Here is a 144179-nt window from a genome sequence, read left to right on the forward strand (position 1 = left end):
TCATAATATTTATAAATCTATGTATTGATTTTAGTACTTTAAAGTTTCTCTGTCCCTGTAAAATATCTATACCCAACTAAACTTCAAAATGTCAGCATAAGTGTTTTATCAAAATGCACCAGCATTTCAAACGAACGTTTCTAAAATAGGTCAAATCCAACAAATTATCATAATGCTTTGATTGATATTTCCTGATTATTTCTGATAAAGTTGTTTCCAGCATTCGCGATGCATAGCGTGAATACCTGCATAAGTTTAATGTATTGCGTTTTTTAAATCTTTTCATGAACAGAATAACAATACAAACATTATTTTGAAGACATAAATAAAATTACTTTGTTATATTAACCACTTTTTAATTGTCACAACCGACTAGTTTCGACGACCCACGTTGCCCTCTTCAGGGTTATACAGGATGTTCTTTAAATCCTGTCACATCCGAAACTACGATTATCAGTATGGGCAAGAAGACATATTAGCATATTTAAATAAATATTTAGAACAAAGAAAATTTTTGAAAATAAAATATTAAAAAAAATAGAGAAGTGAGGGGAGCGCGGGGCAGTATCAGACTGCCCCCTTCCCCCTCCTCGTTTCACCCCCGAAGAAGTAAGCAACCATTTGCTCTTTTTATGTTTTATTTTTTTTAATTTTTTTCTTCTAAAAAAATATTTTAATGTGCCAATATGAACTCTTGCTCATACTAATCATAGTGGTTTCGGATGTGACAGGGTTTAAAAAACACCCTGTATAATAACTAAATAAACATACGTAAAAGAAACAGTGAACAGTGGGTGTCGATGTCGATAAGAACAGAAGAGGGGGTAATTGTGTTTAATGTAGGGTTAGACTTAACAAGGAAAATATTTAAAAAAGGGCTTTGACTTAAGTTTAATTGATTATTTTTGTAATATTTAAATTTTGTTTGAGAGCTTTTTTTATTTGAAGAATTTCCAAAATCTTTAATTGGTGAGTTTTATTAGTTAAATGTAATATTTCTATTCCATCTTCAAAACTAAATGAATGGTTATTTGTTAAAATATGTTCAGCAAATTCTAAAAAAATGTTATTGTTGAGACATCTCATGTGTTCCCTTATTCTAATTTCAAATGACCGGGATGATTTTCCTATTTAAAATGCTCTACAATCGTGTCAAGTAAGTTTGTGCACCATCATTAGTATTTTTAATAAAATATCCTATATTATTATTTGTGGAGAATAAAACAAGGTAATTTTATTTATACCTTTAAAATATGACAACGAACTACAAAGTTAGTGCTACAAACATCCAAAATACAAACATTATTGGTATTATGTATTATAAAACATATGGATAATAGAGTAGGCGGTTTGTGACAGTGGCAGTGGCGTGTGGCCTTGTGAGTGTACCCTTACTCCTGCATTGTTAGGAGTTATTAGGTTCTGCTATCAAAGGAGGCAGGAAGCGTTTTGCAGTTATTGTGAAAGCAATTATGTTTTAGCGAAATAATCATCAAATCCGTTTGTCATTGTTCCCTAGTAGAGATGGCCTTGCGAGTAGCTAAAGGTTATTTCAGCACTAAATAGTCATTAAATATTTGTTTATACAGGGTGTTCTTTAACCCTTTCACATCCGAAACCACGATGATCAGTATAAGCAAAAAGACATATTGGTACATTAAAATATTTTTTAAAACAAATAAAATTTAAAAAAATAAAATATAAAAAAAGCCAATGGTTGCTTACTTCTGCAGGGGTGAAACGAGGAGGGGGAAGGGGGGAGTCTGATGCTGCGCCGCGCTCCCCTCATTTCTCCCTTGCAGAAGTAAGCAACCAATTATTTTTTTAAATATTTTATTTTCAAAAATTTTCTTTGTTTTAAATATTTTTTTAAATATGCTAATATGCCTTCTTGCCCATACTGATCATCGTGGTTTCAGATGTGACCGGGTTTAAAGAACACCTGTATATTCCCACGTATCTTCTTATTTTTGTGTCTTGCTCAAAATCAGGAGTCGATGACCACCAATCCAACCAGCTTCCGGTACCGCTCCTGCTACTCTACTCAGACATGTTAATATTTTTCGACCGATACCCCATTTCCCTTCGATTTTTTAAACATTATTAAGCGAAAAAATATTATAATATACATATTTACACCATTTCTATAACTGCCCTTTTTGTCCAAGGTATTTTCAATATGCGTGTGTAGGCTAAAATCTCGTCAAAGCATTGAATTAAAATTTAACGAATTGGCTTCAAATCCTGCAGGTGTAAGTTAGTTTTATCGCGACATCAAAGCAGGTGCGGCTAAGAATATAATATTATAATAATCCAAACGACTAAAATATGTTTTTTCATCTCGTGCATCAATGACTGATTTTTATCGTAACTTCTGTTGACTGCTGTTCATATAACGTGATCTGCCATCAATTAAACAATCAGCGATAAATTCATGTCGATCATTTTAAATTGGATGCCTGCAGTTTCCATGCATTAGAAATATATAAGAAAACAAGAAGTGCATTGATTAAATCGATAATTCATCGTGGTCACACCCCTGATCGCATAGAACACTGCATTGGCACACCAAATGCAGCGTGTATCAATCATATGTTACATGAAGGTAAGGTGATGAAAATTAAAATTGAATCATTGAACCACTTTTTAAAAAATATTTCATGTCAACCTCACCAAGAATCGAACCCGAGACCTCGAGCATGGTAGGCGAATGTGCCGACCACTACACCCCGAGGCGGACTTATCTCCATTTGAACTCCTCATTCATAATTTCCTTATTTAGGCCATCGAGTAGAAAGCATTCTTCCAGGATTCTGGTTCTATTTTTAAAAAACGAATTTTCGGGAAAATGTATGAAAAAAAATCATAAAAATGATTTTGATAAAAATAATAAATGACAAATTTTTCCGAATCAACCAATGAAAAGAGAGTCGTGATAGATTTCCGGCTTATGGTAAGTCAACTGACGAATCGGCAGAACTCATCGAGAAGAAGGGGAAGAGAACTTGAGACGTCACACGCGATTACGCGAAGTAATTACAAAAATACAAAACTTTAAAAAATCATAGCGCTGATAATACTACTGAACTTCTTCATTGAACCCACGTAGAAGGGCATATGGTATGTACCATACAAACTAAAAAAAAGTGTTATTGAACGTAAAATGCAATTCTAGCTCGTTAGTTAAAGCTCTTAGCTCTTTTGTTAAAAGAAGATGAAAAGACTCGGAAAGCTAAAAAAAATATTTGCTAAAAGAAATATTAGAAGGATGACTCTGCAACTCTGGAACGAACGTTATTTGAATGAAATCACAGGACAGATAACTAAAATGTTTTTTCCTTCTATTTTTGATGTCTCTGATTTCAGGAAAAAGCAACATATGAGCTTTGAACTCACACAAATTTTCATGGGTAATGGCGGGTTTATGAGCTACTTGCACCGTTTTAAACTTTCCGAGATCAAATGCTGTCCATGCGATGATGAAACCTCTCAAGATGTTCCCCACTTGTTGATGCATTGCCCTCTTTTCAGCGTCGAAAAACGTAACCAGGAGGCGCGATGCAGAAGCCTTAGGGAGGATCTAAGGCACCTCCATTCAATAATAAGTCACAATGATTTATTACAAGAGGTAGTATCTTTAGTAGACGGTAAATGATAACAGGACACAAAATGCAGTGATCTCTTCAAGTGTAACGGATCAATAGTCCGGCTACTCTTGAATGAGTTTTCTGTGGTTTTCTTTTTATCAAGGAAATGCAGAGAAGTTCCTATAAAGGTCCACAGCCGAAGTTCCGATGGTCAGGAAACAAAATCCACTTGTAAATTATAAACAAGATCGATAATACTCCAACAACAAAAAAAAAGTTTGTATCTTGCCCTTAATTACGTACGTTTTTTATGAATATATTGGTAATTTATTTAATTATCTTTTATTTATGGGTAGGCACTACATCCTGTTTTTTCCTCGCAGCTATGGTTTGTCTATGTTTAGCTTAAGTCAACTGTAGCTTAACGTAGAAGTCGTAGTTCTTGATTAGAATCGTTATGATTAATGATATCGAGTGATTGTATAAATCAGAATTCATCACATCAATTAATCAATTTCATGGTCGTAATTATGGCCTACTCAAAAAAGTTCCAGCCATCTACAGACAAAGCGACATCAGAATGCTTCGAAAGGTTATTCACGAAAAAAAGGGCAGTGTGCGAAAAACCATAATTACTTTTGAACAAATCGTATTGATATTGAAGTATGTGTAGTGCTTTTTTTAAATTTTAATTCGGGTAGTTTTATTAGAACATTTCTTTATTTTCTCTCCGTGAATGGGCGGATGAAAAATACAGTTCTTTTTTGAAATAGAACCATAACCCTGAGTGTTTTTTACTCAATTGCTACTTGCTCAGGTAATGACCCCGAAAAGAAAACCTAATAAATATTAATCCACCTCGTAGTGTTGTGGTTGGTGCGTTTGCCTACCATTCTTAAAGTCCCGGGTTCGATTCCTGGCATTAGAGATGTGTGATATTGGTTTAAAAGGTCGTTCCACTCTGCAATATTTCATTGTCATTGTCTTGAAGTGCAAGACAGATCAACTTACCTTTCATGCAATAAAATTGATCCAGAGCTGCAATTAAAGTACAAATACGGTTGATTTATTTTGACATAAACCGCATAAATTGACTTTGACTTATAATAAATATAAAATAGAAAAAAATGATAATTTAAATGATATTATTTTGCAATTAAGTTATAGGAATCCGCGTTCGGGTAGGTTAAATATACAGTTTTGTGAGTGAAAAAAAAACAGTATTCTGGACGAGTATTTTCGACTCTATGACAATGGCTCAAAACTCCCAGCTGAAAATCATGAAAAAGGAAATCGATGGAGATAAGTTCGCTATTTGGTGTATCATTTACCAATATTTCATGTGGACCATTAAAGGCGGATTGGGGTACGATTATGATAATTATTTTTCAATAAGTATATTTTCAGGATCTGACACCATAATCAAAAGTGGCGTCGCGTCGCACGTTGCCGTCGGCGTAGGCTACTGTTAGCGTCGTTCGGTCACTAAGGGCCGAGAGCTTTGTAGTCGTATCAAGGTCTTTATGAGCAATATACGTCGTACTATAAAAGGTGCATGCATTTAAAAATCTGCATGCAAATACGCGATGTAGATTGATTGATTCAATGAGTAGGTACCAGGTACTGGTCAACGAAGCAATTTAGAGTAAGCAACATGCAATTTACAAATCGATCAAGTGTAAAATGTTACCACCGGACGCTGTTTTTCAACGCTATCGTTTAATTTATAACGAAGTAGTTAAACGCCAAGATTTAATGAATTTAGAAAGGGAATTTCATGTGATAATTTTGCACCTCTATTATTTTGCCTTTATACGTGGATAACCATTGAAATATGATTTACTATTTATTATACAATCTAATCCGGATATTATAGTTACCGTTAATTTATGATGGTTAATAAAACAGGATGATGGAATTAAGTTTGTTTTAACTTGTCATTCGACCAAAAACAACTTATCTAAACTATGTTGTTATCCAAAATGGCCCGGTTCGTTTTAGCAAAAAAACACCTAAATCATTCTAATATCCAGGCCAATTATTTTGATATCAAGCATTGAAGAAATACTTGACATAAAGTGCCATAAATATTTAGTTCGTTATGTTTTCTTGATTGGTTAAACGACTTTTTTGTCGCATCCTGGATAAATTTTAGGAAGTACCTCTTGACAAAAGAGTAGCATGTTTTATGGATAAAATAATATGTTTAATACATTATTATTAATATTAATACAATGAGTTTACGACAGGATTATCATTTAAAAATTATAAATTACACGTTTCGAAAATCTATTGGTTAATCAGGCTGTGGTTTTAAAAAAAATATTTGTTATTTGACGCTTCTTGTTTTATCTCAACGCAATTAAATAGAATGCTTGTATAAATGAAAATTTAAAAGAAACTACTATAAAATGTGTCGAGAAGATACATAAAATAATTGAAAATCGGAAAAAAGGACAATAACCACGAAAAAAAATATTTACACGATTAAGTTATACTATATTATTTAATACATATGAAAATATAAGCAGAAAGTCATGAATAAAAGTTTTAAAAAAAATGAACAAATGATTTATTCATTTTATGAATATTTAAAGTTTAACTTTGTGCTCAATTTTTTTTATTGAATGTTACTAAATTGTTGTATATTTCTACCTACCGACTTCTCTTTGTCTACCGGTTTCGGTTTTTAGTTTTGTTATTTTGAAATTACTGTGTATGTGACATCACAAGTTCTCTTCGGTGAGTTCTGCTGATTGGTGAATTGGTTTCCCGCAAACCGGAAATCTATCACAACACTCTATCATTAGTTGATTCGAAAAAACTAATGAGGTTGCTCAAAGTAGCCCAATTTATTTAAACCATATTATTTTATATTTCATATATTTTGAAGAACATTCGCCGTTCAATATTTGATGCTCTAATTTTTACCACGCGTAAGAAAACAGTTTTTATATCTAATTTCCCGTAGCACTTCACTTTCTCATTGATGTTCTGTTCCAGTCCATATATAAAAAACATCATCAACGAATGTTTTCCATAGGAAGAATATTTTTAATTAAAATATTGTTGAAGTTGAAAATTTTCCTCTTAGTTATTCAAAAATATATCTGTAAATAAGGGGTTATCGGACTTTCCATCGCGAGTCCTGAAGTTTGGTGGGAATATTTTTTTGATTTACATTTATATTTAATTTATCAATATTTATTTTTTACAAATTAATATTTGTAGATCAACGAATATTTTTTAATAAAACCTACACATTATTTCAACAAACATAACATATATTTTCGAATCGATAACTTTTCTTTCATTCTTTATACTTTCAGGCATCTCGTCATATAATTTTAACCTTTTATGCATTAAACTATTTATATTATTTTTCTCTTAATTGACAGCGTTTTTATATACCTACTTCTGGTTTTACAGTTATGTAGATACATTTGAAAAAATGAATAAAACTACACTGATAGTAAAATATTTAGGAATAAGGTTATTAAAAACTTTACATATATGCATTATGCAATTGTTTTTTTTCAATTTCCGTCCAATTCAAATTTCTTATTTTTTGTTCAACTTTATTATATTTTTCGTCATACGATTACCAAAAAATCTGAAATAATATTTTGTGCGCAATACATGTAGGTTGTTTTAATAAATATTAAATTCATATTTTACATGAAGTTTAGTGTTACGGGTATTTGGATATGAAAAATGATTTCTTACGCGTAGTAAAAATTAAATCATTTAATTGTACAGCTAAGTTTCTCGAAAACGTATTTAAAATTAGTAGAAATGATTATAATAAAATTGAACGACTTTTAGAGACGTCACTAGTTCTCTCAAATCAATCAATGCTCGAGTGTTGTGATAGATTTTCGGTTTCCGGGAAGTTGCCACAGGTGGAGTAATTTTAAAATCACAAACCTTCAAAACATCATAGCGCTGATTATACGATACATAAAAATAATTTATACAAAATTTGAATAAGCCTAACTAACTTACTATTAACAAATTTAAAAAAAGAAAAAAAACCACGGTCCTTTTTATTCGTATGTTGTAAACACGACATTTTGTAGGCACAAATTTGAATAAAAAACTCAGGGTTGTATTTTTCCACGTTAGGGGTCACGCCGTGTTTGACCTAGGTACGTTTACTGCATTGCTCAACTGCAGCGGATTTTCAATCCAGAAACTTAACAAATACCATATAGAGTAATTATTATCAACAATGAGGAGTAAGAAAGAAAATTGAGCTTTGAAATGAAAGAATTTAAAAGAGCGTGTCCCGTTACTAAGTGAATTTATTTTACTCGATGCAGACTGCGAAGTTAGAAAACATGGTTTGAAGCATAGTCGTTGTATAGTTCGCGATTCAGTCAGTCGGGGGGCGTCGGCGTACAAACTGCCCGCTCCGACGTCATCACAATTGGCGGGAAAACTCACCTTAAACATCACAATTATTTTGAATTACCCGCGAAATAATTCAAATTATTGCCGGAATGTAAATTATAACGCCGGGACGAGCGCTTACGACTGCAATTCGTAATTATAAGCTTTTTTCAAAGGATAAGGAACTAAGTGATTTTGTGACTAAACTTGTTTCATGTTTCTGTATTTATTTGTACCCTAAACAATGACCTGGAGGGTGCATCAAGGGTGAAAGTGAAGTACAATACTTTTGATTTACGGTTGGTAAAACAATATTTTTTGATTATTAATATTGATTTTATATCACACCATTTATAATAAAAATATATCAAACCATTTATAATAAAAATATATCACACCATTTATAATAAAAATATATCACACCATTTATAATAATTTAATGGGACACCATTTAGAGTGTTTTTTATATTATTATTTGTACGAAAATAATCAAAGTCCGATGTAAATTTTGCGGAAAATCACAATATTTTTAGCGCAATAAATTATATAAAAAACAAACGAACATTTACGCCGCTAAGCCGTAAGGGTAGGCAGATGGGATAGAACGCCACATCACTCTGTTCAAGCATAAATAGCGGGGAAAATACATTTTAATCCGAAATGAAAAGTGAGAAAGCACATTTTAAAATGTTTTATTGATCAATCCAATCGACGTATGTAAACTAAAAATAATTTTATTAAAATGTTGAAACTCATTTCAACTCACACTATTTAAAAGATAAAATTATTATTTTTAGTCTATGAAGTAATACGGATTTTAACATAAAATTTTAACATAGAATAAGGAACAAAAATGAAAAAAAAAAAATGCCAGATTAAAATCTAATTTAAGTCACTTTGGAGTCAACCCGTGTCTACAAAAGTATAAATACGAGTAGATTTATTTTTTACAAATATTTATAGACGAGAATGGGATTCAAGCTTCTGAGAAGTTAATCTAGATATTAAATAAAGAGTAAGAAACGTTTTACTTCATAAAAAACAAACAGATTGAAAAATTGCAGGCATGTGGAAGATATTTACGGAAAATATTCTATGCGTTCAGGTGTATAAGGAGAGCCTCCCATCGGACCGTATAGCGGGAATATTACGAACAGGATGCCTCGCTCTACAGATAATAAAAACTAATACGGTCAAATATCACTGTACGTATATTGGAAATAATCTTTTCAATGATTTACCAGAAAATCTACGAGAAGATATAAATTACGAAAAATTTAAGAATAAATTAAAGAAAAGATTCCTTTTATAGCTAACATTGACTGTGTTTTTATAGTAAAATGTGTGTAAGTATATATGTAATGTATGTTTTGTGTAAATAGGTATATTTGCATATTATGTACGATTACGAAAAGGCGTTCGAGGGTAAAACATTCTAATTTGATGGAAAAGTTGAGGGAGGGAAATATAGAAACCAAAGATCAAATGATTATCCAAAACCTATACTGATACCAAACAGCTGAAATCAGACGCGGAAACGAAATACCAGATGCAATACCCATTCAACAGGGAGTGCGACAAGGTTGTTTCTTGTCCCCCCTACTTTTCAACTTGTATTCTGACTATGTTTTTAAGAAAGCGCTGAACAACAATGAAAGAGGCCTGAAGATCAACGGAGTTGTAATCAACAATATTAAGTACGCCGACGACACTATTTTGCTGGCCGATACAATTACCGATCTTCAGGAGCTGTTAAATCGTGTGGGTGCATTTGGCAAACAGATAGGTCCAACAAATAATGCTGGTAAAACAATATGGATAACATTTGGCTGACTCGATTACTCCGCATTTTTTCTCAAATTAAAGGGTAGTGACATTGAAAAGGTGGACAAGTTTAAGTACCTAGGCAGCATTCTAACAGAGATCCTCGACACAAATGTAGATATTAAATGTAGAATTAAAAATAAGGAAAATATTGGTAATGTATGGTCTGTATTGTTGTGTGCCTGTGAGACTCGGACTCATAAGGTGAACACTATGAAAAGGCTGGAAGCTTTTGAGATGTGGTTGCGTCGCAGAATTCTTAAGATATCTTGGACAGACCTAATAACGAACTCAGAAGCGTTTTTTATTTTTTATATATATATTTTTTTATTTAAGAGTTGCTTCATTATTTACCTTGCTTATGATAAACAAGATTTATATTTCAAATAGGTGGATTTTTCTGCAATTTTTTTACTTTAAATTTAGCTAACTGTTGGAGATCGGGAAGGATATACTAAAGATGTGGAGAGGAAACCACTTTAAACTCTTCAGGAATACCCAGCCTATTTACAGTAGTCAATAGGCTTTCCGTTCCACTAGACGAGTGTTCGGCATTTTTTTCTCTACTTTGGTTTATTTTACCAATTGCCTGCACTATTTTGACCATGTACGATACTACCTCTCGTGTGAGTTCTTTATTACCTATCACCGATGGGATGTTGCACAGTTCTTCACCCAGGCGTCTGCAACGCGCCTCCAGCTGTTGTCTCTGAAAGCTGAAAAAGGGGCAATGCATCAACAGGTGAGGGATATCTTGAGGAGTTTCATCGTTGCATAGGCAGCTGTCGATCTCAGAGAGCTTAAAGCGATGCAGATAACTCATGAACCGACCGTGACCCGTAAGAATCTGGTTGAGTTCGTAGCCAGCTTTCTGTATTCTCCTGAACTTATAGGCTGGGAAAATGGTAGGGAAAAAACATTTAAGTTATATGTCCGGTAGTTTCACTCAAATAACGATCGTTCTAGAGTTGAAGGGTCCTACTTCCAATTTTCAAAAACTCAGCAAAACTCAGAAGTGTTAAGTCTAGAACAAGCAGAGAACTATTAAACACCATAAAAACTCGTAAAATTTCTTATCTGGGGCATATAATGCTTGGAAAAAAGTACCTCTTGCTCCATTTAATTTTGAAGGGCAAGATTGAGGGTCACCGAAGGGCTGGAAGAAGACATATGTCCTGGCTGCGTAATATACGAGACTGGACTTGCTTTAGGACTGTGGAGCAGATTTTCCGGGCAGCACGGGACAGACAGACTTTAGCCAGAGTGATTGCCAACATTGAGGATACCTGGCAGGGCACTTAGAGAAGAATTACAAATATATATTTAGGTATATAATATATGAATGTCTGTGTATATATATATTTTTAAGTGTTACACTTTTTCAATTTTCACTTGTTAATTTATTTAAAATTTATATTTTATGCATTTTTGTTTCTATTTTATATTATTTTGAACACTTGCAGTACATTGCTCTATTTTTTATTTCTTTACATATTATTTTTAATTTTCAATAAAGGTTTACTAATAAAAAAATAAAAAAATGGTTTATGGATGTTTAAACATGAGAAGTGTAAATGTTACGAATAGGTAGATATCAAATTGAAATAAAAATTTGATAGGGTCGCTTTTGTAAAGAACACTTTATGTTTTATATTGTGAAAATGATCCTATTAAGTTTTCCATTCAAATAATACTAATTAATAGTTGATCAAATATAAATTAACGAAGCACGGGAGCAGGCACGTTTAGCGGTGACGCTGTAAACATTTGGACAATACCTAAAACTCGGGATGTTCTAATAACACGCTATTTATTAGAGTCGTTTATTTTTTGCATTACGCAAGTTGGATGCTTTTATTTCTGTGAGTCTCGTAGAACAATACGTCAACGTTCTCAACTTTATTGCGCGTGCGCGGAAATTGTAACATTTGTAATAAGACTGGACTCAAAATGAAGAGTGGTATCTAGATTCCAGCGTATCAAACGAATATTATCAACTATCAAGGCCTAAGTACCTCGATATAGAAAATACGCATACGTATTTAGGTATGTATACTGAAAATATTGTTTTGTAAATTGTGTGCGCTCGAACATTTTCTGCTATAATTTTAGGAATATTTTTAGATTTTTTCCATATTTATAATATTTTAAAGTAAAATACATATTCTTATTTTCAAATATTTAAGGGATGCGCCGCATACACAGTATGTAAGGACGGAACACGCTTGATATCTATGTATTTGGCATCACAGTAGTTTAAATAGCCCAGTTGCACTTATTAATCAGAGCATAGAAACCTCATGCATTAAAAATAAAAACACGTAATTAGTGTGATTTTACCAGAAATCCAACGTAAATCAAGTAATCGTAAGGCAAGTGTTTTGGTTATTAAAGCATGGGATCAGCTATAAATTCATTTTTATTTCTGTTTTGTTTTGTATAACTTACGTATATCCTATTTGAACGAATGTGACTAATTTGGTCAGATAATATATTTAACGTGTTGTATCCGTTTATTGAAAAAAATAACTAATGGAAAAGACCAAAAAAAATCCTTTTCGTTAGGCTTTGAAAGAATTTTCAACTTGCACCCGGATAACCGAATATTCATGTAAAAAAGTAGAAAATAATTATTTGTGTTATGATATCCTAACACGCCACCACCAAAATGTCGCAATGAGATCATTGCGTGATGAATTATAAATAAATGTCATGGTTTCATATTTCGTACTTCGCTCGAGCTTAAAGCTTACGAGACCTAACTTTCATCCAGCTTAAATCAAGCTACAAAAGAACATAACCAAATTGTCATTGAAATATTCCACAGCGACACGCCATATTTAAGGTTAAAAAAATTGTTTAGAATTTTCGGCATTACATTAAAAAGTTTTAATAGTTGTAAAATATGGATGACAAGAATTAACGACACTTGTATAAAAATTCTCACGTAAGAAACTCTATGCAGTAAATTAATGATTCGCAACATAATATAATATTTTGTAAATGTTAGATTTCTTAGAAAAATTCAGGGTTATGAACTTTAAAAAAAAAAAAATTAATGTAATAAACGATAAACGGGCATCCTATTATAGAAACGTGTATCAACAGCTATTAATGTTTTATACATACTATAGTGGTACAAAGATGTTTCAAGACAGTGAGGTCCCTTCTACTTTCCCGAAATGTCGAGCCCGTAGGTTTCAGGCGCGAGTCTGAAAAACAAGGAGCTATCTTATTTCTGTGGGTCAACCATAGCCTAACTTGCCAGTAAAACTAAAATGGTTATAACGACCAGCTCAGACTCCCTTAAACAACTTCTTGTGCACAAACCTCAAAACATAATATATATGGGTAAGCCTTGTTATATTTTTACATTTTTACGAACATTTGTAGAGCTCTGATAATATGGAAAGAATTGAATTGCACTCCCTAATTTACCTTTTGAATAAACTTATTATTATAAAGTTTATATTTGAAGCACTAACTTTGTGGTTATTCATTATAATAAAATAAAGAAAACAACTTTGTTTTTAACCACTAATTAAAAAAAATAAAATTTACACCTACCGGTTTCAAATCAAACAAGCTTCTTCGTCAAGGTTTACGTAACTAATGAATTAAGTATTTTTTTCCCTTACAAGGGTAGTAATTTGAAATCGATATTTTCGAAACTAGACAGGAGAGGACTAAAAGAAATATTGTTTATTTGGTTATTAATTTTTTTTTATTATGAATCACTTTTTTAATTTCTAAGTTGCCAAATTTTAATATTTTATTTTCAACATGAAGTAATTTTAATTCAGTGTCTTTATCGAAGTTATGATTATTTTCTATCAGATGATTTGCAAATTCAGAAAAATTACTATTATTTAAGCATTTTAGGTGTTCTTTTACTTGAAATTTTTTCATTAAAGTTTCTTTTAGTTTTTCCAAATAGGTTCATGAACAAGTGTAAACAATGCGCTGTAATTCATTATTAATTTGTTTTTAAAGCACGTAACTTATATTGTATTACTTTGCTTGTAAGTAGCTGTGATTGTTTTAATTTTAAATTGTCAACGGAATGAATGTTAAATGAAAGTTGGTCAAAATGGAAACAGGAATACGTAATTAAGATTGTATTATTTTGTACTAGCTTTTATCAGTGGTTTCGCTCGCGTGGTATTAAAAAGAAATGAGTAAATGAATTAGTTTAGTTGTTTGGCAATAAGAATTTTATGGATAGAATAATCGAGACAAAACATAGCCTATGTCAATTGCCGGTTGTCCAACTATCGCTTTGCAAAAAATACGACGATTCGGAAGTCTAAGCCAGTCTTTATCGAGGTACACAAGGTTTTACACCAAACATTTTCCCGAAGGAATGAATTTTTTTGAGATAAAAAGTAACCCATGACACTTGTCAGCTCTTCGGCTATCCCTATGCAAAAAAACACGTCACGATAGGAACACAAACAGACAAACACACTTTCGGATGATTGATTACTTCGAAAATGTACGATATTCAAATAACAGTATTTAATATGATTTTTATTGGATGTTTGAATTAAGCACAATTTAATTGATTTTGTTTTCAGGTGTGCAATTTATTCATTTGTTTATAACATGGATCCTATGTTAAAATTATGAAATTTTATACAGTATTTCAGAAAAGTATCCACAAGAAAAAGTTAACACAGTGAAATATTGATTTACGCGAATCCCGTAAATATATTCTATGAAAACTATGATGACATCATTTTACTGAATCACTATTGAAATCAAGATATGATTCTCGGTATCTGGATCGATTTATTATTATTTAATTTGCTGGGAAATATTTTCCGATGTTTTTATTGGGTGAATTTACATTTTTTTTTAAAAATACACACACTATATTATTATTGCGAGAAATGAATGAATCATTGTTTTTCTCTAAACAAAGTCGCTTATAAGGTTTGTTATTGCTTTCTGTAAACCGAACTGATGATGATGATGATGATGATGATGATGATGATGATGATGATGATGACAATGGTGAATTTCAGGGCTAGGGAACAGACCGCGGCGCGCGGAAGCGGTCATGTGCCGTCCCCCGCGCGCCCGCTTCGCCCGACAGTTGGCCCTGCTATTACTGTGGTAAGTCCTTTTTTGCAGTCCTTTCTCGAGTGAGTTTTACACCTGTCTGTTGGATTTCACACATAATTCGAATGTTTTTTCAAATAATAAAAAATGCATAATTAATCAATTCTGATTATTATAAGGTCTAACTTAAAAAAAACATTGTAATTGAAATATAGTGAGCTGTTCAATCGTGTGGGTAGATAATATTGAATTCAGACGTTGGGCGTCTAAATTTCTGCAGAGGTTTTTTTAAATTGTAAAATATTACACCAAGGCACGGAAAAAACCTACAAGAAAGACCATTAACTAGGTTACACATACAAAAGTAGGTTGATTCTTTTAAGGAAAATATATGTACCATCTAAAAATATGTAATTTCAACGGTGTCATTTAATTGACTTAAAAAAATGTTATTAAAGTTATAAATTTATTAAGTTTATTAAATCAAAAGGTTTAAATATGGAATAAGGCTTTTCCAGTATCTATAGACAACACGTTTATTTATTTTAATATTTTGTACAAAGTACTTAACGGGTTTATTTATATATAATAGCGCATTGGGCAATGCATACAATATTTAATTGCAGTTTTGTCATGCAGGTGATCATTTATTAATTGAAGGTAAGATGATCAGGTTAACTAAGTTTACGAAATTAAATGATCAAATATTATGCTTAAATATGACTTCAAATATATTTTGAAAGACATTTAGAAATATGCGCAGGGGACCTATTAATAAAAAAAAGTATTATCTTGAGCATTATTGTATCAATTTGGAATTCTGATCCGTTGAATTGTAAAATAGAGATTTTATTTATTTATTTTATTTTATCAATATAAACGGCAAAATTGGCTTTTGTAAAACTTACAATATGAATTTATTTGGTTTAATTATTTAATTTTTACTATTTAAAATATAATAAAACATGAAAATGCACAACGTAAAATATCATGTTTCGATCATTCTAGCTAAAAGTGATAAAACTATTTTCACTGGTATTATTACACATGCATGTTGCCTTTACAAATAACATGTAACTTTTCATTTGCCCTTATAATATTCAAGGTTATTGAAAAATAACAGAACAACATGAAGAATGAGCATTTTTATAATTTGTACCTGAAAGTATGATATTTAAGAGTTTAACTGAAATTTCGAAACGATCGCGAAAAGTGAATTAAATGGATCGAAATATTGAAATTGATCAATTTAAAATCCTCTGCGTAGCCGAAAATAGAAAAGAATAATACATTCAGATTCAAAACGCAATAACAAAACCAAACTTTGTTTTAAAATGTTTTTTAAGTGTTAATTTAGAAGAGAAATCCTTTGCAGTGAACTCGCCTAACTACCGCGTTATTTTTGTAACGCGGTTTCCATTTAACGTAAAGCGAAAATTATGAACAACCCTCCAATAATGCATTTTCATACTAAACATTCCAACAACGAAAACTTTATCTTTTGCGGTTCATCGGCACGTTGTTCGATTGGGATTTAAAAAAAGTAATTTATTTACAATCAGGGAATGAGGAAGTTCAGCCCTACGGGCAATTGGTTATAAAAACATTTTCTTTCTCGCGGTAAAAATTAGGGTATTAAATTTTACTACAAAGTTTCTTGAAAATGTATTAAAAAAATAATCAAAAATATTTTAACAAAAACGAACTACTTTGACAAGTTTACAAGTTTTTACAAGTTCATATGAATCAACCAATGATAAGACAGTTGTGAAAGATTTCAGGTTTACGGTACGTCAACGGACCAATTGGCAGAACTGACCGGAAAGAAGCGGAAGAGAACTTGAGACGTCACACGCGGAGTAGTTTTAGAAATACGAGTACAAAACTTAAAAAAATCCTAGCGCTTATAATACGATGCATAAATTTGATATAAATTAAAAAATTGCTTAAGTTAAATGGTATATTAATTAATAATAAAAAAACCACCGAACTTTCTCATTCTCCTAAATTTGATCAAATTAGAAAAACAGACTTTCGGCCCATTAGAAAAAAGGGTTAAGCCAATAATATGTATAAAACATATTACTGGCCCAACTTAAGAAACGTCAGCAGATTGAAGAATTAAAGGAATAAAGATGTTCAAATAAAGGCAGAATGGTGAATGTTACTCAGTGTTTAAAGTGGCCACTTAAATCAGTCAATCCCTATGGATGCCTAGACTTTTATATTACCTTCTCTAAAATGTTCTTACTCTGTTGTAATACGTTCATATTAAAGGTATATTATAATATTTTCATTATTTCACTACCAAATGTAGATATTTTTTTTTTGAAAAAGAAATTAAATAAATATCCACACTATATTATGAAGAGAGAAGGGGATACAGAGGGAATGGAAACGGGGAGGAGAAAGGAAAAATGTAAATATTCAGATAAAGACATTTCAGTCGTGATTTAAATGTGAGTAAAAAGGGGCGGGGCGGGGCGTCTCTGACATTAGTAGGTAGATTATTGCACAATCGATCAGCTACTACTTTAAAAGTGGAGGCAAAAATATTAGAGCGGTGAATGGGTATTAAAAGGGTTCCATGGTTACTAGAACGAAGAGATAGCCCATGCTGTGATAGAAGTTGGAAAAACTCTCTCAGATAAAGAGGGGAAGTGAGATTATTCAAAGTATTGTGAAAAAGTGACAGAATGTGAATATTTCTTCTATGTCTGATTCCGAGCCAGTGTGGTCGCGTGCGATATTCAGTCGAATTGCGAAGGTTATAAATATACATAACTAAGTGATCTGTGATATTTTTAAGTGATCAAATATGACAAAATATTCAGACGTTTCTTGAAAAAGTAACTTGATTCTCAACTCTTCTAGCACAATCTTTTGAAGTGTTTATATAAATTTTGAATAACGTGTTGGCGATAAACTGGATTCATGGTAAAAAAATAGCGAAATTATTGTTTTATTTTTAAACAATATAGCGTATAAACTTTTTTTAAATTGATAAATGAATACTGGTAATTAACGACCTACAAATGAGTTACCAGTCGATTGCAAAAAGTAAAATGATTTTATTTTTGTCTATCATATGAAATGATTATGATATCAGGGTTTACGTCGAGTCTGGCTAGCATAAAAAGTTTTTATCAGAGCTTTTTTTGGAACATTTTATAGTATACCCAAGGAATTAACGCAAAAATGAAAAATAAACAACAAAATATCGGCAACAATCATGTAACACCGCGTAAATGATAACATATAAAATTTACTGGAGAACGCAAAAATAAGATTGATACGGGTGCTTTTATTGATTTATCTTACTATCACCATCAAAACACGGTGTTTCCTCAGATATAAAAAAGTATATTATGCATATTATTAAATAAGACATTACAACAGTTAATGTGTATTGTAACTATTTATCAATTCCGATAAAAAATAATAAAGTACCTTTGTGGAAAACTGATTTTTCATTAATCTTGAAACTCACTTTAGTGATAGAACATTTATAGTCATATTGGAAGGACTTTTCGACCCACCACCGGTAGGACGCACATGTTTTCGTTGTATTTTTAGACCTGGTAGAAGGATGTAGTTTAAAAAATATATAGTGCGTATATATTGCTTTTAGAGAATTTTAAAATCATGTTTCTACAGTCAGTCTCGCTGAAATGGCTGTGCGTATAAGTCGTGGCGTCCACGTAAGGGCAAAAGTTAGCAAAATGGTAACACGTATTTACATGCTAAATACACGAGAAAAACTGTTTTCTCGTGCCGCGAGAGTGTTTCAGAATAGCACCCCCGCTGGCAGTACCTATATTGACGGGCATAGGCAATGCCAGCTGGACGACCCTCATTCAGTCACACAAATAGTACCATAAAATAAGTCCTGCTGGCAGGATCCGTTTCCCCCGGTCTGCCCTTTCGGAAGCGCCTTCCAAAAGCACATGGTGTAAGAAATTCTATTACTAAAAGTATTTATTATATAGGAAGAAAACATTTGTATCTGCAGATTAATGCCTTACGTAACAGTCATATATTTATTGTTTATCTTTTGTCTTTAGATATGGATTGGAAACGGATGACGATAATCAAGAAAAAAAATATTTAGCAGAAACATAACATTATAACTAGGCTGGGCTCCAAAATAAATTTACGACTGTATGTATATGTTTAGTAATAATATTGTAATCTGTTTCAGCAAACATATTTTTTTTTATTTTATCGTTTTTGGTTTACGACAAATGGTAAATTTGGAATCGTTCGGAAAACTCGGAAGTTTACGAATCGTAAAAACTGGCATAAATATGGTATGAAATATTCTCTGGCAAGATTTTGAAATAAAGTGAGTCCTTAAAGTTTTTAGACACATTTTTTCTGTATGTTCTGATTGTAGTTCTGTTAATATTTTTCTTTAAAGGGCGGAAGAACGAATGTTTTATAAAATATGCACCCTTGGGTATGGCTTTATTTTTGACTTTAAAGGATTAAAAAGAATAAATCATTATTTTCCGTCCCGTTCAACTCATTTTATTAGTTTTGTTTCCAAGTTAAGAGTAAGAGTAGTGACACATTAAAATCAAAGGCATAAACTTGAATATACATATATCGAAACACGGAAATAACAGTCTCACAGCTCAAAAACCTATTTGACTAACATTCATTCTCAAAAATAAAGGCACAACTTAAAAGTTGTTTATCCACTTGTGCCACCTGGTTTTACATGTTTTCAGAAATGACAATGGCTTAATGACCATCGTGCCACTATTTTTTCTAAAATTTGAGGAAAAAAAAACAAAATTGTCATTTGTACTTTAAAGATCTTTAAATCATGCCACTAATTGGGCAGATAAAAAAAAAATACATATCTAACCCACAAATGAAAAATGTGGACTTGTGCCATTATTATCATTCAGGTGCGATATGTGCATATATTAATGTTTTTCTATATCAATTTTAAGAATACAGCTTTTTTCAAAGAATATTGCATGTTAAAAATCAACTAGGCCAACAAATAACATGCATTATAAAAAATATTTAGAATCAAAACATTATATTTTAAAGATTAATAAAAAAAAGATTAATTAATAAAGAAGTGTCTACATATTGACATCTTAAAAAAGGAGATTTGAAACTCAGATAAACTTATAAAAGTTTTTTTTTATACGCCTCCACTCGTTTGCGAATGATTTCGGCATTTTAATAGTATTTGCTTTCGGATTTACAATAGTATTTGGTAAGTTATGTTTTTATTCCATACTAAATATTCCTAATAAAATAAGCTTCATCAATGAGAAAAAACAGCGTTTTTTTTGTTTTTATATTTTATTTGACTAGTTATCAAACCGATCTTTTAAAAAAAAAATATGAATCGTATTATCATCGCCATGAATTTTAAAATTTTGTAATTTGGAAATTACTCCACCCGTGACGTCACGAGTTGCATCGATGAGTTGAGCGGACATTTAAAAAGAGAACCTTGTACGTATGATAACACATAAACACGGCTTTCCAAAAACGAGAAATCTATCACAACACATGATTGATTGGCTATTCTAAACAGCTGTTGATCAGTATCTTTATCATTTTAAAGCAGTTTACTTTTATCAAAACGCATATTTATTCATTTTTTAGAAAATTCGACGTACAATTAACTAATTTTTACCATATGTAAGAAAAAAGGCATTCTATTGTGGACTAGTGGGAGATTTGATTTCAGAATTAATCCAACTTTGAGCTGTATTTATGTCATCGGAAGTCATACGATAGTAAAATATTTTTTGAAATAAGGTAATGAACCATTTTTTATGCTGTTTTTCAGAAAAAACCAAACAGTCAATATCTTTGGTGTAATTATTATTTGAATGAAAGTGACTAGTGGGATGCTGGAAAATCCCACATTCTACATTTGTGCATTTGAAGACGAATTTATGCCAAACTACTTAATATTAATGAGATTTTTTTTGCGCAACACTTATTTTTTAATAAAATAAAATTCTAATTACAGTTGTAGAAAAAAACAATATTGTGATTGATGGGACAGACGTTTGTGATTGGTGGGACTTTTGAATAGTAAATCATATTTACAAAAAAATATTTTTGAATGGATTTATACAAAAAAGAAGTTTTGCTATGTTATTATTAACTCTTGTGTGGCTGTGATGTCACACTAGTCTACATACGATACAAGACTTGATATTTCTCTCTTATTTTTTTTAAACGATGAAGTTTTATTATTTGTAAGCTTTAAACGGACATTTTTACACCGGATTTGGAAAGAAAAATTAGTATAACTATGCTAGACGTTTAAACATAAAATATTTATTCTTGCTAAGTGAAGAATGAATGTCCGCCAATACAGCAATAAACATGTATAATCTCTTATATTGATAGATCTCTCTCGAGCACGAAGATAGAATTCATAACAAGGAAGACTGAGAGGCTGTACTGTGGCCGGTATTGTGTGAAACAGATTCAGTTGGTTATTGACATTGTTGTATGATGCACGCATTTGGGATGAGCGGCGTGTTGATGATTTTCAATTAATTTTGCAATAAGAGGGCTAAATTATATGTTAATTTAATAAATTATGGAACAGGAATTATTAAACATCATGTGTACATGTTTTTTTTTTCAAATATAAGAACTTTAGAATATTCCGTCGTAAGCTTGTGGTAACACGATGTTATATCACCGCGCGCAAATAAATTATTTACCACAGTCTTTTAAGAGTTTTGAATTAGAAGTGATAAATAGACATCCAAAATGTACGTCATTTTCTCCCTCTACATGGAATTCTCCAAAACATTTTTTATATCTAATTTCCCGTGGCACTGAACTTATTCGGACAGATCGGCATAGTCACTGTATTATCAGAATCATCACTGAAGAATGTCTATAGAAGAGCACAAGACCATTTCAGATGGAGGGAGACTGTCCACAGATGAGCCATGCCTAAAATCAGGCGTAACCACCATCCTCAGACATGAGGCACGGGTTAAGAGAGAGAGATATTTGAAAAACATTTCATCGGTGTAAATTTATTTATCATTATGTTTTTATAGATAAATAAGTCTACTGTAAATGTTGTCAATTATCAAAACGGAGAAAGCGGTTTTTAGATCTCAATCAAAGATATTTTAAAATGTATTTTTTTGAATCTGTTATTTTAACAATTTTTTTTTATATTTTTTTTATAATTACTATTTTTGATTTTTATTTACAAATTTATTGCAAAAAAATAATAAACATACTTAATAACAGGGAATCTATATAAAACCAATTAATATTAAATGAAAACGGAGTGTTCTCTGTTTATGATAGTCTCCATCTAACATGGCACAGCCTGTTCTAAGATGAGATTTATGACAATCTATTTAACTATGATGTTTGAACGTTGTTTAAAAAGCATAATCGTGTTTTTTTACCTCATACCTACAGTATAATTATTAAATAAAAAAGCGGGAAATTTTCTTCTTGCAAACGTTTCTAAATGATTAAACCGTCACGCCAAACTATAAAGACCGTTGGCACCCAAAACTTGTTACTTAAATATGTATTGAATGTATACAGGTGTTGTAGTAGTATAGAGTACCTACATTATTATTTAAGTATAGTCCTTAATTTCAAAAATAAAACGACATCGTAAAAAAATGTAGCGAATTTTTCTCCTAACTATTAGCACGCACCGAAGTTATTTTGTTAAATAACAATCTCATTACGTGCTCATTATAAAATTATTTTCAAAATTGCTTTGCTTCGGGCGCGTCCATGTTTTTTTAATTACTTGTTTTTGTAGGGAATTCTCGAATATTTGTTTCGTTAAAAAAGTAAGCTAGTAATTATTCATTTTATCGATAAATAAATTAAATAAGAAAGAAATAAATTGTTTTAATAAAATATCTGACCGGTTCTTTTATAACGAAAATAATTAATCAACATCGTTTCCCTTTCCGCACGAAGTGGTGTATAGAGTACTGCATTGGTTAATCAAATGCAGCGTATTCCAATCATCTGTTACATGAAGGTAAGGTGATCAGCCCAACGCTTCAGGTGACAGTTTAAGAACAATAAAACATTGCAGTGTAAAAATCACCTTCAAGAATGGTAGGCGAAGACGCCAAACACTACAATACTTGGGCGGACTTATCTCCACCCAATTTCCGTTTTCGGGAGTTTTAATAATTATCATGTCAAAAAAACTTGTCCAGGCCTTTAGTTCTACTTCGAAGACAGAACTGTATTCTTCATATGCCGGGATACAGTTATTAGCAATGTCTTGTGTGAGTATGGGAATGTTTTGATTTTGTCAATATTTCATATGGCAGATGTTCATAGACTGACTTAATCAATATACAATTATCAGTTTTGTAAAAAACTTCGAAATATAAGTAGACATTTTTTTTCAATACAAGATACTTTTCAGCACTCTGACTTGGTATAAAAAATCCTTCAAATTTACCTTGACGACTTTTTGCTCTAAGCTCAGAATTTTATGTTTATTTTTAATTTTATTCAGGTAGGGCAGTATATATAAGTCATTTATAAATAATATACAACATGACAATAAACATAAAATTCTAATTACGGGCTTTTTCATCTTAACCACATTAAACATATATATTGAAACTACAATTCTAATTCCCGTCAGGGTGGATATTAATTCTAAGTGTTATTTTTCACTACTATCTTAAATTCTTGGACAGAAATCTGAAGCGTATATTGAACATCTTGCCTTCATTACTAAGTACTTAGATGCGGATAAAGGTAAGAGAAAGAGAACACTGTATAACATAAGCTAACGTATAAAACCCATAACGCTTTAGTGCAAGTGGTTTGAAATTAATAAAAAATACAAATAATTTTTCTATTGATTTCAACAAATACGATTCTGAAGGCTAAACGCATCATTTGGCGTTTTATTGCAGTACAAAAATTATTTTTTTATTTAAAAAAAGATAAAATAGAGTATTATAAACATAAAATAGATTTATGTAATAAGTTTAAAATTTTAAAACATTAAAAAAATATGACCAATCACAGATTTCGCAGTTACGTGTAAATTATAATGGTTACAGAATATTATTATTAAATGGTGTTTCTATATCATTATTGCAAACTCCTCCTGTATTCTGTATAGTGATTACGAGAAAAAAAGAGAGAACTAAGCGTACTGTAAATTTTCTGGTAAAATAGATCACTTTATATTAAAACTACGTTTGCAGTTTGTCGGGAGTTTAAGTAGGTGCATGAAATTGCAAATATGAAATTTGTCAATAAAAAAAAATAACCGAAAATATCAAGACACGCTGCAGTTGGTATACCAATGCAGTGCTCTATGCACCATTAGAAATTATGAAATGATTGTGGTGATGAATATAAGTTTTACTTCCCTAATGGAATAACTGCGATGGTGTAATTTATAAATAAAACCCATTAAAATTCCCCTCGGAAAATCAAACCGGCAAAAGTCAACTTAAATGAGTTTTATTAATTGTGCAGGAAACCAATCAATAAAACGTTTCACATATTGATTGAACCCTTGTAGCCACGAGTATTATACAGTTTCTGACTCGAACTATTTGCTACTGCGAAAAGCCATTTTAATGAGTCGCGGCTTTTGTACCGAATGAGGAAGTCATTTTTCCATATAACCGACTTTTGTCATTAGGATTTCTGGCATTAACTTACATCCGTTGTATAATATTAGTAAAAATGAGTTTTATTTTAGTTCCTTGATTCGCGGGCCTATACGTACAATACGCAGGCTGCCTTTTAAGTGTTTACAAAAATATTTTTTTTTTTTTTACAAATCGTTTTATTACAAAATATTCGCCATTCAATTTCATACATTTTTACATGCGTTTGAACCGATTTTCGAAACGGTTTTTCAACTCTGAAGGTGATATCTCCAAAACGTGGTGTTGGAAGGCTTTAACAGCTTCTTGAGGTGACGAAAATCGCTATCCACTCATATTTTGTTTGACGTTCGGGAACACAAAAAAGTCGTTTGGTCATAAATCAGGTAAATACGGGCAATATGAGACACATGAGACATATTTTCTATTTTTTTCTACTTCAAATGATTAATTTTTAAACGTGCTGGCATTGTCGAGGTAAAGGATGATGTGACGTTTTTGGTTGTTTTTCCTGATTTCATCGATGTCTTCTGGTAAACAAATTGTTGTACAATACAAGTATACTATATATTAGCTGTGATTCGATAATTTGAAGAAATGCTAGCGACAAGTCCAGTACAACTTTTGTTGAATTCGATTAATCTTGAAACACCAAAACAGTTGATTGCTTGGCATAGTTTTTGGATCGTACGAATATATCTTAGTTTCGTTACCTGTATCAACCTTGGCCAAATTTTTTAAGCATTTCTCACACTAATTGACACAAGTCTTTTTATGAGCTACGGTCAAATTTTTTCGAAATTCATCGGAATAAAATATTTTGTACAGCTAAATGCTTATGCGAAATCAAATGTATAAGCAGTCTTAGCTACGCATTGCCTGTGTCCTGACGTATGAATACAATCCTGTGTGTGAAATAGAAACAGAACACTAGACGAGTGTTTTTGACTAGATGGAAACATCATCATCCCTATAATTCCCTTCTCGCACCGAATGGTGCATTAAGCATTGCATTGGTATACAAATCGCAAAGTATCTTAATCATTTTTGTTACATGAAGGTAAGATGATCAGTCTTACGTTTCAGGTGCCATTCCAGGGACTTTGAAATATTCTAGTGTAAAAATACCCTTTAAAATAAATATTTAATTGGATCGGGATTCGAACCGAGGTCTCTTGCATGGTAGGCAAATGCGCTGATCATACATCACGAGACCGAAAATCGATCGATGCTTTCAGGTAAAAATTCTAAAAAAGTCAAACGAGTGAGGATGAGTCGGCGTCTTTGTGTAGTGATTGGCGCATTCACCTACCGCGCTTCAGTTCTAGGGTTCGATTGCAGGAGTGATATTCTGAATGCAAAAGCAAGCGTAAAAAACGCATTTTTCACGCGTATTTAAGTACTCAATACACGCTGACAGAGCAATTCTTTCGCGCGCTATTCCATTCAGGATACCAGCCCTGGTAGGATTGATGTAATATGTTTGTTTAAATGTGGTTTAATACTGAAATATTTTACGGGTTTTCACATAAATCGACTAACAGTTTTGTGAATAAGGACTGTAAGAATGATTTTTTTATAGCCATGTTGGGGTTCAATTTGGAACCTTGTGAACAAATTAAATTGATTAAATATAAAATTAAAGCATTACACCATGAGGCAAAAGTTTTTTTCCATACGCATAAGAGGCTTTTAGTAAAAACATGAAAAATTAATATTATTAACATCATATTTTTTAAATACGGTTATATTATACAAACTACGGAGAACGACCACCATTGGCAAGGTAAATGATAACGAAGCTTACATAATTTTTTAATAATTTTGTAAAATCAATAAATAATTAAGAAAAATATTTATTTATTCAAAGAACCAGAGATTTCACCTAATTTATTACTTTTAGATGTTAAATACCTGTGGTACTAATGTTACTTAACACACGCAACTTCCACGTTCGAATTTCTCACGTGTTTTGATAAATAATTCACAATAAGTTATATTAACCGAATTTATTACTTATTACGAATTCGGTAACTTAACACGAAAGCTCGATGATGAGCAATACATCAAATGGTGAGAAGTGAGCCTTTGTAGTTACTTGGATAACATGTTTCGCATCCATTTTGTGCGATTTGGAGCAAAACCTGGCTTTTTATAGTGTAATTGCCCTAACCTCGGATCCTATAAAATCAAATTACCCCAATAATTGCTTCCGCGGCTTCCCATTAAATAATTTTGGCACCCATTCGCAACATTTCCAAGTATACTGGAAACAAGTTAAGCATGTTTCACATTCCCTAAAAGCTTTCAGTAAACATTTCAGCAAAATATTTTAGATTTTTGGAGGACTTTGATTAAATATGATGCGTTTACATAAGCTTTGTGTATTTCAGGAGAAAATCTCACTGTCAGCTTGACGAATAGGAGCGAAATAAAGATAGCATACTAATTAACGAGCTAGAAATATAAATCATATTCTTAATTATTTTACCCAAAGAGTATTTGGTGGATTTATTGACAAAATAATAATTTTATACTAAACTAACTTTAATAGTATGAACATAAAAATCATACAGTAAAGAATCACAAATTATGTCAAAACAACTACGAGCAAGTTTAGTGGTTTTTTTTATTATCATTTGTTAAAAGACTAAAACTAAGCCAAAGTTTTAATTTTTTATGAATCGTATTATCAGCGCTGTGATTTGTCAAAGTTTTGTACTTTTGAAATTACTTCGCGTGTGACGTCTCAAGTTCTCTTCTATTTCTTCTCCATGAGTTCCACTGATTGGTCAGTTTACTTATCGTAAACTGAAAATAATCACAACTCTCTTATCATTGGTTGATTCAAACAAAGTAGTTCGTTTTTGTTAAAATTATTTTATAGATTTTCACGCAACTTCGCCGTACAATTTCATTTCCAATTTTTACCGCGTGTAGGAATATATTTTTGTATTCCATTTCTCGTAGGGCTGAACTTCCTTATTGATAATCAGTATTTCTTTATATAAGGAGTAAGCATATAAAAATAAATGCATGAAAGGTGGTTAGGAGAGCAAAACCAGGGGAAAAATTAGTTTATTTTACTATTTGTAAAGTATTATTTGCACATTGGCAGGCTACCTATTTCTTTTTTAAAATTAATTCGTAGGTATGAAGAATGAAAAAAAAAACAAAACAGCTACTTAAAATAGAACAAGTAATATGTACAAATAAATAAATGAATACTATTAGTAGTTTTCAAAAGGATAAAGAGAATGAAAGGTAAGGAAAAGATGAGAGTTTGAGTCAGAGAGAATATGTTTCTTCGAACGTATGTATTTTGAACAAAGTTGCTCCATAAATATCTTTGATAGTGGATAGGGAATGATTCCGCAGTGTAGCTAAATGAAAAGAAGAAGGAATGGATGGGAATTAAGGGGGTACTTTGAGAATGTGAACATAAAGATTCCCCATTATCTGTTAAACGTTGAAATTTTTCAAAAAGCGCGTTAAGACTATGTGGAAGTGATGCATTCAGCTAAATATTTCAAGGAAGGTGACTGTTTATTATTTTTGAAGTAGAAGAGAATAAAACGTCTGAAGCTTTATGGGAATGCTGAAAAAAAAAATCGTAGCTTTTAAAGAAAGATGCATTGGTGTTGGAAACTAACCAATGATTTTCAATTACTTTCATTGGTATTCGGGTACGTAATTGGTTTAAACCATATATTTTTGTTGTTTATTTATTTAATATTATAATGTATGATAGTGATTTTTCGATTTTATTTCATGAACATTATTATCAATAATTCAATTTAAAACACTTGATTTATAATTTTCCACGTTTAATAATTTTACTGTGTGTTTATTTTGTATGAAATGTAAAAATAAACACATGTTAGCACATTTTATTAGGGAAGTACTTGTAATTTGGTGATATCTTTGGTAAGATTGAAAAAAAAACGTAATATTTTATTTTTAAGCCTTGACAATGGAATCGCTGTGTTCTGAAACCAGTCAGCTTATAAAATTGATTTTAGATGCTTTAACACAAATTTCTTCTCCACCGAACACACGAATAGAAATTACATAGAGTTTAAACACGCGTCCTCTTAATGTACTGGCTAGAACACCCCAGCAAGGGGTGAAAAAAGCCAAAAAAACTAAGAAGAAGAAGAAGAATGTAAAAAATAAATTATTAAAAAAAAAACTTACATAAATAAAAAAATAAAGACAAAATTAATTTTCTATCAAAATTACTATACTCTTTTTGTTGGAATAAGTTTGGAATAGAAATACATGAATTTATATTTTATATTGTTATAAGTTTATGTACATCGAAATGACCTTTGCATTATGAGTGTTTCCTTCCCGGGCTTACTATAGGTTCTAGTGTAGAAGTTGGTTTGTTGTGAACCTGGCCGAAGTCTACTGCGGCATAGTTCATCCGGTGGATTTACGGCCATGGAACTTAAGTACAGTTTCCTGAGTCTTCATCACGATAAGGTTGAGCTTCACGGAAAAGGCCAAGGTACGGCGGTATGACGTCACAAGTTTGATTCTCTTCGAGTGCTAACATCGCCAGCCTTAGTAATTACTTGTACGCGGAGACTTGTAAATCAATAGGACTTCATATCATTTCGATTAATCAAAGTGCTGTTACCGCTAAAATAAATTATTTAATAAAATAGACGTATTTCTATTTTTCGACCCTAAAACAATTTAGAAACAGCAACCGAGTAATTTCAATTCAAGGCACATTGATATTATCAAAATAAAATAATCCGCGGTGGTTGAATTCTATAAATTGTTTCGACATACGACCGTTTGTATGCAGATACACTGGAACTTATTTTAACCCAGAGGATACGTTCCACACAGTACTGTGTAAAAAAATATCATCATCATCATTTCCTTTCCACACTTAATGGTGCATAGGGCACTGCATTGTTACACCAATTAAACGTAGTTATGCAGAAAGCAGCCAGTCCACAATTTGGAAAAATATGATATATTGGTGTTTCGGATGCAGTAAGGTCAATGAGGAACTTGAGCCTTACGGGGAATTGGATACAATAAATGTTTTCTTGCGTGCGGTAAAAATTAGAGCATTCAATTGTATGGAAGAGTTTCTTGAAAATGTACAAAAAAAAATATAAAAAATATTTGAATAAAAACGCACTACTTTGATTAACGTCACTGGTTCATATAAACCAACCAATGATGCGAGAGTTAGGAAGGATATCCGGTTGGTTTACCATAAACGAACCAATGGGAAGAACTAACAGAGAACATCCTCTGACGTCAGACGCGGAGTTATTTGAGGAATTCAAAACTTCAAAAATCATAGCGCTGAAAATATGATAAGTATTACAAAAAAATTTTGCTCAGTTTAATAGTCTTTTAACAAAAAAAAAAGTCACTGAACTTCCTCTTTCTATGTTCTGCTAAAAACAGCCAGACGGCTTTCATACTAAAAACTGTAATAATCACCTTCTGAAAATAGATCACAAAAACGGCATTTCTCAATTTGCAGAAAACACCCACAGGACTAGAAAAATCATACGGTAATTTAAAAATCACTAAAACTAGATTGTTGTTTGTAGTATAAAAAAACTAATGTTTTCATTGTTCATCATTTTTCAAAGCCAAAAACATTGCAACTGCTTGTGTAGATTTGATTATTCTCTCTTTTCACAAAGGTGATGTAATCTCAGTTTAACTTTTCTATGGCTGGCTGCTTTCTGAATAACTACGTTCAATTGCAGCGTATTTTGATAATTTTTGTTTCATGAAGGTAAGGTGATCAGTCTTGCGCTTTAGGTACCAGTACAGGGACTGTAAAACATTCTAGTGTAAAAACACCCTTTTAAATAAATATTTCATATCAACCACGTCGGGGATCGAACCCGAGACATCTTGCATGGTAGACAGAGAATGTTGGATAGGTTTCCTTGAATAAAAATCAATGCAGGATTTCAAAAATAAAATAGTTTTTTATTTATTGTAACATTATCGTAACAACGATTATTCACTTTTATTATTTTTTTTTTTTATAAAAACGAAATATTTGAGTGCCATTTTCAAACGAGTTGTAAATAACTCACTATTAGAAAATGGAAATCAAGTTGGGGTTGAGTGAGATTCGGACTACGGACCTTTGATTCGTTAGTCCGAGACATTAGCCACGGAACCACAACCCGATTCAATTTATATGCCGAGTAAATAGAAGACCGTTGCAGGGCATTTCAAATAGTATAATTATATTACTATTACGAATTCTTTAATTAATAGTGACCGACCAAAACAAGAGTGTCAGCCGAAACTGAAACCGAATTTCGGCTTCTGTTTCAGATTCGGCCGATACCGAAATTAATTTAAATAAGTTAAAAGTCTAACAAATTACAACGGAGATGGAGAACATTTGACAGAAGGAAATATTGAAGTCTAAGCATTTGCAGGGCTTATGACCTGTCGTTGGCTGGTTTAATTGGCCACTTTACACACTGTGTAACATTCACCATTTTGCGTCTGTTAAAACATCCATATATCATAAATTCTACCATCAATTCGATCAAATGAATTTCTTCACAATAATAAAGGATTCAGCTCTTTAACTTTTACATCATTTACACGCCCTACGGGCTTTTACATCGATAAGAAATACATTCAAGTGCAGCAGTAAAACATAAGTATGTACATTTATTTAAAATTAAAGATAACGTAAGAAAAACTAAAAGATACAATAATAAGGTAATGTACCAACATTGGTGTATTGGTATATAGAAAGATGTTTTGAACATTTACATAACAAAACATACACAAATACATACACATGCATATGCATTCATACACACCCTCACATATACATGCATGTACATATATATATGTATATACAAATATATACACATAAGTACATACATTATAAGAAAGATGCATGGAAAAAAAATAGTAAATAAAGAACATCATCAAATCATCAAGTTACATAGTGTGTAAAGTACTCAAACTAGCTAACGATAGGTCATAAGCCCTTTGAATGCCTAGACTTCCATATTCTCTTCTCGAAAATACTCTCCATTTCTGTTGTAATTTGTAAATTTTAATGACTCCTTAGGGGGTGAAATCTAGTCATTTGAAAAATTCAAAATTTTGTATGTTAAAAGTCACTTCAAAACCACCGAAATTGGTCATTTTTTTATGACTAAAATAAACGAGTTCTTTTAAATAAGTGTTAAATAAAAAAACACAATTAAATAAAAGGCGTTAATTTAAAAAGTAAATTTGTATATTTTTAGCTGCGTGCAAAATCATCCTGATAATAAATACGTCTCCTACGGTCTATTTGCGTCAGAGTGTTTCCATACTTTCTCGGGTGTCTCGCAAGGCTCTAATCTGGGTCCATTGTTGTTCTCAATTTTCATGAATAATATTAAAAATGTAATTTTGAACTCGCGTTTTCTGTTGTTTGCGGATGACTTAAAACTATTCTTAAAGGTGACAACTTCTGACGATTTTTGTCTTCTTCAAGCGGATATATTTAATATATCTGAATGGGAAAGGCGAAACAAACATAGGTTTAATGTTTCCAAATGTTCGGTCACGTCCTTCACTAGGGCCCAAAAAACTCTTTTTTTTTCGCTACAAAATGAATGACTAGAATCTGATACGAACATCGAAATTTAAGGATCTGGGCGTTAGATTTGTGAGCACTCTGACATTTCATGAACACATAGAGACAATCAGTGGTAATGCATTGAAGATGTTAGGATTTGATCTGCGTACTGCCAGGGTTTTCGAAAATACCCGCGTACTGAGAACTCTTTACAACTCCTTGGTGTGAAGTAGACTCAAAAGTGGCTCGATGATTTGGGGGCCACATAAACTGAAGTACTTTCTTATGATAGAGAAAATCCAAAAGAAGTTTCTGAGATATTTCTACATGAGAGAGTGCGGGTATTATCCTTGGCTCTACCCGACCAAGTTTCTCCAAGGTATGCTTGGCTATAACAGTTTAGAGACTAGAAGGAATGTGTATCTGACTACACATTTTTATCGATTGTTGCGCGGTATGATCGATAATTCTGAGATTAAGATGAGCATTGGTTTGTATGTTCCTGATAATAACCTAAGACGGGGTCAACATAGATTGTTTCATATTCCGATAAACAGGACCACCCTGCTCACAGTTATGCCTGTTGAAAGGACTACCGTTATGCTGAACAGCTTTGCTCTGGATGTTGATCTGTTCCATGTATCCGAAAGGGTTTTCCGGAGCAGGATTCTCCTACTACTTTGACATGAGTCTCTTTCATTATTTTTTTTCTTTTTTATAATATGTACGAATTGAATATATGTTTGTAATGTATATATTAAAAATAATTGAATTGAATTGAATAAATTAAACGCAAAAATTCACTTTACAGTATCGATGCATGTAATGACTGCGACACGCCACAAATTATAACGATATAATGAAATTTGCCGTTACTTAAAAAAATTAAGTAGTCAGCTAAGTATACAAGGTATTCTTTAAAATGTCACATCCAAAACCACGATGATCAGTATAAGCAAGAAGACATATAATCATATTTAAAACAATATTTAAAAGGCAGAAAAAATAAAAAAAATAAAAAAACAAATGGTTGCTTACTTCTGCAGGATAGAAGCGAGAGGGGCGTGGCCATGTGGTTGGCGGTGTATCAGACTTCCTCATCCCTTCTCCTCGCTTCACCCTTGCAGAAGTATGCAACTATTTGTTTTTTTAAATATTTTATTTTTGTAAATTTTATTCGTTCTAAAAATTTATTTAAATGTGCCAATATGTCTTCTTGGTCATACTGATCATCATGGTTTCGGATGCGACAGGGTTTAAAGACCATCCTGTATAAAGTATTTTTGACATTTCTGCATTTGTCCTTGCTTTTTTAATGCGGCAGTGTTATTGTCTGATTTCATATTTGTGCATTTTTGGTTACCGATATGTGATCGTCTTCTAAAATCTTCGAGCTAGTGTCATATCCATTGTAACGAATTACTCATAAAAAATAAATATTAGGTCTTAACATAAACTATGTCTCTTTTTATCAAAATTTAAAAAATAGCACAAAAAGTAAAATAAAACGGTAAAGGTTTGAAAGAAAATTTTCTGCTTTTTTCATTTTATTAAAATGGAACGCTAAGTAGACGAAAGTGAACATTTTCAACAACTCCTTCTTCTGGGGCCAAATGAGAGAACAAACCTGCCAAAGCTGCTCGCGAGATTTGCTAGGAATTATTACTTAATTTGTTGAATCGGGTTGTGGTCCCGTGGCTAGTGTCTCGGACTCACGGATCAAAGATCCGTGGTTCGAATCTCACTCTACCCCAACTTGATTTCCATTTTCTTATAGTGAGTTATTTACAACTTATAAAATTAAATATTTGCGTAAATTATAAGAACACAAATATTTATTTAAAAAAAAATTATAATAATAAGGGAAAATATAAATATAATAAGTAATTTTTTCTATTTTTTTTTGTGTACTTGTTCACTTCATTTGGAAAAAAACGAGTATAAATTATGTTGACACTTAATACGTTTCTTTTTCACAAGATACCGTAATGTTTGCTAAATCTTAGATTGAGCTAGTATAGGAATAGCGTGTTTATTTATTAAACATCGGTATTATCCCCCAATCTTAGATTTCTCGTGACTAGATTCATGCTTAATTCTTTTTACCTCGGGATATGAAATTCAGTGTAAATTTTTAATGCGACAAATTGAGCGGTCGATAGTTAAGTAGATAAGAGCTAGTGTCCGCTGTCCGCTTTTTGCGCAATTTCCAGTAATGCAATGAGTACTGGGCACATGTATTCCTCGCGCGACGGTTTTCTATAAACTTCTTTCATGACTCGAACGAATTCGTTTCGTTCAAATTAGTCTATTTGTCCCACTTGCTAAAAATTGCACAAAACAAATTCACAATTAAATAATTTTGTGACCACATCAATGCGTGATGTAATGGTTACCTTACCTATCGTGGAAATCCATGGTCCTGGGCCCCGATTACAGTGGGAAGTTAACATTTACCTTCAATTTTATCTACGAAGTAAAATTAAGTTTTCTGTATGAAAAGCACAATATGCATACAACTTTTTCTTCTTAACATATTTAATTGTAAGTAAACGACGAAGATACTTGAAACGTTCGTGTAAATATATTCATTTTCGTACACAAATATCGGTTTTTCTTAATAGACTGTCGAAAAGAACTCTGTCATCTTTCGATTGTAATTGGAGCTCTAAAGTCGATAATATTTTATTGACATTCACTGCAACACCCATGAAAATAAACTTGCATTAATAATTGACTACCTAACTAAAGACGAATTATACTTTAATCCACAAATTTGAGGATTTAATACGAAATGCGTCTGAATTTTCTTCATCCAAACGTATTCCCGTAATTTCTTCGTGGATTATGGCACTATGGCACTATGGTGGTGATTTTTGAGATCACTATAAAGTTTTACCATTATTGAGTCTTGCTATGGGAGCTAGGACCATTCAAAAACCCAAAAAAACGCCCAGTTTTATCTGCCTTATTCGGACGTACGGTACTGGTCGATTATTTAAAGCTAGCGCGTTCGCAAAACTTACACAGACGCATTGTGTAGTATCAGTGAATAAACGTTTGGTATGACATCGCACGGCATACGCATTATTTATTTATTTATTAATATACACGGCAGGCAGTGCCTTTTACCTTAAAAAGAGACATGTTAAAAATAATATAAACATTTCAATACAATGTGAAAAAATTAAATATAAAAGTATTATTTTACATAAATAATATATATATATAACACAGTAGTTTTGTATAAAAAACATATTTAGATATAAAAAATAATTAAACAATGTGTGCAGATAAAATTTTAAAAGGAAAAGAATAAATATATATTTTTCTTTAAAAGGTACAAAATATAATTATATTAAATGCAAAAAAAATGGTCTCAAAAAAAAAAATGTAGTAATAATAATGACAACTAAAGTAATTTAAAAAACAAGTATACACGTAAATATGGTACACAATAGTACCCATACAAAAGTAAACATAGAAAGCACTATAATCTAAAAAATGTATGTTCCCGATCAACATCTTTGAAATGATTAAATAGAGTTGATTTATATAAGCTATACTTTAAGTGAAAAATATCAGCAACGTCGGAATAGTTATTGCCGAGAACATGGAGTCGATTCAGAATAGCATTATACGAGTATACGGTTCGCGAATTGTGCAACCAAAGGAAGGTACTTGACGAGTCATTCGTCCAGGTACCTTGAAGTTAATGAGTGCTAATAGATTAATAATAATAATATATTATATTATGAAAATAATCTCCGTCTCTCTCGCGCTCAGACATGAGCTAAAACTCAGACATGAGAAGACTAAAATTTTTGCTTATGAGCGTGACATAGACTACTATTGATTTGTTAGTTGCTAATGATATGGTAATAAAATATACACGGGATGCTTTTGCGTTCGTCTGAATTTTGCTCCGATTCTTAATAGTAAAAATATATTAATATATATTCAATGGATTAAAAACACTGGTTTATAAAAATGTATTTCCATTTAATCTAATTATGTAAAGGTCGATTATCTAGTTCTGGCGCGTTCGCAAAACTTACACAAACACAATTTTTATGCACAGAATATTGATTTACAAACCTTTTATATTTAATTTAATTCAAATGTGCTTTGTTTTTTTGAAAATCCTTTTTGGATTAGAGCAAAAAAAAACAATAAGTAGAGAAAATTTCGTATGTTTATTAAATAACGTGTCGCTTCCAAATGAAAAAATTGCGGAAAATGGCGGAAAATGGCAGCAGAAAACTTACCATTTTATTATTTAGTTCTTCGAATACGATGAACACAAAATATTATTTTAAATAAAAAATGTACCCGTGCAAAAATAAAATAAATCATTTTGAATACTGGAAAAGGTACCGACACAGATAATTTCATTCTAATACTCTTTGGAAGGCAACTGCGAGAGGCTGAGAGACATGGTTGATATGAAACACTTATATCACAAGCTAGTTTTACACTAGAATCTCTGTCCCTAGACCAGCACCTAAAGTGTAAGACCGATTGATTAAAATACGTTTATATATACAAACGCGCTGACCATTTGCCCTCGAGGCGGACAATTAAGGAAGGATTTGAAATATGCCATTACCAAATTAAAGGCTTTGATAAAACTGACATATTCCTTGACCTATCAAAATTAAATGTAAACCTTTATTAAGTCGTTTATTATTTTGGACTATTCATTTATATTTTGTAGAAGTGACAAGTATTAATTATGTCATTTATTTTTCAAGAAAAAAAAACAGTTTTCCATTCCAGCACTAGTATTTCATAACCACGAGCAGAACTTCCGGTTATTTTAGCACCCAAAAAACCGGTAAACCGATTTGGGTTAATTTGCGAAAAGAACGCATTTTTACCTAGAAATATATGTTTTTGAATAAGTGGTTAAAAACGAAATTGCTTTATTTTTATATCAATTATAATGAATAACCACAAACTTAGGGTTTTATTTTTTTAAGTTCACAAACAGTAAAATATATTATATCACAATATGCACATACACATGATAAAATAAAAAATAATCACATTAAACATATTTCACCGATTATATGTGAGCACCAATAATGACGAAACAAAAATTAAAAATGTTAAAAAGACTAAAATTACGTACACTCATATTTTTGGTTTGAAAAGGCTTTTTATTATTATGAGGGTCAGTTGCAACGAAATAAGTTAAGTTCTAGTTTATTTAATGTCAAATAATTATTGTTTAATTTTCCAAGAAAGTTTTACGTTTAAAATGCAACCCCATTGGCCTAATGACCCATTTTTACGAAAACGTCTTTCAAAACAATAATTTAACTTCAAATTCAAATTCACTTCGATTAATTTTTTTTCAATACAACTGATCTGAAACACACAAACAAAAGGTGTTCATATACTCAGCGGCCTCCGTGGTGTAGTGGTTATGACACTTGACTAACACACGGAAGGTTCTGGGTTCGATTCTCGGTGATAACACAAAAATTAAATATGATTTTTCTCAAGTCTGGGTTTACTGTGTAATTCACCACTGTAATTGAGCCTCAGGGCCTGTTGTGGTGCAAAAAAAAGTATTTTGTATGGAAAGAAAAGAGGAGGAAGATGTTTTTATCAAAAGTAGTGGAAAAATAAAGAATATGCAACTCTTCTGAGAACGCAGAGTGAAAGTATTTATTTACAGGGCCTATGACCTAATATTAGCTAGTTTAAGTGATCATTAAAAAATATGGATTCACACTAAGTGTCACACAGTTATTGAAAACAAAATTGACTTCGTATCCTGAGAATGTTCTTTTATCAGTGCTTGCTGTCAAGAGAAGGAAGACACGCAAGAAAACATGATTTACAGAAAAATTTCGAGAACAAGCAAAATAAAACGGACTGCAATTGCAACAAGTAGGTAAACGAATATTCTAAATATAAGAATTTGTTGTTTGTGCATCAGATAAAGTGGATTTGATTAAGTGAAATAATCTGACAGAGCCTCGAATGTTCGACGCATAAATTATTCAGGAGGCCATACTACCTTCCATTGAGGGGTCCTGTCATAGTCAAACCACACGAATTGTAAAAATAGTCAAGGAAGCATCAGTTTCTGTCTACATAAACCAAAAAAGAGACAGGTTTATAAAAAAACGGCAAAAAACAAAAAATTATGTCAGTGTTTAACACTAGACATGATAACCGTCAACTGTTATTTTGTTTTTTTTTAACATAAAAAATAAAATATTCTGTTCAAAACTTGTAATTTAAACAAATGTACCCATTTTGCTCATGTTTAATATTTGTTATAAATTCTTTGAAAAAAATTTGCTCACCCAATTTTTTTTTCATATTACCATGAAAATACTAAAATACCTTAACTTTAAGTCTAAATAGAAAAAATATATTCTTTTGTTTTTTTCCTTTAACCTGTAGGCCAAAGAACATCTTTTCCGCATCGGGCCGTTTTTAAGTTCCAAAAAATAAAAAATCTAACCACCTTAATCAACGTATTATACATTCATACAGTTAAAGTTTTTCAAAAATATATTTGTAAAAGTAGGACAAGTTACTCAATAATAAGAAATTAAAAAATATAACACAAGAATAGAAAAGAAGAGCACTGCAAGAAGGTTGGGGATAAGGAAAAAAGTGAAGGAGAGAATTCACTTATGATAAGTAAAAAAAAACATACCAAAAAGTACATACATAAATTTAAACACGAATAAACATTTAATTTCGAAGTGTTTCAATAAGTTTTTTTTAACGCATAAAATTTCGCACTAAAAATACCTAAGGACAGTGAGTTAAATTTGAAGCAGCTCCGATGGATAAATGAGTTATTAATATATTTTTTTGGGGTTATTACAAAAAACTAAACCAATCGTGTTGATTTATTTAAATGTTCTCTTAGAGATAGTGACTATTGATAAAATAGTTCAAAATTTTTAACTGAAAAGACATATCCCAAATGATTTTACGTTTCTACACTAAACTACATAAAAGTTATACAGTCAGTTGGAAGGAAATTGAAATATTCAAACTGTTCATTAACTATTAAAAATTACTAGTAATTGTACTGTTTTTCTTATAATACGAATGTATGTACGTTCATAGAAGTTTCATGATTTCAGTCGTTTAAAATGGCGTGTCAGAAAACGTTTTATCCAAGAAATTCGCAACACCAATAATTCCCACAATCTAAAGCGAATTTAAAACAATATTTCGTGAGTAGATATGTGAAGATATATCGTTTGTATCTTTAGCGGCAAAGGTTACTTGGAAACTTTGAAGGGAAAATTCAAAATGCGATAAGTCCAAGGGATGTAGTAGGAAGGCCAAGACTAGCGCTATCGGTTTCGGGGTCGATATAGGTGATTGCATAATTAGCATTGCCACTGTGGATTCTCAATTAATCTAAGTAAAATAGCAACAGCACTTGCTAAAGCTATTTACTAGTTTTTAGAACAGTATTTGATTGTTTCTAAAGTTCTATAAAAATAAAGCATATTTCTAAATAGTTAGAGCAAAAAATGAGAATATAAATTTAATTTCTACATATTATAACGCCATTGTTTTTATATATTAAAAAAGTCAAATACACGGAGAATTTTTGGGAGAGTGGAGTTAACCTTTAGTGAGTGTAGTATTTTAAATATACCGGGTTATTATTTACATTTTGTAACTGAACGTTGAGACGAGCATACAGGCATTATTTTTTATTTGTAGTGTCTTACTGTTTTTTTTTTAATGTATTATTTTTCCTTTTCTTACCATTTTTTGCTACATTGTTCATTTTGCTCTTCATTTAAAAAAATAAAAAAATTAATGTATTTTTTTTCATTCCTTCTTTATATTCTTAGAGTATATATATCATATACTCTAAGTTTATATTAGTTATTTTTATGTTAAGTTAAAATAATTCATGTTTTGTTTGTTTGTATAGGAAAATCAGCTCTGTACCATTCGGCCGTTTTACTGGAACAAAATTATTATAAATTTTAAAGCCTTCTATCTTCATGAAATAAAAACCCCGGAAAAGACGAAAGAACAAAAATATAATGAAAATCTGAAAAGGGTAAAATAAGAGGATCCTAAGAGAATCTGAAGAATCCTGAGGAAATAACGGTTTAAAATACTTTAAAGGAGAGGAAAGAATTCAGAAAAAAACTCACGAATGGTACGGGGAGAGAGAGAGAGATCCGAATGAATTGTTTTGTTCTGAAATATTAAAGAAAATCCTAAACAAGCTAATTACTCCTAAAATTTAACATTTACAGCAATTTATTTTTTTCACATTTAGCTAATACATTTCGCATGGTGATGAAATAAAGTGGAAGTAGCAATAATAATTTCCATCACTCCATGATATAGGAACGGAAGTTGGTTTTCCAAGTTAGCGAGTCAGGGTTAATGGAGCTAGTGGGGCGCCCCTACCGCGGACTGCCGACTACAGACTGCTGTCTACCGACGCCGACGGACGAATGCTTATCTGAGCATCTGATGAATGTTCGTCTTGACCTTGGGCGGACTTGCAAGCGGCGTGATTGCCAATTGAGATACCGCGATATGTGCTGAATGCAGTGTGACCTGCCCATGCAAATTTGAGGCCCCTTTCCTAATGGGACAATCTGTTATATTATGTTTTATATGCACTCAATCTTTTACAACGGATGCAATTTGATTACTTTAAACGTACTCGTAAACGTTTTCTTGAATGAACAACTGACAGAGAATAGAGGCAAAAAATGACACATTAGAATTGCGTTGATTTGCTTAATACACACGTAGTGAAATTCCATGATAATGTGTATTTTTTAATGTAAAAATATAAAATTAAATACAAAAAAAATATAAAATACTTTGTAACAATTTCCGTTTTAATTTATTCATCGATCAGTGCTTTCGCTTTAAACAAGCATCCTCTAACTGTTAAGTGAAGGTATGTACCTATATATATATATATATACTGACTTGGAATACATTTAAAACTAGTAAAACAGGTACAGTCATTAGGGAAAAACGGGGTGCCTTGATACAGGGGAGGCACCATAGATGACTCTCATTTTTACTAAGATCCACACAAAAGACGGCGCTGCTGTCACTAATATGTCAAATTTTACATTTATGTGACACTTTCATTCTCAACATTTATACAAAGTTTCTTTGACTATCGAATTAGGGTTTTTTACTCCGTTCTAAGCCAGTCAAAAAATAATTAAAAAAAACTGTAATCAACATATAGAAAAAATAAATGAAGGAAGTAGACATTGTGAAAATATAGTGAAAATCATAGTAAAATACAAAGTAAAAAAAACATAGTAAAAAATCCAGTAAAATGCGTAGTTAAAACAAAATACACAATAAGAAACATAGTAAAAGACATTGTAAAAAACTTTTGTATTTTTGTATGTATGTATGCTTATGGGGATACAATGATTAGACATGCGCTCCCGAGGTGTTTTTACACTAGGATATTTTATAATCTCTGGACTGGCACCCGAAGTGCAAGACTAATCAACTTACGTTCACGTAACAAAAATGATCAAGATACGCTGCGATTGGTGTACCAATGCAGTGCCCAACCCACAATTAGGTGCGGAAAAGGAATGATGATGAATTTTTTTGAGTTGGTGTTTATTTTGTAGAACTCAATTTTATAATTTCAATATTAAATAGGTATAGGTGGCAACTTGATTGATGTTGAAAGGTTTTTGTTAAAGTCAATAAAACATTTAGCAAGCTTAAATACACGAAGGCTATTTAAGTACACTAGGGATCCATTCTGGGTCCATTATTGTATATTACTTACGCCTTATCAATGTCAAATTTTTCAAGTATGCCAAACATTATGTTTACGCCAATCACACGGCATTTGTAATTTCTCACAGAAATTAATTTATTGCGGAAAGTCAATTACAAGAAGACTACAATTCCTTGCTTAAATAGTCGCATGATATGGGTCTTATAATAAACAAAAAAAAGACTACAATTATGCATGTCAGATCCCCTCATGTACCAGCACTAAATCAAATTAATATAGTATCTCATAGTTTCAACTGTCTTCATAATGGTATTGTCATATTATGTAATTGTGAAAAAAATGGTGTAGTTAATGAATATGTGTGTTTGGGCATTACTATTGATATTTTCTTTAAATGGGATAAACACATTACCAAATTAGGTAAAATATTAAGGACAGTTATAGGCAGTATGTTTAGAATAAAATATTTTGTACCAATAAAAACATTAAGACTTATTTATCAATCATTAGCGGAATCAAATATTAGGTATGGTATTACCAGTTGGGGCCTTTCTTGTAAAACCAACATTAAAAAAATCAATCTTTACAAAACTCGGCTCCTAAATTAATTAACAGATCAGCTAGAATTAATAAGGAAGAGGTACCCAAACTTTTTAAAAAGCAAGGGTGCCTATCCGTAAATGCTATTCTATCTCTCAAATTTGTTACTAGATATCGATTTGATAGTAACTACCAGAAAAGGTATAAACATACACATAATACAAGGCTAGCACAAAGTGAAGGCTTGTCAGTACCGAGGTTTGTAAACAAGTATGGCCAAAGAACACTTCATTAAATAATTACTAAAATTTTCAATAATATTCCTTAAAAGCAGATCTTAAAAGGAAATGTTAACGAAACTTTTAAGAAAAAAATAATTAAACGGCTTGTATGTAACAAGGCTTTATATTGACTATTATTTTAGGTTAACAGTCATCTATTTAATTTTTTGTACAAACATTTTGTGTAAAAAATACGTATGCTTTTAGTTCTTAATAATGTTTATATTACTTTTTAAATTTCTATATTTTCTGTAACGTTTTTCTTTGTAAAGGAAAAATAAGAAACCTGCTGACAAGCCGGTTTCACGGTCAGTGGGTTTCATGAATTGAATCTACTTATTTAAGACTTAACTAGACTGAATTAGACTCAGATTCATGGAAGTATGGTGAGATTGCCAGGTTGAAGAAGGTAATGGCTACATTTTTAATATGTATTTGGTCAGGGGGATTTAGAGAAATTGTTGTTCGATGTAGAAGGACGTAAGATGATTTTTAGTTTTAATGGTAATGACTTAGGATTTAGGTATAAGTGATATATTTATTATTCATTTTTAAATCTGGAAATAAGGCACACATGGGCGTATTCTTATGTGTGCTCTAATAATAATTATAAAAAAGTAAGTATTTTTTTGTTATCTTAATTTAAAATAAAAAAATATTTTCTCTCTTAAAACGGGGACGCTATCCTTAGTTAGGCAGTTTTGTTAATTGTTATATTTTAAAGACATATATAAAATAACCTTGTTTTATGAACCGATTATTTATTATCAAATTGATTTATTTCGCTTACGTTCGTAGTCTCCTTGAATATGCCTCCTCTGTGTGGTCTTCTCAGTATTCCATACACAAGATAAGGCTTGAAAATATTCAGAAAACATTTTTGAGACATCTCAATTGGAGATCCAGATTTACGGACCTTAACTATAAAACTTCTTGTCATAAACATAATATACCTAGTCTTAAGGATCGTCGTTTGGTATTAGATATGGGGATTTTACATGATATTCTTAATGGACGTCTTGATAGTCCTGTTCTGGTTTCTGAGTTGGTCCTTAATGTACCTGGCTACCGCACCCGTCACACGAATCTATCTCTTTTCCATGTACCTACAGTTCGCACCAACTATGCCCAGAACTCTCCTCTGATTCGCTTGACGCGTAATAATATTTTTTTTTCAATAACATGGACATATTTAACTGTAGTAAACTCACTTTTAAAACCAGAATTAAAAAAACAATTATATGAAGAAAAATATGTTTCCTAATAAAAAAATAATATTTTAACACTATAAATTTAAGCTGTTTCTATTCACTCATATCAAACACACACTTACCCTGTCCCTAAACCTACCCTCACACCCATATACAATCACACACATATTTACATACCTGCCAAAACCACACTCCACTTTTTTACACACGCATCCTCACACAAAAAAAAACTAGCCCACATGCACTTCTATGAATTATATCTAACTGAACTGGATTTTTATAATTGTATTTATGTGGAAAACTGATTTGGCTTTATTTTATGTTTTTTTTATAATGTAGTGTATATTTTTTTGTATTGCTGTTGTTTTTCTGAATAAACAAAATTAAATTAAATTACAACCGACTAGTTTCGGCAACTCACGCTGTCGTCGGGTCCGCTAGTTATTTATAATATTTCAATTTTGTTTGACGGCTTTTTTGATCTCGAGGATTTCCAAATTATTTAATTGATATTTCTATTCCATCTTCAAAATTAAATTAATGGTTATTAGTTGAAATATGTTCATCAAATTCCAAAAAATTGTTATTATAGAGACATCTCATGTGTTCTTTTATTCTAATTTTAAATGACCGCGATGTTTTTCTTACATAAAATGCAATTCAGAAAAGTAAAAAAAATGTTAATTATTATTTAGTAATTATAACAATTCATTTAATTCAATTCAGCAAGACATTGGTGCATGCAAGCCATAGTTTGTGGTGTGTTGATCAAAGAACAGCACATTATTATTTCGCAACCGGCGGATTGGAACATTGAATACCACTTGTTCCGGTAATGATGGTACAATTAACCCATTAAGTAAATTAAACATAAATATGGAGTCAATGTTACTTCTACGTTTTTGTTGACTTGAGATTTTTAACATTGACTCCATTTCTTTTTCCAATATATTTTTATATTTATTTCTTCTCTATGAAATGATTCATGTGTGCTTCTATACAAATGAGTTTAACTACACATACCTTTATTTTAGAACCAATAAACATTGAAAACACGTTCGTACGTAAATAACTCAAAACATTCATATTTTTAGATTAATAATGTCGTGAAAAAATATTTTTATAATCGACCGCCGCGCCGTTATGAAATTTCGCGATAGTATTTAAAAAACTATGTTCTTGGGTAAATACTGTAATTAATTACATATTATATGTACATAAACATATGAGACCTAATTTATAAATTTGTACCATGCTATTTTTACGAATATTATTTAGTAAAGGTATTTCTAAATATCCAACGAAGGTATTTTAACAGGTGGACAGAAATGGATGCAAATGGATTTTTTCGGGTTACTGCATCGTGGGTCATTTGCACTCAGCTATAAAGTTGGACGCTGCAGTGCGATCCGAAACTTTGGCAAAGAGTATGAACGACACTCTGTCCATTGCGGAGATTTTCAATTTACCAATATTTTAAACGCTTTAATCTTTTTATAAAACTATTGCCTATGATAAACATTAATATAAGAAATTAAAGTGTTTCGTTCAAGGATATTTTTTCGTCAATACTCAATGAATAATTGAATTGCTATTCGAGCATTGTTAAAAACAGATTAGGAAAACAAAACTACCTTATTAGGTACATTTAGTTAGATCAGAAATAAACGAAAAACGAAGGTAGCATACGGATTGTTTAATTTAGAACGACTGAAATGAAATTACTGAAATTTAACTTAGAAACTGACTCTGAGAACTGAAAAGAATACAAAACACGAATTCGTAGGGATGTGTGAGGACTCTCACCACATTAACAAGTAAATTCTTGTATGTAAATACTGTATGGTGGTAAAAGTAACGGTATTAATATCTACATAAAAATGTGGTGAGAGTCCTGAAGAAAAGACGGATAAATCTCGAGACCGGTAGACATTAAAAATTCGGTAAATACGAGTATTGCATCAGTTAAGAAAACAGTTCTGAATGAGAAATAGAACAATAATACCGGACAAATGTTTTCGACTCGATAGCTGCTTTCAGGTAAAAATCCTAAATCAAGAAATCGAGTGGAGATAAGTCCGCCCAGTTCTGTAGTGGTTAGCGAGTTCCAGGGTTTGATTTCCGGCAGATTAAACTGTTATATTTTATTGTTCTCTGCTGGTACATGAAGAGTTAGACTGATAACCTTACCACATGTAACAGATGATTAAAAAACAACGCATTTATTATAAAAATATCAAAATACAAACTTTTTTAATTTACAAAAAAATAACATTCTCCAAATTTTTTGAAATATGCATTTCAGTCGAATGAAACCCTGGAAAATCGATGAAAACACATATGTGCTTCTAACTTTTTTCTACTCAATATATTGAAGATGTTATTATTTGTAAACCTTGAGTACGTAAATAAGAAAATTTTGCAAATCTGTCCAGCCATTTTCGAGTTTTTGCGAGACAAAACACGGCGATTCATTTTTATATAAATAGATAGAAGATAAATAGATAGATAGATAGATATATAGATAGATAGGGGCGTTTTTAACGAGATTGACAACCTCTTTAAAAACCCAATGAAAGTCTAGGCACATGCGATGTATATGATCTATTATTGGCTGGTTTAAGTGATTTATACGTTGTGTGATATTCCCCATTCTGCTTTGGTTTAAAAATTCATATTATTATTAGTTGTCAATATAAGTTGTGTCCGATTTTTTCTGTTGGATTTATTTTTTCTTGTGTCCTCCTGTTCTCTTCATTTAGAATAAAACTAACACAACTTATGTTAACCTTAACAAATTAGTCAATAATATATTCACCTTCATTTTAAACAATACATTTTTTAATAATTTATCGCACCTACATCGAACACTGCTTAAATATTGCGAGTAGCTTTGTTACCTCGATTAAACGCAAACAGAACGAGGTATAGATGCTCACTTTCGCTTACTTGACATTCCATTTTAAAGGCTTATTAACAATAAAAAAATATGTGTAATGCAAAAGCAAACACAATTTCTTGTAGAATCGAAAATTTAGTATGGAATGACATATAACCTTTACCGTTTTGTTTTACTTTTGTTTCACTAATTGAGGACCGTTTTTTTTTTAAACACAACATTCGCAATTTTTCCGGAGAGAGTTTTTGTGATTCACGTCAAATTGCGTAAACAATCTTTGATTTTTAAAATTACTCCTTATAGGTAAGCCTGTAGGTTATAGAATTTAAATATATAGTTTTGAATTTCCTTTTATATTTCATTAGTACTCTACGACTAATAGTAAAAATTATTGAAATTTGGGATCAATACACACATAAAAAATCGTGTTTTAAGTAACCATATTTCCCAGGATATGAATACATAATATCAATTCTACAAGAAAACAAGAAAGAAAAAATGAGATTGCTGTTTCTATTAATTATCTATGGTAACAGCAGTGTGAACAATTGTACGTTCGTACCTATTTCAATGATTTAATCAATAACTTGCAGTAAGAAATACCCCATACTAATATAGAAACATTTACATGAGTTCATGTTCTAGAAAATTCCCCATAATGAGGACACTTACATTGCAAAATGTAGATCGAAGACATACTGTACAAAAACTTTTTATAAATGAGGTACTATTTGTTATAGCAGGGATGGGTTTGAGAACTATTGAAAATCTCGCCATGAACCAAAATAGTTCGAATTAAAAATTTAATTTAAATTTATTTAATTAAAAGACAAAAGCGTATTTACGGAAGAAAAAAAAACAGTACCTACGTCTACATGAGTAGATTAAATATGTTAATATACCATTGTTTGAATTCATAACTTAATACTTAACAATATAATGAATATATATTATGATAATTTTAGTATTAAGAATAGCAGCGAACGAACGCAGGAGCAACTTGTTTATATTTTATTACCGTAATACTAAGCAATAGTTGTCACCCTTATAAGCGTGTCTTAGGGCGAGAGAGACGGAGAGTTTCTTCATGATGCGTACGCCGTGCGACGTCATATCATGCGCTTATTCGCAGATACTACACAATCACAATGTGTAAATGTGTTGTTCGCGCCAGCTCTCCATAACAGACCTGTATAAGTCAGACTTGTACGAGTGAATCGCGGACTCACATTCCGACAAACCCCACTCTTCCCGTACTTCATTTACATTTCCTATCACTGTTATTTCATTAAATTTTGCATTGAAATACAAATACTTGAGTAAATAATAAAAATGCAAATAAAAACAAAATAACAAAAATGACCTGTAAAAAAAATGCGTTATAAATAACCACGCGTAAGAGAAAAATAACTGCAATATACCTATGTAAAATAATCTGTTTAAATAAATTATTGTTTTTGTTCCAATCAAATTTATCTACAGAATCGCGAAAACAAAAATAGGGATACCTTTTTTAATATATATTTTTTTCATTTGAAAATTTATTTATTAACCCTTACGGATTATGACATCCATTTTACAAAAAATTCTATAAATATGTTTTTTTATTCATACTCGATAGTAATATTTTTTACATCTTTTGAAAAGTTTGTCTGAGTCTTTTGTTTAGTTTTGGCTGGTAGTTTATCGTATAATTTCAGTCCCATATGTCGCGTTTTAGAAGGTTACGTATGATATTTTTCTGATATTCTCGTATTGTGTCCATGTTTACTACAATTTATATCAAGTTTTAGTTCTTCATCTACCATTACATCAGTGGCTAATTTATGGATAAATTTTAATGATTCTAGTTTAAAGAGTTCAGTTATATTTAATTGCTTAGTTTGTTTAAAGAGTTCTCTAGTTGTTGTTGGATAGGGATGGTCATGTACTAACTATAATATTTTATTTTACTGTCATTGCAGTCTGTTTATGTCATTTTGATTCCACGTTCTCCATAGTTGTTGCATATAACACATTAAAGTGTTTACATAGGCTTCCTACATGATTTTTTTTTCTGTTTTTGAAATAAAATTTTTGATTTTTGAAAAAAGACTCGATAATGTCGCCACTTTGCTAATTAAATTGTTGATAAGAATTTTCCATGTCGATTGTCTGTCTATCATCAGTTCTAAGTATTTGACATTCAATTTCAGTAAGTCGTTCATTATTTATGTGAGCATCTATTTTATGCATTTTTTCTTTATTAAAAATGGAAAGTATTGCTTTTTTTTAAACATTAAGTGTAAGTTAGTTTGTGTTTGTCCATTTAGTCAACATAGTGAAGTCTTCGTTTATGTAATTGTTTGTTAAAACGTCTGTTTGATATTTATAGAATAGTCTAATGTCGTCGGTATACATAATAATTTTTCCTTTAAAACTGTACTGTGATAAATCATTAATATATAAAATATATAATAGTGGATCCAAAATAGAACCTAGTGGTACTTCAAAATTTAATGTTGTTATTTGGCTTTTTTTTCCATTAACATATGTATACTGCTTCCGATTTGCTGAGTATGATTTCATTAGTTTATATTCTTGAAATTTCACTCCCATATGATTGAATTATTTTGTTAAATTCAACTCCAATATCATAAATATTATCCACAACTGTGTCACTTAAAGCCGACTAAAAATAGACTTAAGTTTATAATATATTTTGGCACAGACAGCTCTGTTTAAATCCTATTATCCACCCCTGTATAAAAGGTTAAAGCACCGTGACCCAAACTGTATACCAACAACCCCTTTATAAGATTATGAATTATTTAAGGTTGATGTTACGTTTGTAGGACATATTATTGCCTAAGATTAATGTTTCGGCATGCAATGACTAAAGGGAGAACTTTTGTGCTACATTTGAGTGCAAAGATGCTTCATTAATATGTGATTCCACACCTATTCATATAGTATACACGTTTAAAAGTTACTAGGGTAACTACCCGTTTTGACCCCTCAGACGCTTTCGATTTTCTAGACCGGCGCCATGCAACTAAAAACTTACTTACTCGTATTGATAGATATGTATGTTAACAGATACACCGATCAATTCATAAACTTTATTAATATTTGTGCTACATTAACGTACAAAGATACTTTATAAATACATTTATTATTACAAGCCTATTCACATGCACATGCATGCTAGACAGGCGCCATGCAACTAAAAACTTACTTATTGATAGATCACCATAAGATGAATTGATAAACTTTATTTACATTTAAAAACACGCTTTTTTACACCTTAATAATAAATTAATTTATCTTTTATATTTAACGCGTTTATAATGTATAGGTAATGTTCATTTTAACTCATTAATGTTCAGATACACTTGATGTGCTATAGCTGGAAATTATGTAACCCCTGCTGTAAGAACGGGCTTTGTCCGAAGGCAATATAGTGTTATTGGACCGAGAGAGTATAGTCAGACAGTCCTTTGACAATCACAAAGAGCTTCAATACATTCAAAATCAATATAACCAAGTGCATTGCTGCACAGGACTACAAAAAAATATAAACTCCAGGCTATGTAGTGAACACAGCACAAAATATATTTCAAATTTCTCCTCGATGCTTAGAGTATTTTTTATTATTAATATGTTGCATTTAAATCCAGTAAATTCACAATTTGTTCACTAATTGGGTGACAAATGAGGAAATTCAGTGCTTTTTATTTGTTAATAGATTAAACTACGACAATTTTTTATTTTATTTGTATATCTGAAATAACTCCGCGTGTGCCGTCAGATGTTCTCTTCCTCTTATTCTCGATCAGTTCGGCTCATTGGTCCGTTGACGGCAAGCAAACCGGAAATCTTCCATAACTTTCTTATCATTGCTTGATTCATATGAACTAGTGACGTCGTTCAAAGTGTTTCATTTTTATTAAAATATATTTTATAATTTTTTTCGTACATTTTTAGGAAACTTTGCCGTGCAATTTGGTGCTCAAATTTTTAACGCGCGCAAGAAATCATTTATGGTTTCCAATTTTCCTTAGGGCTGAAGTTCCTCATTGTGAATTGCAAATGTGAAAAAAAAACTAAGTGTATATGAATTATTAACTGTTTTTTTTTCTTTTGCCTTTCAGTGTTTCTTTTATCTTCAATATATATGAACGTATGTTTTATGAATGTGTGTAAATCTAAATGAATAAATAAACGAGTTTTATTGGTAACAAAAAATGCTATCTATTTTGGGTAATTGTTTTCTCACAAACTTTTTTTAATTCATATTGTCTGCGTCTGGGCTGATTGAAAAACAAAAATTGAGAAGCAAAACAATGAAGATGCCATTTGGACACATTCATTTAAGTGTTGTACATTTTTACAATTAGCGAAAAACAAACTAAAAATATACTGCGTCAAAGTAATAATACGCAATAACAGTTTACTATAGTGTTTCTTAAATAAATAGAAAATTATTGTTAAAACAAAAGGAAACTTAATTCCATTTTTTTTTAAAAATAGTGAACGCAACGTTTTTTCACTCAGAAGTCTTCATTATTTATAAGGAACTTATTAAACAGTCTAATCCTTTTATCATCATCACAGCCATTCCTATCCACTGCTGAACATAAGCCTCCCCCATACTCCTCCATGCGTCTGTCTTGCGCTTTCTGTATCCAGTCACTGGCCCATCGTGTGTGGAGGGGAGGGGTCTCTCTCTACTTTCTTTATCTTCACGAGGTCTCCACTCAACTACCCTTTTAGTCCATCTTTGGCCTTTTAATCTGGCATAATGTCCCGCAAATGACCATTTCAGCTTATTCAATTTATTTTTTAAAAATCCAATTGATTGATTAAAAAAAACATTTACATTTTAAACTTAAAATCAAGACGTGCATATAATAGAAAAAAATAAATGTGTGAGACTCTTGTCAAAGAAATAGTAGAATCCTGTTCGGGAAATCCAATCCGGATATATGTAACAGATCAACATCCAGAGCGATGTAATTTAGCATAAGGGTAGCCCTTTTAACTCTTTCGACTACTAATCCTTTACTCTAAACAAAATATAAAAAAATTCTTTAACCAGCTGATCAGTAAATATTTTTTTTGTATCAAAAGTATCGATGGGAATTCAAAACCGTTCCAAGTAAAAATAGTTTAAAAAACCGTTTTCTGAATAAGTTTACAATAGTAAAAAAAGCTAAGAGCCCTCAATTCCAGTAATTGTAGAAATGTGCGATTTTAAAGAGATAAATTGATCAATAATAACTGTTATACTAATATGTGAGTATCGATTGTCACTTTGACTTATATGCTAAAGGCAACAGATTTTTTTGAAATCGTACTTAAAATGACAGGTCTAGTTTGAAAATAGATAGTCTAGTTTGAAAATCGAGTACTATCTACTTTATATACGAGTATTTAACCTTTTTGAGCCTAAAGGTGAAAAAACTCCTTAAGTTTCTGAGGGGGAAACCAGGAATACCCCAGTTAAAATGCTGTAAATACCACTTCAAAAAAAAAATCGTTATGGTTGTCATGGTAGAGTTTAAAAAAAATATTCATAATGTTTCTAGTTTTCTGCGAAATTAATATTTTTTTTCATAAAATACTGTTCCGAGAGGATACTGTATGATATCGCGACGCATTCATCGTGAAATATTGAACATCACTGAACTAATGTCGCGTCACCCTTTAGAGTGGTGGTGCGCGGGGAGTTAAGAGGGGGAATGCATGTAAAATAAAAAGCACGAAATATTTTTTGTGGTTATGGGTGGAAATTTGCGCCCAAATAGCAAAAAGCACGCTCGCAAATGCAAACTAAACAACATATCAAATAATATTTAACTGTGGAGCGATGAATTGTAATTTTTGCTGAATGCACGGGGAGAAAGCAAAGACTTATGTGAATTATTATTGAAAGAATTCGACATATTTTTTATTTTTTTTAATTTTGTGCATTCTTAACGTTATGGGGTGGAATTGCACAAAAATTAAAACAGTATGATGAATAACAAAAAATATTGGTAAAATATGTTATAATATGGACCTTAGATACATTTTCAGTGCAACCTAGCCCTTAGATTTCGAAAAGCTTTTTTCTAGATAAATGTAACGCAATATGCGATGCATCACAATATTGGTCTACAATTTTCTTTCTTTTCTGATTTAAAATCCCGGTTCGTTCCATGACCGGGAGGATGGAGAGTACATTTTTTATGTGAGATATAATTAAGATTTTGCGTGGTATTGACTAGATGCCGAGTGTTATTGACTTGATGGCTGTTTTTCGATAAAAATTGTGAAAAATGAAATCAAACGGAGATAATTTTACCTCGTAGTATAGAGGTTTGAGCATTTGCCCAACATGCATAAGGTCTTGGGTTCGATTCCTGGAGAAAATGTGGGAATGTTAAGTAACACAAAAAAAACATTGCCTTGCCATGAAGTCCTTTTTAAACTACTCCAACGGTTTATTTATAAACCCAACATTTTGAAGCGCATAAAGTTATATGTATCGAACAACTTAATATATTCTTCCAAAATACATGACCAATTTTTCGTTCATGATACCTGTGGGAAGGATTATTCACCTGTTAAACAGCCAATCAAGAGAAGTTAATCTTTTTTATGCTGGGATTATCAGTTTAAAATTCTTCTTCTTTGTTTAGTTGTTTAAAAACATGTTTAAATATGTTTTATTACATTTCAAAAAAAACTGGTACGTACATGTAATGTACTTGCACGTTAATTTTAAATTAATAAAAATAACTTTTATCACTGTGTGTAAAAGCCCAACGGGTGTTAAAAATACAAAAAATAAAAATGCATTTTGAGTATTAATTAAGTTTTTCTCATAACTTCTGAGACACGATATTTTTTAATAGTGCTGTAGAAAAATTTAACAGAAATTGATTTTAGAGTTCACATAAATTTGATACTGCCTAAATAACAGTGTAATGTAACGTAATGCTGAAAATAGCACAGAGTTAGCTACGTGATATGTCGTGATAAAAGCGATAATGATTTTTAAACTAACCTTAAATGAGTTTCTTAAACACCAATTTAACATGAATCATGAAGTGTTGATTCCAAAGAAGCTTAAGTTTTACAATTACATGATTTTTTTGAAGATTTTATAAATAATAACTATCTCGACAAAGATAGATTTTGCAAAATGTCATGGGCTGGTTTCAGTGATTCGTTTATTTTGTAATATTTACTACTATGTTTATGATTGAACATCCAGACCTCCTTCAATTTATGAATAACAATTTTAATTCTACATTTTTTTTGAGGGCAGCGGGAAGGTTCCAAGTTCGATTCCCGGTGAGAACATAAATATTTTATAGGATTGATATTGATGACTTTTTCAATTTATATTAAAAATTAAATAATAATAAAAAAAATCTTAGCTTATTATTTAATTTTTTTTTTAACGTTTCACAGTTTGGCCGCTAGATGGTAGTAGTAAAAGCAGCAAAAGAATATATATATATATATTTTTTCATTTTGAATTTTTCTAATAAAATAATATCTAAATAAGACAGATTTACGTGCGGTTTTTGGGAATAAGAAAATTAAAATTGTGATTAAAAAAAAACAATAACAGACAGTCAGAAAAAGTAGCTTTAATCACATTTAATTTTTGTGTTCTCAACGGGAATCGAACCCGGAATCCTCCATGCGTGAGTCAAGCGTCTTAACCACTTCACCACGGAGGCTGCCGGGATATTTAATATATAATAACTGTGTGGTTTTTGAAGCGTTATTCTGAGTGACAGATTATTATTTTTTCAATTACTTTTTTGAATAAATATTTGTGGTTTTATGATTTACCCAAACAATTTATTTATTAGAAAATGAGAACTAAGTTGTGGTAGAGCGTAGTGCGATGCTCGGACCTCTGGTCCCTGGGTCCGCGACACTAGCCACGGGACCGCACCCCCGGTTCATTATTATATTTAGATTGCTCCTAACAGAAAAAAATAAATTGTGAGGCTCAAAAAGGTGAAATTTGACAGTACCTGAGATTCGAATAACTCAATTGAGGCCCGCAAGGCTGATAAAGCGAGGCCCGAAGGGCAGAATTTCCTAGCATGTAACTAGCCTGCTAGTGTAAAATAATTTATCATTCCGTTTTTGCACCTAATGGTGCACAGGTCACTGCATTAGTTTTTTTTTTGTAACTTAAAGGTAAGATAATCAGTCCTACGCTTCAGGTACCAGTCCAGGGACTGTAAAATATATTCTCGTGTGAAATCACATTTTTTAAATAAATATATCACAATCATGTCGGGAATCGAACCCGAGACTGCTTGCATGGTAGCCAACGCGCTGACCACTACACCGCAAGGCCTGTAAAAAAAGTAAAAAAGTTACTCTTCCAAAACAGCTGAAATAGTTTCACAAAAAAGACAGGATATTATTAATTCACAAATTAAACTGCTTCGAGAATAACATTCGCCTATTTCTAAAAAAAGCCTTAATAAGTCAATATTGTTTAGTGTGTTCGGAACGGGTTTGGATTTGAGATATGATATGAAGGGATGAAAAATAATGCACCTGATGAGGCATTATTTTGAATTTTTTGATGCAAAAATTAATATTTAAAACTTAACGTACTTATTTTTTCTTTCAGGTTTTGCAGCGAAGTATCATCAAAAAGGAATCATACCTTGAAGCCAAGGATAGTTCTGCCCGAGCATTATGTTAAAGGTTCTTATATACAATTATTTAGTTCTTATCAACTTGTCACAAGGGTAAAACTACTATGGTTCGTATTCTCTTCCCTTAACCTCCAACCTTCTTACTAATCGCACCATCAAGTGGAAAGAAAATACGCCAAACAAAATTCTTGTGAAAAGATAAAAATCTTTGACAACTTCTGTTTTCTTAAATTTGTAAATTTGTAACCTCGGCTTTGTGAGCAAGTTTTAGCAAAAAATACTAATTTATGTATAGTGATTACAATATATAGTTTTGTTTAGATATCACTCTGACGACGAATTACGAAATCCATCAAAATAAGGGTGGAACAATAGTTTTTTATGTTTTCAATTTGTTATAGATAGTATATTTTTTATATGTTGTATAATTAGAATAATATGTCTTTAATATGACGTTGTATGTAAAAATATAATAATGTAATACAAATGAACAAAAATATAAATTATTTTTAAATAATTAAAAAACTGAGTCAACAGTATTTTGAGTAGGTAGGTTTACATCTTATTTTAATTTTACTTCATTGGAAAGCCAACAGACATTTATAAATTTATAAGATACAATTATACTATAAATACATATCATAAAGTCCAATGAGAGGCTTCCACATAATATTGTTATTGTAAATATTGTCACATAAAAATTATACATAACATATAAAACTAATCATACAAAACTTATAATATTACTAGAAATGTAAATGTAATACATATTATTAAACATATATCTACTTTTGAATATTGGTCACACAGTTGCACATTATAATAAATAATACAACTTACTATAGTTGACCATACAGTGTACATTTATAATGTGCCTACATACAGAACTGCACATATCCTGCATAATATAGGCTGCGGATTCAAGGCGCAACATCATAACTTGAATTATTTTTGGAAATTTAATTTTTAAGGAAGTTAAAGATATTTTATTAATATCAACACAATTTAATTTCTGATTACACATATTGCAGGTTCTATTTACAAATAAATTTTGAAAAGATTTAGTGGAACATTTAGAAATTTAAAAAAAAGATTGGTTTCCGGTCTGCGTTACTGGGACTCTAAAATTAATAAGTGATAGAATCTTAGAATGAACAAAGACTTAAATCAAGATCCGAATGTATTACAATAAACAAGTAGAACATTTTCGAGAAGGGGTAGGTAATAACAGGCCTAAGGACCTGTCATTGGATGGCTTAAGTGTTTCCTATATGTAAGCTAGGCAATACAGATAATTTGTTTTTCCAAAATGCAGGACAACTTTGCCGTTGTCGATGCCTGTGGGGAGAATGATTGGTCTGTTAATCAGCCTACCGAGAGAGATGGATCTTTTACATGCTGGGATTACCAGTTTTAGACTCTTCCTCTCTAACTATGTATCATAATATATGTATTAGTGACTTATTCCTTATTGTTTATTTTTGTTTATATGGACCTTAATAATCTATTGTGATTTTTTATCATGTTTTTGTAGATACGTAATAATATAATTTATTTACATTGTTATTGGCAGTAGTGCTGTATTGTATATTGTATCTACATTTAAATAAATAAAAATATAAAAATGAATACTGTTTAACCTACAGCATTCTGCCTAGGTATGTTTAAACATCGATATTTCTTTAATTCTTCCATCTGTTGACGTTTGTGGAGTAAAGAAGCTGAATGATTTTTTTATGTGGGTGAGATTCATTTGGCTGAATTATTTTACCAACTAGGCAACATAAAACTATCATCAAATTAATTATTATCAAATTATTTCAAGCAAGACATTAAAAATGTTGGGCTTTATTTTGAGAAATACAAAAAATTTCAAGTCCATCCGATCATTGAAAATATTATACTGTTTTCTTGTAAGAAGTAATTTAGATTTTAATTCATGAATATGGTCACCCTGCTATAATGTTCATGTTTATAATATAGAAAACATTCAACATAAATTTCTACGATTTATAAACTACAAACTAAACATTCCAATACAAAATGTGAATTATGACTATTTATTAACACTGCTTAACCTAACAACACTTTCTGAAAGAAGAACTGTTAATGATCTCATTGTACTGTATAAAATTGTAAACTCTCTTTTTGACGCACCAAAAATACTTGAATTTATTAATTTTAGAGTACCTTCTGTCGACACTAGGAGTACTTTATTGTTTCATTGCTCCAGTACTTCTTCCAACCAACAAAACAATTCATTGATACCGAGACTGCATAGGTTAGGTAACACTTATGGAACGGCTGCAGACATTCTGTCCAATTCTTTACTATCTTATAAGTCCACAATATCAAGTTTATTTGTAGCTGCTCGTCAAACTATTATTGACAATTCAATTTCATAAATTAAACAAAAAATAATTACTTGTTTATTTTTATTACCTTATATTTCTTTTTTATTTTTTACTATTATATCAAATTGCACTGTGTAGTATTGGCAAATACGCATTTCATAGATACATATTTTTATTTCTTATTTTTTTGTAATTACATATGCTTGTTTGTTTATTAATTTAACTTTAAAATGTCTATCTTGCTTACCGTAACACTTTATTTATTGTTTGATTTACAGAATTTATTTCATAAGCTTATATCTTTGCATTTTTTGTTTATATGCTTACTGTTTTTTCTTGCATACCTTTGTTATTGTTGTTTTTTTTTTTTACTTTGTAAAACTTTTTATCATATCCTTTTTAACTAATTTCACAATTTTTTTCTGTTTATTATTCAGTATGTTAGCATGTATTTCATTTTTATTTTTTGTAAATGCCTTTTGGGCGTTAATGAACAAAATTAATAAATAAATATGTATTGTAGGATGCCTAGAAGAAGCGATGTTTATATTATTATGGCACCCTACTTAATTCAAGTAAAATGCGTTATATTGATATATTTTCGAAATAAGTAGGTACATGTTGTATTTCAAAGTAAATTTTTCACAATTTTCGCAGAAGAATATACATAAAACCCCAGACAGTAAATACCATAGCTATGGTAACAAGATACAAATATGAACGAAGTAAATATCATTCTCACAAGAATGTTTGATTGTGTATCTTGATTTGCTGTCTCTTTATTTCCAACGCAATAAAAAAAAAAAAAAAAAAAAATATATTTTACAAATTGAAATTGCCGCGAAAACGCTTCATTGCATTGGCCACGCCCCTTATACGTCACAATTCGGTTAAATGTTTACTGTAGTTTGTGACCGTTTAAATACATAGTCCTAAATTTCACAACTCTTGACGTCACGATTGTCAAGGCCAATTTTGTCGCGTTTTTGTAGAGGCGTATTCTTTAAGAATTTAATTTTTAAAAAATATGAATGAAAACGTTTTTCCATAATATCGTATTGATTATGAAAATATAATACAATATTATTTTAATTAATTTCACACATTTTTATCGGTATTCGTAATATGTGATATTTCCGCATTATTTGTTCAATCTGAGATGTATTTAGTAAGGGAATAGCGTATCTATTTTAAACAAATCAGAAAAATAAATCGTTTAAAATAAATGGCAAGTAAAAATACACCGAAAGTTCTGATTTGAATTCCCAATACAAACTTGTAGCGTGAAAACTATGTAGACAATCTACTACCCTTGATTTTTCAATTGTAAAAATACAGTTTCACGGCGTAAATTTTACAATTTGATCTGAGTTGTAGATAAAAAGAAAGGAATCGGAAAGGCACACGCAAAATCTAGACAATTTACGAGAATTTGAATATTTATAATATCTGTACCACTCGATTACGAAACGTCTGGCTTCTAGATTTATCGTTATATTAAATCACATCCCTTATTCATAAATGATATGATAAAATCGTCGTAAGATTGGATCATATTTTGGCTGGATAGTATTTGCATAATAAAATTGATGATTTTTAACAAAATTATTGTTATTACAACGTTCGTTTTATTGGACCTATTAAATTACAAATAAAAGTGTTCCTTTGCCACTCGTTAAGAGAGTTGGATGGAAAACACGGCTCCTTATAGTACGCATATTTTGTGTAGATTTACGTCTTGCAAACCTAATAAAATAAGTTATTTTAAAAAACAATAAATAAATATTTTGGATTTGGAAAAGCTGAGTGGAAGCCTGTTCAATCAGATTACATTATTACGATACATTTGTGACACAAGACTTTTTATGACTTTTAAATATTAGAATCAAAAGGATCTAAATTCTGGTCGTATACTACTTTGTTTTAAGAATCCTACTTTTTTTTAATATGATCGAAAATTCTCATTTATATAAAAAAAATATTGCTTTGGGTAAAAAAAAATTGAGGTTATTTTAATTTTACATAATCCATAAAAAACTATATATGTAATTATAAGATATTTTTCCGTGCAAAAAAGGTTTTTTTAAAAAAAGAGACGGTTTACCCATTTCAGAAGAAAATATGAAAGTCAAGATGTTCACAGAACTAAATAAGTGAATGGATGAAGGCCTATGTTTAAACATCCACATTTCCTTAACTCTTCCACTTGTTGACTTTAGTTGAGAGCTGAAACTTTTATCATGCGAGTGAGATTCATACGGCCTCAAAATGTTTTCCCTCTCTGTTGCAACAAATTTAGATCTAAATGACCTCCTAGGGAGGAAATCTTGCCTGTCTACAAACATTTGAATATACTTAAAACATTGTTATTAAAAACGATTTTCATAAAAACGAACTACTTTGAACTACGTCACGAGTTCTTGGGAATTAACCAATCAACTACAGCGTTGTTGTGAGTTGTTATAGATTTACGATTTTCTGGAAGCCAACTTACCAGTTAGGACAACTCACCGACGATCACTAGTGACGTCACGGACGAAGTTATTTCAAAATTACAACAAAAGATAATAGTTATTAGCTCACATACTTACGTATTGTAATAAAAGCAATTTTTATTGTGTTTTCATGCCGGATGGAATCTAATCATATAATATTGATCGATATAAAGTACATAGAAGACATATAATTTCCAATGTCACAATTGCATGATAAACAAAAAAGGAATTAAAGAGTAATAAAAATATTTTTAACGATTAAGCTTTTTTGATTATTAATAACTATAAATATAACTGTATAAAACAAAATACGCAGAAACGTTGGGAGGATCATTACCGCGCTTCTTCTACAGGTAAAATCACTAAAATGTTTTTCCCAACGCTGGCTGATGCAGCAAACTTCCGTCGTCATCATCAAAGTAGTTTCGAAACGAACCAAATTTTTACTGGACACGGAGCTATGAGAAGTTACCTATATAGGTTTAAATGAAGGAATGATGACTATTGTCCATGAGATTATATTTCTTCACAGAGTATCAAACATTTGTTATTTTAGTGACCATTTATCAGTTGACAAAGCCATAATTTTGAAGCAGAATGCAGGAAAGATGGGATATTTTTAACATATGTCTTTAACACTGTCGTTAAAAGTAGTTATCACGCGCCATTGTTCTTGGACTTTGCAACAATGGTGATTGGACTCATAAAGGTAATAAACCAAAATCAGTGATCGAACATCCCATTTCCAAGATAAACAAAAATGATTTTTTTCCGACTACCTTAGCCTTGTACATGAAACGTAAGGCTACTAAGTTACAGGGTTTCAAATATATTTTTAAAAAATATTTAAAAAAACTATGAATAAAAACAAAATAATAAAGTTTATTACACCATGCACGTGTCTCAAAATTAAAGTCTCCATTTTACTTTTATGCAACAAATCGTCGAGATCGTAGAACAACGACGGATGTGCGAAAAATGCGACTTTGACTTTCTTTTATATTAGATGTTGAAAATGATACATAAAGGCTTTATATTTGAAGCTTGAAAAAAGTAAAATGTTTATATCTAACCCAAGAATCCAATAATACACTTTCGTACGTATCAAGTTGTGACGTGGCGATCAATTTTTTTTCAAACCTCTCATGTAAAGTTAAAGACAATCACATGTAGTTCTACGATCTTGACAAAATGGTCGAGATGCGCTGAGTGCAGCGTAAATTTTAAATGCATATATGACACTACATCGAGTGCGGTGTAGTGTCATATATGCAGCATTCAAGCCAGATAATGCAATTATGAATTTAGGTTATTTTAATTACATACGTAAATACTCCGTTTTCCTAAATGGGGCTGAAACGTGGACAATGCGTGCCTACGAGAGGAAGAGGATCGATGCATTCAAGATGTGGTGTTGGAGAAGGCTGCTGCGAGTGCCTCGGACAGCCAGAAGGACAAATGCATCGATACTGGAAGAGCTCCATATTACAACTCGTCTATCAGTGGTGTGTTTGAGAAGGATACTGTCTTTCTTTAGACATATTGATAGACGTGAGCCAGACAATCTAGAAAAGGCAATAATGTCTGGCCGAGTTGAAGGTAGGAGAAGCCGGGGTAGAATCCCATATAGATGGACTGACCAAATAAAGGTGGCTACGGGGCTAAAATTTGATGAGTCAGTACGTCGAGCTGAGGACAAACTGGAGTGGAACAGACTAATTAGAAGTGTTCATGGTGATCACGATCCTCAGCATTGAGGGACCGACTTGGAAGAAGACGTAAATAATAAATTGCAGCTAGTCATTAGCATCGGAATAATGTAAACGACATAAAACTTTAGTTTTACGAATACAGTATTAAATGACTTCAATCAAATATCCGAAAACCGCAACGAATAATATAAATACACATGAGAATATTTACATCGATCGGTAAAACTTTGAGTTCAACGATCATGGAGTTCAAAAGAATTAAAAATAAACAAGAGCAACGGTTCTTAAAATGTCGTACGTAAGCAACATACTAGTGTTAGTTATTGCTTACCGAAATTGTGTAAAGAAATATTTTTTAAGATTTAATTACATTTTAAGCATAACATATTACAACAGAGATTGAGAACCTTTTAGAGAAGGGAAAAAATAGGTCTTGGCATCTACAGGGCTAATGGCATGTCATTGGCTGGTTTGAGTGGCTACTATACACACTGTGTAACATTCACCATTCTGCCTATCTTTGAACATCTATGTTCCTTCAATTCTTCCATCTGACAAAATTGAAATATATTTTTAGGCGATGCCTAGTATCTGGGAGAAATAATTCAATCAGATGAATCTCACCCACATCAAAAACGGTTTCAGATCTTTTACTTCACAAGCATCAACAGATGGAAGAAGTAAAGAATGAGCTAAAACACAAAAACATGGATAGTAAATCCAAAAGTGTCGCAATTAAAAAATATTACGTCTAATATTTTTGATAGTGATACTTATTAATGTAATTTATATAAATGGTGTAAACTACGGTTTTGTGTTTTTTATGTTATGTTTTCTTAATATTTCGGATGTATTAATTATGTATTGTCACAAAAATGTTTTCTTTTTATGCACGGTCCCAAATGAGTTTTTTAAAAATAACTCCTTGAAGTAAAATATGTAATATGTATCATATGTTTTATTAATAAAATATAATAATAAAAAAATAATAATGGAAGGAATAAAGATGTTCAAATATAGGCAGAATAGTGAATGTTACACAGTGTGTAAAGTGGCTACTTAAACCAGCCATAACAGGTCATAAGCCATGAATATGCCTAGACTTTTATATTCCCTTCTCTAAAATGTTCTCCATCTCTGTTGTAATAGGTTAATATTTAAGGCTCCCTAGGGGTTTGAATCCAGTTTTGTCTACAAAAATTATGACAAACTCAAAACATTGTTAATCATTTTATTGCACCGTGAAATTTCTTTTAAAATGTACGAAAGAAATAATGAAAATAGTTTCAAATTGAAAATATAATTTAAATAGATTTATCAATAAGTCATCATTTAAGAATTAGTGAGTTACCATTTTTAAAAGATTTCTTAAAACAACTAGGAGGTAATGCGATAAAAAAAGTAAAAATAAAAACAGGATAGTTTTTTTTGGATTATTAAGAAAAATAAAATACTGAATATTTGTAATTTATGTTTAACGGGTTGCCGGAAAGTCTTAAGGAAACTAGAAAGATCTCTATATTTAGCAAAAAATGTATGAATTTGAGATATATAATTTTTAAAGTGTCATACTAGTTAGAAAAAATGTTTAACATTTAGAATCAATACTGTAATACAATAATATGAATGAGTGGTATGCAAAAATAAAAACTTTGAGAAGAACAAAATAAATGTTCAGGGACGTACTTTATAGATTTAAATCATCCTTTCACATAGTTACTTTGACAAAATATTTCTTTATTTCCTATAAATTTTGCGTATAAAAAAAACTGATTAAGTTTCATTTAAAACAAATGTATTTATTTTTTTCCTTCAAATTGCTTTTGAGAGCAAAAAACTTTTCCCTGAGGTTTATTTTATTTAATAAAATAAATAAAACAACTTTGTTTTTAACCACTAATTGACTTTTTTTCTACCGACCGGTTTCAAAGCAAACAAGCTTCTTTGTCAAGGTTTACGTAACTAATGAAATCTTTCCTATTTTATTTTTATCATGTCTACTAAATACTACACGTGGAGCCTTCAATCTTTAAGTCAAGTCTTTTTTTCCAAAAAGGTTGGTAATTTGATATGATTATTTTCGAAGCTAGACATGAGTGGAGTATTTGGTTATAAATGATTTTTTTCTTATTATGCATCACTTTTTTAATTTCTAAGATTTCTAAGTAGTCTAATTTTAATATTTTATTTTCAACATGAAGTATTTTTAATCCAGTGTCTTTAATAAAGTTATGATTATTTTTTATCAGATGGTTTGCGAATTCGGAAAAATTATTATTATTTAAGTTACTCTAATATTAAAGTTTCTTTTAGTGTTTCCAATGTAGATTGAATCGCAATCATTACAATTTAATTGGTATATCCCAGATTTATTTTACTTATGGGCTTTATAATATAAAATTTATATTTTTTTATTTATTTAAAAATAATACAAATAAAATAATTTACATAATTTTATTCATTTTTCAATATTGTATTATTTCCAGGAGTAGTCCCTAACTGATAATGGGAACAGATAATAATAAAAATAAACTTAAAATAATAATAACAAGATTTCAAATAAAATTAATCATAACAAAATAAAACCTAATTTTTTTTTGCACCACAATAGTCCAGGACTTCTAATTACAGCGATAAATTCCAGCACAGAACTCTCACATTTAATTTTTGCAATCTTATCGGGAATCAAATCAAGAACCCTCCGTGGGTAATGCAAGAGTCTTGCCATTGCACCATGGGGACCACTCCAAGATAAAATAAAACTTGGTACACATATAAACCTGGTTCACATATTATTTATATTCTTTATATTAAATATACATTACTTTATATTTGTTTTTTATTATATATTACACCATATTATTTATGTTTAAGTAACATTATGTATTTTTAGCACATATGTATATTTTATATTTATATAATAACTATTATTATTTTTTTACATTTGATTAGCTATGCATTTATAAGTAAGCAGTTATAGTTTTTTTGTTATTGTTTAGAACTAATTATACCTTAAAAGATAAAAAATCTCCATATTAGATGGAGACTATCCTAACCAGAGGACGCTCCGTATTTTTTTTCTATTCACTAGTTTTATTAAGATTCCCTAATGTTAAATATGTATCCCTATATATGCAATAAATTTATAAAATAAAATAAAAATGAGCACGGCACCAACTGTTTAGTTATGCTGCAGTAAAATAACTCTGTTTTGTAGTATGAATGAATGCCAGATAAAAATTAAAGTTGAATTTGTAACCGCAATCAATTCAAGAGCTATGCGATTTCTATCATAACACTGACTGTATTAATTTCTTAATAAACTTTTCATGGGTCTTCCTTATTATAACCTAGTCACTGCACGTCACTGGTACCTATTGTATTATACTCGTATGTAGGGCTTTCAAATGTGTATCGATTTTTGTTGACACGAAACAGTCATAAGAACATTACTAATCCAATGCGAACATGAATGTTTAGAATTACGTCTCGTTGCGGTCAGTCTAAGCTTTACTTTCAAGGTCTGCATGGCATAAATGCTGACCATGTGGTCAGTAAATGGCCGAGTAGGAGAAGATCCTCTAATGCAATCACAAAGGAGCATCTTGCCACGTGAACTGGACGATTGCAGACTCTATTAACCCTTTGTAATGTATTTGCTGGAAATGCGCTTCGAAAACTGTATGCGAGCGCATCAGAATTTAAATTTATTTTTTTTAGCGAATTCTAAAAAATAAACGAAAAGGAAGCGATTGTGAGCCAAAAAACAAATCTCCTTAATCGCTTGATCATTATGTTGATTAAAAATGCGAATCTTGTAAATAGTACGTCGCGCGTCGGTGGTCGGTTGAACAATAATTGCAAATTCATTAAATTTTTTCCTTTTCATAATTCAGGGAAAATGCTTCCAGCTTTCGAAAATATTTAATAAACAATCAGAACCAATTAATAATAAGTATTAGCAGAATCCATTTTTTTAAATATGCACACTCTTTAACAAAAGATTTACTAAATATTTAAAAGTATATTTCTTTTAAATTCCGTACAGTAAATTAAACGTTTTTTTCTCCATTTCGTTTACAACTTTCACTACCTATTAGTCTATTGTTTTTAAATACACTATTCGTATATTCTGTTTTTTCGCAAGCAACGTTAGAATCTTAATAATATTTCTATAATAATCGTTAATTTATTTAGTTACGTACATTTTTTTAGATATATTTAATAAAACATATTGATTATGAAGCTTGAAATACATGCACACACATATGAATATATCAATATGCGTTTTACGTGTTTTATTTCATTGGAATCGGTGACGTCAAATTTACGTCAGACGAATATAAAAATAAAATATTGCGTGAACTTAGAAGACAGTGTCTATTTTAAGAACTCGAGAGATCAGAGATAAAGCCAGACTAATCGCTGAAATAAATTTGAAATCATAATTTCATTTGGTGAAAATGTTAACAGTCGAAGAATCGGGATTAAAGGGGTTTAACAGACAATAAAGCAGTCTCAATGCGTTCTGTCTCTTGGTTGAGTTAAGGGGCTCGTAAATCAATTTGTTAGTCATCCACGTGATGTTTGATATTGATTAATGGTTCTACTTCTGTCATCAGACAAGAATGGTAATATATCCGCGTATCGCGTAAGCTAATAGATTAAGTACGGACGATTAGTATGACTTTCGCTACACCAGTTGAAAATAAGTGTGTTCCAAGAACGCAGAGCGGATACAAAACATTAATCAAAATTCTTAGCGTGGTAAACCAGAATATTATCTTTATGTAACAGCTAATACTACCAAAAAGCGCCCTTTATAATCTTTGATAGGCGGGAATGATTTACAGCATAGGTAGTGTATAATATAGTTATAACGTTTCGAGCTTGTCCAAATCTTTGTTGACATTTAAACCTCAATAAATTTAAGCCTCCACCCGTTTTACCTCAAAAGCGAAATTTATTTTTTGTAACATATGTACACATAGCTTGTGAATGTAGGAAATTAATTACTTTTCTCTATTCTATTCTTGTAAATGGGGGTCAGTGCTAAACAAGCTCCAGTCAGCACTGCGACCTGTGTACGTCTTTTGTAATGGGTCCCCGTAAATTAGTTCTCACCCTCCAAGTCTTTAAAGAGCCGGGCTGTTGAATGGAGGGCGCGTGCTTTCATATCAGATCTATTGGCCGCTTGCCCATCACATACCGCACACCGCATCTGAGATATCGCTCTCACATACTCAGGTTTGACCAATGGTCCTACCTTAGACATGGCTTCTTTTGTGATATAAAGCATCACATTCACACGACACGCGTAAAAATGTTTCATCATGTGCATTGCAGAACCAACTTGTAAAAGTTTCAAAGAGATCTATCTAGCTAGGTGTTTATTCAATCTACAATACCCTGTAAAAGCTTTAGTTACAACCGTCACTTTGTTTCGGCTTAGTTTCATTAGGTCGAAAACAAATCTTCGCGAGTGCCCCTTCAGTAGTTTGTTCGATCAGGTGCTTTTTGCCTGAGCATTATATTCTGCCTTCGGGCGTACGACCTAAGTTCATTGCGAGGAGCATATTCGAGTAACCCACATTAGGACTTTGGACTAATGTCTCGATGTTTGAGTGACCAGGTACCGAAATCAGTGTTATGCATTTACAAAAATGTTTTGAGTATGTCCAAATGCTTGTTGCAACAATGTTTGGAGTATGTCCAAATCAGCGTTGCCCAGTAGGTGAATTGGTTCAGCCGGATGAATCTCACCCGCATGATAAAGGTTTCAGCTCTTTTACTTCACAAAAGTCAACAGATGGAAGAGTTGAGGAAATGTGGATGTTCAAACATGGGCAGAATGGTAAATGTTACACAAAGTGTAAAATGGCCACTTAAACCAGCCAATGACAGGTCATACGCCCTGTAAATGCCTACACTCCCATATTCCCTTCTCAAAAATGTTTTCCCTCTCTGTTGCAACAAATTTAAATTATGCTTTTACACTCATCGATACATTATTTTTCTCTTCTCATATGTATTTTTTATTCAGCGTTGCCTACTTCACCGATTTTTCTGTAGATTTATCGATTTTTTTGAGAATCTGCTGACTCACCAAATTCAAGCAAAATTTCATCCATTTCTTATAGATGAATTAACTGTTTTTAAAAAAATATGTGTGAAGCTAGAACTTCCAATAAGTTGTTCGGTACCTAGTACTAAAGCCTAAAACATAGATTTTACAAACATGTACTGTAAATTGTAAGTTATAATATAAAATAAAAACACGCTGTTTTTTCCATTTTGCAGAGGTGCGACCCCCATCCAGAAAAGGCCAGCCCGTGACTGTGGAGTTTAGTATCTACGTGGTGGATGTTAATTCAATCAACGTGGAAGATATGGATTTCCGGTAATCATTCACCACATGAAGACTATCTCAACTCATTTGTTACATTGATCGAGATATGAAACTAAAAGGATTAAAGTTTCTTCACCCAAAGTCAAGACGATTATTTAAAAGCTTAAAATAGTTTCAAAGCCGCTAGCTACTTTGAAAACCACATTTTTATTTAACATAATATTTCCAATAAAATCTGGTTGTGGTTCCGTGGTAGACTTGTGTTACGTATTTCGAATCGAAATCAGGGATTCGCTCCTGTTCTACAACAGTGTAACAACTTTAGTAATGGGCATTAAATTGAAATATTAGGGTTTTCTCATAAGAACGTAAACATTTTCATTTATTCAATGTATATTTCAGACACTTTTAGCAGTGTGCAATGCTTGCCTCGTAATGTATCGTAGTTGTAAAGCGTTTGACAAACATGTATGAGGCCTCGGGTTTGATTCCTGACGTTAACATGAAAAGTTAGAATAAGATATATATTGCTATAATGCTATTATACTTTATAGTTTCTCTAGTCTGGCATCTGATGGTAAGACTAATCATCAAGCTTCTGTGTAAGATATTAGATACTATTTTTTTTGCATCACAACAACTGTGGTGATAATACTTATTAATTCGTTATAACAACACGCTGCAATTAGTGTACAAATGGAAAAATATATCTTATAAGCTAAACTTATTTTAGATACTCGTCCATTAAAAGTCCCTCAATGACTATAAAAAATAATAATTTGTTCAACGGATGATAATATTATTTTATTTGGATTATTTTCAGAGTTGACATGTTTATCCGTCAGACATGGGTGGAATCAAGACTTCAACTTCCAAACGATATATTTGAAGAGGGAGACGATTACGTAACGCTTCCATCGGAATTTTTTGATAATTTATGGCACCCGGATCCATATTTTCTAAACTCTAAAATTACAGGTATTTAACCCCAATGTTAACAAAAAACTGTATTTCATGGCTACTTAATTAAAATTCGCAGTTTGAACCGAGCGTATTATTAGTCTCCTGTTTGCCATTTGCGTGAGAAAATTATCAAAAAATATCCTATAAAATGCATTAGTTTATTAACGTAAACGCTTGGCGTGCGAATAATTATCCGTGTCTGTGGTGTTCCTTACGAGTATTATGTAATTGATGGGAAAATGTTTTATTTTAGAGATCGCGACGTTGACTCATAAATTTTCTTCAGTCACTCTGTACAAAAATAAAACTGTGAAATATGCCGCCCGAATGCACGCCATTATTGCGTGTCAAATGGAGTTTCAACTTTATCCAATGGATATACAGTCCTGTCCAATTTACATAGAAAGCTGTAAGTATTTTGTAGGAAATTTACATTTAAACACCGAGAATATTTTTCGCATAGTGTAAGACATGATAGCATGACAGAAAACGATACTAATACTATAAATCGGGATGGCCAAGTTGATTACATAAATTTCGTGTTATAAAATCGATGTATTTCCAATTTCTAACCAAGCTTCAAGCTAAGGTCATGTTTTCTGCTTTCAGTTTCTTATAATAATCAGAAAGTTCGCCTTCGATGGAATGTAGCGGGAGTCACAATCAACCCGGAATTAAAATTGCTCCAATACCATATGGGTGAACCACTGAGATTAGAAGAAACAGATGCGTTTATGGTAGAAAAAGATGGTCAGTTTCATTAAAAACTTCAATTTATATTTTCAACAAAAGCTTTCAACAATCACCCATAAAACATTTATTCCTTTTTTTTGGCAATCCAACCTGATAAGGATGATTTATATTTATTTACGGTAAATTTAGTTTTGGAATACTATGGTAATTATCACACCCGTCACCTTCATATTTTAAAGATTATTATAAAACACGCAAGTATTTCAATAATGACATACAATTTTAAAAGTATTGAAGAAAACCTATTCCGACGATTCAGTGGATTTAAACATAAATAATAATGTATTGGGTTGAACTTCCGACTGGGTAACGCAGCTATTAGTGTTTTGTTTTGACTGCTTTATCATAGAACAAATATTAGAAGCATTAAATTTTGGAAACACCTTGTGAATAAAGATTTTTCAGGGACTTGGAAAGTTGAAAAAAATTCAATTAAATATCAATAATAACAAAGTGGCGGCCTCCGTGGTGTAGTGGTCAAGACGCTTGACTCACGCACGGAAGGTTCCGGGTTCGATTCCCGGTGAGAACACAAAAATTAAAAATGTGATTTTTCTCAAGCCTGGGTGCTCTTTGATGTAATTCACCACTGTAATTAGGCCTCCTGGCCTGTTGTGGTGCAAAAAAAAAAATGTAAAAAAAAAAAATGTAAAAAAAAAAAGTTAAAATTGTTATAAATTATTGTTATGACCCTTTGATCTATCAATGATGTAAACAACAAAACAAATTTATTTGCAGGGAACTATTCACGTCTGGTTGTATACTTTCGATTTGAACGTCAGATTGGCCATCATCTAATACAGACCTTTGCTCCATCTTCTTTGGTTGTGATGCTTTCTTGGTTCAGTTTTTGGTTAGACCTGGACGCCATTCCTGGTAGAGTTACTCTTCTGGTCACCTGCATGTTGACTCTAGTAACTATGTTTACTGGTCTTCGAGCTGATATTCCGCCAGTAGCTTATGTTAAGGTAAACGCATTGAAATCGATTTAAACTTTAGTTTTTAAGTTAAATGTTTTATGTTCAACAATATCTCATTTGATTTCGTTGCAGGCTTTGGATCTTTGGATGGCTGGGTGCATGGTTTTCGTGTTTGCTGCTCTCGGAGAATTTGTCGTTGTCAAAGTTCTTGATGTTCAATACCAAATTAACAAGAAAAAGTCTCAAGAGGGGATGCCTAGAATCATTCCAGTGGTAAGATATACATTTTATTATTATCTTAGTAATGATAAGTTTAACATAGTGCATTCGAATGAGTATAATCCACCTGCAAAAACACTTTTATCTTGCGTATTTTAAATACGAGAGACAAAAGTTTTTTCTACGGCCGCAAGAGGATTCGGAATATCACCCCATACAATATATAGGATACAATATATAGGTTAATAGACAATTCAGGAAATTATGAAAGTATTTTTAACACCCTAAATATTTTCCACCTGATTTGTATTATAGTAATTTTCAACTTCTTAAAAATCCAGTATATTCGAAAAATCAAGTCTTTTTTATTTATTCCAATTTTTTCTCCGTATTTTACAATAGGTATATATAGTAACAAATACAAAATACACTATTACATAAATACAAAAAAACCCACAAAGGCATGGGCCTGTGTTTGGGTATAAATTTTATTTAAAGTTCAAAAATTGCTACTGGAAGAATACGATAGATATAAAAAAAAATCTAATATTAGGACACAACTTTTTTCTCAATAACAATGTAAAAACTATAATAAAAGTATTATAAAGTCTTTGTTAACAAAAACTCAAAATATATATTTAATTGCGTTCTTGTGATTTACCCAAATATTTAATTTTGAGGGCCATTTTCAACGAGTTGTAAATAACTTACTATTAGAAAATGGAATCAAGTTGGGGTAGAGTGGGATTCAAACCACAAACCTTTGGTCCGTGAGTCCGAGACCACTAGCCACAGGACAACGACCCGATATTTTTGATTAAACCAAGTGGTCTAAGAAGAAGTTTGAAAAAAAAATATTCGTTGCCTATTACGTAGGTGAAATAATTCAGTCAGATGAGTCTCACACACACCAATAAAGGCTTCAGCTGTTTGACTTCGCAAAAAATATTAGATTTTTATTTATTTATTTATTCATTCAAAATTACAAAATTAAATATTTATGAGCTTATTAAGGCTTTTTAGGCTATGCTCGTGTCAAGCCACAATTAATAACAATAAAAATACATAGTAAAATTAATTAAATCAAATAATAATGACAAAGAATCACAATCTAGAAAAAAAGGTATACGTAATAAATATGTTGTAATGAAAAAATGTGGATGTTCAAACATATCCCAAATGGTGAATTTTAAACTATGACAGTTTATTAGCCCTGTCCCCCATATTCGCTTCTCTTAAATATTTTCAGTCTCTGTTGTAAAACGTTATTTTTAATGTATTTTCCAAAGCAGAAGTCTGAGTTAAAAAAAAATTCAACATTACTTCTAAAATAGATTGGAATGATATGATTTTCTTATATATACCTTCGACAACATACATATAAGCCCATTGCAGCTGTGCAGGTGAAGTAAATTAACTGACATTTCAAAGGTAAAGTAAACTCATTGTTTATATTATATTTTAGGAAGCATTATAATCTAAAAATCTTTTTTCCCGGTTCTTTATGCACAAAACATCCATTCTAATTAAAATAATCAAAACAATAAAAAAAAACAAAGCGAAAAGCTCACAGGTTTCAAACTTTTAATACAAACGTTTCTTTTTTTCTCTAGCAATGGGCTCGTGTATTGCATAATATGTACAACTGATATATGACGCTCTAGTTTTATCTTAGAATTATTAAAATAAGTTTCCATTATTACTAACGACACAATGAAGAACTTCAGCCCTATATTATATTTTTACATTTTTGACACTTGTGAAATAATATTTACACACATGTCCTACCTCATTCCATAATAACACCCACTCACCCACCCTCTCACACACTTACACTAACACAAACAAACCAGCATGTATTGTACGAGTATTTAATGTATTTCTGTGGATATCTGTCTTTAGTTTTATTCTCTGTATATTTTATTTGTTATATTAATTTACATATATTACTGTTGATATCCCTAATAAATAAAATAAAAATAAAATGGGATATTGGGTAGAATAGATGTTTTCTTGCGCGCGGTAAAAATTGGAGCATTAAATTGTTCGGCAAAGTTTCCTGGAAACATACAAAAAAAAACATTTTAATAAAAACGAAATACTTTGAATTACGTCACTGGTTCATATGAATCCACCTTCCATTTGAGAATTTTAGAAGATTTCCGGTTTGTTTGCCGTGGATGGACCAATGGGAAGAACTCATCGAGAATAACCAGAAAAGAACCTTTGACGTCATACGCGGAGTTATTTCAGAAAAACAAAACAACAAAAAAACCATTAACTTCCTCATAATGAAGCTATAGATAGTTTATTAACTTTGTGTTTGGTGTAAGTTTGTCTACCTATCTTCTTAATCTCGTGTTATTTTGCAGAGGATAAATTCCACTGAGAAAGGTAGTTGCAACACTGTGGCCGCTTGGGACAACGCGGGAGTACGCTGCAGGAAGGTGGAAGTGGTATCGCCATCGGGAAGCAGCACTGGTCGCGGTGTGGAGAGGAGACAAAGCATCCTCCAGGTGGCCTGGCTGGATCAGGACACGGGGCAGGAGAAGGTGCTATGGAGGGAGATAGACAAGCTCTCCAGGGTCATCTTCCCAGCCGTCTTTCTCTTATTCGTCATCCTCTACTGGCCAGTGCTGCTACTCAAAACCAAAATGGTTGCGTAACATCATACCTTGAGTAGTGCCAAATAACTGCTCAATTCAGAATCTAAAACAAGATATTACTTTCTCACGTCTTGGTGGTTGGTAAACTGCATTTTCCAATCATCTTCACATTCATTCCGGCGACGGTTAACTTTCAATTGGTTCTTCTTTCAGTCTTCTCCAAGTTTAATTTTATTTTTACAGTATTCTTCTGTTTTTTGCGTAAAATGACGCCATAATTTGAAGAGTTCTTGGCTTGCTGTAAAATTATTCGAAAGGGAAGTTAGGTTGTGTTAGGTAGGTATATAGGAAGTGGCTTATTAAATCCGTATGACTAATGTTACAAAAAATATGTTTAAAGCAGACAATTCATTCGCATATCAAACGTTTCTGCAGAATATTTTTGAAGCGTATATTGTGCGTTCTTAGTATTTTTATCTGTCGCAGCCGGATAGTCATTTTAGCCAGAATACATATTGGCTAGCCAAATTACAAAACAGCGCCGTATTGTAAACGGGCTAATCTAATCCATTGTTAGCCATACTGTCAACACTTGGCATTTTACAATTTGGATAGAGAAGTTTAGCCGCTTTGTAAGTTGGCGAAGGTTTAAGATATTTTGAGGCCCTCAGTTTTAAAAATGGCCAAACGCTAAAAATAGTGGCCAAAGCGGCCAACTGCATATTTAATACTTAATAAAAATAGGGTTTTTTGTTATGTTAACCTTTAGGCTAATTGTTCAAAGTGTTGATGGCACCAAATATTATCAAATATTTTTTTTTGTAAATATTTAAATAAAAAAGTGCTATTACAGATTTTCGAAAATTTTTCAAAAATATGTATGGAATTTGGCCATCTTTGATACTGAGGGCCTCTTTTATACTCTCTTAGAATATAGCGTTAGGGGCGTTAGCGTTAGCGTAGCGAAAAAAATACATAATATTGTTATACTGATCACAGTATAATAATATTATGTATTTTTTTATTAAGGAGACAAGTAGGTATATTTCATTTTCAATAATTTATTCGTTTAGGTGAGTTTTATATCCTGCTAATTTTAATGAAATAATTGTTGTTTTATTACTTAACTTAACCTAACCCATAATAACCTAACCTAACTTGACATAACATACCATAATGTTGGTCCGTAGGTATTACGTATTATACGCACCATAAGTCCCCGGGTATTTGCATCGTAATAATAAGGCAATACTCATTGGTTATATTCATCGATTTCATACGTTTTGTTTAAATATGACCCGAATTTTGTAAAAACAACTTTAGCTCAATTATTCATAAATATTAATCTTATGCCCTTGCAAGTTACACCATTAGAGGCAATACACATATACCAATTTTTTTTCTAATCCTCATCGCACTTCTTGCATGCCTATTTCGGAATGGCTTTTAGCTCCCTCTGTGAATTTTCTTTTATCACCTCAATTGAGTCAAAATGCTTTCTGCAAAGTGATAATTTGAGTTTAGAGAAAAGAGAAAATTCACACGGAGCCAAATAAGGTGTATACGGTGCACGCAGAACGACTTTAACGTTGCTTTTGGTCAAATAACCACGTACAAGGAGAGATGTGTGAGGCAGTGCATTATCGTGATGCAAAAACTAAGAGTTATCTTTTTATAAATCTGACCTTTTTCGACGAATATTCAGCTTCAAATGCTTCAATACGCCTAAATAGTATTTTTTTATTGGTCATCTGGCCTGTTGGAAGGAATTCCGAGTGCAAAACACCATAATAATCGTAGAAACAGTCAAAATCCTTGATTTTTTGGCATCTTTGGCTTAATTTTCTGGGTTTTGACTCAGTTGGTAGTCACTCCGAAAATTGTCGACTTGTGTCAGTGTCATATTCATGCACCTACGTATCATCACCCCCATCGATGCGCTGAATGGCCGTATTCTCCATAGAAAGCATTTTTTCAGTGACAGGTTTCTGTTGACCTTTTTGAAGAAAATTAAGCAAAACTCGCAGAGCACACTAAAGATCGACTTGTTTACGCAGCTACCGTAAATAAACTCCATGACCAGCGTTGCTAACCTCCACCAAGCTTAAATCTGTAGATTTCGGTAGATTCGGTATCAGCTAGAACAGCAGGCTTATTCTGTTACAATTTCGTTTCGTAAGTTCGTTCGTTCCCCATATATCCAATATATCCATCTCATTCTAAGGCACTCAAAATCATATTTCGCTCTCGTTCCCTCTTATACGATACGAATGAATTAACGAAATGAATTAGTTTCAGCATAGGCCACAGTTTTACAAAAAAAACTGTTATTTTTGCAAAAACTGTTGTTGAAGAAACAGTTTCACATTTTTTAATTTTCGTGGAGAGGGGTGCTCACGATTTTGCCACACTGCTTTTAAAACTGTGTTTTCAGTAAACAGTTTCACATTGCCGGCCTGATACCGACGTCTAGAGCGTGGTTATTTTAAATGATTAATTCCGGGTCATATTTGAATACAACAGTATTTCTTCTACCAGTAGTATTCAGTGGATGTCCGTTTTTCATCCGAAACTATGGTCACCTTAGCTTCATTTACATAATAAACATTATGGCTGATCGTTCGGTCAGCCGGAATGAATGAAAAATCGACCATTCAATGTGGCGTGTGGCTATTTAGCTAAAATGCTATTCGGCTAATCGTCGATTTGGCCCTTTTACAATACGGCGCCGTTTTGTGACTTGGCTAAAAATATGTATACCGGCTAACATGACAATCCGTCTGCGACATATCTATTATATTTTAATTAATAAACAAACATATAATAACTACTTTTCTGATGCAAATCCGATACTAAAATATTTCAAGTAGGTCGATTTATATTTTCAGCGTCCAGAATTTGTCAAAGTTACATGTTCTTAGACCGCACCTACTTGAAATAATTTCTTACTTAATTCAACAATAATTTTACCAGTACAGTGCCTCTTTATATACAAGAAAAATAATAATTAAATACTATACACAAAACTTCTAGGCTGTGTGAGGATGAAATAGTAGTAAACGCGCGTGTTGGCGGTTGGCGGCACAATAAACGTGGCGTCAATTTCCTGAAGCCTTATTTCATTGTCAAAACTTATTGCTGCTAAAGTTTTTACTGCTAAACCGCAGCTTATTTTTTAAAGCTTGAGGAAATTGAAAGTATTTGCCGCGTTCGCTGTACAAAATGGCTTCGAATATTAAGAATTACAAAGAAAATGTAGGCTATGTTATTATAAGTATCTATCAAATATATATTTGAGATCGATTATCCGTTTCAACACTGCGTCATGAATTATCTTATTTAAAAAAATACAAATATTAACGTTTTTATGATTTACCTAAATATTTTATTTTTGGGGGGCATTTTTAATGAGCTCCAGTAGAAAGTGGGAACAAAGTTGTGGTAGAGGAGGGTGCGAACCTCGGACCTCTGATTCATGAGTCCACGACTCCAGCCACAGAACCACAACCCGGTTTATATACAACACGTTCCTATATACAATATATAATAATGTTGTCATAAACTCCTAACTTGTGACGGGTCCTCGTAAATTAGCACTTCACTAAGAACAGGGTCCCGATTACGATGGGAAGGTTTCTTCAATTATTTACAAGGTAAAATAGATTTTTCTGTACAAAAATGTGTATATTTGTAAAAAACAATTTAGGACCTTTGTCAGTAGTCTGTAATTGAACATGTTTTGAAAACAATTTTTCATACGGGAAATTCGATTTAACTCTATAGAATATTTAAGATAATTTTGTTAATTTCCCATTGTAATATGGGCCCAGGATTTGTATTCTAATGGGAAATTTAAATTTATCTCCAGTTATATCTACTAAGTAAAATTGAGTTTTCTATATGAAAAATAGAATATGTGTACTTTTTTTCTAAACATGTTGAATTACAGATTACCGACGAAGATACTTCGAATTTTTTATACAAATATACACATTTTTGTACATAAATATCGATGTTAGTTTACACCGGCTCGATATGTATCGATGAAGATAGCGTTCACAATCGCGGCGAAAGTTTTTAAAGAGCCTGGCTACTGAGTGGAGGTCGAGCGTTTTCATATTTATTGTTAGAAATTCCCTTCCAAGTCCAGGGCCTCAATTACAATTGGAAGTTAATAGTTATCTTCAATTTCATCTACAAAGTGAAATTCAGTTTACTGTATGAAAAGTAAAACATGCATATTTTTTTTTTCTGAACACGTTCGATAATAGTCTACCGACAAATTTACTTTAAGTTTTCATGCAAATACTCTCATTTTCGTACACAAATATTGGTTATTCTTTGTAGAATTATACTGACTATACTATAATGATACTCTTATTTTGTTTTTTATTTTAATACTACTATATTTCACTATTAATTTGTTGATTTTAATGGTACCATTATTTTGTATATTTGATTATGTGTGATTCTTAATTTGTATAATTTATATTTTAAAAATTATTTCTGATTATCTTTTATTCATTGTTTTCTTTGAAATTTTATTATTTATTACATTTACCTTTTTTTTCAAGATTGTTATTCTATGTCATTATAATTTGATCGAATTAATTTTACTACTATGTATTTTTATTGTTATTTATTGTGGCTTGACACGGGCATAGCCTAAAAAGCCTTAATAAGTTCATTGATATTTTAACAAGTGTAATTTTTAATGAATAAATAAATAAATAGACAGTCGAAGATAACTCTGTTAACTTCCCATTGTAATCGGGGCCCCGAGTTGCGATTATAAACGCTATCTTCAACAGTACATGTCGAGACGGAATAAAGTAATATCGATATTTATGTACCAAAATGTACATATTTGTATGAAAATTCAAAGTATCTTCGTCGGTAACCTGTAATTGAACATGGTTGGAAAAAAAATACATACATATTCAATTTTTCATCCAGAAAACTTAATTTTACTTTGTAGATACAATTGAAGATAAATATCAACTTTCCATTCGAATACGGGCCGTCATAAAAGTTTGTTAAGCTTGTTCAAAAAGTCGGAGTGTTCATGTTTTCGTTACAAATAGTTAATAATTTGAAAAATTACTACGGTATTTCAATTTTCCTAATTGTAAAAATATTATTATGTAAAAATGTGAGATAATATTAAAAATATTGTGACAGTAATAATATTATGTAGCTAGCTTGTTATATTTTTTATGGATGACCTACGGTTCAAACAGTGGGTAGGAATATATTAAGCAAATAAAAAATGTAACAATCTCATTTTTAAAATACTATGCACAAATTTTTACATAGTTTTTAAAATATAGGTATTGTTGTGCTTAAACAAATGCAGATAATTTTTATCTTATAAGAAATTTCTTATTTTGGTATTAAGAATTATTCTTTGTACAAGAATGCAGCTTCAAACCCATTTTTCCAAATTTTGAGTAACTATGCCTGTTTAAAAAAGTCAGTATGGATTTATCGTATTTTATATATATACTATCATCTGTTTCATGTAGTGACATATTTTTTGATTATGTAACATAAATTTAAACAAAACTGTATGGCGAGACAATTTAATATGTTTATCAAATGAATATATCGCACTTCCAGAAGTACACTGTCGTAAGTATAAATTTGGCTGTTTTGAGTTATAAATTCAGTTCAACCACTTTTTTTTATCTTTCTTAGGAGAACTTTTACGTATGTCTACGATATTTCTGAGCGAGATAACACAAACTTCAGTATTATTTTTAATCAATTAACTAAAATATCAAAAATAACACTGCAGTAATAAGATGCTACAGCGTACTTATCATATTTGTACTGTAATATGAGCAAATACTGCAAAAAAATTAGGCATTATAATGTCATCATATAATGGGTAATGAGCATCAATGAATTTTTAAAATAATTAAAATTAAAATAAAACAAATTTATTTTTAACCGATCACCTATGTGTGATTAAAAATAAGTGGTTTATAATGAGTAGTTAAAAACAAAAATGTTTTATTTGAATTATAATGAATTACCACAAGGTGTGTTAGAGCTAAAATTATAAATTTTATTTTTAATTTTAAAAAGTTTTAGCTATCTTTCAAAATTATTTCCTCCTTTTCCACATCCGCTCCCAAGTGGAGCATGTTGACATCATCAGTTGCCTCCAGGAGACCCTATCGCCAGCCAGCACTCTCGCTTCCGTCCACTTCAATCCAGCGCCCCTTAGTTCCACCATCGATGACGGCGTGAGCCCGCAGGTTTAAAGAAGAGGTTACTTGGGTTTAGGTTATCCTGAGGCATGCGCAGCATGTGTCTAAGCTAGGTCCACCGCCGCATCCTCAAAATGCTTGTTATAGGAGGCTGCTGCGTCCGTTCTCCCAAAATTATTTAAACAACATATACCAGTATATTTTTTGGGGTATGATGTACACGTACACGGTGTTTCAGGGCCAGACCACGAAACTTTGGAGGAACATTACCCGTAACAAACATGAAAAAAAATCCTTATTTAAAAAAAAAAAAACGCTTTTTTATGTTTCTTTTTAAATATTATCTGAAAAAGAAGTAAATTCTTTTATTTCTCGGACTAGCATCCCTTCCGAAAACCCCTCCCTATCCCCTACTAAGCCGCTTCCGTATTCGTATAGTAAGTATCGCTCCGTTGGTTAAAAAGTTTTTTTTTCTCATTTTTTTGTAGAAACGGGGTAAGAGTTTTGTGTGAGGGATGCTAGTCCAAGATATTAAAGATTTACTTCATTTTCAAATTATAAAAAAAGAAATCATAAAAAAAACGATTTTGGAAAAAAAAACAAAGGGTTTTTTTTCAATAAATTTACAACTAGGAATGTTTCTCTGAAGTTTTGCGGTCTGGCCCTGAATCACCCTGTATAAAAGGTGCTAAAATGAGTGTTTTAACAGTAATTTTACGTGCGAAAGTAAATCATATTAGTAAAATAATACCTATGCTAGAGTGAAAGAGATTATTTATATTTGAAGTTACATACGTAAGAGCCCATGAGTTTCGCATCATAGAACTAATAATGGAAAGATGGGTTAAGTTATAAGGTTGTTATTTTACTTTCAATGAAGATTTCAATATTAATTGTATGCACGTAATTAAAAAAATTCATTGAGTGATATTAAGGCTTGTTTTATAAAACTTACTCAACTAATCAATATTAAGGAGATCTTATAATTTGTCATAATATATTGTTTGCTTATACGTACTTTATATGTATTTCTCTAATTTAATAAGATAGCATTTAACTAAGTAAATGATTATAATAATTTAGGTTAGTTTTTTTTTAAGTCACTGTTTTTAAATATGCAACGCAATAATTTCTGTTAGAAAAAATCATTTTGAACATGCATAAAATGGTAAACTTTATTTAAATAAACATATTGTTATTTTAAATGCTACCACATCGAATTGCGTGATAAAATATGATATCGTTTTAACCCCTAAAATATAATTTTTCTTTGGCTTATCAGCTTTAACTCCGAAAAAAGGCATTGATTAGTTACTTAGAAAATAAAGTATCCAATACTATTACATTTTCTCTTAATTGTACTTTAGATTTAGATTAGGTAAATACTATTTTATTAAAGTTTATCATTAAAACATATATTAATTAAGAAAACCTTAAGTAAATTGTGTTGATAACTCAAGCTTTATTGTTAAGTTTTTTTTGCTGTAAATAAAAGTTTATGTAATTGATAAGTTTTATATGTTATTACTAAATAATTAAAAGTAACTATAACGACAATATGATAGTAAAAGCTTACGCGTGGCCTTATATAAAATTAATGATAGAAAATACAAAACGAAGAAAAGGTTTTTACTGCACATATTTTATTCGTGGAAAGAATTTAATTATGTCGAAAAACTTTTTATTGTTAAATTAAAACGCCACAAAATATAAATTGTATATTAAAAACATAACCTTAGATCATGTTTAATCAGATTACTGAAAAATGTGACGTGTGACATAATCAGTTGCTTCATTAAAAATTGGGGTTTTTAAAATGAATTTTATAGACAGCGCTGCACTGACAACTTTTTTTACATTATTTGGCGTAAGCAATTGTTAAAAAAGGCAGCTTGCAAATATTGTAAATGATTATAATGGATAAAGAGAAATGTAAAGATTGTATTTTTAGGTAGGATGATTCAAATTAAAAGCCATGTTAGCTGTAGGGCTAAAGCTTATAGAAAAAATGCAACATGCTCGAGTTAACCGTCCAATTATTATGATACAAGTAAGACAGCAAAAAATTGAGATCTGTAATGTGAAGAAATTTGGCACCATGGTTTTGAAATAGAAATTGGGGTCTGTAATTTTTAATTTAAAATAGTATTTTGGAAAAAAAATATAAATTGACATTAGGCATATATATTGCATTCATTTATTTATATTTGGCCGCATAAGTAAAAAAGATAATTTAAATAAATTAATAAAAATATTGCCTTATGTTTGAGAAAAAACAAATGCAGCTGCACTTTATGGTCAAGAAAAACGAATTTCCTATACATTAAATATTATGAACTTATTTTACTTTTAATATTTTTAATAGTTTTTTCTTGTGTTTTAAATGTATCGCTTCAAAGGTTTTTTTAAACGTACTATTTGTACTTCAAAAAATAAAATAAGAATGACACGTTTGTATAACATAGGCGAGTAGGAGAAAATATTAGATGTTTAAAATAATAAAATTAAGATACAACATTGCCGAACCATTTCAAAACTAGACCAACTGAAGCCTTATAAGAACATAAATATAGTATAATACTATTATAATGACAAAAATGTCTTAAGTCGTTAATTTGAATAGTCCTCTAATTATTTTTGCTATGATTAGTAAACCAAAACATTTAATTATTTTAAAATAATAAAAAAAATATATTTTTTTCCTAATAAAAACATATTTTAAAAATATTAGTGTAAAATATTTTCTAATAATGAATTTCATTTATCTGCATATATATTTATTTTCTAATGTATTTATATATATATTAGTATTTTTATAGACAAATAACATGGAGAACAAAATGATAAAGCTGTCTATACTAAATTTTGAAATATTTTATAAATATTGCTATATTATTAATGAAACAAATGCCGTTACAATGCACACATTTGTAAATGATAATTATATTGTAAATAAAAGAAATATTTATTGAAAAAATCTGCATTATTTATTATAAAATAGAATGATTTAAATCGTCATTTTTCTAGATGAGGCAGTAAATAAAAACTTATGTCAAAGTGTGAGTGAAATCTCGAGTGAAATCAAAACTTGAGTGAAATCGTGTAAAAGAAAACTATTTTCTTCAACTAAATTACAAATAATTCAAACTAATCCTCAAATTCCTAGATTTTACGGATTAATAAAAATTCCTAAAGACAATAATCCCATTAGATCGGTAGTATCTTCTTGTTGTTCCCCATATTTTTATTTTTTTTATTTAAAATTTTCATTGATAAACCCTTACAGGTTACATACATTTAACAAAATATTTTAACTTTTAATATTTACATTCTACTGTTAGTAATAATATTTTTAACATCTTTTGTAAAGGTTGTCCGAGTCTTTTGTTTAGTTTTGTCTGGTAGTTTATTGTATAATTTAATCCATGGTTTATTAGTCTCGATTCTCCTTTTCTCGTTAAAGAAGGCTGTATATGATATATTTCTGATATTCTAGTATTGTATTCATGTTTACCACAGTTTTTTTCTAGTTTTAATTCTTTGTCAACAATTACATCACTGGCTAATTTATGAATAAAATTTAAGGATTCTAGTTTAAAGAGTTCAGTTACATTTAATTGTTTAGTTTGTTTAAATCCTCAGCCTCGTAGTATAATGGTCAGTACATTTGCCTACCATGCAAGAGGTCTCGGGTTCGATTCCCGACATGGTTGATGTGAAATATCATTTAAAAAGGTGTTTTTACACTATAATATTTCATAGTCCCTAGACTGGTAACTGAAGCGTAAGACTGATCATCTTACCTTCATGTAACAAAAATGATCAAGATACGCTACGATTGGTGTACCAATGCAGTGCCCTATGCACCAATAGGTGCGGAAAGGGAATGATGATGACGATGAAAAAGTTATTTAGTTCCTATTAGATAGGGTAGGTCATATACTAACTTTAATATTTTATTTTGCTGTCTTTGTAGTCTGGTTATGTCATTTTGATTTCCTGTTCCCCATAGTAGTTGCATATAACATATTTTAGTTTTTACATAGGCTTCATTTATATTTTTTTTCTTTTTTGGAACAAAGTTTTTGATTTTTTTAAAAAGACTCTATAATGTTGCCACTTTGATAATTAAATTGTTGATATGAATTGTCCATGTCAATTGTCTGTCTATTGTTAGTCCTAAGTATTTTTACATGTTCAATTTCAGTTAGTCGTTCATTATTTATGTAAGCACGTATTTTATGACTTTTTTTTTAAGGTTCAAAATGGATAATATTGCATTTTTTTTCAATAAGTTTAATTCAGTTTGCGTTTGTCCATTTAGTCAACATAGTAAATTTGCATAATTTATAATAAATAATTGAAAAATTTTCCAACCTAAATACACCGTTAAAAATTCATTAGAGCTAATTGATGCACTTAAGAACTTGGTATTCCCCAACAATGCTAAATTATACCATTTGACGTCGTAAATCTATTCACTAATGTTAATGTCCAGTCATCGAAAGCAATTATTAAAGATATTCTAAAATCATCGGATTTACCAAAAAACATGTCAAATGATTTAAGTCGTTTGTTTAACATTTGCTTAAATCAAAATTAATTCCAATTTAACCATTTTAACCACCAACTTCAGGACTCGCGATGGAAAGTCCAACAAGCCCTTTAGTTGCAGATATGTTTTTAGATAACATTGGGAGTAAAATATTAAAGTCTAATAATATTTAAATTAACAATGTCTTCTTATGGAAACTACGTTGATGATACTACTATGTTGATGATATTGTTTGTATTTGGACTGGAACAGAACGTCAATTCACTTCATTCTTAATTTTACAAACACTGTTGATGACAAAGTTAAATTTACCTTAGAAGTCCAAAAAAACTATAAAATAATTTTTCTAAATTTGACATTAATGAACATCAATAATCCAATAGAGTTTAACATTTTTCGAAAGCCAACTTACACGGATATCGTCATTGATAACTCATCCAACCACCCTACTTCCCAAAAACATTCCGCATTCCATTCAATGTTACAAAGTTTAATAAATGTTCCTCTTTCTAAACTTAACTTCGAAAACGAATTAAATTTAATAAAAATATTGCTATTAATAATGGATATACATTTAATTAAATGACTACCCCTTTAAATAGAAAACTAAAGAAAAAATCAATCAAACAATCTTTATATCCTGTCAACAGTGATTATAATAATATTTATAATGATAATAAATGGAGAAGAATTCTTTATGTAAATACTATAGCCACAAATGTATCCAAATTTTTACTAAATAATATCAAACCTCCCTTTTATACAAATAACAATATTAGTAAATTATTGCTTAATAATAAAGATAAAAATAGTTTATTAAATAATTCAGGCGATAACCAATTAAAATGCAATTCTTGTCCATTAGTTTACGTTGGAAGAACATCAAGAAATTTTGATATTCGTGTTTAAAAACATATGAGGTGTCTTCACAATAATAATTTCTCTGAATTCGCAAAATCACCTAATCAATTTAAATCATGACTTTAATGAAAATAAAGAAGTTAAAATCTTACAAACAAACAATAAAGTGAATAATATGGAAATATTTCACACTAGGAAAGCTTTAAAAAAGAATGTTCCTTTGATCAATAATCAAACAAATTTCCAATATAGTTCTTTATACGATGTTCCACTGTAATGGTCACCCTAATAAACCTATTAAGCTAACCCCCACCCTCCATCCTTTCTACTTTTTTCATTTTTTTTCTCAAACCACATAAGAACATTTAAAAAAATCATTTTTCTAAGTAGGTACATAAGAAGCGATATTTCCTTAGAAAATAAGTTTTTTATTCAATGGCAAATATGATTTAATTTCGTGTACTGGCAAGTATAAAGTTATAAAGGTTTCTATGTTTTTTATAATGCAGTCGAAGTACTCTATGGTTATTAGTTGTCAGTTGTCAGATGATACGTCAAAACACTAGAAAGATAACATGCTTTAAATTAATTTTACTTTCAAATACCATCTGATACAATAAAGTTTACAAGTTTCTTGAATATTCCAATGTCAAAATGTTTTTTTACACCTTGTTTTATTTTTTGTTTTCTTTTCTTCTCATTTATCCACCGGTGGAATTCGTAACTGCTGGATTAACTATTCCTACAATATTTTCAAAACTCTTGGGATCTGAAAGTGAATCTTTTGTTGAATATCACTTGATGAGAATTGCGGTGACACGAATAGTTCATGCATGTTTACCTTTGGGGTATATTGTTGGATTATTTTTCAATGATTCCAGCTCTTTCCCAGCGTTTTCCACAATGTTTTCTGAAAGCCCAGCCGCAATAGGCTGTCTATTGTATATCACGATCTCCTTAGCCCTTATGGTTCGAATTGGATTGATGATTCTTGAATGGAGCAGAGATTCGTGGGCAAATCACCCAGTGTTGGTCAATCTTAAAATGTTTTGTAGCTTGACTAACAGGGATTGCAAATTTTTAGTTTCAAGTGTAAATATTGAATTCAGAAGGTAATTTTTTTTTGTTAGTGCTCAGTTTTAGCATTATAAACCCATGTTTCCACAATGTCTAAGAAATCTCATATGATTAAGTTTAAAAGTTCAGATTATCTTCATTTTAATTCAAGAGATCCACCAAGATATAAATGTGAACCAAACTAATTGAAACGGTCTAAAACCATAAGATAAACAAACATGTTACTTATATAATTTTCATTTATACACAACATTTTATTCATTATTCCAACTGAACAACAGTAGCTTCTGTGGTGTAATGGCTAAGAAGCTTGCCTAGTGGACTTGAGTAGCCAATATTTCTAGAGCCTGGGTATTATGTGTTTATAGTTCACCATTTATTGGCACTCCTGGACTGTTGCGTTACTAATTTTTTTAAAGTGTTCAATATAATGTAAAAACATAGCTGAACTGTCACAGTTTTTTTTTCATGTACATAACCGTTGAAACATTTGCTCCATAATTAAATTTGATTTTATATACTGTATATTTTATTAATATTTTTATGCAGAAGTATGATTTCCTATTTATTTTCAGATTTGATAAAGTTTCCATACAAACAAATTCTACATCAAAAGTGTATGTAACAGATAGTTGGATCATTAAAATATCAATGTATAATGTTAATTTTGCTCATCAAAATGATGCTACATTATTTGTGACTAATGTAAGTTTTTTTTCTTCCATTAATAAGTTATTCTGTGCTACTTTTTAAACTGTAGTGCGTCATTAATTTGTGAAACTGAAGGCAATTTCTTTCTTTAATTTACTTTATTTATTTTATTTAAATGGCCCATTTTAAAAGTTCAGATAAATAATGTGAAATAATACGTTAGCAATTATAAAATAATTAGAGTCATCATTTCAAAAAAAAAAAATCCGCGTAAAGATTTTTCTATTCAGTCCATAAGTCTATTATTTATTCACTGTTGCTTTTATATATTATTTATGTTTAGTTGTTAAATAACCTTGAAGAGGGCAACGTGTGGCTGAAAATCGTCGGTTGTGTGAATGTATAAAGTGGTTCACAGGGATTAAGTTACAATAATTTGCGCATTGTTTCTGTGTCTGGGTGGATTAAGAATTGTTTGTGAAATAGAACCAGAATACTGGACTAGTGCTTTCAAATCGATGGCTACTCTCTGTTAAGAACTGTGAATAAAGAAATCATTTGTAAAGTCCACCTCGTAGTGTAGTGGTTGGTGCATTTGCCTACCATGCTTGAGGCCCCGGTTTAAATTCTGGCATGGTCAACTTGAAATATTGATCAAAAGGGTGGTTTTACACTGGGATATATCATGTTCCTAAAGTGGCACCTAAAGCATTGGGCTGATCACCTTACCTTCATGTAACAGATGATTTATATATGCTGCGTTTGGTGAACCAATGCAGTGCCCTATGCTTCATTTAGTTAAGTTTGATCATACTAGTTTTCATTTAGTTGGTCGGTCCACTGGTCCATTTGTTTTGAACAGTTATATGAAATAGGTCCATTTGTATTTAAATTAGTTCCAACATTATGTTTTTATTTCAATAAATGCTATGAATGAATTTTTATTTGTGTGATATTAGCGCAATTATGATATTATTGTTTATCGTTCAGTACAACTAAGAACTTATTTAACTCTAGTTTCATAAACATTTGTCTCATAGACTGTGTAAAACACAAAAGCGCTTTTTACTTTTATAGTGAAGATATAGAAAGTTTAACTTTTAAGTACGTTTAAATATATTTTGCTCATTTTTATTTCATTTAATGAATAATTAATAAACAACGTTTAAGATTTAAAAAGTGTTTTATTGTACCTTATATTATAAAAAATCTAAAATCATCAATATAACACGTTCATCTGTGAGGAAAATGTTTTTGAATACTGAACTCTCAAGTATGTTTATGAATCTAAGGTTAAATGAAATAATGCGCTCTGACAATAATTCATTTGATTATATTGAATAAACTATTTAATTTATTGAAAGATTTGAAGCATTTGATTTTTTTCATTAGAATAATTCATCTCTTTTTATTATTTTACATTTAAATATTTTTATTTGTGAAATATTGAATGTGTTAATTTTTTATTTTCAGAGTGATACTCATCAGTTAACTCCTACTGGAGGTGGAGAAACACAGTTTATCAACATAGAAGTTAGATCTAATATTAATGTTTTTGTGCATTCGTTTAACTTTCGACTGATTGCTCAAGATTTTAAAGACTTACAAGATAAAATTAGGAGGCCCATTATAATTTTACCTGATATAGTATTCCACAAAACTATCATTGACAAGTTCATCGATGTCTTTAAAGAACAAGTAGCCATGAATGAAAAATATTCTGTCGCACATGTAAGAACTTTTCAATCATCTTTATATATATAATTCCTCTGTATGCGTGATGTCACCGTACTCCTCCTAAACGCCTTAACCGATTTACGTGCGGTTTTTAGAGAAATATATATCTTTGCGCTGTGCGTGCTCGTAGATATTAAAATCTTCAATCGAATATGTAAAAAATAAGTTAGAAGCATAAATTTTTTATTCATCGATCTACCAGGGTTGTATTCGATGAGAATGCATTTGCAAAAAAATGGAAAGATGTTTTTTTAGTGTATAAAAAAAGTTTGTTTTTGAATGTTTACAAACAGCGTTTGTTTTTTGTGGATCTCATTTTGTGTATTTTTGCATAATTCTTTCCTTAAATTCCTTACAATTTCTACCCATTTATTTATTTTTATTGGATATTTAGTACTAAAATAATATTAAATTTAAAACATTATTTTAAATCGTATTCCTATATAAGTACACCCCTATGTTGGTGAGAAGACCGGAGTTTAACATTTGAAAAAAGAATGCCATATTTGAAAAAAAATATTTATTTTATATTTTGGAATTCAACCATATACAAGTACCTTGGTACCTACTCAAATTCAATATTATTTGAATATTAACAATTTTTAGTTTTGGAATTTAATCACAAACAAGTACCTAGGTACCTACTTATTAATGAAATGTCTTATTCCAAGGTAATAAATAGCAGGCAAGGCAACGTTCGGGCAGGACAACGTCTGTCGGGTCCGCTAGTTATAAATATAAAACAAAAAAAATCTAGAGATCAATATTTATTTTTTCAATGGACTCAGTGGAGAAGTTTTTGGCAAAAAGTCAAAAACTATTCTGCGCATTTGTCGATTTGCAAAAAGCGTATGATAAAGTAGATAGAATGAAATTGTGGGGCGTGTTGGAAAAGTATGGAGTTAACAATAAACTTATACGTGCAGTATCATCTCTCTATGAGGAGAGTTCAGCGTGTATAAGAGTTAATATAGAATGAAATTGTGGGGCGTGTTGGAAAAGTATGGAGTAAACAATAAACTTATACGTGCAGTATCGTCTCTCTATGAGGAGAGTTCAGCGTGTATAAGAGTTAATGAGGGATTTACATCTTGGTTTGCGATCTCAAAAGGCGTGAAACAGGGATGTGTAATGTCACCATAGTTGTTTAATCTATACATGGACAACTGTATGAAAGAGATAGAATGTATGGGTATTGGAGCAAAAATGGATAATTTTTCAGTAAGCTGCTTGTTGTATGCTGACGATGCAGTTCTGTTAGCAAGCAGCAAGGCTGATTTGCAGCAAATAGTCTCTAGAATGTATGATGTATGCCTGGAGAGCGAATTGGCGATGAACGAAAGTAAGTCAAAAGTGATGGTATTTGAAAGGGATAGTGAGGTTACTGACTGCATAATAAATGTAAACAACGAATGTCTCGAGCAAGTAGAAGAATTTGTGTACCTGGGAAGCATGTTTTCAAGAGATGGAAGAGTAGAAAAAGATGTTGAAAGAAGAGTGAATGCGGGCAACAAAATGAACGGAGCACTAAGCACAGTAATTTCTAATAAAAATATGTCAATCGAAGCTAAACTGGCAGTGCACAACGGAGTTTTAGTCCCAACACTTATGTATGGAAGTGAAACATGGAACTGGCAGAGGAAGCATGAAAGCCGAGTGAACGCGGTTGAAATGCGATCTCTTAGACGAATGTGTGGGAAATCAATGTATGACAGGGTTACGAATGATGAAATCAGGCGAGAGTGTAAATCTGAGACAAGTATAATTGATAAGATTAAGAAAGGGTCTCTGAGATGGTTTGGTCACGTAGAACGAATGGACGACAAGAGAATGGTAAAACAAGTATATATGGCAAAAATGAACGGCAACGTTAGACGAGGACGACCAAGGAAGACGTGGCATGATCAGATAAACCAAAATCTTAAGTCTGGTCATGTCAAAAGCAGACAGAACCGAAGGGCATGTATGACAAGATGTATGAATGTGGAAGAGGCTAGGAGTGTATGCCAAGATAGACGTGTGTGGCGGTCCATTCTCTCTGCCTACCCCTACGGGGAAATGGCATGATGGTAGTAGTAGTAGTAGTAGTAGTCAATGGACTCGGACTAAATCCCATTGTATATAATTTATGTAAAGTTTTTTTTTATATTACATTTCTTTTTTATATATTTGTATTTTTAGGAATCGGATATGTGTTTAGGATGTATGCTAGCAAGATCTAATGTAAAATTGACTAAAATGTGTTCAGGAGCTACTGAAGAAGAATTACAATTAAATCCAAGACCCCCGGACTGTGTGCAGTGCAATTGCAGGTAAAATCAATTGAAAAATATAAATATACAGAAATAAAAAATAAAGGTGCTGGCAAGGGTATGAGGAGCTAATAAGAAATGGGGGTGATTATATAATGGGGATATTGTGAAAAATGGTGAGGGATTTTCAAATATAATATTACTAATTAGTGTTTTTTCCGAATTAGTTTTTTTGTGTTTCTGGATTTTCTAAGCTATTGATTATTTGGCCTTTACTTGTTATAGAATGAAAGAGTTTGATTTGATGAATCAAAATAACGGTTGGTGGAAATTTATAACCATTAGTACATCGGCAAAACTGCGAAAAATTTAAATATTAGAATGAACCTTATATCCAATACCTTCTCAGAATTCGGCAATCACTTAATGGAATCAATGTTTTTAAATCTTTACCAGATTCACCTTATGACATTTTTATAATTATATTTTTAGGCCCATGTGGTGTTTAGAGTGTATGGCTCGCTGGTTTGCATCTCGACAGGATCCCGAGCAGATGGACCATTGGCTAAGCAACAAATGCTCTTGCCCCGTCTGCAGAGCGACATTTTGTTTATTGGATGTGGCGTTAGTCCAAGAACCCCAGTCTTAACTATAACTCATTCATAACGTCAAATGTATTAACCGGCATACATTTCAGAATATTATCATAATACAAACATAATATTTTATTAAACCAATTTAAAACTGTGTATTGAAATTTTATTTAAACCCAAATTAGCTTATACTCTCTGGTAATGGGTTGCAGTATACCCAGTCTTGTTTTATTTATGATTAATGATAATTATCTGTTATAATAAGCCAATTTTTTTCACTGTAATCTTTCTTAAAATACTTTATTTTTGAATTGAAATATAAATGAGTATATTTGTAACTTAGTTCAATAAACAAAGAATAGTTTGAGTTGCATTATAAGAACATCTGCATTATAAAGTTAAGGCACAATATAAGATATATCATGATAATTATTCTTATATGAAAAAACTTTTAAAACAAGGTTATCTGCACTTCTTCTTCTTCTTCTTAGCAGCCTGTTTCTCTCCACTGCTGGATATAGGCCTCTTCCAAATTTTTCAATGTTTTTCTGTCCTGGGCACTTTGTTTCCATCCATGGCCCACGAGTTCGACGACGTCGTCAGTCCATCTCTTTTGTGGTCTCCCTACTTTTCTTTTACTTTCGTAGGGTCTCCAGTTTAGTATTTTGGGGGTCCACCTATCGACTTCTTGTCTCGCCACATGACCTGCCCACTGCCATTTTTGTCTTCCCACTCTTTCTGCGATATCGGTCACCTTTGTAAGGCGTCTTATCTCCTCATTCCTTATTCGGTCTCTTAAGGAGACGCCCAACATTTGTCTTTCCATAGACCGCTGAGTGCACTTAATTTTGTGAACACTTTTAGCAGTGAGTGACATGGTTTCAAGACCGGATGTTGCCATCAGCAGAACACAAAAGTTGCAGACTCTGTCCTTTAGATTATTTGGGATTTCCTTATTTCTGAAAACGTGTTTCAGCTTTCCAAATGAAGCCCAACTTAACCCAATTCGTCTAGGAAGTTCCGCAGTTTGATTAAATTTTTTCAATTTGATTTTGTGCTCAAGGTAAATAAATGTACTCGTCAACAGCACCGATAGTTTTACTTCCCGTACATATGTATATTATATTATCTGCACTACTGGATATATTTTACATTTAAACATTTATAGTTTTTATTCACATGTTTACAAAACTAAAAGTCTTCATTGAAAAAAGTCATACTATTGATTCGGCTGATCGACTTTTATAATAATTTATACTATCAAGCCAAGAAATCGTGACAAAACAATAGCAATATTCTATTTCAGTCATTCTCAAAGTTCGAATAAATTTAGATTATTTATTTTGTTCACATTTTTTCTCACATTTCTAGTAATCTAGATAACACTTCATTATGTAAAAAAACTTTTTGGTAGCCATAACCAGGTAAATTAGCAATGTTTGAGTATGTCTAAATGCTTGCAGACTGGCTGGATATCCTCACTAGGGAGTTATTCATTTTTTAATTTATTTCAACAGAGAGGGAAAACATTTTTGAGAAGGGAATATGGAAGTCTAGGCATTTACAGGGCTTATGACCTGTCATTGGCTGGTTTTAGTGGCCACTTTACACACTGTGTAACATTCACCATTCTGCCCAACATCCACATTTCCTCAACTCTTCCATATGTTGACTTTTGTGAAGTAAATGAGCTGAAACCTTTATCACGTGGGTGAGATTCATCCGGCTGAACCAAATCACCAACAGGTAAATTAGATCAATTTACTCGAATTTTGAGAATGTCTAATTTACAGGAATTCGGCTTTTTAGAAAACTCTTTTTCATAACACGGTTTGCGTCTTGGCTGTTCTGTAATTAGAAAAGATTTCGTGTTTATACTACAGATGTCAGTAAAACGCCGTTTATAAATGAGGGTACTACTTGCAAACCCGGCAAAATCCAAAATAAAAAAAACTGAGATATTAATTAAACTTATTCAGAATACATTTTTTTACAATAATTATAACATTGTCAGCTAAAATACAGCTTTATTTGTAAGAACTCGACTTTTAAATAATCGGGTTTATTGCAAACATACTAATCTCTACTTGAGTATTGTAAAGTTGGAATGTATAAAATTAAATTTATTATTTCACTACTGTTTCTTTACATTTACATGCTTATGTCATCACTGCTTACGTATAAAATATTTACTGATTATAATAAAAAATGAAGTTTAAAAAAAAAGTTGAAGTTAAGTATTATATCAGTTTTTTGTGATTTGCTCAAAATAAAGAAAGATGGATTTTGCCGGGTTTGCAAATAGTATCCTCAAATGTTAAAAACTTTCATTAAAAAATATTTTTATTAATTCATTAAAATGAATAGATATTATGCGTATAAAGTTATAATGAAATTCTTAATGATAAAAATGTGATTTTAATGAAGGATTTTAATTACGATTTTTTTTACGGGGTTTTCCTTTATTCCGGGTAAGTATTTAGTACTAAGATATTGAAAATATTATCAAATAAAAAATATTTTATGTTTCCTAAGTACGACTTCTGGACCTTTTTTGTTTATCCTTGTTCTTTCTGGTCCTCATTTAAAGTTTTTTAGCAGTTTTTTAGCAGTTTTTTTCATTAGTTTCCAGAGCACATAAAACTCCACATGCGTCTATCTTCACATATATTTCTAACTTCCTCTATATTTCTTAATTTTTCACGGATTATACTATTAATATTTGATTATTGCAAGTCTTTCTTGGCCGTCCTCGTCCTACGTTAAAATGATTGATTCAAATAATTATTATTGATTCTCAAAGTCAACTTGATTTATTCTGTGGTCCACGTGCACATGCATTTATTTATTTATTTATTAGTGTGTACATGGCACAAATGTCTTTTATATACACGAACATAAATACATTTAACACAACAGTTTTCTATTACAAAATTATGAAATAATATAATAACAATATATCTATAAAATATATCCATAAAAGTATGAACTTATGAATATAAAAAAGGGATTTTTGAAAAGGATATATAGATTCTGCATAGATAATTAATATTCAATGATAATGATTTATAAAGATTCAATAATAATGATTTTATTTGATCAATTCCCGGAAAAAAATGTTGCCTTTTTTGTTTTTTATTTGTAATTTCCAGCTGAAAATATTTTGGAAACTCCCTACGAAATGATATGATTTAGATAAAAAATGAATCAATCTAAAATTGCCAATAAGATTATGTAACGAGTAATATAATTATATTAATAAATAAAACTTAAAATGTCTTGTTTGTTGATAAATATTTGAATGAGAATGGATTTGAGATTTTGAAAGTCATATTAAAAAAGATAGATATTTTTATTTTTTTTTTACACTAAAATTTTACAACGGCGCGGCATACTTTTGTGAAGAAAATCATTAGTCTTTAGGTACACAAGAATTAAAATTTTAGGCCACTTCTTAAACTGTTCTATGTTAGGAAATGGGATTCAAGTTATGGTAGAGCGAGGTATATATACATATATATCAGGATATTGTTTAGATAAATATCGTATGTAAAACACTTTAACTCTAAAAACTGATCCAGAAAACAAAAATAAAATGTAAAGATATTTATGATGTTTTGAAAAAAATGTGACATTTTTTAATGTCGCGAGATGCGTCAGCTCAGTAATTATTTCTGATATTTCACAATACTCACGATGCAAACCGTTTTGAAAACATATTTCTTCAAATAGTAGAAGGTCACAACATAAATTATTTATAGAGCCTCAATAACAAAAGCCTCGATCTACGACCCCCGATTTCACCTGTGGCAATATTGACGGAAAGCGCGCTGTATTTACTTAAGGACGAGATTAAGGTATTTTGCATGAGTTATGGAAGCGTTGCGACGAGAGATAAGGAAAAATAATATATCGCGCACGGCGGGATTAGAGCTAAAAGCGAAGATATACGAAATCAGCAATATAGAAAACGAGACATTAAATGAAAATGTATAACACGTATAGTATACTAAAATAAAACGTCGACCCTTTTATTTGTGTCAATCATCCTTTTTCTTTTTCGATTCGTTTCGTTAACTGTCCGCTATTTTACAAATGTTTTTTTAGGCACGAAATTCATCTTCTTAACATCCCCACGACGCACAGTGTTTTGACCCATACAAGCTACAAGATAAAAAGTCACTTTTGAATTCTTAAACGATGACGTCATGGGGGCATTACCAGATAGTTAGTGTGACGATTGTAAGCCTAATTGGTGTGATTAATGCTTAGGGTGATTCATACCAGAATATGAAAGTCGGATAATTGGTTTTTGAAAGCCTAATTACATTTATTTGCATTTTGGCGTCTGACGTGTAAAGGTTGTTTATCAAGTTTAAAGTTTTTTATTTCGATTTTTAAAAAAATGGAAGCTATTTAGGAAGGTATGTTGTATAGTTTTTTTTCTAATATTTTAATGTATTTCATTTAGGTATTTAAAAAAACAATAATTTAACTTATGTATTTTTCAGTAGTTAAAAAAATATCAATTTCTAACTTCTTGAGAATTTATCTCGGAGAGTATATCAAAGTAGCAAAAAATTATTTTTATTTTTCAATAGACCAATTTATTGTTAATTTATTACAGTTTCGATATTTTACCGCACGAAGTTGCATCTATCTTATTTTGTTATTTTACAGGTACCAGATACGAGATTTCCAGGCAAGAATTGTACGTGATGTGGAAGAGTTTGACGAAGAAAGAAAGGCTTCAAGAAGTGTTAAATATTATTGTTAGTAAATTTGAAGTCGGTGAACTTGGTGCAAGTGGTGAAAAACTGTCAAAAAATCAAATTAAGCTCATTTGTTTAAATATAAGCAGAAAATGGACCGAATCTGGCTGTAAACTAGATAGATTTGTTAAAAAAAATTTGAGTGGCTCGACGGTAGTGAAAATATTTTGATATGTGAAACTTTCGACAAAGTCCTTCAGTAGACATGAATGAACCATCTACGTCTACTGGAAGGCCCGCAAAGGATTTTGGGTATGCAGTGATCAGTGCAAAAGGACAAAAGTGCGTAATTTAGTGAGTACGAAGACATCTGAAGAACTTTCGTTTGCCACGCAGGTATTTATTCGAGCATCAGAAAAACGCACAGTTGCCGATCTCTTAAAGAAAATTTTGAAAGCTACTCCCAATGAAGTAGCAAAAATACGTAGGGAACGTCAACAAGTAAACAAACAGCGGGCATTGACAATTGAGGAAGCGCTAAGTTTATCCGTTGACTGTAAATTATCTTCGCATTCCTACAAAGTTATGCGTAAAAATGCCAGAAAAACCGGCCACAACATATATCCGGCATTTTATAGTTTAAGAAAAGCAAAAGAAGCATGTTGCCTGAGCGAGGAATTTGTCAAAATAACGGAAACTAGTGCAGAAATCCAGCTACAAGCGATTTTAAATCATACGGTGGAACGATTGCTAAATGTAGAATCAGAAGTCTTAAAAGAAAGAGTTCCTTCAAGTTCTGTACTGACTCTTATATGCAAGTGCGGTGGAGATGGAAGCTCGGGACATAGTAATTATAAGCAGAAATTTCACACAGAGCATGCAATAGATTAATTTTTATTTATTATGTCATTCGTTCCAATACAACTAAGGCTTAATGATGACCCTAATATAGTAATTTGGCAAAATTTAAGCCCTTCCTCAACCTCTTATTGTCGTCCTATTAAATTTATTTTCGCCAAAGAAACTGATATTCTTACTAAGTCTGAAATCGAAAAACTTCAAGATGCAATTGAAAAACTTGAAAATTTTAATGTTAATATTGGAGGTGTAGTATTGTCCATAAAATTTAAAATGCTTTTAACAATGGTAGATGGTAAAATTTGCAACGTTTTGGCTAAAAATAAGTCAACCATGTCCTGTTATATTTGTGGCGCCAAACCCAGTGAAATGATCTCTATTAGTATTAATAGAGTTTCTTGACAAGAGTTTTATTCCTTTGGCTTATCTACATTACATGCTCTTTTTATATTTCTCAAAATAAATCTATTTGAAAATCACTTATAACAAATGTTTTATTTAAAGATCTTTAAGTTTTATCATCATCATACCATATCCGCTCCCTATGTGGAGCATATGGATTCCATAATCTGCCTCCGGCCAAGCGATCGACCTCCCGTACATCCTCCCAAGTTAAGTCCACGTACCGCAACTCTGACGCAAACTGGCCACAAATTGTCAACAGTGGACGACCAGGACGCCGAGAACCTGATGCCTTGTAACATAGGCAAGCATGGTTAAGGCTCTCGGAAGGCATACGTAGTACATGGCCTTGCCAGCCAAAACGCCTTGGATGACAGTAGATACCAAGGGTTGCTGTGTCCGTTGCCTCACTTCTGTGTTCCTTACAATGTCAAACTTTTAAGTTTATTTAAACCCTTTGAGTTTTCATGTTTAACATAATAAAATCAGCTGTAAAATGGTTATTCTGACAAAACAAGTGAAGGCAGATTAGTTCTCTCGGGTGAAATCTTTATTTTATGCCTAAGTATCTAATATAATTTTCAATGATTTATTTTATAGGTTGACCGATTTATCAGTCAATAGAATAAAAGTAATAATTTCAATTATTTATGACCCTTAAATACATTATTGGATGCAGATATCAATTTCCAGAAAATTTATTTCGTTTATTAAATAACAAAATGTGACATATTTTTTATAAAACGAATTATTATTACATATTTAATAAAAAAAACCTCTTTTTAGGATTAAATGAATCGCATACGTGAGTTAAAAGTACATTCAGAATTTTTAGTTTCTAGCTTGTATGAAACGAAACACTGTGCGACGCGACGCCTTTCTCAAAACCAATTGGGGAGTTGAATTAGGTCAGTCATCATTATTTTCATGTTTTGTTTTACGTTCAGGCTTTATTTAGGTGAAAACTTTTAATTTGGTCATTAAATTTGATGGAAAGATATAAAAATATATGTAATATTAAAAGTTCTATTTTTGTATCGATTTTTTTCTCACATACATTTTCAAACTTAAAAAAAAAATACCATGATTATTTTTTATTGTCATTTTAGGTTAACCTTTTCTTTTATTTCTTTCTTATTTTATTAACATTTCATTAGATCTTAATTTTAATAGGTACTTTTAATTTTATTATGATTTTTATTTTTTCTGTAGATATGAATTGAAATTTTCGATTTACTTTGTTTTATTTTTTATCTTGTTTTGATTTATGAGCCCACACTATTTATATATTTATATATATGTTTTTTCCTATACTTAAGATATATCCAAGTAAATAGCTATTCTTTAATTTTAATTGTATTATTTTGCTCTATTTTCATACTTTTCAAAAAAATATTTCTTCAAACCATTTTTATCTGGTTTTGTTGAGTTTTTTTCTTCTTAATATTTTTTTTCAAAGCATCAAAAACCAAATAATATGTTCATTATTTTAAACGTATACAGTACTATGCCTGTACTATTTTATTTGATTTTTTATTAAAACTAATGTCTGAGCACCCGATGACTATTGTTGAATAGTTTATCGGGACAAAATATATTTTAATACTTTGTTTTCTTTATATTGTATTGATATTGTAATAATGTGTATATTTGATTGAATAAAGATTCTATTTTTAAAAAAAGTACATTTATAATTACATATATAACTTTTTTATTTATTTATTCATTCAAAATTACACTCGTTTACTCGTTTACATAGGCTGTGCCCTTCTGTAAAACGAAAAATCCCACTCAGGCATGGCCCGTGCAAGGGAATACTAAATCTAAAATATATATATATTTATTTGAATAACCAACAGCTATATTTATCTTATATATAAAACAAAACAAAAATCCAATTACAGGGTTTCATAAGTTGCATCACAGTAAGTTAAAAAATATTCTTGAACATAAAATGAACAGAAATTTAATATAAACCAAAAAAAAAAGAAAAAACACAACAAATTATTTCGAAAGCAAACGCCGCACGCCATTATGATTATTCGCAAATAAATCTATGTTTAATGATTTTGTTAGTACATTAACATTATTCAAAGTTCCCCATAAATATGAATTTTGCCTATAATTAGACGATAAGAGGAATATGAAGAAGAAGGTAATTCCTTAAGTACTTTGAAAGTAACATTAAAAGAGAATTGATAGATATTGTGAAAGTTAAATAGAGTCATAAAAAATAAAAATGAAAAGTTACATTCAGGTTTTTTTTATAAACTAAAATAGATTTCAGATGAAAATTGGAAAACGTGAAAAAAATGTGAAAAAAAAACTTATAAATAACGTCTTTTACAACTATAAAACCTTTTACAACTATAAAACCTTTTACAAGTACAACTATAAAAAAAGTTTTATTTTACGGATTGGTTAAAAGAAATAAAAAAATTCAAAATTTTATTTGTATTTTTCTATAATGAACACCCTCAAAGGTGCAATCACTGATTATCAAAATAAAAGTATTTTTACGGATCGGTCATCGATCTTAATTTGTCCCAAAGTTGGGTGAAAAACATCGATCTTAATTCTGTTGCTTTTTGGTCAGTTTATTCTCCCCCATTTTTGGTGATTGGCGATGTTTACTTATTTAGGCCTCCAATTAACTCACTAATTCAGAAAACTGGTTTTTGTTTTTTCATACCGTAAAAATTAATTGAAAAAGAAATATTTTTATATAAATACATGATGGATTTATAATATACAATACGTAATTTTAAACTCTTAAAAAGCTGTTCCACAAAATTCCTTTCCACGCGGTGATGTAACATCGTGTTACAAGTAAAAGACAGAATATTTTGATTTATTAAAAATATTATAAAATTTAGGCCTGTTATAGCAAAATAAATAAAAGATCATAAATATGCTGGTCAAATAACTAACGTGCACTCTCGCTTACTGCCAATAACCGACTGATTGAACGAATCTCTTTTTTTGATATCTCTTTCAGACAAACACCTGTCACAGAATAGCGCCCCTGTCTTCTTTGTTATAAGTTCTTTTCTCGTGCTCTTTCTTGTAGAATAAAACGGATTTATTGTGGTTTTGGCATCACTTTAATCCCTATAATAATTCTTTGCATTGTAAGGATAAATATTTTTTGTAAAATCCAGCATATTAATTTTAATTTTACGTTTCAGATTCGATGTGAAAATATCAATTTATAGATATTACAAAAATACAATTTCATCATTTAAATAAATAAGAGAGATAAATCAAGCCTGTATCTTGTGTAGACTATTGTTACATCATAGCCAAAGAAGAGTTTAGAACTGCATCATAATCAACGCTTAAATTTATTATATAGTTTTTCATTTGTCTTTTTTTACAAACATATTTTTTTAGTGGGGGACTTATTGCCAAATGGTCATTTCTTTCAATGGACCAATTATTTCAAATGATTTTAGTTTTAAAAATGTATGCGAGAAAAAAATACAAAAGAAAAAAATGGTACAAAAATAGAAATGGAAATCTGTCCATAATATATTATTATTAATTTATAGATATTGATACTATTCGTCATTTGGAAAAATGTAATGGTGCTCAGAAAAGAAGAAAGAAAGAAAATAGTTTACTATGGGTTATGCCATTCGATACTAAGCTATGGAATATTAGGCTGGGGAGGAGCAGCAGCAACACATTTAGATCCTGGAGAAAAAGCCCAAAAGTAGTCCTTAGGGTGTCTACCGAAAACCATATAGGTTTCCTAGTGACAATTTGTTCAAAGAATGTGGGTTACTTGACGTGAGACAAATATATATGTATAAGTTGATCAAATATATTCCTCTTCATCCAAAATTACATATTTTCCCCGTTCATGAATAAAGTACACGCCTGCGATTAAAGAATTATGTAGTAACACCAAAAACTAGGACAGCATTCTTTTAGAAGTGTTATATATTTTTGGGCCTAAACTGTATAACAGCATCAATCCGGAATGGAAAAGCTTATGTATAAAACCAATTTAAAAAAAAAAAAAAAAATGGTTACTGTATGTTGGTAGGCAGCATAGTCGTCAAACTTTATTTGCCATAAATGTGTACAGTAAAATATCAGAATGAATATAAAAATAATATTTATGTCTGTTTCTTTTTTTGAAATAAAGCTGATTTACCTATGTCGGCTGGAAGGAGAAAGAATTTATTTTTTATCTATTGCTATATTTTATCTTTAAATTAAACACATCTAATACATACAGCGCTGCTGAGAATCAGTCTATATGACTTGTTTAGCAGTTCCGACGTAATAAATATATTGTATAAAAATATTATTGTTTGGCTTTATAAATATGTTTACATTGTACTTTTTGAAATTGTCTTTTTGATAAATGTATATCAAAAAGTCAACTTAAATTGTAAGTATAAGATTGTAAAACTATATTTTTCTGTAAAAATGTGTTTTAAATGAATAAATAAAAAAAAAAAACTAATCGTACTGTAGGTTTTCTCAATAAAATAAAAAAAACGAATTAAAATAAAGCCTTTAATTGCATTTTATATTTTATTTAACACTTATTTAAATGAACTCGTAAGGTTGAAAATAAAAACCGCTACTTTTAGGCATATTGAAGTGACTTTTAACTTATTTAAATACGTTTCCATTTCGATTTCGGCCGAAACTAGAACAGAGGCCGAAATTCTATTTTGATTTCGGTTTTGGCTTAAAATCTTGTATCATTCGGCCACTAGTACAAACGCAGTGCCACATGCACCATTAGGTGCAGATAAGGGCATGTCGACGATATACATAATATTTTTTGTCGGCCTCATGGTAATAATTAAAAAAATAAATCTTAAGCAAATTAATATTTTGGAATTTTGTAGCTCAAAATGTTTTCGAAAGATGACTACATAAAAATAATTCAAAATACTTTAACTGTAAAACGTGGACAAACAAATAATACATAAAATACAGGGACATATTAATTTTTATATGCCTACTTTGAAATATTTGGTATAAAAGTAAAAAGTTTTTACATAACCGTTCGAGCGTTTTTTCAAATAGCTATCGATACACAATATTTCCGGAATGATCTAGACTTAGCAGAACCCCCATGAAAACGCTTCTATTTTTAAATTTGGAACGGAATGTCAGTAGTATTTTGAACACTGTTTTATAGATATAACAATATGAAACAATAGTAATGAAATTTCAAATGTTGGTAGTGGATTGATTGATGAGTATTCTTTGATATCAAATATACCTGTACGGACGTGACAAATTAAAATATGAATATTAATGATTTGGTTCCATTAGTGTTCACGGTAGCACATCTACATAGCGGGATGCTTTCAACTTTTAACCTCCATTGTTATTAAATGGGCAACGGGATTCCGAGTATTGTGTTTTGCGTTTAGATTTAAGGTTAGCGGAAGAGCGGGAAAATATTTGCCATGGAAATTAAATTTGGAACGTTATGGTAGGCAAAACATCAATGCGCTTTAATTTAATTAAAATATTTAGCAATGTAAACATTGAACTAATTAGGCGATTGAGGCCTAATGACATCCGACGTTTCTGGTGAAATTGCAATACTATTATTATTATTATTATTTATTATCATTAAAAGAGTAATAATTATTAATTGTGTCGTTTATCAATAAGAATTTTTACGATGGAACGATACGTTTTTAATTGATATTGAAAGTAGCTTGGTCTTCCAACTATCGCTGTGAAAAAAATACGATGATCCGTTAGTCTATGGCGACGCGGCATCGTTATTCTGTTCACAAATCCAAAATCCCATTACACAACCAAAACGTGAAGCAAACCAAACTAACCATAGATTAAGCAAGTCAATTCAAAGTATTAATTTCATATTAGTTCTTTTTGATATCCCACTTACCGCGCCTATCGATTTTCAAATAATGTTACTGATTGTTACTATATTTCATTATTTTAAAAAAAAAATCAGGATGAAAAGCGAGTAGCCTATTTACCTTCCCATCGAGACGGTCGGTTACTCCGTTGACACGTGATGGACACACAAACAAACAAGCAAACACACTTTCGCACTTATAATATCAGTACAGATATAGATGCCGATCTAAAATGGATTGTCTGTGCAACACAGAGCTGGTATCTCTAGTTTTGTGTGTCTGTGGGTCAGGGGCGAATCTTTGAAATAAGCGATTATGCACAGCCTACCATTTTATTTGACTTTCGATAAAAATGTTTTATAGTCAATACGTTTATAGGAAAATATATAAAATAATTGTTATTTATTATAAATCACTACCACCGTTTATATCTTCCGACCAAAAATATCTATGAAGTGCGCCCAGCCTGTTCTCAGTGAACAATGAAACTAGCCGATTACCTCAGTTTATACCTTCATATAAAAAGTACATTATATTTTACATCTTTAACCCAAGTCAGCTTTTTTAGTACTTAAACAAATTTACAGATTACAAATATTATTTTAATATTCTCTATTTGGAAACACTAGTTTAAAATACTAATTTCGAACATTATTTCCGAAGGTCTATTTTTCTTTGATAGGATACCGTTGACATATTATGTATCACATATGACATGTGGCGTTCGCGGTGGCCGCTGTAATTATTCATTTTAGTAGGAATTGGCCGGTGCTCAGTATTGACAGTTAGTGCTGAATGTCGTTGTGGTATTCGTAAACAAACTTTTGAACAAGTATTCTATTAATAGTTTAGAATAAAGCTAAGTATATCGCGTGGTTGATAATAATCGTTGTTTTAGTTGATTGTCAGAACCACAGAAAAAATAGTAATTTATAATTACATTACTAACATTTTATGTACTTATATATGAAGGTTCAAATTACTCGTATTTATAATTTTTTTTAGATTACCTAAAAAATAAATCACGGCTCGCCACTGCTGTGGGTAGCCCCATTATGTCCCGCGTCCCCGTTATACACCCGTTCCGCTTTGTACATCTTACACCTATTGAAACTTGCAAAAATCTTTACTAAAAAGTAAGTAATCAAGAAAAGTATCACAATATCTTTCTTATAACTATGAAGGTAATCTGTTTATCGAACGTGTTTAGCTAGTACAAAACACTTATTGATTTTCGACGTCAAATCGAAACGACTTTATAATGTTTAAAATATTAAACAAGCAAACAAATAAATCATAACGTCGTTTCCCCGTTAGAGTAGGCAGATAGGATAGAACGCCATATCACTTTGGTGTTATTTATTTATTTATTAAGGAAATCACACAGTCTTTATATAAATACAAGGTATAAAAGAACAATTAAAAAAAGTAAACCAATTACAGATTTTACATTATTTTATTATAAATAAAGGAGGAGAGGGGAAAAAATAATTAAATTTAAAAAAATACATATATAAAAATATAAATATTAAATAAAAAGTACATAAAAGGGAGAAGACATTGTATAGCTCCAACTATACTTTCCTCCCCTCTCTTTCTGCTTCCATGAACATTGGATGCATACATCCATTTTGCTTACATATCTCGCTTCATCTACATTCATACATATTTTCACGGACGCCCACTAATTATTCCGACTTTTGACATGTCTATCTTCCAGTATTTGTTGGATTTGGTCGTGCCATGTCTTTCGCAGTCTTCTTGAATTTCTGAATCTATCAACGTTAGCATCGTAAGTTTTGCTAGCCGTTCTTTCGCTGTCCATTCGCTCTATATGTCCAAATCAGCCAAGAATTGCTTTCTTGATTCTGTCGATAATTCTTATCTCTGCCTTACATAATTTTTTATTTTTTTATTTATTTACATTTTTAAAAAAACCGTTAGGGTTACATTATAAATTTTATATTGTCCAGTCATTTTATGTCTCGTCTAGTCTAGTTAGTTCAGTCATCATGTGCTTTTTCAGATTGATTTTAAATTTGTCTCCAGTAAAAGTTTTCAAGTAGTAAGGTAAGTCGTTGTAGTGTTTAAGTCCATTATGTAGTATTTTTTACTGTCCTGTGTTTGTCTTTGCTTTTTCAATATGATAGTGTTGTTGTCTGGTGTTATATTTGTGTATGTCAGCATTTTTGACTAATATTATGTCGTCGTCTTGTATGTTTCCCAGTGTTATTTTGTGCACAATTTTTAAGGTCTCAATTTTAGTCAAGTAGTTTATGTCAAACTGATGTGTTTTTTTGTACAGTTCAGTCGTAGAGGTCAGGTAAGGTAGGTTGTATGTTAATTAAAGAATTTTATTTTGTTGTCTTTGTATTTTTGTTATGTCTGTCTTGTTACCAGTTTCACAGAAGGCAATCATGTAACTCAATTTACTTTACGGATTTCGACAATTGTGCATCTATCGTACATAATTTTACCACTCATTCGTCTAAGATATCGCATTTTGAAAGCATTTATCCTACTTTCATTCTTGTTTTTCATCGCCCCCATACATAAGGGTTGGAATCAGGATTCCATTGTGAGCGGCTAATTTTGCTTCCTGCGACAAATATTTATTTGCCGAGTGCACCGCTCCCTCTGTTTCCGGCACTCACCCTCCTTTCAATATCTTTCTCAGTCATTATATCCCTAGTAAACATACTTCCCAGATACGTAAATTTCTCTACCTGTTTGAGTATAATTTACAGGTATCTCACATTTAGTCATGATTTCATTTCTCTAAAAAATCATCTCGTTCGATTTATCGACATTCATCGGCAATTTGCTCCCATTCTTAAACCTTTCAGGGTCGCGATTATGAACAGCTATCTTCATCGGTATATACTGAGACGGTATAAACTAATATCGATATTTATGTTTGAAAGTGTTTAGGATTTGCGTACTGCCAGAGTTTTCAAAAACACCCGCGTACAGAGAACTCTTTACAACTTCTTGGTGCGAAGTAGACTCGAGAGTGGCTCGATGATTTGGGGGCCACATGAACTGAAGTACTCTCTTATGATAGAGAAAATCCAAAATAAGTTTCTGAGATATCTCTACATGAGAGAGTGCGGGTATTATCCTTGGCTCTACCCGACCGAGTTTCTCCAGGGTATGCTTGTCTACAACAGTTTAGAGGCTAGAAGGAATGTGTATTTGACTTCACATTTTTATCGATTGTTGCGCGGTATGATCGATAATTTTGAAATTATGATGAGCATTAGTTTGTATGTTCCTGATAATTACCTAAGACAGCGTCAGCATAGATTGTTTCATATTCTGATATTCAGGACCAACCTGCCTATGGTTATGTCTGTTGGAAGGGCTACCGCTATGCTGAACAACATCGCTCTGGATATTGATCTGTTTCATGTATCCGAAGGGGTTTTCCGGAGCAGGATTCTCCTGCTACTTTGACATAAGTCTTTTTCGTGTATTTCTTTTTCTTTTTTATTCTATTTACGTATTGAATATATTTTTGTAATGTATATGTTATAATTGAAATAAATTAATTGAATTGAATTATATTTGTGTGAAAATTTAAAGTATTTTTGTCGGTAACCGGTAATTGCTCATGTTAAGAAAAATAAATTGTAAATATCCTATTTTTCATACAGAAAACTTAATTTTACTTTGAAGATAAATTTTATCTACATTGTAAAATTATATTTGCTGTATTAAAAATATAATACGTTCACAATATTTTTTTCTAAACGTATTTAATTACAGGTTAACAGGATACTTTAAATTTTCATACAAATGTCCACATTTTCGCACATAAATGTCAAAAACAAACAAACAAACAAACCATCACGCCGTTTCCCCGTGAGGGTAGGCAGAGAGAATAGAACGCCACAACACTCTATCTTTGCATACAGATCTCGCTTCCTCTACATTCATACATCTTCTCATGCACGCGCGCCGATTATTCCGACTTTTGACATGTCCATCTTTAAGTATTTGTTGGATTTGGTCATGCCATGTCTTTCTCGGTCTTCCTCTATTTCTGCATCCATCAACATTCGCATTGTAAATATTCTTAGCCGTTCTCTCGCTGTCCATTCGTTCTACATGTCCAAAACAGCACAGAGCTCCTTTCTTGATTTTGTCGATAATGCTTGTCGATGTTAGTTTATATCATCTTGATATGTGCCGATGAAGATAGCGTTTATAATCGCTGCCTAGTTTTTTCATACGGTTATCAATATATCGAAAAATATTAATAAATAAAAAAACAATTAGAAGCCACTTCTACTACATGCCAAAAACTACCAGTACAGAGAACGATACGGTGTATTATTTTGAAGTACCGTTTCGTCAGAAAAAAACTGCAGAATAGATAAATTTTACTCAAATATCAAAATAAAAACATTTTTTTGGTCGTATTATTAAAAAAACAGTGAAAAACGGGGACTGAAATTGAATGAATACATATATTTTTTGTCCATGAGTTTTCATGACCGCGTTGGCGTATAATATGAGCTGAATTGTGTCGAATAATATTCACTGTGGGATTTAAATTCGCATAGCTTCAGAGTTTAATTAATATTGCTAATTTAATTGTGTGCTACTTGCGGAGGAGACGGTTTTAGGAATATTAATCATTATCTTATTTCATTATACCTACGGCGCGACGCGTGCCCTAAAGCTATTATTACGAGGACACGGAAATGTTACATGCGCACTTTTGTACATATTTACCTACTTATAGAGCACGGACACGCCATTTAACACAGTGGAACATAATGAGAAAACTTCAACAACAAATGTCCCGCCTCATATCTTTGTTTCCGGAGGAAAATTTCAGACACTTCAATAAAATGGGTCAACTTTGAAGTAATTTTACAAGCGAAACTCGCGTCTGCACGGTATTAAAGTAAAACCAAAAACATCGGATATATGAGAGGTAGGTGACGAGAAGAAACTTGGAATAAATTAAATTACGCGCTTGTAGGGGGCGGGGCCGTCAGGGGTGGCTCTTTCGTGATATGTGACTCAAACATTTTACTCGGGTAGCGGTAAAAATTACATCCAAGGCTGTCATTTTCTCAGTAGTAAGATCTCTGAAGGTAGAGTTGTTAAAGTAATAAGCAATTTAAAATCACTTACAAATTTCGTGATATCGTAATATTTTTATGTTGGGGTGGTATTTGTTTTACGACTGAAATCGTTCATAATTTAAGGAGCCGGATTTGATTAAATTTCTACATCCGATTCATGTTTCCTCTTAAAATATTAAATAAAAGCTTACGCGCCTCCCCTTTGCGCTTTAAACACCCCCGAGTGTCTCAATTATCTTTTAATAAACACCTATAAAATCTTGAATTGAGTAATCAAATTTGAGAAGATTAATGAAAAAATATAGTGAGAGTTTTAGCGTCATTTGATATACTACTTTATATTACACGACGCGTTGCGTGACTTGTGATGTTTTTAAGTGTCCTTCACAAGCATGCGATGACATGTTGCTACGCTATAACATTTGTAGGTAATTAATACAATTTATTAGGTATAATCATAAAAGGGGGAAATTGCGGTAATCCGTAGGAAGATACTTAAGGCTGAAGTTATTTTTTTATATTTTCTTTTAAATTTATTTATAAACCCTTATTGATTACGTTCATTAAACAAAAAACAAATATTTAAAAAAATTCGTATTCTATTGAAAATGATAATATTTTTAGAATCTTTGGTAAAGATTGTGTGAGTCTTTTGTTTAGTTATCAGGTAGCTCATTGTATAATTTCAGCCCCAGGTTTATTAGCCTCGACTGTCCTTGTCTCGTTTTAGAATATTAATATTGTTCTGGTATTCTCGTATTGTGTCCACGTTTACTACATTTTTTTTTCAAGTTTCAGTTCTTCGTCTACAATTACATCATTACAACTTTCGAGGCAAGATTGACACTCGGAAAATAGAAAACCAAATATTGATCTTTTTTACCTCCCACGGAGCTTGATTGTTCTAGAGAAGGAATACCTCGAATCCAGCGAGAGCGAGGCAGGAATAAAGATGTATTCGCCTCCGATGAAAGTGAGGGACCATTTTACAAAATTACAGAGGAATCTAGTAGTAATAGGTGTGATAAGGTACCTATAGTAGTGTTCCTCGCTATTTTCAGTAGCACTAGCCGAGCTCCGAAACCTCCAGAGCGAACGTGTGGACGAGTATAAATTAACGTTATGGTCCCTATATTCCCAAACGATGGTTTTATGTCCTTTACACCTAACTAGAAAAATGGTTCGCAAAGACAGCCATTTATGAGGCATGTACGAAACTGCCTTTCTTCCGTGTAGTATTTTTATATTCCCCCATAACGAATTCTTTACCGGCAAATAAAACAGTTCATTTAGCAATGTAACGAAAAATTCATGTATTTAATTTGTATGGAATAAAAACGTTTTCACCTTCGCCTCGTCCATGTTATTTAATAGTCTGTTTGCTTCGCTGGCAGGTAAATTAGATCTCAGATGTTCATTTGAAATAAATGGAGAATAATTGCTTCAGGTGATTGTCCTTTTTTCATTAAAAATATAGAAACGTAAGCATTGTGTTACCTATGAAGATAAAAAAAACCGGCACGTACACTGAATTACGCAACTTCGATGTTTTTAAAAAACCTTGATAATTGTTATTTAAACGTAAGACGTAAAATCACATTAAACAACGAAATTACAAAATAGATCTACACAATAAATACTCTACAGACTGTTTACTAACACTATAATACTAATAATATTACTGTATTTGAGAAATAAAACACTTAGACAATGGATTTAGTAAATACCGCATAACCCAGAATAATGAAAAAAAAAACTCCTTAGTACTATCTTTTTAATGTCAAAAATTGGCAAAAAAGCATTTTAACATATTACGAAAAGATACATGTAAAAATAAAATTTCATGCGAATAATTTCAATGTCGTTCTTTCGCAAATTTCTAAATATTAACAGTGTATAAATAAAACGGCGATCGTAAAAAAAGACATTTATATTGAAACGTTAAACGGATTTTTATAATATAATCAAATTTTCTAATTTTCTTAAACGCTCTCAGATGGACATTACTGTATTGGAATTATACGATATGTCACATAAAACGGCTATAAATTCTGAAGGCACCTCCTATTGGTAGTTAGATATAATGTCTTCCAGAAAATGCGATCGAAGCGGCCAATTCGAACCGCCCGAAATGTTTTCACGAAGGGGTTGAAAAAGTTAACGATGAATCATACAGTTATGTCGGTTCAGTGTCAAGTATCTACAGAAGTAGTGTAGTTTTTCACGAAGAGTTGGAGAGGTGGAACGATTTGTAATAGAGGAAGGGAAGAGATATGACAGAGCGACAAACAAAAAGTAATTGCTGACATTATTCTCGTTCCCCATCAACTCAGGAATTGTCTCATTTGTCACAGGATTACGTCCTACATGGCCTCATCCTTTAGCGCAATTCTCTTTGAGCCCACGTTTGAATTAACAATAATTTAATTCGAAATTACTCAAAGACTTCATATTTCTAAATCGTCACTAGACGGCCATGATCTCGAACTGTACTTTATTTGTGACCTTTATTTAATGGGGAACGTTTTTTGTAAATCAATTACGAGCACCACGAACCTAAGCTAACATTGACTTGAAAACCATCCGAATAATTCTTTACGAGAATATCTAAGGTTATTGGGTAATTATATTTACTGAGAACGCTGAACCATTTTTTTAAATAACTACGTTTTCATTACAATTTCAATTTATTTATTTCAATTTCAATTTATTTATTTTATTAATGTTTATGTACATGACAAAATAGTTCAATGCATAGGTACATAAAACGTAAAAATTAATACTTAAATTTAAATATACAAAAATGGTTAGATAAAAATACCCAGCAATCATAGACAAAGAATGCTATCCTGTCTGAACTTTTTTTCACTAATATGAAAGATGTCAATATCCGAAGAGATACGGTTAAGTAAAGACATTGCTCTTCCTACTGGCATTACCATCGGCAGGTTGGTTCTGCAAGCAGGAAGATAAAACAGCTTAAGCTGTCTATGTCTAAGGTAGTCATTAGGAACATAAAGAAAAATACTCTCCGTTACACCTATGTTGATCGTAATACAATATTTGAGTTTGTCCAAATGTTTGTAGACGAATAACTGGATTTCACCCCCTTTAGGAGTCATTAAGATTACCAAATTACAACAGGGATGGAGAATACCTTAAATAAGGGAATATGGAAGTCTAGGCATTTACAGGGCTTATGACCTGTCATTGGCTGGTTTAAGTGGCCACTTTACACACTGTGTAACATTCACCATTTTGCCTATGTTTGAACATCCATATTTCTTCATTTCTTTCATTTGTTAATTTTAGTGAAGTTAAAGAGCTGAAACCTTTATTGTTGTGAAGAGATTCATCTGACTGAATAATTTTACATTCTAGGCAGGCCACTTAAACCAGCCAATGACAGGTCATAAACCCTGTAAATGCCTAGACTTCTCTTATTTAAGGTATTCTCCATCCCTGTTGTAATTTGATAACTAATTTTTCGTAACATAATTTGATAACATAATTAATCTATTTTGAAATATTCTAGTGTTTTAGAGGGGATATGAAAAATAAAATAACAACTCTCTAATGTATAAATAATAGGAAAAACCTAGCAGAAAAAATAATTACAAACAACATAGTAATACAATTGATTTTTTTTGTAAGAGCAAGTGAAAACATTTTAGAGTAGGAAATGGAAGTCTAGGCAAATGAGACCACTTTACACACCGTGTAACATTCACCTTTCTGCCTATATCAAAGCATCTATCTTTCGTCAATTTTTCCATCTGCTGATTTTTGTGCAAAAGAGGTAGATGTTTTGTTGATGTGGGTGAGATTCATATTTCTGAATGATTTCAGGAAGATTAATCTCACACAACTTCTTGCAACTTAGGCAACGCTTAGGTAACATCTGAAAATACTTTTCAATTTGTTAATGCCTAAATACCAAGGTAAAGGAAATTAGGCTGCCTAGAATTCCATAAACCCTTCCCTAAATGTTTTCCATTTCTGTTGCAATAAAAACCGATATCAATAACACTCTAGGGAGTGAAATCTAGACTTGTCTACAAACATTTTAAGATACTCAAAATACTGTTGATTGTAACAAAAATACCGTTAGATCCAAAAAACATGCGGCATTGTTACATCTATTACCTTTATTGTGAAGGGGATGGGTTTAATATTTGAAACTTTGTTTTACAAAGCAATTTTAAATATGATTATTTCGAGTTGTTTGAATGTTGAATCTTTTTCCATTACAAAACAGCGAAGAACAATCAATATAAGTTTCTCCAAATAATTTTGAAAATGTAGCTGTTTGAAATAACGCTCAAACGGTTATGTAAAAACTTTGTACTTTTATACCAAATACTTCAAAGTCGGCCTATAAAAATTAATATGTCCGTGTATTTTATGTACTAATGGTTCATCCACGTTTAACAGTTGAAATATTTTAAATTATTTTTAAGAAGTCATCTTTCGAAAGCATTTTGAGCTACAAAATTTCAAAATATTAACATTAATATTAACAATTAACAATTTTCTCTCAAAGCATTCATCATCATCATCATTCCCTTTCCGCACCTTATGGTGCACTGCATTGGTACACCAATCGCAGCGTCTCATGATCATTTTTTGTTACATGAAAGTGAGATGATCAGTCTTACGCTTCAAGTGCCAGTCCAGGATCTCTGAAAAATTCTAATGTAAAAACATCCTTTTAAATAAATATTTCAAGTCAACCATGTCAGGAATCGAATCCGAGACCACTACACTACGAGGCCAACTTGTTTGAACATTTGAGCGCTTCAAAACGTTTTTTGGTAATATGTAAATAATCTATTTGACAGAATCTGAGGCAAATATAAAAATCATACCTTCCGATGCAGTTCTCTACGCACCACTCGATGCAAATAGAGAAAAATTTGCATTGTATAGTTTTGGAAAGATTGTTATTTATTCTGGGTCCATACAGTATATTATGAATTTTAAAACGTATTTAAGAAATGTGGATATCTAGTTACCAATATAAATAAAAATTCTTTACATATAAATTGTATTTTTTTATTGCTAATACTTCGATACCTTTGCTATAAAGGATGAATGGTGCATCAGGTTTATTATGCATCATAAAACCTGTAATATCGGAAAAGGTATACTATCTACTCGTACATAGCGCATGATTAAATTTATAGTTACATAATAAAAATAAGAAAAAAATCTGAAATTATCAAAACTTTTTTTCCTGTTTTGGAAACGTTATGTAGGTTATATTTTAGTGTTTACAGGGATATTTTGGTCTTAGGAAATATGACTACATTTCTGATTATCGTAGGCAACTGAAATGACTCAAAATTAGACAGCGGAGAGACTATCACTCCCTCTAACTTCTGTTCAATGTATTTCATAGTCCTAACGCTCCTATATACCTGCGTGAAAATTTTCAACGCTTATCAGTTCATGGTTTACCTCTTCGTTCTAATTCTCAAGCCACTCTCGTAATACCCATCCACAATTCCTCTTTCTTCTCTAACTCATATAGTGTCCATGCGGCTCGACTGTGGAATCATCTCCCATCCACCATCGAAGATGTTACTACATTATCTCTGTTTAAATCACGTCTGAAGAAACATATCCTTTCTCTTCCTTAATCTCTCTTTTTTCCCATTGAGTAATAGTTTTGATTTAAGGTAATTTATAAACATACACGTTTATATCTATTTTTATATATCTTTAGCTTTTTAATCTTTTTTTATATTGAATATGTTCTGTAACTTGAATTATAAAAATAAAACTTTTATTTTATTGGTTGGTTGGAAGAAATTGCCATTTGGCAATAAGCCCGCCAATGTACAAATAACATTATGTACAAAAAGTTAAATAAAAAAATATTTTAAAAACAATGTAAATTGATTTTTAAATTACCTAGATAATCCAACAAATATGAAGTATTTTTGGGTAGGGAATGTAAAAGTTTGGGCGTTTACAAGGCTTATGATCTGTCATTGACTAGTTTCTGTGATCATTTTTCATACTCTGTAATATTCATCATTCCTCTATTGAGCATAAAAATTTAAAAAAAAGTTTTTTTTTATCTAAAAAATTGCTGAAACCACAATAAAAAAAAACACCATTGAATTTAATTCAGTGATTTTCTATAAACATTTGAACTAACTGAATTTTTTTGTTTTGGTTGTTTTCATAACGGATTATTTGTTTTTCGAAAAAAAATGTATTTATGGCCTATTTAATTATATATTTTTTATATTTTTTATTATTAATAAAACATATAACACAAAAAGTATATATTATACTCCCAGGAGTTATTAAAGAAACTCATTTGGGACCGTACATAAGAAAAAACATTTTTTTGACATTCATAATATTATAAAAATTAATAAATCCGAAATAAAAAGAAAATACTATTGTATAAGAAACATAAAACACCTAATTATCACTATCAAAAAGATTTAAGAAATATTTTTTGATTGCGACACTTCTAGATTTTTTATTAAATTTTTCGTGTCTTAAGCTTATCAGGTAGTTTATTATATTCAGAATGACCAACATTTTCCAAGAACCTACTGCCAAACTTTTTTGAGCGAAACTTAGACACATGAAGATTCCCTGAAAAACGCCTATTGTAATTATAAATATTATGACCAAATGTGTATTTTAAATTTGAGTGAGCAGAAAAGTTTATGATATTTAAAATAGTATTGGTTATGTCATGCAGTGGCATTACCTTGAAAGGAAGTATCTTTGTTTGTCGGTAGATATCCTTGACATGGGAATCCCATTTAAGTCCAAGAATGTTTCTTAGAGCTCTGTTCTGAAGAACTTGCATTATTTGTTTAAAAAATATATATATTAATGATTTTTTAAACTTTTTTATTACAGTAACGCAAATGTAGGCACTAAAACACTAAAAGCTAGATTGTGGTCTCGTTGCAAGCGTCGCAGATTCACATATCAAAGGTAAGAGGGTCAAACCCCGCTCTACCACGACTTGATTCCCATTTTCTAATATTTGGTTATTTATGAAACTTTGAAAATGGCCCCTAAAATTAAAATATATGGATAAATCATACTACTTTATTTTACTATCATACTATTATTTCTTTGATTTCAATAATACTTTAATTTTGTATATTTGATGATGTATGAATCTAAATTTGTATAATTTATATTTTAATATTTGTATCTGATTATCTTTTTTTTGTATTCTTTGGAATTTTATTATTTATTACTTTTACCTAGTTTTTTCTGGATTGTTATTCTATTGCATCACATGTAATTATAATTTAGTCTAATTAATTTAAATACGTATTTTTTATTGTTGATTATAATGACTTGACACGGGCACAGTCTAAAAAGCCTTAATAAGCTCATAATAATTTTGACGAGTTGAATTTTGAATGAATGAATAAATAAATATTATATAAAATATTAGAATGACGAAAATTCGAATAAAACTTAAATAACATAATATTGCTCAGTAATATGAGATAAGTTTATTATTTTATTGGAGTTCTGAGCATCAAAGCATGCTACTCGTATTGTTTAGTAATTTGCAATTTAATAATAATCGTGTTTTAATAGATAATCATTTTATAAATTCAGATAAAAATTATCAATGAAAAATAGCTCCACCATGTTGGTGTAAAATTGGCATTCTATTTTATTTTCTGTTTTATGTGATTTTCAGTTTATTTCTTCCATAGCGAACGCAATATCGTGATGCACCAATCCTGCACTTCCAAATGGATTTGATAATAAAAGAATATTGCTTGTTTGGAGGATATTGATAAAATTTGCCAATATTTTATATCACGCTCTAGAAAATATAAAAATATTGTTTGCTTCTGAAAGCGTATTATAGTTACCAGTACATTTGTTTAGATGCACACCATGACTTATATTTTCACTATAAATTAAAATGTAAATATTCTGGGGTTGGCCTTTAATAAATGGGTGTTTTTTGTCTTGATAGAACTTTCGATATTTAATAATGCCTCATGTCAAACTAATGATGACTTGTGCTCTGTAACAATACTAAAATCAATAATAAAATGCCATAAACTCGAATGACGTTTGTAAATTGTGGGAATTTACTTTAAACATCAATGCTCAGATTGCCAAGCGTATATGGCTCTTTGTGAAACCACGAATTTGGCGGCAATAATATTTTTAGAAATAGTAATGTCAACTGGCCTCGACGATCTCGTGATCTAACTTCAATAGATTATTTAGGTAGTTCTATCGTAATGCATCGGAACCACGCACTTTTTCTGAAATAACGCCGGATTTGTTGAAAAAAGTGCCCAAAAATTGGACCGAAAGAATGCGCTACGTAACTGATAGTCGCCGTTAGGGTAGCCATTTTAAAATGTAGGGATGCCTGTTCAGGGTGCCAAAAATGCCCAATTTGAAGCATAAAAATTCCTTTCATACGTAGGTAAGAAAAATAATTGTTTGGATTAAAATTTCACTAAAGAAATAAAAACAGTAGGTACAAATAAAATAATGTGATTACTTCATTAAATTAAGACATGTTTCTCTAAGTTAGATTTTTTTTTTCTAAAATGTAAAATTTTTATTGATTTATTTATTTAACACTTTAAAAACAAATACAATTTATATTCATATTAGGGCGGGCATATTGCTTTAAGGAAATTTCTTCCTACCAACCCAAACCGTTCAGTTTGAGAACATTACAAGTAAATGAACATATTGAATCTTACAGTTTTATACAAAAATTAAAAACAAATATTAAGAAAATAAAAATACATTAACACTATACTATGAAGATAGGGGAGGGGATGGGAAGGATAAAGGAACAACTAAAATATTAAGATAGTGACATTTCAATCTTCACTTAAATGTAAATAAAGAGCGTAAGGGGTGTCTCTAACATTAGTGGGTAGATTATTCCACAATTGAGCAGCTACTACTGTGAAAGAGGAGGCAAGTTAAAATCTTTCTAAGAAATTTTGGAATTTTATTATGTCACAAATATCAACTTTACTGACACAATGTTCAATAAATTTATTTTATTATATCACTGGGTATTGGTGAGAGAAAATATACATTCTACGTTCGCATTATGTGCCAAAATATAAATACAAACTACCAGATCTTCGATAATTCAGTCATGTCCATATTCATGTACATATTTTTAAGAATTTAGCACCAGTGAGTAGTAAAGCTTTGAGAATATGCTTTCATCTAAGCTTCTAAAATATTCTTTGAGAACTTCAAATCCACCAAACAGTTTTATATCGTCAACAATATCTATTCCGCAACGCTCCAGGGAGCGATTATTCATTATTTGTACTTTAGGAACGCGCGCTCAATTAAAAATTGTTTCTCTCAGAGCAATGCCGCATGCCTGTCTAAGCCTTAAAATGCCTGTCAAATGCGGAAAACGCCCGTCATATGGTAACCCTAGTTGCAAAAGACATTAAATTTGTCAAATATCATCTGCTTAAAAAAATAAATCTGTATTATTATTCTTCTGAACATAATAAAAACAAACCCCTTTCAAGAAATATTTTTTTTTTAATTTCAATTGATTTTTTCATCACGCTTAATAATAGATCAGACAAATTAAATTTATTTTGAAATAATAAAAAAACAGCGATTTAAAGTAACTTGTCAATAAGAAATGGTAACTATAAAGTGCACGTAATTTATAATTACTAATTCAGGCATAATAGTTTCACATTGAAATTTATTCGTATCTGTTAAAAATCTAATGATCTATTAACACATATTTTCTTCAAGCTGCAGCCGTCCACTCCTGAATGTAGGCCTCTTCCATCCTTCTCCATGCCAAACGGTCATGGGTTATTTGCATCCACGCTGTTCCCGAATGCTCCACAATATCATCTCTCCAGCGAGAGACGATATTAACAAATATGATACATAAATATAATATATGTACCTCAGAGGCAGACGGATGCAAATCCAAACGTCAAATGTTCAACAATAGACTAAAAAAATATACTTTCTCTAGTGACTTCTAATAATTCAAAATATTAATTTGTGTGTTCCGTGTTTCAATACATTATTTTTTCATTATAAAACTTACGTTTCTTCAGAATCAATGGACATGACCATAAACTGGATACGAAAATAGAAATGTCATTTCATCAAATTCTGGATTTGCATCCGTCTGCCTCTGAGGTAAAAATATTATCTTCGTAGATTCAAATGATAAAAACATTATACCATTGCCAATAGTATAAATAATTTGCATTAAAGAATGACGTATATTTATTCTATAAAGTATCTAAATCATATTTTAGTATCGAGAAAATGAGAGATTTGTACGGAAAATAAAATTAAGTAAATTAAAAAATTTTGAATTCGTCTTCTTTTGCTTATTTTCCGACTGCCTGAAGTTTCAGTTTCGGTTACGACTAGTTTCAGCTAATAGAACGAGTTTCGGCCAGTTTTTGTCTGAAACTTCGGCTCAACCGAAACCTGCAGTCGGGATGTGTCGGATTCATTCGGAACATAATTTAAACCTGGCGTATGAAGCATCATCTCTATTCCTACGTAAGTTTGAAAAAATCTGATTGAAAAAATATCTTAAATAAGCCAAATAAAATATGTCAGTAAAGTTTTGCTCTGTGAATCCCGAAACTAGTCCTCACCACAACCAAGTTGCAGTAACCGGAGGAGGGGTAACGATTATAAACGACGAGCAGATAACGAGGTAAATACTAATATTTTGACTTTAGAAATCCGATATGACTGAGCATGTAAGGCTAAGGAAACACAAGTGGGTAGTCCTTTTGATCGCTCATGTACAAGGATCGTTGGGAAAGAAAAATGATCAATGAAGATTTGCGGGTAAATCTTTGAAGTTCTCTCTCCGAATTTACTTCATTACTTTAGCTCAAATAGGTAAACAACCATTAAAATGTCCACATGTTGTGTGTGTACCTTCGGTTAAGTTATTTTAATTGAGTTAATTTACCGGAATGACTCATTGACTTTCGAATTTTATATTGCAATACATTGTGGTAATTAATAGTCATGTGTAAATATTCGATTTGGTACTTTAAGGATTTGGTAAACATTGTTTGATCTTGATAAAACAATTTGCTAAACTTGTTCGGGGATTTGAGCTGTGCTTTGTATGTCAAGAACACGTTTAAAGTAAAATACTGTTTATCGTCGTGTGATTGTGTTTCGTAGAAATTGGGTTAAGGTATTGATTTATCTACAAACAATAGTAATTCTAATTATAATAATAAAAATACGTGTATAGTTTTATTCCACTTTTATTTATATTTTTTTACCAGTGACAGTAAAAAAACTTAATCTATTAATAGTGATTTTAATTATAAAAAAAAATACAAACTAAATTTGTTAGTTAAATATCACTCCACTTTAGGACAGTGAACAAATTCAATAGACTCTGATTAATAAATGTTTTTAAGTAATAAAAAAGCGGAATACATTTGAGGTTTTTTGAGCGACTATGGAATTAGTTTAAGCTCCGTAATTGCAGATGCTAAGTTTTAAACAATATATTTATCCTACTTGGCAAAAATGTTTTTATCTTTGTTTTATTTTAGGTATTTTGTTTGCTGTTAGTGTTTAGAAAACATATGGATATGTTCAAAGTATGAAAGTTGTAATCAATATAACATACCGACTTTTCTATGTTTATCGGTTTTGAGACGAACACGTCTCTTTACTAATTACACTTACTTGTAAATCACACTATACGCCTTCAGCATAGTAGTTGAACAACATCTTAGAAGCTTCTAATATCACGTGTCCTATCAGCCCGTTGGTTTTGTATTTTTAGTGGGATTTGCATGCAAGTGTAATAGAGAAATATCATATTGTTTTTTACATTTTGAAAGAATTAAGAAAGGGTCTCTGAAATGGTTTGGTCACGTAGAACGAATAGACGACGAAAGAATGGTAAAATAAGTATATATGGCGAAAATGAATAGTAACGTAAGATAAAGACGACCAAGGAAGACGTGGCATGATCAGATAAACCAAAATCTTAAGTCTTGTCATGTCAAAAGCAGACAGAACCAAAGGGCATGTATGACAAGATGTATGAATGTGGAAGAAACTAGGAATGTATGCCAGGATAGACGAGTGTGGCGGTCCATTCTCTCTGCCTATCCCTACGGGGAAACGGCGTGATGGTAGTAGTAGTAGTAGTAGTAATAAAGGTCGATAAAATACTGTCCAGTTAAAAAAAAAAATATTGCTAATTTAATAATTTTGCTAGCATAAAAAAATAAATTTCCGCAAAAACGGTCATTCTATTGGCCACGCCCCTATATGTCGCAATTCATGTTAATTTGTTCCTGACCATTGAAATTTGTTAAGAACATCATCACGAAGCTTGATGTCACAACAACCAAGACCAAACAAGTCACGTTTTTCTAGCAACGTATTTTTATTAAATTTCTTTTTTTCATTTATGCAAGAAAACATTTCTCCACAATATACGTTTTAATTTTGAAAATACAATGAACTGTTCTGAATCCATTTCATATATTTTTATCGGTATTCGTAGTATGTGATACTTCTCTATTAGCTAAACAGTGTCCTGAAAAAGAGACGGATACGTCTTGAAACCGGTAGATACAGAAAAGTGGATATGTACAAATATTTATATACATTGATTGAAATAAATTCATTGTAATGGCGCTGGTGGCCAAACAAAATGTCGACGTAGACGTTCTAGAGAGCGCAATGGCGAAGATGATCGATAATTTAACAACATCATCTTTCATCCTCTAAATTGAATATCTACAAAGAAATAACGATTAAGTTGTGTATTTGCTCGGCTAAAAAAATAATCGTTTATAGTGTGTGCGGACCAACTACTGCTTTACAAAATTGTGACAGGAATGGTTGACTGTACAGAGCTGCTTGTTTTAATAACAATACATGTGCCAGCCAGGATTTGTAGACGGTACCACCTGTTTCATGAACCAACAAGTAAGACATCGTATGTTAAAAATGCTTTTTTTCGTAGGACTTTTTCAATGTACAATACAAAATTTAAAAATATAGATTATACAAACATCACTCTGTCAGATTTAAAATTTAAACTAAAAATGTATTATGTAACTTAGTAGACATTATAATAATAAATATGTACATCTCCCCCCCCCCTCCTTATCCTCTCTTCAAGCATTTTTGTCCTTTTTTGTCCTTATCCCGCCCAATTTACAGTAACTTAATGTTCTTAAAATTAATATTTAAAAAATCTTTGATTATTGAGTACTTGAAAATAACATTTTTATATGTATAAATTGTTTGTATTTATTTGATATGTAATATATATATTCTTTACTAACTTTGTATACTATGTGGAAATCTGTTATTGGTTCTGAGTTTATACACTATATCTGTTTGTTTACTAAAAATATGTATGTAGAACTGTTGATTTCCCTAATAAAATAAAAAATAAAATAAATAAATAAATACGTGAATAACATATCGGTTCTCTTTCTTATTGTCTTTAAAATTAACTTCGTTTTCCATTATGATTATTTATCAATTAAATTATTGTTTAGAATGTCAAATATTGTGAAGGTCTTTGTGCGTTTCCTCAAGCATTCACAGTGAAATTACAAAATACCGGAACCACACATATACAAAGGACCTTATGATTGTATAATTATATTTGCATGAATGTTTTACAACAAATCATAATGATTTTATGTTGCATATTGTTAACAAGGGTTGAGACCAGGAAGTCACTTCGTAACGAGAAAGGTCACTGGATATAGCAACCTTCAAATTACGGCTCAAACCTCAATTATTTATAGTTCAAGGAACTTCCCTCCTTTGCAACCCTTAATATCTGCATTATCTATTAGGGTATTATTTTAGTGGAAACTTCAGAAGATTAATTACTGTTACTTGAATTTTGGTGACTTACGGCGAGGAAGGATCCTTATTATGTCTTGAATGTTACGAATAAATAATGTCTTGAACAAAACCATATTTTTTAAATTATTTACCACGACAATTATGTAGAATACAGACACAACGAAGCCGGAATGCTTGACCGTTGGTTCTTCAGATGTAGAGACACTTTTATTTCTCATTTTCATCTACACAAGCGTGCAAAAATAAAAAATTGAATTAACAAAATGACATATAATAACGCGTATTTTGCCGTGAAATCTTAAGGAAATTAAATTAAAATGAATTAATTAATCAATAAAGTAAAATTAAAGCCGTAACTCGAAAAGTTCACTTTGGAGAAAAACGCAAATAACTTTTCAAAAAGTAAATCGCAATGATATTAATAAAAAAAATAATTTAAAAAAAATCCACGTCATCTATGATGATGATAATGAATTGTGAGAAAAACGTGTACGGGTATAAGACATTAAAAAAAAGTTTTACATCAGTTACAGCAGACAAAAAATTGTCCTGAAACTAATTAAAATGCAGTATTCAAACGTGACTGCAAAAAACCTTTTTTTAGTAGTTTTTAATAATTATTACAGGATAAAATGCAGTATTTTATAAGGTTAACTGCATTTTAGTTGTTTTTTGGGGAAAAAAATAACAAATATTCTTTTCAGTATAAGTAGTTTGATACACATTAATTTTTAATAAAAACATTGTTTACAAAATGATAATATTAAAATAATTTTAAAAAAACATTTGTGATTTATTTAAATATTCGACATAAGCAAGATAATTTTTAAACTTTGTTTTAGAAACGCATTTTAGTTTCGATTTATATAATTTATTTATATTTATATAATTTATTACAAAACTTAATTTTACCTCATGGGAAGTTATTTAATTTACAGTTGTCGCAGCAAAAAAGAGTTGAATACACTTATACCCTATTAAATGCTGATTACAAATTAACAAATAATTAAAAAACGACAAAATGTGAGTGACGGTGATTTAGGCTCTGCACGACAGAAATTACAGCTTTTCAAGTTTTCCAGATGTAGTGCAATGGAAATGTATCAGGAAGGTAAAGCTCTTTTATTGATTCTCTCATGAAATGCAGGATCCGTTGGTTTCGTCCATAAAAAAGCAACCAAGGCTAAATTCTCCAGTAAACCCTTTTAGCCCTGATGTTAATTCAAATAAACACGAATTTTTAGATTTTTTACTTTCGTATCTACCAATATTCAAAAGCGGCGAGTTTATTATTTAAATATATTGAAAATTTAGTACGTTGGTAATCAGCATTACTCAAAAAAGTTAGTTTTTAACTTTGACAGCTGGCTTAAGGTTGGTTGTTTTGGAGTGAATTCGTGTCGTTTCTATAAATGATAATGTAAGGCAGGTTTCTAATATGTTTCAGTAAAATTAAATTAATTTGATTAAATAAACATGTTTTCTATGATAATTATCAGTTTTTAAAAAATGCACGTTTAATAATTCCTAAATTATAAAATATTAAAAATACCAAAAACACTATAAATATTTTTTTTAGTACACACTGAATCAAAAATATTTTTTACATACACAGGAATTAATTCAGATGTGGAAGGGTTAATCTGAAGTGTCCAGGTGAAAAAATAAGTTATGTGCGAGAAAAAGTACTGGAACACTAGCCGAGTGCTTTCGACTCGATAGCAGCTCTCAAGTAAAAATCCTGACTAACGAAATTGAGTTGAGATAAATCTCCCTTCTTGTTTAATGGTTGACGTGTTCGCGTACTATTATTGAGATTCTGGGTTCGATTCCTGACAGAGTAGACGTGAAACATTGATTTCAATGGTTTTTTAAACTGTTATATTTCATTATTTTTTGACTGAAACCTGAAGCGTAAGACTGATCAACTTACCTTTATTTGACAGATGATCAAACTACGCTACATTTGGTTTACTAATGCAGTGCCTTTTGCGAAACAGGGTGATGAAAGGTGGGTGATGATGATACTTTTTACTAATTTATTTCACAGTTTTAAAACGTTCAGAGGTTCTTTATTTCAGGTCCTGACTAACTAGAAAATTTTTGTGTTTGGGCAGGACCTAATTTTTAAATGTGTTTTTTTCCATTTAATAACGATTTAAAAATTCAAATAATACTAATAATATCAAACAATAAAAAATATAAATTGGAAAACATGCCGATAGTAATAAAAAAATTAAGCATAAATAAAAATTCAAAAAAATCTTTTTCTATTTGAAGCACTAACTTTGCGGTTATTCATTATAATAAAATAAGTAAAAATGAGTTAATTATACTTTAATAAAAAAGCTAACCGGTCGGTATAAAAAAAAGTGGTTGAAAACAAAGCTGTTTTTTGTTTATTTTACTATGGAAAATATACCATTAATAATTAGAAAATGATACATAAATGTTAATTTGAAAACAAACCGATAATAATAGGAATCGAAACATATTTACAAACTAGGATTTTTTTTAACAGTAGTTGGTTAAATCAACAAAACTATAAAAATACGCCATTAAACATGTTAATTTATAACATGTATTTTTTATAATTATCATGTTTGGTACAAGATTTTTTTTTATATGAGAACTATCATTATATTGTAAAAGCTATTATTTTTATGAATATAAAATATGCCTTAACAATTAATTCTGTTTTATGTTTGTAATGACAACCCTATGTTAGAATTTATCAAGATAATCTAATTAACTTAACTCAAGTTAACACACATAAATGTAAGAAGGGTACCTATTCAAAAGCAGAGGTTTCCCCACTGAAAGAAAAAATATTTTCTCTAAAAGGAATACTTGATAATGAAGAATATATTGAAGGCTGTAAAGACAAAGAAAGGAACTCGGGAAAATCAAGCCTCAATAAAATCTCAAAGTCTAGTAAGAACTCTCAAGCCAATATACGAGTATACCCTTAAGTTTTTAAAACTTTTTTGAGAGGTTTTTTTCGATGGTCAATCCAAATATAAAAATAGTTTGAAATCCATAACATTCACGATTTAAGCAAAAAAATGACATCGTTATTTCAACATATTATTTTCTATTTAAAAAAAAAAAAAATTAATTTACTGGGTCCAGGTGGATGATTTTTTCGACTGTATAGCTCAGAGGTTCCCAAACTTTTTTGTGTCGTAGACCCCTTGCCATGTTTTTCGGTTTTTGGTAGACCCCCTACTTACATGATATTGATTTTTCATAAATTTCTAACTGTAGTGAAGTTTAGTGTTAAAAACTTAAAGTTAAAACAAATGTTAAGTTTTATACATTTATTAATTGAATTTAAATTAAAACTAATCAAAATAAAAACATTTATCTGTTATATAAAATAAACGTAACATAAAATAAACTGAGCAATAAGTAAATGTTTTTAGCGGGAAGGATGAACCCGTTGCTTTAATGATAAATTATCAACATTTGGCGTCAATTTTGTCAGGTTTAATCTTAAATCTCCTCGGCCAATGATGTCCAGCCGGTTTTTTTTTTCGTTAGGAGATTGGTAACAGCGCTGAACTTCTTTTCCACTAGGTATGACGATGGAAAGGAAATTAAAAATTTGCTCGCTATATTCCATAATACAGGATAAGTAACGGGTATGTTTTTTTGCAGCCAGAAGTACAGAAGTACTATCAGTGTATGTTGAGATCCACTGTCGTGGACCCCCATTTTCATTTCACGGACCCCCAAATTTTTTTTTCGTTGACGTAGACCCCTTGCAGGTTATCATAGACCCCTGGGGGTCGATAAAGACCACTTTGGGAATCACTGGTATGGTATATATATTTCAGGTAAACATCCTGAGTAATATGTAACTGGTTAACTGACCATATTTTTTTAACAAAACAAGTTGTACATTCTTTGTGAAGGCTATAGATTAATAAATAATTACAATCATCAACAAAATTATGAGTATATCGAAATGTTTGTAGAAAAGGCCGGATTTAACTCTCTGGGAGTTATTAAAACTTTCCAATATTTCTCTTTCAATATTTTAGTGTCAAAACACTCTTTCAAATAAATATTTCACTTCAACTATATCGGGAATCAAACCCGAGACCTGTTGCATGGTAGGCAAACGCGCTGATATAATCTTGGAATCTATTTCAATGTACAATATGCATAGTAATGGCATGGCCTAGGCAGATATGACATGTTTGTCATCTCAAATTAGGAGTGACATCACCGCTTGCTTCTTGAATTTTTGTTTTTTTATTTGCATCACAACAAGCCAGGAGGCCCAATAACGGAGCTGAATTACAGCACAGAACACCCAAGCTTCAGAAAAATCACATTATTTTTTGTATTCTCACCGGGTATTAAACCCGGAACCTTCCGTTTGTGAGTCAAGCGCCTTGTTCACAGCAACGCGGAGGCCACCTTGACTTTGCTGTAGAAACACATCGACAGTACTGTTAATTGAGATTTTGTTAACAGTTCTGAAGATCCTTGGCAGAGGGTAAAAGAATCCGACAATGGTTCTAAAATATCCCAAAGCAAAGATGGCATCAGTAGGCAAGTTACGGTGAGGTACATTAAGTTTAATCTGCGCAAGTATATTATGGCCATCTAAATACATATATAGTTAGATATTATTTTGTGCAAGAATAGTAAACCAGCGAAAAGCCTTCTGAACTCTAAACTGAAAATGTGAAAGTACCAAAGAAGATCATAATAATAATTTATAAGCATATTTAATCAATTTCTAAATATTAACGAATATTGATTGATTTGGAGACCATATTAAAGAATTAAATTCAAGAAAGCTACGAATTAATGATTTAGGCAGCGTAATTACATTTTTTAGGGATTTGAATGGCTTAAACATTCGTGAAAGAAATCCACCGATTTTGGATGCTCTCTTGGAGATGCAATCGTGTTATGGCTGAATTTAAGTTTGTTATCAATATTTATCCTAAGATCGTCTCAATATTCATTAAAATCATGTCGTCAATTGTAAATGATTTTATTTATAATTATAATAAGATGAAATACATATTGATCCATATTCATTGCTTTCGTTCTTGGTATAGGCTAATACGAAAAATTCCTGGTTGGCATTGTTGAAATATTTTGAGAAATTTATTTTGAAAATATTTTACACGTCTGGTTAGTTATTATTCGGAGAAGCATATTAGAGAAATAAAAGAGCGGGAAATAAAATACGTACATTGTTTTCCGCGCGCAAATCTCATTGTGGCTGTTGGAATCGCGTATTATCCTCGTTCAAATACTGCCCCTGGTGTTTGAGGGTAAACTCATTTGTCCGCAAAATGGCGGACGGCGCTTTTGTCGCGCTGAATAGCGGGAAAAATCAAATAATGAGATCCACACGAAGTAATTTGATTCGAGACTCACTGCGTGTGGTTCGCTTTGTCTGCAAAGAGGACCCCTATTGTCTCTGCACCGAAGACACCCGCCCTGTTTCCGCACCCCAGGCTGGGTACCTTGGAATGGCAGCTCACCTTGATGACGCCAACACCACATTAGGCACTCTAAACTTTTGATATGAAAAATGTTAAGATTATCGGTAATTTTATTACTACGTACATCAAAAGAATTTTTTTCCCCCGAATATTTATCTTTTTGAATATTCATCATTATTCCCTTATGGTACATGGTCCACTACAGTTTATCGATAGCCGCCTATCTCGATTTTGTTTTATTTATTTATTTATGTATTTTACAGTTTTAAAATGAATAGAGTTTCTTTGTTTCAGGTCCCGACTAGCTAGGAAATTCCCGTGTTTAGGAAGGACCTTCTTTTTGTGTGTTTTTTTTCATTTCATTAAATGATACTCAATAAATTCAAATAATAATAATAACATCAAAAACATTCAAAATATATATAAATTAGAAAACATGCATGTAATAATAATAAAAAATGAAACATAAATATAAATTAGAAAACTTACCATTATTAATTAGAAAATAAAACGTTAATATAAATTTGAAAACATACCGATAATAATAAAAATTAAAGCAGAAATATAAATTAGAAAATATACCACTAATAGTTAAGAAATGAGACAAAATTATTATAAATTAAAAAGTATACCGATAATACTAAAAATTGAAGCATAAATACAAATTATAAAATATAACATTAGTAATTAAGAAATGACACATAAATATAAATTGGAAAATATACCGATAATAATATGAAAAAAATATATTCAGGTTTTATTATAGAACAGGTACTAAAAAATATTCCAATGTAATAAAATAAATATTCTCTTTTAAATTTGTCAGAAATAAAATTGGAGACCTCTAGACCACGAGGTGCGCACAAAAAAGATATGGTGTTTTAGTTAGAAAAAAAATACCGCAACTCTTAGTGCTAGTACATTCATATTGCTAGTGCTAGGGTTTCAAATATGGAATCTCTATATTGTTAAGGATATCAAATCGTTGACAAAGTCCATAGACGAGCTACAAAGTTGTCGCCGAGCCTAAAACGGCTTCCATATGTGGAGAAACTGGAAACTCTCGGTCTCACGACGCTGCAGGAACGGCGAGAAAGGGGTGATCTGATAGAGACAAACAAGATACTCAACAGTCAATATAGCTGCCCAAATTTGGATCCCACATTCAAGCTTAAACAAGATGCTCGTCTTCGAGGCCATAATCTCAGGATGGAGAAAACGAGATTCAATCTAAATCCACGGAAGCATTTCCTAAGCAATAGGATTATTGATGGTTGGAATAAGCTGAAAAAAGAGCTGATCTCAATGTGTATTCTCAATGGGTTCAAAAATGGACTAGATTTGTTTCGGAAAAGTCAAAGTGGGCCAACAGCTAACTTTTGTTAAAATTAATACAATATAACAAAATATTAGAATACAATAAAGTATGATAAAAAAATATAGTAATATTTTATTAATATAATAATAATAATAATAATAATAATATATTATTATAAAAATAATAATAATATATTGAAACATTTAATATAATAAAAAAATGTTAAAGTTAAAGCAACATGCCTACAGACTAAACGAGCTGAGCTAAATATTTTAAGTGACATTGTAACGTCCTATTGTGAGGAGGGTGAAAAATGTCCAATTATTCTTTAAAATAAAAGAATGTCAACACTCAATGTATCAACAGATTTCAAAGAGTTACAAAAGAATTGAAATTCAATTATATAGAAAAATTAAATGTTGCCTTTATTGGTTGACAGCTACGCTCTGTGCATTGTTGTGAAACAATGAAAAAAAAAATGAGCCGAACCAATAAATGCAGATCAAATCCATCACAAAATATACGCTATTCACCATTGTCGCTCAACCAGTAAAGATGAGAATCTCTCCAAAATGTGGACAATAATTATGTCCGACCTTCCAACAAGACAAAAAATTGGATTCAAAATTTAAATAATCTCGGAGCCTCAATAATCCCTGTGTATTGCTAAATAAAACATGTAGACCAAGTAATTGCCAAATAACAAAGGCATTTTCTCGAAATTACAATTTTATTCTTACAAGCAAAAAATTTAAAGTTTTGTGCGTTTACCTAGCTTAATATAAAATCCAGAAGACCAAATTGCAAATGATTTAGAAATTAAATGAAAATGAAAATAAATATTTGATTCTTGACACCAATCATCCACGTTAAATTTTTTAAAATCTTTTTTGTAGACATTCAAAGTTTTTTTTTCTGTATCAAATAGCCGTAGTATTATGTGAAAGGTTCCAGTTTTTAAAGGTACATCCGGCCAACATCTTAGCGTAAGCCATAGCTGTCCGCGTCATTCCTCTAAATAGAACTTCGACCAATCTTATTGTCATCGATTCGGCATCGGGTTAAATAATTCAGATTTCACATATAAAAATTGACGTGAATTGTCAAGATTTAGACAGATGTAATAATAATCCATTATAAAAATGGTAATAAACCATATATTATTTTAAGTACATAAAAAAATTAAATGGGGTATTTAGGAAGCCTTTAACTATGGACAAAAATACATCATTAGATTTCGTGTTCTGGCAAATTGAAACGACAATACGATTAAAAATTCAATTACATAGTACTTATATGCCGTAAGGCGATGCTTCCTGAATATAAAAGAACTACATCTTTAGATTTTGTGACGTTACACGTTTATTCCGCTTGTCACGGGCGGTCTTTTACTTTTTTTAAATGCACAGTCTGACGTGGTATTGCCATGCTTGAATTTTAACGTAGCAAAAATATTATTTGGACCCGTGATTATTTACGCGCTGCTTAAATGGAGCAAGATAAAGTATGGTCGTTACAACATAAAATAACAATTTATATCACAAAATACATGAAAAGTTATTTTTTCTTTTACTCTTGAGGTGAAATTTAGAAATGGTAAAAACGTAATTTCGTTCAATAACAAAAAAAACATCATCACAATAAGATATAAAATTTAATGTAGATCGGTTATCTTGTCTGTAAATCTTAAGCAAAGCTTTTCATGTTTAATGTTATATTGGTTGGTTAAAAAAGAAGCTACATAATAATCAACCCGCCCATACTTTATAGTATACAAGCTCATGTACTATGTAAATATACATTATTAATGAATGTATTGAAAATATATATGCATTATTCAAAAAAACCTTTATTGAACATCAAAATATACATAAATGAAAAATAAAAACCTTCCAGGATGAACTTGCCAAAAAAAATCAAGCAGTCTTGTGTTAGGCAAGTGTACAAAAAAATATAAAATATAATATAATGATTTCAAGCTTTTTTTTCTATTTGCTTCTGTTAATAAACAAAATGCGTAGCAAATAAAAAATAATAAATAAATAAACGTGGAAGGAAGATTTTTTAAAAATAATTCTTAATTTTTTGGTACTCTATTTCTTCCCACAGATTTTGTGGTAAATTATTAAATGGCTTCCTTCCTATATACTCGTACATACCTACGCATAATGTCGTTTGGTCGTACTAAGTTTTACTCTCTGTAGCGCGAGCCAGCCTGTTCTTAACCTTCCTTATATTTATGTGTGTATAAAAAACCTGATTAAAAACACGTGTCCCACCGAAACGGTTTTTTAAAATGATAAAGTTATTTACCTTATTAACCTTCCGTGCAGGAGTCAAGCGTCTTGACCTCTACACCACCGAGGTCACGGAGGTTTTATTTAGACTTAGAGCCAGTTGCACCAAAAAAAGTTCGTTTTAAAAAGTCAATAGTTGAAAATTTATTGGTGCGCTTTCGTTAAAATGAATTAAATGTATCGTATTGCAACTAATATTGTATTTTCACTACAGGAATGCGGCAGATGAGTTAGGAAAAGGGTGGGAAAGCGAACAAGATAAAAATTATGATAAATAAAAATAACTATTTATAAAGGCCATGATAGGATGCGCACGGATTGATGATTGGATCAGGTCAACTAGGTTAAAATACGTTTTTATTTATAATGTTCTTATTTGTGAGATTTATGTGTTTTTATTATGTTTTGTATGTATTTGATACAACGGTTTAATTATGTTGATAAGGGCATGTTTTAAAATTATATAAAATGTCTTTCTTGGCACGGGAAAGCTCAGTTAGGAGAAAACATTATCATTAATGTAAAAAAAGTCATGTATAGATTATAAAAGAACATAATGATGAGTGAGTTTACAATTTTGTTGGTGCAACTGGCCCTTTAGGGGTATATATACTATAATGGTATAATATTATGTCTTAGATTGTATAATAAATTAGATTCTAAGTACTAATACTTTGGATTTTACGAAGATTCAATCGATGAAACATGTACTATAGAAACAGTATTGCTTTATATTTATATTAACTTATAATAATGTGGTCACAGGAGATAACGAGAGAATGAAAGGCGAGTTTCTGGCGCCTTAAAACCAAAACCAACCAGCTAAGGGAAGGTATCCCCGACTGAAAAATCCACCAGAAAAGGCAACGGGAAACCACTCGGGTCATCTTTTCCCAGGAATCACCATGGCATATCCAATAAGCAGTTGTCCTGGTTGCGGAATATAAGAGCTTTCGCTGTAGAGATCGTTAACGTCGGGGGACCTGACAAGGCACCGCAAGAAGAAGAAGAAGGTATCTAATTAATTGATGTTTTGAACGATTAAATTGATATTTTCAATCATAATAGTATTAATATTATTGTATTAATTGAACATATTACAACAGAGAGGAAGAAAATAAAAAAAAAGGAAATATAGAAGTCTAGGCATCTACAGAGCTTATGACCTGTCATTGGCTGGTTCAAGTAGTCACTTTTTACACTGTGTATCATTCACCATTCCGCTCATATTTGAACATCAGGCAGCGATGCTGATTCTTTTGACCAGAGTGTGGTACGGAGAATCATTTACTTCACAGTCTTGTGGAATCAGTGAATTTAAAAGAGCCTTCAAGGTAGACTTGATGGTAGAGGTAGTTAAATTACCAGCAATTACGTTGTTCAAATATTTTTTCGAGCCTTTTCCATTCTTATTTAGTACACTGGTTAGGCTCCAAGGATCTGCGTTGCCCATCTCAGTGATCAACTTTCTCGTTCGTTTCAATTCGTTTGCTTAGCTTTTAAAATGGCAGCACGATAGGCGCGCCGCGCAATATTTACCCTATTTTTATACTATTCGAGCACGTCGGCGGAGATCACCTTTCTGAGGGCAACTCCCAACCTACGGGATGCCCTTTTGAAAGAACCTTTTAGCGAGGTTAGTTCCTCGCTCCACCAAGGTGTCTTTAACCGTCCGCTAGGTCTAGATCGACCTAAACTCGAATCAACCGACCGGGTCACACATAAATTTAAAAAATCCCCAAGTGTGACGTCCCCCATCAAACAAACATCAATAGATGAAGGAAATGAAGGAATATCGATGTTCAAATTTAGGTGGAATGGTGAATGTTACACAGTGTGTAAAGTGGCTCCTTAAATCAGCCAACGACAGGTCATAAGCTCTGCAGACGCCTAGACTTTTATATTACCTTCTCTAAAGTGTTTTTAATCTTTCTTGTTTTTTTTATCACGTTTGTAAAAAGAGTGAATTATTAAATCTAAACAACAGGTGGAATGTTTTTGACTTCAATAAATGATAAAGAATGAATACATTAGTTTTTTTTATATTGCAACCAAGAATGTCATAACGTATATACCAGTTTTAATAATTTCTAAAAAATCGTAAGATTTTTCTCAAGTTGCGGGTGTTTTCTGCAAAATGAGAAATGCTGTGTTTGTTATCGGCACTGTTTTCAGAAGGTGATTATTTCAGTTTTTTGTGTGAAAGCGCCCAGGTTGTTTTTAGTAGAACATAGAATTGACATTACTGCACCCGATAACACCAATATATTTTTTTCTAAATCATGGGCTGGCTGCTTTCTGCATAACAACGTTCAATTTTTTATTGTCTTTCTTTAGGAATGTTTTACATATAAGTAAGATTTTTAATCAATTATCAGTATCAAAACTTTAATGATTTTTATTCAGAAAAGTTTTTTTTTTTTTTAAATTTTATTTATTTAAACAGATAAGTAATATACATATGTAATTGTATTTTTTCTCCCGCAAAGCAGAAGCTTGTCTGCGGGTTACATTCTTATATATATATAAATATTTTAATTTATAAAAGGTAAGTACATAGTTTAATAATAAATGAAAAATCTAATATATTTATGTGCACACTTAAATTTCACGTATTTGACCATATTTTTTTTTGAATTTAGGTTTTTTTCCTCATGATTTTTAACAGGTATTAAATTAAATAGTTTTGCTACTACACTCTCCATTGTTCTATCTTCATAGTAGTTCTTCTGTCGTGGCACCGTCAGCTGCTGTGCCGATACTTGTCGGGTCACGATATGGTGGGTTACTTTAGATTTAAAACTGCAATCGAGGAAATAATTTGTCATTATCCTATAATAACACTGTTTGTTAATTGGCAAAACGTTAACATAATCAAATAATATTTTATTATTGTCTTTTGCCTCAATCTTTTACAGGTACAAAAGTTTTTAAAATTTGTACTTGTAGGTTCAATACTCTGTTGGTATAAGATTTAAAACTTAGTCCCCATATTCTTAATCCATAATGAATTATTGGGTCAACTAGCCCCAAGTAAACTAGTCTTAGCACTTGGTATGGTATCTATGGTTTTAAGTGGTACATGTAAGTAGGCAAACTCTTAGTTTATTGCAAACTGTTTTTACCTGTTCTTCCCAATTAAAAGTGGAATCTATAATATACATAAATACTTATATTTTGATATATGATCTATGATCATGATTTGCAGTCTTGTAAATTTTTGTGAAAACATTCATGCGTGTGTGCATATATTAATCCATTATCTTTTGGTCTATTACATGGGGACGTAATGTGTAACGCTTTCGTTTTTTTTTTGTATTTATTGTTAGGCTATAATCATATGACCATCTTAAAATTTGATTAAAATCTGATTGCCCATATTACTTAAACACTTTATGTGTTTGTCCTGTTCTAATACTGAAATTTTTGATTTTTTTACCAATTGTACAAGTAATAAATACAAATATGAAAAATAAATGCTTTTCTGGAGCACTATAACTGAAATATCTGACCTGGAACCATATAAACTATGCGAAACGGAATAATAATTTCAATAATGTAATTGCCAAGTCACCGTTTACATATTCGTTCCTAAAAAAGGAATAAGTCATTTTTTATCAAACCGCTACGAACTTCGTGCCCAATTGGATAACTCATTCTGACGTTAAATAAAGATTGATGACTTAAGCTTGTTCGTAATAAAAATCGACAGAATTTTTTCAGCCAGGGTAATATAATATTCGATAATTGTATAAATTGATACTACGTCATATCATTTTAACTATTGACGTACTAGTATTTTGAAATCATCGATCAAAAAGTCTTTTAATGAAAAAAAATTCTTTCTACTTTGTTTATTTTGTACAACAACTTCATGAAATTATGCTAATAAATTAATGAAAATTTCATAAAATATACTATTTCACCGAAAACACGTGTGTGCACCACGGATTCACCAGTTTACCGACGTATGATAAATATATATGTTATTCTATGCGACAGGCGCCGTGGCACAGTTGTTAAACGGCCAACTGGGAAATTGGTGCCGCAGGTTCGATTTCCGCCAGTTGCAAGAAAATAATACAAGAAAAGTTTTTTTCAATTTGCCAGGGTGTTGTGGTGTATTTTTCATTTCCTCTTTCAATATTCTCTCTTTCCCATCTGCTGACAAGCCTCTAAATAGAGGCTTAGCGGGTTATTACTTTAAAAAACAAAAAAAAAACTAGCTATATCTAAATTATATCGAATATTACATTGCCCTCAAGAACGAAAAAAATCAAATATATTTATATGGCAAATCACGATACACATGAATTTATGCAAGAAAGAGATATTACATATTTTCTTAGTTCATATTTATTTTTGTATATCTCGTTACCGTAGAAATGACACTAGCTGGTATCTATCAAAAAATTTAAAAGGTTTCCTTATAAAGATTTTATTATTCCTATTATTAAAGGTGGGGGTAAGTGCTATACAAGCTCCTGACGTCACTGAAAACTGTAAAAATCTATTCTAATGGTTTTCCGTGAACAGTTTTTGTCCTCCTGGCTCAGATCCATAAAGAGCCTGCCTACTGTAGAGGGCGAGCTCTTTAACATCCTTAGGCTTAACCAGTGGTCTCCGGAGGATGAGACCTTTTTTATGATGTAAATCATCACATTCATTTAGAATGTGTATAGGTGTTTCCTCATCTGCACTGCAGAATCTACATCTAGAAGTGTAGGAAAGGTTGTATTTCTCTCTTTCATTCTATTAAAGTGTAAGTTAAATCTGCAGTGCCCTGTAAGGGCTCTAGTGGTAACTTTCTATTTTAATAAACGTCATTGCGCCGAATGTAATAAAATATAAAATGTAGTCATATACCGTCTCGGATACGCTACAGTTGGAGGGCCAATACATTACCCTATGCACTATTAGGTGAAGAAAAATAATGATGATGATGATAATGAAAGAATTTGATAATGTATTTTTTTTTCAAATAAATGTTGCATTGAACATTTCATTAGTAAACCAATTTTCGTTTATCGCGATATTTTTTTGTTTTCTTTTGGTATATAAAGGCAAGATCAGCTGCCTTAAATGACAGTCAAATGAAAGTGAAATATTAACAGCCTTAAAAATTATAACTAAACTTTCTCGAAAATCCAAAATACTTTTATTGAAAAGCTTTACAGTTGCAACTTTTTTTTATTTATTTAACCTTAAACACACTGTGCGAAAAAACTTCCTCGAGTCATTGAGTGGTACCTTAAGTTAACCATAGGTATGCTGAGGTTAGGAAATGATTGCTTTATAATCACTGCCTCTTTTTATCTTATTAAAATTATGTTTGTGTCCTGTTTATTGCTTTTATTAGATTACATCTCCTTCTTTCAAATCACTCAATAGTTTGTCGTTTTCGGAGATCCTGATGGACAAAATATTTAATTAAAAACTATCTTGTGCTCTTAAATATGTGATCTAATATTTTTCTCATGTGTTATGGTTTACTTGAAGATCACAAGAAATTTTGTGATAATTTTCATAGTAGTTGCCGAGTTAATAATTAATTAAGTGCAATTTGCAACGCCGGTTACATCACAGAAACAGGCGGGCTAAGAGCGCAAAATAGGCAAATTAATAAGGTAAACCGTGGGCGAAACGTAACTGGCATAAAGTAAAGCAATAAAATGTTTGTAAAATATTTACGCTAAGTAATAGAATAAAGTAAATTATAAACTAATTTATATTATTTCTGTATAAAATTCGTGATCGTAGATATTCATACATAAATCGACGGTCCCCACGTATACTATTGAATCTGCATTTTGCAAGGTTTACAGGAGAGCAAAATCAAAGCTTAATATTTGTTTAAAAAGCTATTAGATACCGTATAATAGAATTGCCAAACATGTATCTATCGTATTTCAATGTATATACATGTTAGGCAATTCTGCAGTATCTGAAAACATCTTAAATAAAATATCAATGTTTGTTTTTGCTCTTCTGTAAACCTCGCAAAATGGAGATTCGATAGTATACGTAGAGACAGTCGAAATATAGACGTAAACACTGAAAATGCCGCAGTTGTAAGCACAGTTTTACCAAGATGTTAACTTTCAAAAAATTCTAAATACTAAAGTTAGTAAAACGATAAATATAAAAGAGTCAATAAAATAATACCTATATTATTTGTTCTAACATTAACATAAACATTATTAATTTTCATTGATTTTACCGTGTAAGAATTTCATATAAATGTGTATATTGTGTATGGAGTGAACCGAATGAATATTTTTTTACTGTTTTATACGTTTATATTCTTATCATTGATTGTAGTGCTTTCACACTTATAGATTACGCAAACAAGGTATAGTCTAAGCTTATAACCGAGTTGCACAGTTTAAACCCGCGCTGTGCCAGCGGGTGACGCAAACTTAGACTTTAAGCATTTCGTCCGAGATAAATATTGGAGCCGGACGGACGTCGAGTCGCTTAAGGTATTGTTGATGCACCTATCTATGAAAAAGTGTTTTTGTGAACCGTATTAAATACCCTACTCTTAGCGTACTTTCTCCAAATAACTAAAATAATGCTGGCGTAGTTAGTTAATTGATCTAGGGTCATGCGCACCACAAAAAGTTTAATAAAATAAGTTTTAAGTTAACTAATGGTTGCGTTTTCGTAAAAATGGGAACATGAACTTGTTTTATCATATATTTTTGTGCAACCCCGTTTTTGTCCATTTTTATGAAAACTTAAGGATTTTTTTTATGCAACTGGCCCCTTAGAGTCAGCTACGTGAAAATATTTAATTTTTAATTTGATTTAAATCAACTAAAATGCATCTTGTTCTTAACCATTTAACTATAAAGCTAAGTTGGATTTCGAAATGAAATAATTACAAAACAACTAAAAAGAAGCGTGGAAAGTAATGAATTCAATCCATTTTAACCTACTTTCTTTGAAAAAGTATCTTAGTGGAAAAGTATGGGGAGCTTAAATTAATTTCTCGCTTGCTCTTTTACGGTTTTGAAATTGAAATCTGCTGGAAGAAAATTGCTTTCCCACCTCCAGAACTGTTGAGATGGAAGAATCCATTACGCCTGTTTAACATTCTGATTATACACACGTGTTTTAACCGCTTAGCAGACGACAATCGCAGAATAACAGAAGACGAATGAAAAAGGTTATTCAATTAGGAAATACTTTCAAATGCTGGTACGCGATCAACCGATTACAAATCAAATATTTAACTACCTCAGGATAGGTTATTCAAAAAGGTTCCAGAACAAGAGGGAGAATCTTATGCGGATGAAACAGAGAGCAGAGGTATTTATAGGATTTATGACTTGTTGAGTCTCTCTAGTTTTATTTTTTTTTAATACAAGTGACGCGTTTTGTCTCGTTAGGACATTATCAAACTTCTACATGACTTTTTGACAAAATCTTCTTCATGACTTTTTCTTCAATTCTTTCAAATTTATTTTTGATTTAATGTATTTTTTATACATTCCTTTCCAAAAAATGCTATCTATCTCTATATTTTTTGATCTTATTGAGCTCTTTAGGGGCAAAATCCACAACTTGTCTACGTCTACAAAGATTTAGAAAAATCTCGGTAAATTCTTAAACTTCCATAAATATTTCTCAAAATGTTTCTCCATCTCTGTTGAAATAACTTTTGATACCATTTAATTTAATAAAACCGTTGGATACTAAGTACGTATCCTTATTTATGTGCGAGTAGGGTTATCATATGACGCGTTTGCCGCATTTTACAGGCAATTTAATGTTATACAGGCGTGCGGCCGGCATTTCTTTGAGACAGGCATTTATCAATTGCATTGAAATTCAGTCGATTGAGAAATAAGATGTATCGGTTGTAGAAATAAACATTATTTAATTCAACTCATCTTAAAATTCCCTCAAAACGCATAAGGATGAAAAAAAATGTCACTGCCGGTTACTCGAAAACTCAACACTCTGGAAAGTGAAAATATGTCATTTTAAAGCAAAAATTTAAACAATATTTTGAGTTTGTCAAAGACTGGATTCAACTCCCTGGGGAGCTGTTTATATTAAAATAACAGATGAAAGAATTGAAGGAATATAGAAGCCCTGTAGATGCCTAGACTTCTATATTACCTTATCCTAAATGTTCTTCATCTCTATTGTAATATGTGAACATAAATTTAAATTATGTATAAGAAACAGATAAATATTTAATCAGTTAAGTTGACATTGGTGTCACAAGAATATTTCAATACATTTTGAAAAGATTTTTCCGTTTGCATGTTAGAAGAAAAGATCTTTTTATAAAAAATCGTTACATCTGAAAAATGTACATTAATTTAATTAAGCAGTCTTGTTATTTTGATCAAAAGTGCTGCATTAACTTTTTTAATGAAATGTCAATTCAAATGCTTGTTCTTTTTTACTGTTTTATCCCCAAGACAGGCATTTAAAGCATCCTGAACAGGCACCTCATCATTTTGAAATGCGCGAGCGATTAATAAATGCACAGAAAAAAAACGACTATTTGACATAACCACATTTCTTTTATATGAAGAAAAGAAAAAATAATTGAAGAATTGTGAATGTGTCAAAGAAACAAAATGGTGTATCTTGCACAGTGTGTAATATGATCATTAAAACATCATATTTTTTTTATGATCATTTCTTTAATTTAAATATAAATTGAAAAAAATAGCACATTTCATTTTATTTGTTAGTTGGAAGAAATGGTCGTTTATCAATATTCCACCAATGAACAAATACGTAACCACAAAAATGGCATAAAATAATATTTTTTTTTATTAAAATACGAATTTACTCTTATTGTCCGATTGCTTAAAAAATACATACGTGGCGGTGTTGGGTCAAATTCGACCTAGTTTTAAATGTCACCGTTTAGACATTTTTCAAGTTTTATAATATAATTATAATATGCTCTAAATAATGAAAATAAGTATTGTAAAGCATATTTCCTGGTATTAAATATGTATACTTATTTATGCAATAAATTTATAAAATAAATAAATATAGTTTCGTGCACAATTTATCTTGATTTAGTTTTAAAAAATGACGTATAAAAATTACTTTTCACATAATCTATAATCTAAAATACTACTGGGTCTAATCAGACCCATCTCCAGCAGGTATAAGTTAATCACAACGTACATTGTATTTTTTAATTGTTTCATGTACATAGTGTGATAATTATATAGGTACTGCCTTTATCACAGAGAGCCACGGAATCTTGGCAATGACGAAGGAAGGATGAAGACAGATTAAATGCCGTGAAAATACCGCCATTAAGGTGATTATGCGGAAAGTCGTTATATTTAAGGACATACAAGCTCGGGAGACGGGCCGTACATCAAATAAGTGACCATGTAGCACTAAAACTAGTTTTGAAGAAAGCGTGTTACCCAAATATATTTCAAACTGTATGAAATGAGAAAAATAAAAAACAAGATACAAGAAATATAAAAGTATAATAAGTAGATAAAAATGATGAAAATAATTGTGATTTTACCCTCAATATTTTACTTATCCCCGGACTGGCACCTGAAGTGTTAGATTGATCGCCTTACCTTCCTGTAACACAATATCGAGATACACTGCAAGTACTTTACCTATGCAGTGCCCTATATACCATTCGGTTTGTATTAGGATTTTATGATTACGACATTTGAAATAATTTATTATAAATACAGTATGTAAAAGGCAGGGTTTGAAAATATTATGATTTTTATAAAAAATATTTAATTATCCTATATACGAGATGACAAAAGTAATATTTATTTTGAATAACTACAAAATATTTTACGAAAGGGAAATAGACGTTAAAAATACATTACAAGTAGAGAGCATTTACAAACAAACAAACCATCACGCCGTTTCCCCGTAAAGGTAGGCAGAGAGGATAGAACGCCACAACACTCTATCTTTGCATACAGCTCTCGCTTTCTCTACATTCATACATCTTCTCATGCACGCGCGCTGATTATTCCGACTTTTGACATGTCCATCTTTAAGTATTTGTTAGATACGGTCATGCCATGTCTTTCTCGGTCTTCCTCTATTTCTGTATCCATCAACATTCGCATTGTAAATATTCTTAGCCGTTCTTTCGCTGTCCATTCGCTCTACATATCCAACCTAGCGCAGAGCTCCTTTCTTGATTTTGTTGATAATGCTTGTCTCAGCCTTACATAATGTACGGATCTAAACATTTATGTATATGTATATGTAAGATAGCATTTATGTATATGTTATATTTATTAAACAAACAGTAATAAATCTCTTATCAAGCAATCTATTGAAATATTATCAAACGACGAGGAATCTTCATAAGCATATATGACCAATGCCCCCCAAACCCAATTCGAATCAGTATGCTTGGCTTAAAGGTGTTGGTTAAAATATTTAACTTTCCCTTACTGTGTCGCGTGTTGCCGAGTTCAAAGTAAAAGAGTACCGAATATTAAATTGTCTTATATATTTTTTACGTCTCATTTTTTATACTAAAGGTTTATTCGGAAGCGAGAAAGACAATTTTAGCAACAGTAACAAATTAAAATTTAATTTAACTGTTGGAACAAATATAAATCTGAATAACTCTCTAGCGAAAAAATCCAGCCAGTCCGCAAACATTTGGACATACTCAAAAAATTGTTGTATCATTAAAATTCGAATACTGGTAAAAAGTATTTGTTTGGTAAATTTCGAAACAAAGAAATCCAACGATACATAAATTTTCCTGAAATGATAAATATAATGCTGCGTCTTTTTATGCTGAATCATTCTTCTTAAAGAAGTTGGATTTCTAAAGTTGGATTCTTTCACTGGAAGAGGGAACCACGTCAGGCACTTAGTTAAGTTATCGCGGTATGGTGTTACAAGTAATCCTCTTATCACGGCATGTGGGTATAGGAAAGTGACACTCAAGTCTTACAAGACAGTGGTTGCAGTTACATATGACATATAAAGGGCTTCCTAGGTTTTTATCTAGACTAAAGTAACATAACGTTTGCTCAGATTTATGTTCAAAACTTCAAAACTGAATTTATGCCAAAAATTCTGGTTATATTTTGGATTAAAATAAAGTTGTTTTTTTGTTATTATTTTATATAAATTTTATTTCAATTTCATATTTTTTTAATCATTCATATATATGTACATTACAAAATGGAATATCTTAATTCATACATGTAGAAATAATTAAAATAATTAGGTATTTAAAAAAAAACACATTAGTATACATAATATCCAAAGAATAATATGTTAAAAAAGTAAGTGAATTATGTAACGAAAAACTCCCTTAGAGACGTGAAAAATGTCAATGTCCAAAGTGATATTGTTCAACATAGAGATATTAAACTTGTTAACTCCGTTTTTTTAAAACCTTATTTTATTTATGTTTATTGTTGCGCACACATACGCACACATATTGGTATAATACAATGGTATTACAAAAAAAAACATAAACCTAACACAGCACTAATTACGTACTAGCACAATATATAATGCAATTTCTGAACAGGACAACAAAATGTGACGGGAATATATATAACACTAGACTCTGTTTGTGGTGTTAATATCTCCATTGTTGTGAATAAGGAGTGTGATTTCAGGACTGATGTTTTTTTATTTATTAATAAAACATATAAGACATGAATATCATGATATTATATTCCCAGGAGTTGTACGAGAAAACTCATTTGGGACGGTACATAAAAAAAATAGTACATTTCTTGTAACAATACATAGTATACATTTAAACAATAAAAATTTAAACAAATTTTAACAATCTATGAACTTAATATTAAAAAAGGAAAGAAAACATTTAAACAATCTGTAAACTCAATATTAAAGAAGAAAATAAAAACATTCAAACAATCTGTGAACTTAATATTAAAAAAGAAAAGAAAAACATTTAAACATTCTGTGAAATTAATATTAAAAAAGAAAATAAAAACATTTAAACATTCTGTGAACTTAATATTAAAAAAAGAAAAGAAAAACATTTAAACCTAAAACACAATATATAGACTATTCACAGAAACTGAGCTAAAAACTATCACTTTCAAAAAGATTCAAGAAATAGGTCTTCATTTCTGGTCTTTGAGATTTACCACTCGACATTTCATTTTTAAGGTCATCAGGCAGTTTATTAAATTGTATACGACCAATGTATTCCAGAGACCTTTTGCCGAACTTCGTGGAACAAAATTTAGAAATGTGAAGATTTTTTGCATGTCGTGTATTATAGTTGTGAATTTGATGATTAAATGTAAGTTTTAAATTTGTGTGAGCAGAAAAGTTTATGATGTTTGAAATAGTGTAAGTGATGTCATACAGTGCCATTACCTTGAAAGGAAGTATTTTTGTGTTACGATAAATATCCTTGACATGGGAATCCCATTTCAAACCAAGAATGCTTCTCAGAGCTCGGTTTTGAAGAACTTGAATCTCAGAGATCTGGTTTTTGTGAGCAAAACCCCAAATACAGCATAAATAGGATAGGT

General features: G+C 31.0%; 2 protein-coding genes across 2 annotated transcripts; both read left to right on the plus strand.

Moving 5' to 3' along the window:
- Positions 1-4840: 4840 nt before the first annotated feature.
- alka (glycine receptor subunit alpha alkaliphile) lies at positions 4841-73875 on the plus strand. Its single transcript, XM_088236582.1, has 11 exons — positions 4841-5054; positions 9499-9783; positions 14831-14921; positions 55417-55493; positions 68306-68405; positions 69178-69332; positions 69571-69726; positions 69927-70067; positions 70809-71038; positions 71123-71263; positions 73582-73875. Exons 1-11 carry the CDS (start codon positions 4841-4843, stop codon positions 73873-73875), a joined length of 1884 nt encoding a protein of 627 aa, XP_088092708.1.
- Positions 73876-85967: 12092 nt separating this feature from the next.
- LOC148274806 (E3 ubiquitin-protein ligase TM129) lies at positions 85968-91912 on the plus strand. The gene is made up of 5 exons (XM_088236580.1): positions 85968-86558; positions 87099-87228; positions 88648-88905; positions 91093-91223; positions 91656-91912. Exons 1-5 carry the CDS (start codon positions 86101-86103, stop codon positions 91810-91812), a joined length of 1134 nt encoding a protein of 377 aa, XP_088092706.1. The 5' UTR covers positions 85968-86100; the 3' UTR covers positions 91813-91912.
- Positions 91913-144179: the final 52267 nt, after the last annotated feature.

This window comes from Micrasema longulum, unplaced genomic scaffold, assembly GCF_059751315.1.
Source record: "Micrasema longulum isolate JH-2025_06_02 unplaced genomic scaffold, ASM5975131v1 h1tg001578l, whole genome shotgun sequence".
NCBI lineage: Eukaryota > Metazoa > Arthropoda > Insecta > Trichoptera > Brachycentridae > Micrasema > Micrasema longulum.

What these genes read in the sequence shown, in the direction of transcription:
- LOC148274806 (XM_088236580.1), top strand. Translation starts at nt 86,101, where the DNA reads ATGTTTTTTTACACCTTGTTTTATTTTTTGTTTTCTTTTCTTCTCATT. An exon ending in AAAAATATTCTGTCGCACAT is followed by an intron (nt 88,906 to 91,092) that starts GTAAGAACTTTT and finishes TTGTATTTTTAG; the next exon opens with GAATCGGATATGTGTTTAGG. An exon ending in TGTGTGCAGTGCAATTGCAG is followed by an intron (nt 91,224 to 91,655) that starts GTAAAATCAATT and finishes TTATATTTTTAG; the next exon opens with GCCCATGTGGTGTTTAGAGT.
- alka (XM_088236582.1), top strand. Translation starts at nt 4,841, where the DNA reads ATGGCTCAAAACTCCCAGCTGAAAATCATGAAAAAGGAAATCGATGGA. An exon ending in GCCCGAGCATTATGTTAAAG is followed by an intron (nt 55,494 to 68,305) that starts GTTCTTATATAC and finishes TCCATTTTGCAG; the next exon opens with AGGTGCGACCCCCATCCAGA. An exon ending in TCTAAACTCTAAAATTACAG is followed by an intron (nt 69,333 to 69,570) that starts GTATTTAACCCC and finishes GTTTTATTTTAG; the next exon opens with AGATCGCGACGTTGACTCAT.